Below are 119,555 nucleotides of genomic sequence, written 5' to 3'. Positions count from 1 at the left end.
AAACAATAGTCCTTCAAAAAACTAGATTGATAAACATCAAAAACAAGGTTAAAAGATGGAGCTCCGGATGTGCAGGCAGTTTCTGTTCCACTAATGATACCAACATTGTAACTCTTATCAATATATGTTGAAGACTTATATAAGAGAATTCAGACGTCCGTAATGCATATACCTAATGTATAAATTAAAAAACTTATTCACGACTGTATTAGATTTACCTGATGTGAGAAGAGAGACAACTTTCATTCCTTTACGTTTACGTTATATTCTAATAAACTGTTTGCGTATAATGTTGACTTTGCCATGAGTATAATGTTGACTTTGCGACACATAATAGCAGATCGGTGAACACTTTTTGACAAACATAGTCAAAGTCATAAACAAGCGGTACAATTATATAATTGTAAATTTGACTGACTATGAAGGTTTAAATTAAAACCCCTGTTTTGTGAGAAAATGACATACAAGACTCTCACCGTTAGAACAATATGTTATCAAACAACACTGAAATCAAAACAATTAAAAAATATATTTTTCACTTCTATGTAACACCGATCAATATCATTCTGTTTCATATGAATATTGACGAAATTGACTATTCCAAACACATTACTGATGTAGAAAAGTTTCTCCCTTAATCTAGGCTTTTCCCCATAATTCAAATGAACACAAGCACAGAAAAGAAAAACGTGGATATGGCAAATAAGTATTGCACTGGAGTAACTGACAACAAGCTTATATAGTAAATGAAACAACTAACAGCCTATTTCTTTGAAGATAATGAAAAAAAAAACACTTTATTAATTTCGAGCGTCCGAAGCGCTTTTCTTGGAGTAGGAAGAAGTAAAGAAATAAAATGAATGATCAAAAATCACCTTCTATGAGCTGTGTGACAACTGCGTTGAACGGTTGTTTCCTTCATTTGATTCAAGCAAATACATAAGAGTTAGTTGTGCAGTATGAATAATTGATACAAAACCCCAGCCTGCGTAACTTAAATGTACACCTTAAAAAGTTAAACATCACTTCTAACATGTTCGCAATTTAGTATAACAAACATATAGTGAAAGAAGCATTTTGTGTTTTTGCATTTAGCTTTTATATAGGATTCAAATACTCACTTGACTGCATGTGTACAAAATACAAAAAAAAAACTCTCTTTAGCAGCATGACATTCATTACCAATAATTTACATTTAAGTGTGGGTTTAGTGTTGGCATTTCAAACACTAAGGATTATCAAACACGAATATCAATGGTTAATGGATTTATATTGTGCAAATCAGTACAGATTATTATCAGTGCTCCCACTGTCTGTGTCACTCTGCTCAGCTCTTCATAAAATTGCATATCGCGGCTTTGTTAAGTCAAATACGTTGACCTGGCCTTAATAACTTTAACACGGACATGTCACCGACGTCATAATGAATAAACCGACGTTAATAATTTTGATCAGAACTTATCACGTCATCTTCCGGTTTACTGCTGCAAAAAAGAAAAACACTTGTTTCTATCATGCAAATACACAAATACAATCCGATAAATCGATTATCTGAATATTGATATTGGAAAATATCAGCTTCTCGACAGAATATGACACAATTTTGAAATTTTTTGCTGCGTTCACCGACAAAAAATTTCATATTGTGACTCGCAGCTGATATTTTACAATATCAATATGCAGACAACCTGATAATCGATACACACATTATGATGGACTGAATGGGGATTTTCATTTCTGTATTTTTTTCATTTTAAGGCCAATTTTCTCTTCTTTTAATTTGCCCATTATTTGCATTTGTTTGTTTCACTCTAAACCTCAAAATCATGGTTTGACTCTAACTTGATTATCAAAAAATCCATTATATCTTTTGACCAAAATGATCGATTGCAATCAATTACAGATTGAACCAAAGTTTAAGGTAAGCAATTGATTAATAATCGATTACGCAAAATAGCCCAAAGTAAACAGTTATCACAAAAATAAATATTCTGAGTAATCATGCAATATGGATTCATTTATCCTTTTTGTTTGCCTCTTTGCATGACACAAAGTAATGTAAAGTATAAAACCCATACCAGAAAAGTAAAGTAGGGTGAAAAGTTCATATACCTTTAAGCTTAATAAGCCAACAAAATATACATTTCTTCCTCCAAGGTCTCTTAATGAGTACCGGGAATATTGTGTATATTCTTAATATGTTTACATCTGAAAGAGTTAAACAAGACAAAATAATAAAAACTAAGAGTCATTAACATCTGGAATGTTATTTTTAACAAAACATAGATATCAGATGTGATATTTTTTTGCTAATTTACGTACGCATCATTTATTGTGACAACTCATTCTTTTCCATTAACAACAACAAAGGAGGCTCTCTACCATATATAGATATTAACGACTTCTATTCGTGTCGAAGTCATACAATTATATACACAATACAAGAGACACGTAAATTGGTGGTTCGATAATCATTTTGATAACATGACTTGAAAAGAGACCTGGAAGGTTTCTGCTAGGCTATGATAAAAACTGTTGATACCATCGATGAATTTTATCTTAATATGTAGTGACTAAAATGCCAGAAAACCATAAACATGATATTGTCATGGAACGTAATTTAAAGACAAAGTTTGAGTAAATTTAACAAGAAGTTGTAATTTCAAGTCTACATTATTAAATCAATTAACACTAGAATTGAGCAAAAACGGGGTATTCGGAATATTTTTGTGACAGAACTCAACGACAATAATATCCAAAAGACATCTTTAGTTTATCATACGACCGTTATCAATAGACAAATGTCTATATAAATGTCTAGCCCTGGCTCGTCCGAATCAAGAAAAGTTGTGAGTAAGTTCAACAGATACTATCAAAGATATCTTGTCTACCCCATATTCCATACATTACATCAACATCAAAATTTATTAAAGACAACAACTGACCTTGAAATGTACCAGGCACCTGCTAATGATAATTGGTTAGATTTATTCTAGATCTCAAACACCCTTTTTAATTCCTATTATTGAAATGACATTAAACTCATCATAGATACCAGGATTAAAATTTGGTATGCCAGACGGGTGTTTCTTCTACAAAATAACTCACCAGTAACGCTAGAAAAAAAAAAGAGTTAAAAAAGCCAAATATGGTATGAAGCTGAAATGCATTGAGGACCGACAATTCTGAACAGGGTTGCCAAATACATCTAAAAGAGAGGCGAACGATACCAAAGGGACATTCAAACTCATAAGTCGAAAATAAACGACAAACAGACAAACAATAGAACTCGAAACACAACATGGAAAACTAAAGACTGAGCATAACAAACCCTACCAAAAATTGGGAGTAATTTCAGGTGCTCCGGAAGGGTGAGCAGATCCTGCTCCGCATATGACAACCGTCGTGTTGCTCATGCTAGTACAAACCCGGTGATAAGTCTGATTCGGTAGGTCACATTCGGGCAAAAGGGGACGGCATTGTAGCTACGACAATTGGAACATATCGGTTGTCATCTGTTAGACGGACATTCCATAACGTTCAACCAACTCGTGATGGGTCCGTAAACTTTACGAAGGGACGATTTCAACTTCACCACTTTGAACTCTTGCTTTAATAAGATAATCTTTTCCATGAGTAGAAAATCCTTAGTATAAACATAAAAGAACTTAGAGGCACACAAAAGAAGGTACAATGAAAAAAATATAGACAAGTTAAGTTTATAACCATCCTTGCAAGCACATTTTGTAATTGAATTGTTAAGCCCATAGGGCATAAATGGATTCTAAGATGGATTCAGCCTCCTCACTCTATTCAACTCTTTATGTGTTTCTGTGACAGTCTTAAGATGTTCCCCTTTGAATCCAATTCTGAACATTAGTCGATTGATATTGTCTATTGCACATGTCGATATAGCATGCTTGAGCTACTGGGTTGGAAAACACCAATATCCAATCTAACACAAAAGAAATAGTCTGAATATCAACGTTAAAACACCAACACGTAATACACAAGCAATTAAAGATTAGACTTGATCATGAACAAAACGTATCTTTTCATGGTTTAATAAGTATATATTGTAATAATTCCGGTGGTTTTCTCTTTTATAAATGTTGTCATAAAGAAGGTCCATTAAAAATGAAAACTGAAAACAAAATGTACTTCAATTAGTTTTTATATTAATCATAACAACGCAAGGTGAAACAAAAAATCATCAAACGGGACTTGTAATATATACTGCCAAAAATTGAAATAAACACAGATTGCAACAAGTCTCAGGTGCTCCGGGAGGGTAAGTAGTTCCTGGTCGACTACATACACTTGTTATGTACTATTATAAAATACTTTAGAAGGTTATGTATCAATTATGCATTATATGAGGGGCGCACAATATATCCATTGGATGCCAACTGTCTGTTGAAATATCAATCCACCAAACTCAAGAAATATGATGTCAATCAAACTGTGCTTCATTTTGATGATATCATCTACTGTGGATTTGTTAAGGGAATCGTTTTTGTTCTTCACAAAATAAGATGTTTCGTGACTTAAAACAAGGAAGAATTCGTATATTTAGTCTCGTGATTGTAAAAACAAGTTCTGGTTAGTAAAACGATGTATTCGATCTGTCAATGGATCGTGGGGAATAGTAGCGTAAAGCGTAGAAAAATAAAACAAATTTAAAATGTTACTGCAATTGTTTATTTTAAAGAATACACATGTAATTGAAACCGTTGGATGAATATCCACATCACACTCTTTATGTCGGCCATCTTTCATTCTAAAAATAATGGTAGTAAGAACTTTGGACGATGTATTTTCGAACATCTTGACGGCCTGGTTATAAACCATTTTATAAACCAAGAAAAGTCGACATTCATGTTTCTGTACAAACAATTTTCTTTTGTATCTTTCTATTATAAATATACAACGTTATAGTTGGTCTTAATACCCTTACAGATAGACACCACGACAAAATCAAGTGAAATCAAGCATTCAAATTCTTGGAGTCATGTTAATTTTAATGACTGATGGAAAACCAGGAGGCATATCTTAATTGATTTAATGCAATATTGCACAACTAAAGTTGTATTTCGATTGAAGTCATGCAACGAGCGAAGAATGCATTTAGAAGTTTGATTAGATTATGCGTTAAATAAAACTAGAAGATTGAATTTCAGCCAAAATATCACAGCATTTGTTCACTGAAAGTGACATTAATTGTATGCTTTCCATCTTTCTCCTTCTAATGGCTTGTACAATCCTTGATTAAGTAGTACTAATATGGAACTCCACTTATTTCTTGCCCTAATTAAATCTCTTTTTATTAGGATTCTGTTGCGTATTCTGTGAAATTGAAAATTATATCGAATTGGCATATCACATAGAGTTTCTTAATTCAGCACGATATGATAATAACAGTCAAGACTTACACTGTATTATTTAGAAGTCATCGATTGTACCAAAAAACGGAAACCAACCATGAAATGAAATAAACATACAATAAATTCGGGCTTCCGAAAAGTATAGGCAGTATTTCAATCTAAAGATTGGATTCTTTTTTGTACCTCATTCAGATATTCTAATTAGTATGACCATACAATGTATTGTGTAATCTTTATTTGTTGACATCGAGTTTGTTTTTCCCTGGTAAAAATATTAACGGAAATCGACACTAGGAAAGCAAATGTGACCTCAGAGAATGTAATAAGGGATAATGTGAACAAACATATCTCTTACAATTGTGTATGCTTCCTTTCAAGGAACCATACGCCTTACAGTCACTGAACAAGTAGAAATTAACGAATGACTACCACATTTGTTTTCTGTTTATATGGATGAAATAAGATGTGTGTGGCTCCATCATGCCATTTTAAATCAACAGACAATGTAGAATGTTATCGGAGAAGAAAAAATAACAAACCTGTTATCTTTGATCAGTTTTTTTCAAAGCAATATATTCACGTGATTTGTTAATTTATATTAATGTTTTCAAGCATAAGGCAGTTCTCATCTATTTAAAGTCTACATATATAATATGATGTTGCAATCACATAAAAGTCTCTATAATGGAACTTTTGACCAAGCAAGGTCAATTTGACGTACTAAATTTCGTGAGTTTTTTGTTTTTATTTTCGTCTTGAAATATTTACATGTACTCGCATTTAGTATACAGTACGTTGTATGTTAGGTAACTGCAGATCGTGTATGAGTCAGTAATGCCTTAGCTACTTGTGACATAATTCATTATGGTAATAGAAAGCTATTTTTATGAGCACAATTTCAAAAGAGGAACGGATTTCTCCGCAGTCGTTACCTTCGATTAATGTAAAGTTGTAAAATAAGAAGCTACTGACATCATTTCAGTTCCTCTTAGGTTGATAGTTTATCTACATATTAAAGTGTCAATAATTTGACATCTCATTATGTCTTCCTGGCTGTTATTGAGCTGATGTTTGGTGTGTATATGTTCACACAATTACAGAACCTAAGTTGATCAAAGTTGCATTATTGGGTCTAAAGTTGCATATAATTTATGAATTTCTTCGACAGCTTCGTTTTTCTAAAAACATTACTAATAGAATGCAAACAGCATAATTTATGACGTTCGTACTAAACAGGCTCCTTAGGTGTTAACTTTTAGAAATATATATACATCGACAACTTTTCAGTGTGAGGTATTGTATTTCAAACTGTAAAATGTTTATGTCGCCACTAATACTACATTAAGAGTAGAAATCAAATTATACCTTTGAACATCTGCCTAGTAAATTGAAGATGGTGCATTTAGAAAATTTAGAATTAGTCTATGATTGATTGAAAATGGGATAAACTAACGATTTTTAATTTGCTTGCACTGGCATTCATTTTGACGTTAATTATAAGACGATACAATTCTCGAATGTACCATTGAGTTGAGAAGATAAACTGTTTTATTTTTTAAGAAGAGACATTGGTATTAATTGTAAGACACATGGCATCAATCTAACTTTAATTTGTTAAATTTTACCTGTCTTTTGAATGGGTTAATTTCCAAAATGCGGATTTGAGTGTGGAACACAATTTCTATTTGTAGACGAAAATTATGTGTGCAATGATATTGGACATTATGCTATTTCTAATAGTTGACTGAGATAAATAATTTGTACTTTGAAGAGCAGAGATCATAGAATAAAGAAGAACAATCTATGGAAGTTTTTAATGTTTGCAACACACTGAATTTCTAAAGAATTTCATTGCATTAAAAAGAGAATTTTTCCATTTGGAGAAGCTGTCTCAAAATTGGAGGTTTGCTTGATATCGAGGAATAACACATGGTACTATCTTAAAAAAATCATGGGGGCATTCTAAAACATAAGTAATAGAAAAACAAACAATACCATGGAAAAGACAAAAACGACGCAAAGTCTATAAAGCACTTCATTTAGCAACATGACTCCACCAAAAACTGTGGGTGATCTTGTTACGAACAATCATAAAACTGAATTTTAATGTGCGTATTGTTATGCGTTTACTTTTCTACATTGGCTAGAGGTATAGGGGGAGGGTTTAGATCTCATAAACATGTTTAACCCCGCCGCATTTTTGCGCCTGTCCCAAGTCAGGAGCCTCTAGCCTTTGTTAGTCTTGTATTATTTTTAATTTTAGTTTCTTGTGTACAATTTGGAGTTTAGTATGGCGTTCATTATCACTGAACTAGTATATATATTTGTTTAGGGGCCAGCTGAAGGACGCCTCCGGGTGCGGGAATTTCTCGCTGCATTGAAGACCTGTTGGTGGCCTTCTGCTGTTGTCTGTTCTGTGGTCGGGTTGTTGTCTCTTTGACACATTCCCCATTTCCATTCTCAATTTTAATCATGCATATCCAAGTGTACAATACAGAGAAATTAAAGAAAATTTTACTATTACCGCCTACCCGAAATGAATTGCGTATCTTTACCAAAATAGATAAGAACATGAAGATTAGCATCTGTATTGTTTGTACCATGTGCATGATTAAAGCAAAAGAACTTTCCTGACAGGCAAGGAGTGAAATGTTTTAATTGATTGACATGTCACCAAAATTGCATTTAATGAAGTGTGATCAATAAGTTGACGTTAAATTGATAATTATTACATGCGTTTTCCTGATTGGATTTCACACAATTATAGAATTGATTAAGACACTACAATTATGCTTCTGTCGTCTCATTTTTTTTAAAGAAAAAGAAAAAGCGACAATTTCATTTCAAAGTAATCGATTATCCAATATCAACAGTAATCATACATTAACATCTGCATTTGGAATATATGTATCTCAACCGGTTTAATATTCTGATATGAGCTGTGACTATATATAGTTGATTAATTCTTATTCTTTTTTGTTTGCAGCTTTGTTTTTTTTTTGTAATGTAATCACCGTGCAGAACGCCACATGTGAGTGTTCTAAATTGACAAAGTATGTTTGTATGACGCAGTAAGAAGCAACAAATACTCCATGATAGGGAATATTGTTTTTTCAACGCTTACGGCAACACTGAATATCTGGCGTGCACTTACAATCAGCTTTGAAACTGAACAGTTTAACGATAGGTGCCAATCTAGTCAATTTCAAATCATCAATAGTACTGTAGTAAGTGTTAGGTGTTTTACAATATATTTTTAAGAGAGTAAACAATAGATACAAACTCATAAATGCCTAAATTATCAAGATTTATAAGATAGCAAACAAACTATGTTTCATGGGAAACAAATTGAAAGCCGGAGAGCTAATCAAATTAAAGCACTGGGAGATATGTAGCACACGTATACAAACTAACTTTTTCGAGGGAATGGTAAACATATCTTATTTAAAACCCAACACACGTTATTGTTAAAACGTGGTCAAATCCGACATTAAGTTTGAACTCCGTCCAAATGTGACGCAGGTATATAGTTTCTCCGAAACGGAAAATTCACTATTTTGTTAATAATATTGTTTTTTATTAAGTTTTTCTTAGTATGTACTTTCTATGTATACATAAAGTCACTTGATTCCTATTTAAATAAATGTCTGATTATTGTTGATATTCGCATATCACATTTCGAAAATAATTTAGAAATAAATAAAAGAGTAAGTAATACGCCAACAATGTGGTGGTATGACGTAATTACTACACAGAAGTCCTTAAGAATGAAATTATACATTCAACTACATTCAAGGCCGTACGCTCTACAGAGAGTCATATAGTAAATAATCATGTCACTACCACATCTAAGCTTAAGGCCTCCTTTTGAACATTTGAAGGTCCCCACTTTGTATTGGTTACCTTAACTTCACAAAAAACCAGTAAAATATTGTTTCATCTCGGGCTCTAGAAAATGAACTATTGCTAATCTTAAGGTGCTTTTAACGAGTTCATTAACTACTATCAAAGAACTTGTCGTTAATTTTTGTAATAAAACATAGGAAAACAGTGAAATTAACCATTTTTGGAGTGGAAAAATTCTTTTGATGTTTTAGATAAATTTCATGCTTTTGATGGTCCTTTTGATTCGGTTGACAGTTCTGACTTTTCCACTCTTTATACTGCACTTCCACTCAATCTTATCAAACAATAGTTTTCCTATCTGATTAAATGGTCGTTTGATAAATCTGGTTGCAAATGTAGTTGCTGCAACTTATATAAAGCCTTTTCTATAATGAGAAAGGTAAATATGCTAGATATACTAACTAGAGGTGTGATGGAATGATTAAAGCACTAAATTTTCTCCTTGAGAACATTTATGTACGTTTCGGCAATACAGTTTATCGACAGGTTGTAGGTATTCCTATGGGCACCAATTGTGCCCCTTTAATAGCAGACTTGTTCCTTTACTATTATGAATCACAGTTTATGGCCAAACTCGGTAAAGAAACGTCTAAATTCCATTTAATTGATAAATTCTACAACACTAACCGTTATCTCGATGATATTTTTTCATTAAATAATCAAGAATTTACTAAATATACTGCAGAAATTTACCCAAAGGAACTTACTGTAAATAAATCAAATGTTAACAGCAATAACTGTCCTTTCCTAGATTTAGATATTTCAGTATTTCACCAGAAACTCTACACAAAAATTTACGACAAAAGGGATGATTTTTCTTTCCCTATTGTTAATTTTTCCTGTTTGGACGGTGATGTTCCTTTGGCACCGTCTTACGGTGTTTATATATCCCAACTCGTTCGCTATGCTCTTGTCTGTAGTGCCGTTTTGGATTTCAATGAGCGTAATCTATGTATTACTAGTAAATTATTGAGTCAGGGATTTCGTTACCACAAATTACTCAAAACCTTTACTAAATTCTTCCATAGATACATAGATTTGGTCTGCAAGTTTGGCTGTTTATTTCAAACGGAGAAGCACATCCTAAATTTTACGGTGATTTTGTACACCGAGCCAGGAAATTTAGATACGACCCGGGAAACTTATTAATCCTTTAAATACACTTATTCTGAAAGGTTACCTATTCAACACTGTAATTACATCTTTGGATATTGTTTTTATTGGTATTTATTTCGTTATCAGTAAATTAACCATACTAAATATAAAACACATATTTACTTTCACGGTACTACAATCTGTCAATACCTATAGTTTGGCATTGCACAAGGTCATGTTTTTTCCCATACTGTTAATGACGTCTTTACACTGAATCCATTGGATGTTGGATGTGTACTGATTGATATTTTAATCTTAGATACATGATTTTTTTATTAGTTTTTATTGGCTTTGAACTAGCTGTCAGTAACTGCGAGTACTCTCAGGTCTGTACTTGATGTCTTTTTGTTTTGGGGATGTATAAGTACCCGTCTACTTCCACTCTGTGTTTTTGTTAGATGTATTTCTATTTGTTTCCATCTGATGAGTTAAACCTTTTTCAACTGATTTTTATGGTTAAGCGCTCACAAACATGTTTAACCCCGCCACATTCTGTGTGTGTCTGTCCCGGGTCAGAAGCCTGTAGTTCATTGGTTGTCGTTGGTTCATGTCTGTCATATTTGTTTTTCGTAAATTGTTTTGTTTTAAATTAGGCCGTTAGTGTTCTCAATTGAATTGGTTCATATTTTTCATGTTGGTGCCTTTTAAATCCGACCTTACGGTATTGGTTTTTCTCATTGTTTAAGGCCGTACGGTTGCCTATAATTGCTTACATCCACTCATTTGAGCTTTGGTGGATAGTTGTCTCATTGGCAATCATACCATATCTCCTTATTTTTATATTATGTCATTTTATCTTTTGAAGAAATTTTGCATAAACAGTATAAGTTACATGTCCAAATTGTATCAACTGTAACGCATAGGCCTAAATAACACTAATTGTCAATGATTTGTCAATATTCTTCGGTTGCTGACTCATCAGTTTTATCTTGTTTATTATATTTTCATCCATGCAAAACATAGGGAAAGGCAAAGATTATTACACAAGAAACATAGGGAAAGAGTATTACATAAGAAATAGTTATAACCAGTGTTATTACATGAATAAAGGCGCCAGTAATTTGCCGATTTTCAAATCCCGTAAATCAACCAAGAAGACACAAACCAAGGTAACAAACAGAAACTAAGGAAATCACATGAACTCCAAAGGAGCGACAACGGTAAGCTTTACCTTCTCTATCAGCATCATTCACTATACAAATCCACAGTAAAAAGGAGCCATACTTGGTTCGTCGAAACGGTAAGCTTTACCTTCTCTGTCAGCATCATTCACCATACAAATCCACAGTCAAAAGGAGCCATACTGGGTTCGTCGAAACGGTAAGCTTTACCTTCTCAGTCAGCATCATTCACTATACAAATCCACAGTAAAAAGGAGCCATACTGGGTTCGTCGAAACGGTAAGCTTTACCTTCTCTGTCAGCACCATTCACCATACAAATACACAGTAAAAAGGAGCGATACTGGGCGCGTCGAAACGGTAAGCTTTACCTTCTCTGTCAGCACCATTCACCATACAAATACACAGTAAAAAGGAGCGATACTGGGTGCGTCGAAACGGTAAGCTTTACCTTCTCTGTCAGCACCATTCACCATACAAATACACAGTAAAAAGGAGCGATACTGCGCGCGTCGAAACGGTAAGCTTTACCTTCTCTGTCAGCATCATTCACCATACAAATCCACAGTAAAAGGGAGCGATACTGGGCGCGTCGAAACGGTAAGCTTTATCTTCTCTGTCAGCATCATTCACCATACAAATACACAGTAAAAAGGAGCGATACTGGGTGCGTCGAAACGGTAAGCTTTATCTTCTCTGTCAGCATCATTCACCATACAAATACACAGTAAAAAGGAGCGATACTGGGCGCGTCGAAACGGTAAGCTTTATCTTCTCTGTCAGCATCATTCACCATACAAATACAGAGTCAAAAGGAGCCATACTGGGTTCGTCGAAACGGTAAGCTTTATCTTCTCTGTCAGCATCATTCACCATACAAATACACAGTAAAAAGAAATATCTGTTAATTCCGTTTTTGAGAAAAATCAGTCTTATCAAATTTAGATTCATATAATGGCTCACTTTTTTTTGCCTAGTCGATGCATGGAAAAATAAAATCTTGTGCATGCTCAATGCCAGTTCATTTCAGTGAAGCAAAATATTATTGGTGTCTTTTTATTGAGTATAATCTATGCAAATAACTTTTTTATATTTTAAATGTTGCTAGTATTATGAAAATCCATATCGATCATTGTCCAGTGTATTTGCAAGACAAAAAGGACAAATTTACTTCGACTACAATAAGAATTAACAGTAACAAAAAGCAATCATCTGATTTAAATATGATGTTGAGATGTACAACATAACCATTATGTCTGATATACTAAAAAAATCAGAAACAGTACAAAAAAACTAAATTTTCTAACACCTTTTTGTGTAAAGGCGAGAAATAAATGCTACAAAATAAATCTTTTTTTATCTTTTTTAATAAGGATATTCAATAACTATTAAGTCAAAGTCATTGAAATATCATTGGTCTGGTAAAATTTATAAATTAACTGTCAACAAAACATCGAATTGATAGAGATACTAAGGATTTTTTACCAAAAGAATTGATTCCCTAAGCTGTTTCAACAAAACCTTTCGATTTTCTGCGTCCTCAATAATCTTTTACTTTGTACTTTATTTGGCCTTTATTTGTAGACGAAACGCGAGGCTTGCTTACAAAAAGCTTAAAGCCTGGTATCTTTGATGATTTAAAAATCATCCAGGAAAAGTACTATGTTCCTACATAATTGTATGTATTGTGAGGCGTATTTATCAATGTATTGTACTATACAAAAGTTGTTGCATTACTGCTTGGGTAAGGAATAACTGTGATAAATCAATAGGAAGACAGTCTATGGCATGGAATACATTTAAATTTTGAGAAGATTCACTTTGATCCCCTATTGCTTGAAATATATTGAAAAATTAATTATTGAATTAACTTTTAAATGAGGGAACATGTGTAGCTTATTATTCCGATGCACCTGATTTCGTTCCAGGTTTTTTATGCGGTTCGTGTTGGGCAATCTTTAGTTTTCTGTGTAGGTTTTTTTGTGGGTTTGATCGTCTTTTCGTCGTTTTCCGTTTTTGGCCATGACGATGTCAGTGTTTTTCTTAGTTCTGTTGCCTTATTTGACTGGCAAATTGCCCTATCAAGCTACATCATATATTTACATTTATTTTCAAATTGTAACTTGCAAAATTTATATCGCTCCAGCTACGTAAGCTGTTGGGATATTAACGGATACACTTTCTGCAAATGGTCCAGTGCCTAGACCGCTCGTTAATTAGGTTTAAACGTCACCAGTGTGTGAGCAGAAAGTTAATGAATAAAGGCAATAGTACTATACCGCTGTTCAATAGTCATAAATCGATTTAACTGAAACAAATCCGGGTCACAAACCAAAACCGAGGGAAACACATCAACTATAGGAGGAAAACAACGGAACAACACAAAAACTTAGGTGCTTAGGTGGTAATATCCTTTTGGAGTGGCTCGGTACGTATGCATTTCGCCAATGTGTTGTTGTGCTGTAGTCATTTTTTTGTATTCTTGTCTTTCAGTTTTGCTTATGTGCTATGTCTATATGCCATTTGTTTGTTTTTATAGTGATTAAGATTATAACACAATGTTGACTGCTGAACCCATATTTTTGACATTTTTACCTATTATGTCTGTTTGTTTTGTTCACACATTGTTGTCAATATAATGGAATTTTATGTGACTGTCATACAAATGAGAGGTTTAGCTAGCTATAAAACCTTAATCCACCATTTTCTACAGAAGGAAATGCCTGTACCAAGTCAGGAATATTACAGTTGTTCTCCATTCGTTTGATGTGTTTGAGCTTTTAATTTTGCCATTAAGGGACTTTCCGATTTGAATTTTCTTTGGAGTTCGGTATTTTTGTTATTTTTTTTTTTTTTTTTTGTATTGTTGAACACCAATTTAGACAATTATCATTTGAGGATAATAAAGAATTCGACGTCTGAGAAAGGTAAATTGTTCAAACTTAACTCTCCTTTAATTAGATAATATATCTGGACAAACAATTGGCTTGTAAAGGAAATATTTGTGTTGCAGCAATATGAACAAATATAAATATTTGTTTCCTGAATTCGAAAAAAGATGATGGCCGTAAGGAGCTTACGCCAATTATGAGTACTGGGTGTGTTCAGAGCAAAAACTACCAACCAGTTCAGTACTGGTCCATATTTATACTGAAAGTTCTTGGTTAATTCTGTTAAATTCTTTGTCATCAATTTATCAAGCACAATATAGATGATCCGCATTAACTGTTTTCAGTCAAGTTATTGTTTAACTCAAATTCCTTTTGTATTGAAGTTTTCTATATGATATTATACAAGTATTTAGAATTTTGGACGAAACACTGTTACATTAAGGCCAAGGAACGGTAAATGGGCTATGTAACAGATTTTGCTACAATTTTGCATACATCCTTGGCTCGTAGAACTAAAACCGAAAATCGAAAAAATAATGCATTTATCTCTTTTATTAACTGAAATTTTACTGATTGGATTCTTTCAAAATATGTGAACATTTGTTTAGAAAGCACATAAAATCGGCGAAAACCTTCTTAAATTTGTCTTAAAATCATTTTTCCTCTAATTTCTAATACAGAGATTTTTTCTGCCAAAAAATATATGTTTTTGATACATATATTTCCGTTTATAATGATATAAAATAGTCATATGGTCACCGACTTCGTTTTTTGTCTATTAATCAATCTGTTACCTAGTTGGTCAACAATTAACGTTTTACGTCCTGCAACGCAATGACGTTACGATTAGTTCGACGTATTGTGGTATTTTTTCACATAGAACACCACTTTAATTGATGAATACCGTGAAAACGAAGTCAGTGACTCTATTATTATTTTACATCATGAAAACGGAAAATTATGTGTCAACAACAAATACTTTTTAAAGAAATATAAATGTTTTAGAAACTAGAGATTTCATTATTTTAAGACAAATTTAAGAAGTGTTTTCGTCGATTGAATGTGCTTTCTATATAAATGTTCACCTATTTTGAAAGAATTCAATCAGTAATATTTCAGATGATAAAAGATATCAATGCATTTTTTTTTTCGATTTTCAGTTATAGTTCAACGAGCCAAAGTTGTATACAAAATTTTAACAAAATCTGTGACATAACCCATTTACTGTAACTTGACCTTAAACAAACTGATCTGAATTTACTCAACATTTTTGTAAGTAGATAACCAAATTGTTTCAGTAAATTTACACAAATATAATACAAGAAAGGCAATTAAAGCAGTCTGCACAATTTGTGTTTACGAACAAATAATTCTCCGAAAACTTGCGTAATCTAGCTTTACATTGACTGAACAAAAGGATACTAAATATTGATTAAGAACAAATCAGAGTACGGAGTGAAGGAAATAAAATACAATTGCCTTGTGTATTTCTGTTTTTTTTTTTAGACGTGTGAACTAGTATTGGTACTGATTTAAATGTCGATGGCAAAATGCTTAAAGCATCAGACGTTGTAGGAAGGTGTTAAACAAATGATATGTTATGTTCTGTCGGAAAATGTTTTTTTTATTATGCGTTAAATTTGTATTAGAACAAAATATTTGAGAGGAAATGTTTCGCAGGTACTGCAATAGTTAATTTACAGTGTATAGTGTTTGGGAAATATATAGAAAAGCCTATATTTGGAAGCGGTAACCAAACCAGAAAATATTAAGGGAAGCCTGTGATTTTTGGCCTTGTTTTCAATGAACCATATGTATAACATAATGTATATATACCTCATTCATAATGTGATACATATCATTTGGCTAAGAAACAGCAAATGTTTTATTCGAGCGCCACTGATAATTAATATGTAGACAAAACGCACGTCTGGTATACCAAATTAAGAGTCTGGTATGTTTAATGAATTTTATTGAATGGTTCCAATATCATTCTTTTTTTAAATATATTGACAACAAATTAACTAGAAAATAGATCATTGATTTTAAAAGGTATGATTAAATTTAGCAGGGATAATTATATGTCAATAGAATTTCAACAACAAAAACAATTTGACAATTATTCTACATATAAAAAAATACACATTTTTATATACATTTACGCTGACATAAAACCAGATTGTAAGCAATCAATTATCTAAACTTCTGTCTCAATAATCCTCACGTTCTAAATTTGAAAATGTTATGTCGTATCACACTTGATGCCGTGTATATATTTGGTTCGTCCGAAGCGCTTTTTGGGATTTGCTTTCATCTGGAACGCTCAAAAGGAAAAATAAAAACAGCGGAATTTTTTTGTTAAGATTCAAATCATAAATTGTCAGCTTTATCTTTCTTTATAATATCGTACCTTTACTTTCAATAATATCTTAATGTCACTTTGGTATCTTTCGCCTCTCTTTAAATCACATTGATTTAAGCAGTATCAAATTTACAGCACCAGAACATTAATGTTTGATACCAAAATATTTAGAAATCAATAAAAAAAAAAATCAGGCCAAAACCGAACAAGGAACCAGAGTTATAAGGGGGGATGTATTCTTTAAATCAAATGATTTCTAATATTTTATAGAAGTCAATTTCAGTAAAAACAATATCCATATATCATGTCAGAATGAAGTAATGGCTACTGAAGGGTAATACATTGAGACGGTAGTAGTTTATCGATGTTCAAATCTCGTTACTTGATTAAAAAGAGATAAACCAAGGTAACAAACAAAAACTGAGGGAATCACATGAACTCTAAAATGAGCAAGATCGGCTGCGTCGACAAGGTAACCGTCTCATCGGCGCTTAATAGTCCTCAAGCAGAGACCCAATTGGTAGTACATGTATAACATTACTGTATATATTTTATTGCAACAGATGCGCAATTCGGTAGTTGTTGTCTTTCAGTCATGCTTGTGGCAAAAAAAACCCCCATTAAATCCAAATTTGTAATAACAAATATAAAGAGCTGATAAAACAAAAAAGGACATTAAAAATGTACTTTCCTTGATACACCAAACAGGAATTTTCTTGATTTGAACAACTTAGGATGCGGGAAAGCCATGTGAACGCGTCAATTAACAAACCCCAATTTTAACCTACTGGCTTTCAAACATACATTAGATTCATACATATGCAAATATTTCCTGTGTTATAAAATATTATTTTAAACTATAATATTTCAAATACGATGTATATTTCGTCACATTTTCTTTTTTTATTTTTAAATTAATGTCCCAAATTGAATTTTGTTTCCTTCCTAAAAACATTAACAGCAAAAACGACATATTATGTGTTCAAAAACAAACAAAAAAAAACAAAGAATTTTCCTAAGAACCATGTGTAATCTCTAAGTTATCGAGAGAAAAAAGGATAATACACTATGAAATGTAAAACGGATAAGATGACTGAAAGAAAAAAATAATATTTTTTTTGTGTAGCTCTATCGTTCGAAATACTTTTGAGCTGATTATTTGTAGTAATAGACACAAGCTAAAAAGATGGCCATGCCGTCTTTTGTATTCAATTTCTACACATGAGTAACGTTCTTGTCAAGATTTTTCCCATTACACGTATCAAATGTATAGTAAATTTGAGTATTATCTCCGATAGTAGCAAAATACTAGCGTAACGGTAACCGTTTTTCATAAACACAGCTATGTGATCTGATGGGAAATCGTTTTTCACCATGCGACAAAGAAATAGACATTATGCATTATATATGAAGTTTGTATGAAAAATCTATACTAATCTGAAACTGACAATTTCAGAGTTTAGATTATCCCATAGGACAATTGTTTTGTTTTCAAATAATCTAAGAAAATACTGCGTGATTCTTGTTTATTAAGATGTAAATCAGAACTTGTCATCTACATACTCCAGGTTTTCATTTCAAAGGCTATTAACAATATCATTATAAAATCGTATTTCTATAGAACATAAATTGATTGAAGTTTTAAGTAAAAGGTAGGTCAATTACCTTGCAATGTCGCAGAATGAAAACGAAACAAAAGTATAAGGAAAAAATAGAAAATTTAAAACTTAAAAATTAACACAAAAAATTAACGGTACCTAAATGTATTTTCATCATATTTTGATGTTTTAATCCACCAACTGTACTATGTTCACTCTGGTCAGTTTTATAGAAACTCGATCAATATACTTAAATGGGTCATCAAATGTATGCATGGACTTCATCAAAAGGCTGTAATTGCATGATATCAATTCAAAAGGTATATTTATTGAGCACACTAACCTTTTGCGTTTTTAACTGATAAACCAAGTTTTACTTTTAATCTTATAACACAGTAACATCTGGAATGCAACTATATCAATGACTACAAAATGCGTGTTCACAAGGAAGCTATTAAACCAAGAGTTCCAAGTGGTGAAGTTGAAATCAATCCTTCGTAAGTTTTATGGACTCCATCACGAGTTAGTTGACCGTTATTGAATATCCGTTTCACAGATGATAGCGAATATGTTCCTGATGTCGTAACTACAATCCCGTCCCCTTTTCCCGAATGTCACCTACCAAATTAGACTTATTACCTGGTTTGTACTAACATGAGCAACACGACGGGTGCCACATGTGGAGCAGGATCTGCTTAACCATCCGGAGCACCTGAGATAAACCCCAGTTTTTAGTGGGGTTTGTGCTGCTCAATCTTTAGTTTTCTATGTTGTGTTCTGTGTACTTTTGTTTGTTTGTCTTTTTCTTTTTTAGCCATGGTGTTGTCAGTTTATTTTCGACTTATGAGTTTGAATGTCCCTCTGGTATCATTCGCCTCTCTTTTCCAAAACAAAAAATGGTTTACAGAAATCTTGTCATCTCCACGTCATTGAGTGAACAAAAGGACAATAAATATTGATTTACAACTGATAAGGGGATAGATGGAAGAAAATAAAACATCGTTTGTTGGGTTATTCGGTAGTTTAATTGACGTCTGATTGTTCGTTGTGATTTCACAATATACTGGCATAGAAAATATTAGTGAATGTTTAAAGATTGGAAAAGTACTTTGAAAAAGTTGGGGGTAGATGTTTTATGGTATACGTTCGTAAAAAAAATAATTGAGGCGAATTATTTCGTTCTTAATGCAATAGTTGGAATGAATTATGAACTAAAATGACAAGAAAGACAAAACAGTAACAAATAATGATACAATTTACCTCAATGATGGTGTTATGGCTAAATAACATGGTTTTGAGCAATATCCTGTCCTTGCAATTATTCAATCTTTTACGTTCATACAAATTTTATTTTTTATTTAGAGTGTTTTAACTTTTTGATACAGTGTCGCTCTTGAGTATTTTGTAGACGAAATGCGCGTCTGGGGTACAAAATTTGAATGCTTTATGTCAATACTGAAAAGTCGGTCTATTACTTTCCGTTCATGCTATGGATTACATAAATTTAATTAGGAAAGAGAATAAGAAATATAAAAATGTAATTAAAAAAAGTGTTTTATGACTTTTTAATCTTAAACGTTAATAATACATGAAAGGTAAAACAATATGCATCTGTATATCCGCTGAAATATATAAGTATAATACAATGTAACTTGGTAGAATTAAATTAATAATCTCTCATAGAGTAAACTATTTATACGAGGGCATAACGAAACACGAATTAATAGACATTTTAGATATACATGCGTGATATAGCAACTCTAACAAACCAAAACACCAAAAGACATCTAAACGTCTTCACCTGTTCTTCAACAATCGATAATGTGCCAACCTGCAAATCACCCCAAATGTAGAAAAGCTGTGACTAAATTTTACAGAGAATATCAAAGATCTATAATGAACAACAACTTCCACTAATGACAAAAAAAAACCAAATCAGATATAAAAATGACTCATCAGTGACGTTGGAATAAAACATTACAACTTAAGAAAACTTTTGGGATGTGTACTGGCACATGGAACATACATAATGTTTGAGTGATTTATTTTCTTTTCTGTTTCTTTTTGTTTGTGAATCTCATTCCCAAATTTTATGTTGATACGTGACTTAACAAGCAGCACAATAAAGAGCTGCTGTACAGTCTATCAAAGTAGAAAAAAAATGTTGAAAAATCTTTTATATCAGTTTATTAGACGCAATCATCTTCTTTTATTGATAGCAAAAGGGATATCTTGTATATTGATACCGTTTTAATCAGAGCTTCAGACAAAAATGTATGTAAACTAAATCAAAAGCGGGCATATTAAAAAACTGCAGCGATGGCTTTTTGATATATTTGCTATAAAAACTATTATTAACTGCACATTAATATAATGGAAAACTGTGAGCAAGTTCATACATTTAAAATTGATTGAGATTCTTACATCTAAAAAAATGTTTTTATTGTCTTTTTCTAGAAACAGATGGTTCAATCTCAGTGATTGTCATTTTACATTGGACAATTATAACTCGTTTTCCTTTCTGCAGACTACATGTATGACTAGGGGCGATTTACAGCTAAACATAGTATATTTGCATCTGCCCTTTATTAGAGACGCCACTTTGCATTTTTTAACAAATAACCCTAATTTGACTTTTAAACTTACAAAACGATAATTTCCGGAAAGCAATTACAATATAAGTTTGAGGCGGTAACGTTTATTTGTAAAGTTTGTAGAAACAAAATAATTGACTCGAATTGTTTTGTTCTTGCTGTGATGGATTATAAACAAAAAATGACATGAAATAAAAAGCAGTAACAAAAGATCAATGATGTTTTCATTTGATAAAATGATGTAAATATGATGATCTCTTTACAATTATCTAATACTTTTCGTTGATGCAAATTTGACTACAAAACCATACAACTAGCCACAGACTTTTTCTACTCCAAAAAATATTTGTTTTTGTATTTTCAGAATTTTCAAAATCAACTATTTCGGCGACATATCAATAGATGGTATGCCACAAGTGATCTTATTAAAGCTTCATTCTGCTAATCCTTAGAAAATTATGAGACATAACACACGCGTGCCTTATATACCTTTATGTTAAGGTCCAGTAATTAAGGAAACTACTAGAATGACAAGATAATGCTGCAAGATAATGACAAAACGCTACCAAATTATGTTTATCTGACCAAGAAATAGACATTTGCATTATATTAGACGACTTCGTGACTAAATCTATATAAAAAACTGTCAACTTCAGAGTTTCAATTATCCCATAGGACAATTCTATTGATTTGTGAATGATAATTCAAAAACAGTGTGTTTCTTGTTTGTTAAGATTCAAATCTGAAGTTGTCAGTAACTCCAGGTTGTGATTGTACCGGTTATTTATAATTTCTTCTATATTCCAATACTGAAATGTCAATGAATTATTTGCCATCCATGCTATAGATTAAAAAGGAACATAACTATAAGGATAAAGATATAAAAGGAGATTAAAAATATATATGAAATAAAATTAAATGAACAATATTGATTTCATCCAATTTTATAACTTTTTAATCTTAAAAGCTTATAAGGTACATGGGAGGTAAAACAATTTGTATATGTTTATCTGCTGAAAAATATAACTATTATATAATGAACATTGATACACTTAAACTAAAGATATCTGGTAGAGTAACCCTCAAAATGATTTCTATTTATTAAAAAATATTGTTTAATTCGTGTTTACATGCTTTCTGTGACAATCTTATGTAACAATAGCACTAAGACACATGTATTAAGGTAAGTTTTGGATATAAATCCGTGATACGGCAACTCCATCCAACATAAAAGCTGAAAGACATTTCGCCGTCTTCAAACGTACTTCAGCAATACACTCTCCGTATAATTTCATAGTGTGTCATCCTCCAAATAACCCCGAGTGTATATTGATTGATTGATTGTTGGTGTATAACGCCACTTTGTCGTGGCTCGATGGGGGCGTCAGTTTTTATTAGTGGAGGAATCCGGAGTGCCCGGATAGAACCACCAACCTTCGGAAGGAAAACTGACAAACCTTGTCAATTTAGATTAGAGTCGAACGCACGTGCGGGGTTCGAACTCACAGCATTAGTGTTGACAGGCAAGGGATACCCCTGAGTGTAGAAATATTGTGACTTAATTTTACAGGTACTATCAACGATCTGTCATCAATATCAATTTCCCCTAATGACAGGAAACAATACGAAACAACTTAAGACAACCTTACTTTGTAGAGGAACATGAACATACATAAGGTTTAAGCTATTTATTTTCTTTCCTATATCTTTTTGTTTGTAAATTTCATTCAATTTTTAATCTTGATACGTGAAGTAGCAAGCAGCATAAAGAATTGCTACTGTACAGTTAATCAATATAGAAAAACATCAAGACCAGTGTATTTATTGATAGTAAAAGAATTCTTATAAAAGCGATACCTTTTATATCGATACATTTGACATCAGAGCCCAGACAAAAATATGTGTAAACTACAAGAAAAACAAACAAATAAATAAAATCTATATAAATTATTCAGTAATGAGTTTTTGGTATATTTGTTAAACCTATTGACTACAAATTAATCTAAAAAGAAACTGTGGGCATGTATATACATTTAAAATTAAAGGACATTCTCACTTCTTAAGAAGACTTTTTATCAGTGCCTTTGTCTAGCAACAGATGGTTCCATTGCAGTGAATGTCATTTTGTATTGGACAATTATAACACTTCTATCTTTTGTACAGACTATGACTCAGGGCTATTTACAGCTGGACATACATAGTATATTTGTGCGTCGATCTCTTCGGCTAACATTTAATACGTTGTTCGGCTGTGTCTTTTTTATGTGCTGATTTAGGTTGTTTTACGTATTCGTTTTTATTCTGTAGTTAGTCACCACTTCGGTGTTAACATGTATATCTATTATATAGTCATTTTTATAAATTTACTCTTTGCAAAAGTATGAATTATTCTAAATACTAAGGATTTTCTTATCCCAAGCATATAACCTTAGCCGTATTTGGCACAACTTTTTGGAACTTTTGGTCTTCAACTTTGTACTTGTTTTGGCTTTCGAACTTTTTTGATCTGAGCGTCACTGATGGGTCTTATGTAGACGAAACGCGCGTCTGGCTTATTAAATTATAAACCTGGTACCTTTTGATAGCTATTATTTGTGTGTGTCTCTGTCCTGTATGTTTTCCCATTTATTTGTATTGTAGTCCTGTCATGTAGTCTTGTCATTTTAATGTTATATTTAACATTGCCATAAAAGCGGGAGGTTTGGCTAGCTACAAAACCAGGTTCATCCCACCATTTTTTCTTAAAATGTCCTGTACCAAGTCAGAAAAATTGCCATTGTTATATTATAGTTCGTTTCTGTGTGTGTTGCATTTAAGTGTTGTGTTTCTGTTGTGTCGTTGTCTCCTCTTATATTTGATGTGTTTCCCTCAGTTTTAGTTTGTAACCCGGATTTGTTTTTTTCTGAATCGATTTATGAATTTTGAATAGCGGTAAACTACTGTTGTCTTTATTGAACATGTCCACTGTTAAAGACTGCGTATTGATCAGGACTTTTTGATGTCTTATGGTTAAGCTATTTGTGTTGTTTCTCTGCGTTCTCATAACGTATATCCCAAACCCCCTTTTAAGTATCTATAGCTTCTCTAGAAACATGAAACTAATCAAAACAGTTTGTAAAAAGTAAAAATAAGTATTGATCATTAATGATTACAAAAATAGCTATATTGATATTAAGAAACTAATTTTAAATCAAGAGATTTAAAAAAGTAGCAATTTTAATGAAAGAAGTTGTGGTATACAGAGTACATTATAGATAATTGCCTATGTTTGACCTTTATAAACAGTGTGCCTAGACTGACGACTGCTGGCTTAATCAATCAGAAATTGACATCGTGCTAACACATCCATCAGCGTAAGTTATTTATGGTTTTCCAATCTCTAGCTTTTTCCAAACTATTCACTAGGCATTTGTTGTAGCCTTTATAAAAAGTGTTCAAAATTAGTTCATTGGATGTTCTCACGTGAATTAATTATAATATGAAGAATTATCAATGTTAAACAAAATTCCCCAAAAAGTTCTACCAAATTTGGCTTAGGCCATCAATGCCTGGGAAAATAAAACTTGTGTTTCGAATACTTCAACGTTTTTGTAAACAGTAAAATTACAGACAATAACCGTATCAATATTTCATGTCAACACTGGACTACTGATTACTGGGCTTGTGATACTATCGGTGACGAAAATGCATCAGCAGTGGCTTCGACCCAGTGATTGTAAAATCTCATTAAAAATACCAGGCTTATAATTCGGTACGCCAAATGCGCGTTTCCACTGCATAAGACTCATCAGATACGCTCGAAGAAAAACAAATCCAAAACAGATCAAAGAAGCTGATAGGTATTAAAAAATGAAAATGCTATCTATGCTTGGGGGTAGAAAACCTTAGATTTATTTAATAATTCAACATTTTGTTCATATAAATTACACAAAATGACTGTATAAATGTTTCATCGGGAATGCTGACTACTGTGCTTGTGAAAACCTCGGTTTGGAAAGTTCTAAACATGTTGTTCTGTGGTGTTTGCATTTGTTCGTTCGTCTTTTTTCGCAGAAGTGTCGTTCGTTGGTTGATGGTGTGGTTTGTTGTAATGTCTAATATTTGTGGAAATCTTGTTAATTACTAAAACACATCTTTGGCTTTTCTTCTTTTCCAGACAAATTTGTTTATCATCATTGGAAAACATATGATTAAAAGATGGGATTGCTAACTCAATTATAAAATAACATTAAACCCACAACACAAGTTCACATAAAAAAATTGACATCCATGAGGCTCTGGGTTTGGTTTACAGAATAGAGATTAAAGGGAAAAAATAGATAAAATAGACAAAGAAGATAAACAATAGAGAAAAATTGGGTGCTCAAAAGATGCTTTATGCAATCTGATTTTAATTCATGTATATCATATCTTGCTTACTCGTCTCATGAGCATAGCAAAATCAGAGATCTAAATATTAACTAGATTGAGATAAAAATATAGAGAATACTAGTAATGGACAAACAAAATGAATTAAGAAAAGAGAGAAATGGCCTCGAAAATTAAGGAATACAGAAATCCAGAACCTCAATGAATGTTTATGAACGGCATAAGTAGTCGCATTTCACAGTGACCAATCTGGGGAAAAAATACTAAAGAAGATTATTACTGTGAGTAATAGTATATCACAATATGTATTTTGCAAATACAGAAGCATTTATTTGATATAGTATTTCTGTTTTCACTTGCCAGATGAACAAAACGGTTTAGAATTAAGTTTTTTTAAAGTGCCAGAAGAAGCAGAAAACTTAGCAAGCTACAGTGGAAGTGAAAGTGAAGGTGAAAGTGAAATAGAAAATGATGATGTTGGTACATTAGCTGAGGTACATGTTATGGTTGAAAAACTGAAAAAGATTGCCTTAAAAAATAACAAAGCAAAACTTTTGACGCAGAGGATGAATTTAACAACATGTCCATGGCTAAATAGTATGTGCAAGGTGACATTCGACAATTTTTAAATCCGACTCTGTGAAATTGTTGTGCCAAATTATTTATAAGACTTTTATATTTCATTTTTAACATGTATAGTGCCATGACTTTAAAGTGCTTCTGAATTATTTTAATGTGTTTTAATATAAAGCTTGTATGCATATTTTAATAGAATATATATCTATATCTTAGTAAATTTATTTTATTTGAAACATGTGCCACTTAAATTAAGCTGTATTGAGAAAAAATGTGGAATTTACTGACCCCATCTATATCGTATGAGGTCACTAGCACACTCTGTCACTAATACAATCCTGTTATTTCCCTGTTCCCGCCATATCCACTAAGAACATTGCACTAAGCATTTTCCATAAGGTCATGAGAGAAACAGATGCTTCCACTTTACCCCGTTAACTTCACAACTTATCCACAATAGATAGTTGATATAGTAAAACTCTCATTTAAAAGTTTGAAAATATGAATATCGTACAGTGGGGTTTCGTGGTTGATTGTTTATATATTAGATCATTGGATAGCCCGTTATAGCTATCCTAATATAGATTTTTTAATATAGGACAAAGAAAAAAGCCTTATTTGGCATATTTCTTTACTGAAATTTTGACTTTTGATTTAAGATTCCTATGTATGTTTGTTTAAAAGTTACAAAATTAAATCAGGTAGTTTCGACTCATGACGACGCATTCTATGCAGCTGTGAAGTCCAGGAAAAGAAATAAATATACCACAATGTTTGGCTATAAAAACAACACCTTTTAGGTAAATATTGTGTGGTTCTTGCATGTGATGATTATTTCCCATTCACAAATACATGTGTGTGTGTGTGTGTGTGTGTGTGTGTGTGAGTGTGTGTGTGAAAATACAAAAAAAATATCATTTGAGTTAGATGAAATTGTCTTATGCTATCTTTTGAACGTAAAATATGCGTGAACATTCATTATTTTTCAAAGATCTTCTTAAAATTATCAACCATAATTTTAACAAACTCATGTAATTATACCTCAATTCTCCAGACCAAGTTAGACCCTTAGCGCACCTCCTTTTTGGTTTCAGGATACCGTGTTGGTGTGTAAAGAAATAGGTTGTTATAAATCACTTCTCAATTCTTTCACAATATAGTGCCTCGTTATATGTGTGCGTGTTCTGCTGACGTACTTTTTGTTAGCTAAGTGATGCATAAAGACACGCATAGTTGTCGTTACTCAACAAAAACATAATCCCCGACAGAACTTCCTTGTTGAATCTGGAACATAAACACGCAACTGACTGAACACAACAGGTCGCTTTTTGTTTTTGTTTTTAGATGTTTCTGTGTGCAATAATTTTTATCATCAGTTTTGTTAATTTGTATGTAAAAAGGAAAATAATTATGATACCATGTAATATGTATTTTCAATATTTCAAAATAATACCATATATGTTTAACAAAGTCCAGGAGCACGATATACATTGGTGTTGGGATATACAGCAAATAAACTCATCATAGATACCAGAATTAAAATTGTTTACTCGTCGTGACGCTCGATTACAAAAGTTAAAAGGTCAAATATAGTACGAAGTTGAAGAGCGTTGAGGACCAAAAATTCCGTAAGGTTACATGTATGTCTAATACAGCTAAGGTAATCTATTTCTGGGGGTAAATGCCCGAACCTGTTTCACATTCAAATACTTTTATCATTTTTTTTCTATTAGACATGTCTCAAATAAAGACAAAAACCCGCGCAATTAATTTCCATGAACCCACCTACAGTCACATAAGTAAAATTGATAAAAAAAAATTTCAGTACTTGATCTTCGTAAGATTATAGAAAAGGATCACGTGTGAATAAAACAAATTTGAAGTGTTTTATAAATTGATTTACAAAAAGATTTGAGTCTTGTGAGTATAGAACGCATATAAAACTGTCTTTCTCACTTATGCTTATGTCAGCTAGCTTACTAAAATACTGTTTTCGCCAAGAAATACAAAAAGTCTTTTATAATATAATTATGCTAATAAAACAATTTATACAGTTGTCGATGTTACCTACTCTAGTCTGTTCGTAATGCTTTATATGTCTACTTAGTTTGCAACATATCCTAGGCAACTTTTTATCATAGCCATCAAGCTAAATTTGTCATTCCACTTAACGTTGGTATAAGCACAACGGAATAAAAACAGATCAGTAACTAATTTCCACTAATTTGTACAAATTGTTTTACTGTGTGGCTGTTAAATCTAATTTGATAAGCCCGAGAATAGAATGAACCCAATAGATATAAAAAGAGGATCATAATTACATTAGGAGGCAATACTATCCAATATTGACCGTTTCTAACCAGTAAATAACGTGTCAGTAGGGTTTAATATTCGTCATTTCTTACTTAGATTTCCTAGTCTATATAGATAGCTATAAAATGATTCCACATTAATATTTTGTTCCTGTATCGATTGCGGTATAAGCACTTCGTCACATTATAGTTATAGATGTTCGGCAGACATCAGTGTTTATTATTGTTTGTACAGAGACTCTCTCCGGAGAATAAAAGAGCTCATCTTTTTGTACATTCTGTTCTTCGATCGGGACATTCTCGTGATGTTTTCATTGATCTTATTAACCAAATACAAGTTTGTTCAATTTTAAACAGCGGAGATGCTTGATAAGGCTTTAGCAGTTTTACTATGGGTTTTGGTGCAGGGTTTGGATGAATCAGTATCTAGTTTTCAAAAACAGACATGTTCCGTGTTCAATTCAACTATCCGTGACGGTAAGTCATCTTTGTTATTAAAACCCTTTATTTATTAAAAAGTTTACTTTTCTGATTAAAAGGATTTTTGAAAGTGGTAGCATTTCGTTTCCATATATATATTCATATTTTCCTATTTTAACTAAAAATATATTAATATCAATACAAGTGATAGTCTGTTTGTTCAATTTAGAAATCAAATAAAGCAAAATTAATAATTATTATAATTGTTGTTGACGATTACCGGATTAGTGTGATTCACATCAAAATTATCACATGTTACTGTATAGTTGAAAATATTGGACACTCAAATCCCGTCACACGCGCCAAATTTCAGTTTAATCTATTGTATACTTATCTTATTATTTTACCTATTATCAGTATATGTACTGTTTCTTTCTAACGTGGCCACTTCGCGTGTGCGTAATCATATAAATGTATAAATGCTATTTGAAAGCTATACTTATAAAAGCATTACAGTAATTTGGTAGCTATGTCTGTATTGAAACATTTATGTGTAAACTAATATCTTCTGGAATCATCTCAATATTATATTAGATTCCGTGAAATATTGAATTAACAGTCATCAATTTTAAAACTAGATTCATTTTCATTAACTTGGCATATTCAATCTATCTCACAACAACGAATGATGAGGAATTGTGCTTAAATGGTATAATTTATCTTTATTTTACTAAATTATCAAACTAATGGTACTTGGTACGGAATGTGTCATTTATTTCTGCAGGTTTTGATGCCAAAACGTAAGAAAATAACGTATTGCTGTTCGTAATTTCACATCATTTATAAATTGCATAAGTCATTAAAGTGTGTTACATGCCTCAAGCTTCACTTCAAGGATCTTGGCTTTTAATGGGTTACAGCCAACATTTATAGGAATTTGGTTTCTATTAAATCAATGTGATATTTTGTTTCATCAGCAGAATTGTCAACTTGACTTAGCCCCATTAAAATCAAATTTACGGTCATTGGGCCTATGTCATGTCTTTACAATTGTGTGTGTGTTTTTTTTTTACTTTTAACTTTTTCTTTTCGTTTGTTCTCTGTGTATCACAATTGATTCAAACTAATCAGAAAGTTACTCAAAAGACCATTTCGTTTAGAAATAATTAAAACAAAAACGACAAAACGCACCTTATCTAAACAATGTTGTTTTTGTTTTATAGCTAACGAAATGTTCTTAATGATATTATAGTCCACTGCGATGTACCTTGCATTATTTTATAAACCTACTAAAACGGTTTATGATTATAGGGGTTGGACTAGAAATCTAAGAACAAAATCACTTGGTTTTTTAAAATTTGAGTCTAGATTTGCACCACATGTAGGTCTATCTTACACTGTTTATTTTGTGTTTTTAAAGTTAGGTATTTGCTAAAATTTTCTAATATATATTAAAACCTTTAGGGATTCATTTTGTCAGTAAGTTACTGAAGACAGATGATTTATTTGGGGCATAATAATCCCAGAGATTCTGTCATATTGACTGTCATGCAATAAAACAAAATGTAAAAAAAAAGTGATAGTACAATATACCGCCATGCCAGGTTTTATAAAACGAAAATCATGGGTATGATTTCAATATATAGATATACTCATGAAAGAGAACAAAAGTTTTCATTAAAAAAATTGTAAAAAAGATATAAAAAAAAAATTAAGTGATATAAGTCATGTAAACTGTAAATGTTATCCCTCGTTTATTTGAAAGAAAAAGTATGTACCGAGATGTTATTTTAAGATTGGGTTACAGATTACCTATGGTACCATTTTTGGAAATACTATCTTTTTAACTCCCCTTTATTGACGAAATATGCATAGACTTATACGAAGAGGGTTCAAATTGAAATTTTGCCTCAGTTAGCAATACACAGTTAGGAAAAAAACTTAAAATTGACACTCAGAATTTTTAACCACTCCCTATCCGTTGCTTTCTAACAAATAAGGCTTAATGTTTGTGTTATGTAGGAGCATATGTATGGAAACAGCATATTCCATAAATTTGATCTCCAATAGTTAAAATGGTGAAATATAATCTCTATTTGATGTAACCATGGCAACAATCTGCATTTATTTGAAACACAATTTTAAAACACTGGGGGTGAGAGTCTTAAAGTCTCCAAAATTTGGTCCAAAGTAGAATTTCAATCCATTAGAGTGATACCTTTTCTGAAACCATTGACATTTATCTATCAAGAGGTATAAAACAAATTATATGCATTTCACCTCATTTTTTCCATAAAATTGAGTTGAAAAGTTCGAGCGTCAAATATTTGTTGAAAAGCACTACCGTAACAATAATTTCTGGATCTATGGGCGGTACGGATGTGCAAATACGGACTGTCAAACAGAAAATGGCCTCTAAAACATGCAAATTAAAAACAATCTTGATGTTCATATAAATCCACTTTGAGGGCTATATCATTTTTCAGCTATCTAAAAATCAACTGTATTGCACAATAACTTTCATATTTAAAAAATTCACCATGGCCAAAATGCGAAACCAAACTCCTAATAAACTATAATTGCTACCTCAGTTTGACTATACATGCATAGGATCGGTCCCGTAACGTTGATATGAATATGGTACTAATTCTGCTACTTATCCAATAGTTTACTACTTTAGTAACACGTTTTTCCCTCCCTCGTAGAAAACTGGGTAGTATCTTTAATTATTGTTTATGTTCATATTAGGATTGGTGAAAGAGACATGCTCTCAGAAAAGAAATGTATTCAAAAGAGTAAAGAGGGCAAATAAAGTAAATGGGAGAGCATTGGTTATTCCAATAGGTATGTATTAATATACTAGTAACTACATGAACAAATTATAATTAGCTAAACAGGAATTTATTTTGCATTGGGAACATAACAAAATAACAGGACAAAGTAAAAACTTTTTATGTACCCGAACTTTTGAGTAAGTTCAACTAAAGAATGATAGACTGTGTACAATGCTGTCGGCTAATGTGAATTTGAATCATTATGTGTGATGATGGAATCATTAAACTTCTGATGTAAAATCAGGATAAATAGTTTATTTTTTCTACGTTTTTTACATTTTTTATGAATAATTATCCGCAAATTCAAAAATTCATAATAAAAGGTAATAAACCCCCCTTTTTATGTAAAGTCCGATAGTAAGCTAATATTTGACGCACTCACTTGAATTATCATTTTTCTTTATATACTACATTTACATCTAGAAAATGGTGTGCAATTTTATGTATTGATGAATTATTCAATGACATGAAATACTGACTTGGTAAGTCTGTCACGCAGAGTAAATGTTACCGATCGGAAATCGCTACCTGGGCATACAAAGAAAATGTCACTGGGAAGCAGCACTAACAGTTGTCTTCCACTTCACTTTTCACCACAAAAAATGGTCAATGCCAAAAAAAAAAATATTCAGGATCAAATATACCAACTGTGTCACATTGACAGATGCGTCTTCTTCTTAGCCTACTATGCTGTACGGAAAGTACATTTCTGAAAGACTATGCTGTACGGAAAGTACATTTCTGAAGACTATGCTGTACGGAAGTACATTTCTGAAAGATTTTACCTATTTTATTTGCAATTTGTTACTTCTTGTGGTGATATATTTGGGGATGATTCTTTTTATAAAGTGTGATATCTTTAGTTCTAGACCATTACACTATGATGATGATGAACAGCAATAAAATCGCTGTTATTTTGATATTTTTTTTATAATAACGATTCTATTTTGTGCTACTACTAATACTACTGTCCGAGGCAAAACATCAGTCGGTATCAGCTACAAATGATTCAAATGGAAACTATATTTTGTTTCTTATTTTCTGTGTTTTAAGAAATTTCTGACTAGTAAAGCTTTTGACTTACAGTATATGTGAGGTATTTGTCAATGAGACAGCAAACTACCAGTACAAATATGCAAAAAAACATCTAGATGACAACATGCAATCTTCAACAAAGAAATGAATATGTCTACACAATATGTCTAGCTCTGAATCGTGATGGGTCTGAAAAATGATAATAAATCAGATAGAAAATAAAGATATCTGCCATCAATACCAAGTCCTCCAAATAACAAAAACATTTAGATATGACGAGGTACCTACCTTCGGACACGCAAACTGTATGTTATGGTTATCGGTTACATTGAACGTGCGCATGCTAGCGTCTAGAGATTCGTGTGTAAAATTATTACTTTTTGTCTGAATTTTACATCTTCAAAAGGTATAACTTATGAAAAAAGATTGTTGGTTGCTTAACGTCCAGTGGCAAATATTTCATGCATGATATGAAAATAGAATTTAACATGAAAATAGAATTTTACATGTTACATTTAAACTTAATTCAGAAAAAAACAAATATATTTAGTGTAAGTCAATGTTACGTCAGCCAAAGAACACAAACAATCAGAACAAACTTTTTGAGGTCAACATATTTCAGTCTTCAACAACATACTAGAGTATAACAGCTTTTTAGTGGTGAAACATCTTTCGTCGATACCAATTACAACGTCATTGATTATACATGTGTGTACTACAATAGTACTGTACAGGCGTGATGTAGACTTAGTCTTTTTTAGAACTCTGTCGTTTCTCTTCTTCTTCTTCGTCTCGATTACTTTGTATTGGATTTTTTCGAGGTCTGTCTTTTTGAAGACGAATTTCCTAGATCGCTGTTTCAACATATCTATATATCAACCTGTATCATAAAATATATTTTATTGTACGATAATTTCCGATCTTGGAAAACCCCTTATGAATTTTTATAATGAAACCTACATTTCATACATGGAGTTATGTGGACATATTTAAATCATTACTAGTTAAAACATTTGCTATGTATGAAACGAGCAGAACAAACATCATTATAAGGCACACGTCAAAAACACAAAACGATTGTAGAACGTAAGCTTTTTATGAATTCAACATACTTTTCATCGTTCCTTACTAAATGAAATTTCAATTTTCAAGTAACAATTTATTATATTACGGAGGTTTTTCCAAAAGCTAATGAGATGTTTATGATCCCGAGAAAAAAACGCAAATTATTTCTCGTTTTGCAAGTTCTAATTATCATGGTCACCAGTAGTAACCATGTTACATCTAAAAATCATACTAACAATTCCTGTAGAGATTTATTGTTCAGAAACGGCTTATTGAATGCGACAATTGAGATAACATGAATATAAATTAGGACACTAGAGAATTGCTACTGTCATTTAGTATAAACAGATCGCGAACAAGTTCGTTATTATTTAAACAAAGCTGTAAAATTATGTGCAACTTTATTTAAAGGTTATTTGATTTAAACAGCTCTTAGCAGTTGCGTAACAGATAACATTAAAATCTGTCAATATTCTTGAATAACTCATTTTTTTCAGATAAGTTTTAATTTAAACGTTTGTTCACTTATATTTCTAATTTCTTTTCTTCGATTGATTGAACTCTTTTTTTTTTTCTTTATCAAATTATAGATTAAAAAGGAATATATTTTTTTAAAGTTGACCCTTTCAACCCGATGGACTTTTCTGTAACACTAGTATTTGTTTCTTCAAGCAGACCCTGTCAAACTGATGTGCTTTTCGGTGACACTAAGATTTCTACAGGCGAACCATGACAAACTGATGCGCATTTATGTGCTGTAAAATCCGAGGAATATTTTACAATGTTATTTTTATTGCGAAAATTGCGACGGATTACTAATAGGTTTCGCAAACAATAAAAACTCACAATCTAACTTTTGACAACACTTTAAAAATACTGCTGGGCTATATATATAAAATATATATGTATGTATACTAGTATACTAAGTTACGAACTCCTATACAACAATTTAAGCTATGTTCTCCATTTTATACATAAAGAATGTACGAAAAATATTATTACAAGAATGCAAAAAAAAAAAGCTCAAACAAAACTATCAAACAAACAGAAAACATCATAATGGAATATGAAGAATTCCCGATTATTATTATAATTTATAGATATATATTTGAAAAAGAGAAGTACTAATCAACAACCCTTTGTGCGTTAATTTCATATCCACATGTTCACGCCTATAATATTAATTATATGTAAATTTACAGGAACGATATTTAATTCTGACGATATTCAGATGAGGTCAGCATTCCGTTTGGCTTTAAGTCAGTACTCTAAAGAAAGTGTGAGCTATAAACTTAACCAATCAATCAGTATCATAGATGTATCAGACAATTTCAAATTGGCCTCGTCATGTAAGTATTTCTTTCCGTTTTTTGTTGTTGTTTCATTTCAGTTGTATGAAATGTCCATTGTACTGCATGACATTTATGATTGTTGTTGCAATCAGAAAGTCGTATCCCACGGCTGATGAGAGCACTGTGAATGATATATATGATGTTCAAATGGTTCAAGTATATCCTTCCTAAGATGAATTAGGAAATAAATTATTTAGCTAATGAAAAATTAAAGCCAAACTACTCATAAATCTGTTAGTTTCAATCATGCGGGCGGACAAAACATATTCTGTCTGCATAAAATGTTATTAAATCCTGTAATCTATTTATGATTCAGGACTCTAGTAGAGTATTTGTGATTCAGGATTCTAGTAGAGTATTTGTAATTCTGTATTTAAGATCTGGAAATAGTATAACCAATAAAAATTACATCATTCATTACAATATAAAAAATATTTTTACAAAACTAAACTCGATTGGCAGTCTAAAAATGAAGATGCACATTAAGAAAATAGAAATTGATGTAAATCTGAACTCAGTTACATGGAGCATTACTGTCATTAGTGCTCAAAAGTGTTGTCGTCAGCTAACCATTTCCGGAGCACCTGAGATCGACCCAGGTTTTTGGTAAGGTTCGTGTTGCTCAGTCTTAAGTTTTCTATGTTGTGGTTTGTGTATACTGTTGTTTGTCTTTTGGACTTTTTGTCATGGTGTTGTCTTGTTTGTCTTCTCACTTTTTGTCATGGTGTTGTCAGTTTGTTTTCGACTGATGAGTTTGAATGTCCCTTTGATACATAGGAGTTGAAATAATACAATTATGAATTTTTGACCAGCCATATTTCATTACTTTGTTTTCATTGTTTTTTTTCACAAGCAGGATAACATATATGAGGAGGCCTATTTTTGTGTGTCTCCTCTTCGTTGTCAGGATCACATCGGGCAATGTGGCTTTCTGCCTTTAAAGTAGTATGCAAACTGTAGTTTGTTATCCTCCCTTATAAATACTAGTATTAATTTTTTGTTAGTTGGGAATTAACGAGTTCCGGCTGATAGGAGTATTGTGTTTCTCCGCATCTACAAAGTTTTACAAATATTATTGTTGGGTTGGAAAATTCAATTTCCATGGCATAACCTAACAAAAGCTTTGACAAACACTAACAATGGTTTTTTGAATTACGAGAATGTTTTTATCTAAACTGAAATTAAGAAAATATAACGATTCACAAATATACATGTTTGAAATGTCATCGAGGGATACTTCTAGTTTGTAATGAATCAGGTGTTTGTGAACTAAAGTCTTTATTTTGAGTTTTTTTATTACGAAATAAAACAATTGTTTGTAACGATTAATAGCAATACAAAGAAAAAGATGATGGGATGCATATCAGTGTCATCTACTAGGGTTTATGCATATACAAAAGATTCTGTTTGTAAAATTACATTAGCGTGTTTGAAAAAAAACTACCGGAATTATTTCGATATTTATTATTATATTCGAACATGTTACGCTATAATAATTCAAGTTACGGTGTCGAAAGTACAACTCATAGTTGAAACACTGCTCTAGTTCAATCATTTGTTACTTCGACAAACATGTGAATATGATTTAGGTGCATTATGACCAATACTTAACCAGGAAGAGACCGTCTTATTCATCATAATGTCAGTGCTACAGTCATGTTTCTGACCACTTGTACAGTATCTAAATTATCACTACTAGCCGTTAGACTTGATCCGACTTTTCACATTAATATTTCCGGAAATGTATCCTCTACGGACCATCAATCATTTATGTGTGACAGACTAGAAATTAGTTATGGTCAAAAATAGCTAAAAATGGTCACAGGGAATCTTTAACCTTTTTTATTGGATTATCTTTTTCTAATACATTTCTATATAACAGTATCAGCCTAAAATTGCCCTGGTACGAAACAACTATATACATGTAACAGATGAAGAGTTGATAGTGTAGGTTTTTTTTGACATTTTTTATAAGTTTATTCAAACGGCATTAGTTACTGTATCTTATTTCTAGTTAGTTTTTATTTTTTTTTTTTGTAATTCTGAATGATCATGTAGTTTATTGACTATGGTGTTATATGTAAAATAAAAAGAAAAGAAAAGAAAAGAAATGAAAAGAACAAAAGGATATACAGCTATATCGCTCACAATACGGTATTGGTTTTGCTTATTGTTGAAGGCCGTACAGAGCCTTACAGATGTTTACATCCTCGTCGTTTGGTTTTGGTAGTTAATTGTCTCATTCGCAATCATACCACATCTCTTTATTTTTATATACATTATGATAGAGAAGAGAAACGGACAAAAATGAAAAAAAGAGACTGTATCGATGGTGGTATTAAAAACAATATGATACCGATTTCATTACGCACATAACACGTGTATTTTTTACACGTTTTGTTTCTGTTGGCACTATATGCTGACACGGACAGTTCAAAATGTGACATGTTAAACTATCATAAATAGAATCTTAAAACATTTTCTATGCCTTACCCAGCTAATTAAACAAATTACCAGCAAGATATTACATATTGATTGCTTATAGAAAGCTAAATGTGTCACGATTTTACCACTTGTAAGAAAACTAAGAACGCTTTTAAAAGCGTTTATGGATATTTTCTCAAGTCAATCCGTAACCTTTCACAACTATAATGGAATTTGACCTTAAAGATAAATTGTTACTTTAACACTTTTGTTATTGCTGACGTATAGTAAATCCGTTAAGTATTAATATATTCTTATGAAAACTTTGCAAATCCCTACCTATCACTTTCAGGCAGATGATAATGTACTGTCTGACTACAAATACAAATTTGCCGTCTGACGTTTACTAATTGAATTATTGAGCAATAATGCATTAGTGTTGTCGAGTACGAAGTATTTGTTTGAGTTCAGTAAGTTTAAAAGAAATTTGAATGTGATCGTATATCCTTATATACTTGTACATAATTTGATAATTGCACATATCCAATGACGAAATGACTTTTCATTCACTCTACTTGACACATACATTACACAGCTGCCAACACAAACAATGATGATATTTTGCTGGGTTTGCCAAATAATCTTCGAAACATTTCTCCAAATTACAAACACGTAATCTAGCAGCAATCAAAATTGGTCTTTAGAGTAAACGAGAAGCTAGATTGAACTAGAGACAGTTTCGATCAGATGTGGATACTAAACAATTAAAAAGATCTTCCGCAGTGCATTTAACTTTAAATTCCATTCCTTGGTGCATTGTATAACACATTATTTTGATTTTCAACCAGTTACACAACTATTCTTCATTTTTGTAGTTTATTATGACATATTAGCGACTATCAAATGAAGAACAACAATCAAGGCTTGTTTACTTGAATAATAGGTATACGTCAATGAGACAGCAACCAACATCACAGGACCAACAAGTCAGACATGTCAGATATAAGAGATAAGAGAAAAAGGCGAAAGTGCAAACACAAAACACAAAAAAAAAATACCGAATAGTTTCTTACTAATGCACTTGATTACAGTTGTATTGGATTGGCACTTAATTTTAACAGAGTATAAAAAGTGAAAAAAAATAGTCGATGTTATTCAATTAGACAAAACGAAGAAAATAATGAGCGGTTAATACAGAATACATCTGGGGCCCGATTAACTTCAAAACACGCTAGACAACGCATGGTTGTAGTCAATAATGATCATTCTGGAATACATTTTGTGCAATTTCAAATAAGAAATCGCTTTGAGCATTGCACGAAAGTAATCTTGTGAAACAGAGACGGGCCTATAGTGGACAGTTCAACTTACTGTTGTGCACTCTTTAAGAGCTTTCATTTTGCAAACTGTAATAACAAGATAATAATTACTTATTGTCAGTTTAGATTGGAAGAATTGATCGTCCCTTTATCAATATAGCAAAACAATTGATTCTCAATTGTAAATATAGATCCTCAGATATTTCTGATGGATGTGAGTATGTCTTAAAGACAATAGCAAAAGCCGATAGGCATTCTTCAGACAAGATATACTGATATTGATATCCTACGAAAAGGACAAAGATGCGTATTCATTTATCATTTACATCAACCCAGGCGCTAGTGCGTCAGTAATTATTTTATTTGAATCAAACATTTTAATGATATAATTCCAGGGGTTTATTGTACTTTAAATAAGGTTGTAAGTTCCTGAGGCAAAGCTGAGTTCAAACGAATTTATTGTTACATTAGGATTTGATGCTCAAAGAAACTAAAGCGGATGCTATTGAATTATAAAGTTTAAATGTTTTAATTATCATACGTGATGACATTTATTTTAGTCTTTAGTTTTTGTCTTTGCGTTGTTTTTAGATTATTTCCTGGCGTTGTCAGTTTGGTATTGACTAATGAGTTTAAATATCCCTTTGGTATTATCCGCCTCTCATTTTCAGAAAACCTGTCGAACACTATGTATCACTACCATGCATTTGTATTGTGAAGATTTCTGCCTTCAACATTCATCTTCTACCAAACCGTTTCTATAAACTAGTATATACTTACCGTTACGTACATACGAGTGAATAATGATAATTGGTTATACCTCATTGCGACAGCAACTCAACGAAACTAATAACCAGAGGACATCCACAAAATACTGTTTGGTTTTAAGGATTAATCTCATAGATATTTTCAAACAAGGATAATTGATTAGCCCTTTCTTTGCATGGTAATTTAGTGTATAAAATGGTAAAAGCATACCAAGGATGAAAATGAGTGCTATTACATTTATCATTAAAGCCTGGGCAAGAAGAATATTTAGACAATTACATATATGATAATAAACGATATGGCATTACGATATTAAATATCAACGAACAGTAAAAAAGCAGATGATACCAACGGGGGGTCAGAAACCATAAATCGAGAAAAAATACAAATAACTTCATTAAATACAGGAAAAAGACGAAGAGACAAACAGCAGTACACACAACACTTTAAAGGAAACAACAGATCGGTGAACTCAGGCACAATCCATTCAATCCAGTCACGTCTCAGTCATTACAACTGAACGGACGTGCTGGGTCAGCTCTCCTTTACCCGCTATCTTCGATGAGGGTTTATTGTTACATGGATCAACGACTTACTACTTTCGATGACAGAAACCAATCCAACGCTGTACAGACTACGTTAGGCTATAATCCGCGTAGGGCTAATTGCCGCGTCAACATACACTCCAAAACCCATTATGGATGGGGGAGTGGTATGCCGAGTGACGTCCGAGGGCTGTATCCTAGGTGTTAGATGATGGACCACCATTTCACTGTCTCACGACTTTGGTCCTGATAATGCTTCCTGTCATCATTAATACTACGTCCGAGACTCATCTACCAGTACTCCATCATCGAGGTTAGCGGGCTGCCAAGCTGACCAATCTGGCCCTGAAAACAGCCGTTGTGAAGAAATAACATCAAAATAGTCAACAAAACAACTCGCAAAACCAAGATGGCGGCCTACCAAAATGGTGTCCTCAACCTGTTCCTGACCGATTGCACAAAATTATTTAAACGCTCACCAAACACCTTCGGGCACCGAGCCGACCGTGCAAGGGCTGTATAGCCAGTCAAGGTCGTTAAAAACTTCCATTTGTTGTGAACTCAGGCACCCGGGAAGGGTAAGCAGTCCCTTATCAACTGGTGTCACCTGTCATAATTAGACCATTATATTTATTTTTAAATTCCAACCTTAACTTTGCTGATTTAATATGAAAATTCAAAGTCTGTTGAATGATTATCACGTGAGCTATTCAGGGCAAAACTATTAATTTAAATATGTCTCTGTTAATGTTATATTTGCCTTTGGCCCTGATTTCAAAACATACGATAGGTGTTTCATATTCAACTTTTATCAGCTAAACTCGAGAAGTAAATAAATGAATAAATGGTTCAATAAATAAGAATTCATGGTAAAGTTTTCTCAAGCAAAAAAAAAAAAAAGCAAAAAAAACAAAATGTGGTAATACAAAGAGTAAAGAAAGGATTGTGTGTATCAAAACCATCATGACTATATCATGGAAAGTAAATTTAGGATTGCAACTCGTCGTTTTTCGTTTTTTTTTTTTGCCATTTTGTCTTCTAATTATTAGTTTGATCATTTTGGTAGCTTCTGCCTCTATTTTGTCCATAATTAAACATTTATACCACTGTCCAAGGTGAGAGTTGTGTTGAGCGGTAATAAGCATCTTAAAATCGCCGCATTTTGTATATGCCAGGAACCTTATAGTGGTTGTCACATTTTGTATATGCCAGGAACCTTCTAGTAGTTGTCACATTTTGTATATACCAGGAACCTTCTAGTGGTTGTCACATTTTGTATATGCCAGGAACCTTCTAGTGGTTGTCACATTTTGTATATGCCAGGAACAACCTTCTAGTGGTTGTCACATTTTGTATATACCAGGTACCTTCTAGTGGTTGTCACATTTTGTATATGCCAGGAACCTTCTACTGGTTGTCACATTTTGTATATGCCAGGAACCTTCTAGTGGTTGTCACATTTTGTATATGCCAGGAACCTTCTAGTGGTTGTCACATTTTGTATATGCCAGGAACCTTCTACTGGTTGTCACATTTTGTATATGCCAGGAACCTTCTAGTGGTTGTCACATTTTGTATATGCCAGGAAACTTCTAGTGGTTGTCACATTTTGTATATGCCAGGAACCTTCTAGTGGTTGTCACATTTTGTATATGCCAGGAACCTTCTAGTGGTTGTCACATTTTGTATATGCCAGGAACCTTCTAGTGGTTGTCACATTTTGTATATGCCTGGAACGTTCTAGTGGTTGTCATCGGTTGCTGTCTGAGATATTTGTTTATCATTTATTGTTGTAGAATAAATCAGACCGTTTGTTTTCTAACTTGAATCGTTTCAGATTTTCTCCTCCTGGAGCTTTGTATAAATAACTATATCACATGAGAATGGCTCATCGTTGAGAGCCGTATGGTGATCTGTAATTGTTCAGTTCTTAGTCCTTTGGTATATAAACGTTAGTGTCATTTACAGTCATATCACATCTCCTTGTTTTTATTATCCATCCTTCAAAAATGAGCAAAACCAATACCATAGACTCAGCTATAAAAGGCCCCGGGATGAAAAATGTGAAACTATTTTACAAGAAAACCAACGGCTTAATCTATAACAATACTTTTTACGGAAAAAAATATGACAGACATGAACCAACGACAACTACTAAATTACAGGCTCCTGCCTTGGGACATGCACATACAGAATGTGGCTGGGTTAAACATGTTTATGAACCCTAAACCTTCCTCTAATTTGGGGCAGTGGTGTAAGAGAACATTATAAAAACTAACTAAAATACAATTGTAAATGGTTTAACGCAATAGATCTGTACGTTTTGATTAAATGGTGAAGGTACGTATAAAAAAAGATAGCTTGGCGACACTTTAATATAAATGGAAATAATGCTTAAATCGGCGTCTTTAAAACATTGGACTGATTTAATACAGTTTACGTTTTATATTGCTAGAAAAGGTTTTTAAGATTATTGCTAAAATTTCAATCAGTTAATGTTTTATTATTCCCCCAAATGACTGGAAGCAATCACGTCTTTCCTTTCTCTGTAAAACGTTTTTAACGACTTTGTTTTAACGAAATAGAAACAAAACCTAGAGAATTATTTGTTAACTGTCAAACTTAACTCATTTTAGTAATTTAAGGGACTAAAACTTTCTTGATAACGATACATTTCAGAGAGTAAATGAGATTTTCTTTATTTATGTGTTTTTCTCGTTATGGAAAGATGTTTTTGGCCCTTCAACAAACACTGATTATGCAACGTTATGAGACTATTTAAATTTGGATGTGAAATTGGTATGGCATTTCATTTTCCATGTTTTGTAAAGTAAGGAAAATGCGCAACATTTGAAAGTTTATTTCACCAACTATGCAGTATATGTAACTAATATTCATACAATTTAGGTCAATGCACTAAATGTAATTTTAGATTAATTGTATATACATGTAACATTAAATGGTACATCGAAGAAAGGAATTCGAACCTTATGCGGTATACCCGGTATCCGCGACAGATTTTGATGATGAAAAGATTATTAACAAGTTTGAAATAAAAATGAAAATAACATTGTATAAAATTTGTTCTTCAGAGTAGCTTATCTGAATTTACCTCCATCAGGAACGCTCAAAGCCGAATATTGTAAGCCAGAAATGAATAAGTACCGAATAAAGTGAAGAGTATACGACCAAAAAGAAATAATATCCCACTCCTTCTAAGGTCAAATTTGCCTGAGGGAGTTGGAACCTTAGTTTCTTACTAATTTCTCAATTCATAAACGGAAAATCTAAGGCAGATGTGTTCAAAATGATCTTAATACCGACGCACTGACTAGTGAGCTGATGATATCCTCGGAGACTGATAGTCAACCATCAGCGGTATCAAACCAGTGCTGTAAAAAAATGAAACAACACTTTATAATGTGTGTTAACTAACCATCTCACAATGATCAAGAGCTTTAATGATACACGAGATTTCACGTGCGTAAAATCGCTTTGGTGGTCTTGTGGTTGCGTTTTCGTCTCGAATGCTGGAGGGAGGTCGTTGGTTCGATCCCCAGTCGGGTTAAACCAAAGACTTGAAAATTTTATTTGTTACTTCTTCATTAAGCACATGACATTTAGGAGAACGAGCAAAGACTTGTCGGCTTAGAGTATGAGTGGCATATCCGAATAAGATGGGGGAAGGGGGCGTGTGTTCCAATGGACTGTTGCCTTGTGAATGATGGTCTATTACAAAGCCGGTTTCGGATTTATATCATACAACATCTTCACTTTCTTTTATTTATGTAACATTTGACACAAATCTATTCATCAATCAAATACACAGAAGAATACCACCAAGATGAGAAAATGTAAATACATGTACATTCAAATAACTGTATATATTTCTGTGTAGCACAGCCTTTTGTTATGGTACTACCTGACTTTAATAGGGATATATATTGACCAGTATACGAAGGTGGACAGATGTTTGCTACCTACTAATTTATATCAATATGAGCGATCATAGTTACATACAACATGTACAAAGTTGAAACCACCAAAACGTCTTACTGGCACTAGAAAATCACCAGCATGCAATCTTAGATTTCTTTTATCGATGCTTATTGTTATCATAAGTTGGTAAGATAATTTTCCATGAAGCATCTAGAAAATTTGCGAAATTAGATATTCGAAAAAAAGAAAAGGCGAGAAAGACTATTGTGGGGTTGGTGAAAATTAAATGTTTCTAACTATATACTATTTATCAACCTATAGTTCCACTAGTTCACATCTTGAATGGGTTCATGTCGCCATTTATTTCCCTAGAAAGTCTTTTGTGGGTTGCTGTTTATATTTCCGTCTTTTCGGTTTTGAGTTATGGTGTTCTTCGATTTAAGTAAGCCCGTCTTAACACATTTCTTTTTTCTAGCTATATATGTGTGTCACGAATGACTTCCTTTTTTATTATTTAACTCAACACTACAAACTGTATTTGATTTATATCTATTTGTTCTGTTTTACAGTGGTTTAATGTAGAACAGAGGAATAAACAAAACAATCATTTGGCAAATCCATCGTAACATGACTGTTTATGTTATTCATTGTTTTGAGACTTACCAAAATTGAATACATAATTTGTTTTTGTACTTTTCTCTTCAACAATGATGTACTTGTATTATATTTTTTTCACATTTTCTTTAATATGTGTTTTCTTCGGTAATAAAAGAAATGAATTATTATGCTTTTTGAAGAAAAAGTGCTAAAAGGAAAAATAATATACTTTTTATTGTCGTGTATTGTATATTATTTCTGCCCATTCTGTGCAATTTTTAATTACATGACAATTTTTAATATCAGGTTTTGTTGTTAGAAGGACAGACTTCTGGTAATTATACTCCTATATACAACGAAAACAACAAATCTGATTGGCAGCATTCTATTGTATTATAGTTCATTTAATTTATATTCTTACACCTTAAAACCCGGTTCATATCAAAAGTAGGGGGAATGTGGTAATTTAAAGAGATATATTTTAGCAAAGTGTTATTATAGATTGCAAAAATCTTCGGGTTTTCACACCTTACAGGAAAGAAAATTGAAGAAACAGAAGATACAACAAAGATGACTTTGAGGTTTCCGAACATAAAAACAATTATGCTATCCACGAGAATTTATGCACTACTTTTTCTGAAAAGTCAACCGTGTACCTTCTTACAATTTGTTTTCTGAATTAAGTTTAAAAATAAATAAAACATACACTTTTGTATTCGTGTAGTCCATATATTATATGTTATAATGGTGTGTTTTAAGACAAGACTTACGCCCTATATTAAAAGAGCATAGGCGTTGGCGTAGTACATATATTTTTTTAATTGTATTATCTGTAACAAGTGTAATCATTATGGTGTAATTTTAGATTCAATCTCCACTGTTTTCGACTTATGAGTTTTAATATCCCTTTGGTATCCTTCGCTTCTCTTTTACTAAACACCTCATATGGAATGAATGTATTATGCATAAGTTGAATCGTAATATACATTAACTTTAATTTATATCCGACATTGTGATGCATACTCTGTTTATTTCTTTTTCAGTTCATAAATCATTCTCTTGACATATTGATACTATATTATATTGCATCATGCAATGCAGTCTTAATGTAATAATCTTTCTTGCAAAATGGCAGATCTTAACTAAGTTTAGCCATCGATATCAAAGTGTGATTACGAAACAGTGTTTATTTTATTAACATGTTATCAATAATAAGTTCAGTTCAAGCGTTGCTTGCGAGCGTGTTTTCGTACGTCTGATAGAGATTGCATTTTGTAATGTGGGAGAGTTCAGATTTAAAAAAAATATTTTATAAAACATCGCCATGTAGCATTTTTTGTCATTACCATAAAAGATTTAATACTGATATAATATAGCTATAATATTCGTTCCGAAGTAACATTGATACTGACTAAACGGAAGAAAAATCAACCGACAAACAAGTCAAGAGAAAAAAACAGCATACGAAAGTGAGCACATACAGAATAACTATCGCTTTTTGTAATGAGAAATCCCTTCTTTTGATTAATGATTTGAATCCTTCAAGTTTTATTAAATCACAAAAATGTAATCAACAAATAAAAACAGCAAGCAACTAATTATTCCCACGAGAATCAACATTTCAAATCATTAATGTTTCAGCGATACGTCGTCTATGTGTCACAATTAGGAATATTTTCTTAATAATTTCTATATTGTTAACCCACAATTTGTTATTTACTTCCATAAATTCAATTTCACATGTCACTCTACGTTTCTTTTTTCATCTTTCATTTTATTTGAGGCATAGTAAAGTAAATCAAATATTAGTCAATATAACAAACGAACAAAAAAAATTAAAAAAAATGCAACAACAAATTGAATAATTTTGCTTGAATACATTTGTAAATAGTTAAAACATATTAAGATAGCTTAGTAATTTTAACATGCACTGGTGTCATTGTCATTTAATTGTGGCAAAATTCATTGTTTTAATAATTCATTATGCATATGCATTGTGACCAACAACCAAAACCCTCGAATACACAATGTATGATAAACGGACTTAAAAGTACACAACCGGATTCATACAAGCCGTGTATGATTGACTAGTTGAATCGTTCCTAATAAAATGGATAAAATAATGACTGCGTATGCTGTAAAATACATGTGTTTGAGGCTAAACTATAAACTTCCATCTGTTTTAACGATTTGAAAACACTATAAGTATCTAAATTAATATTGATATGATTTCTCGCATCTAAAGCTCTGATTTCGTGTCCGGCTTTGATTACGTTTTTTGTCTTTTTTGGTTTATTTATAAACTCTTCATTTTTAATAAGTTTTGAATTTTCAAATATTGTTGCCTCCATCATAACTGAAGAGACATTTATTGTCGAAATGCGCATCTGGTGCAGAAAAATAGGTACCGTAAATGTTATTGAGCATTACAAGGGAAGTTGTCAATAGTTGGACGGGCACTGCTGCCTCTTCTGTAGTGGCTGAGTTCACCCCTGTATTAGTTGGATTCGTGGTGCAAAATTTAAAGTTTTATGCGTAGTGCTATGTGGGCTGTTTGTTGGTCCTAATGCTTTCCCTTTTTTTTTTAATGATGTTATAAATCGGCTTATGGTTTTGGAATGACCCGTTGATATATTCTACCGCTTTTCATTTTAATGCACTCGTTTTGGATATATATATTCGAGTAATTGAATCTGTCCAAGATTAAAAGATTAAATTTCACAATAGAAAACAGTTAGGATAATCGAATTTTACTTCCCATGCCTTTAGATAAGATGATATGGCAAGTATAACGAACGATCGAAAATTAAGATTTATTTCTTTGTCCTGTAAATGACAGAAGTAATTCTGTTTGTTAAGATATATTTTGTGTTCCTCGCTGAAAAATCTAGTCTGTTAGAGTGAATGCTTTCCTAAATCAAGTTACATTTTTTTTCTCTGGTGACAATTATAAAATTTACTGAACACAAGCTTCTTATTAACTGGTAACAAAAAAAGAAAATCACATGACCTACGTGTTATAAATTACATTTATAATAAATTAATCTGAATGTTTTATGGTATATGTGTATAGTTCACGAACACGACTTTAAATATCGACTTGTTTGAAATGTTTGACATTTGTTTTTTCGGGGCCTTTTATAGCTTACTATGCGGGATGGGTTTAGCTCTTTGTTGTAGGCCGTACGTACTGTGACCTATAGTGGTTTTAAATTCTACGTCATTTGGTCTCGGGTAGAAGGTTGTCTCATTGGCAATCATACTACATCTTCTTAATTTAATATTGACGACTTTGAGCATAATACTGTACAACTAAAATGAACGAATTTGACCGATAGCTGAAAAATACATGTTTTTGAGGCTAAATTATAAACGTCTCACGGTTAGCGATTAGATATACAATATAAAATTATGTACATTGCCTCCAGAGAGAAAAACGCTAACCCTCCTCTTCCCCCACAAAAGATAAACGTATATTCGTTTTGATTGCAAATATTTGGAATTCATATTGATGGTTTTTACCTATGTCTCTAGTGTAAAGATATTATTCGTTTTGAACTAGAAATACTTGTAGCAAAATCAAAGTTAGAAAATAAATAATGTTTTTAGCAAAACCCCATAAATGCATAACATAACTAAATTTGTATTTTTTTCAAGTGGGATGTATAAAGACACACCCACGTTCGTTTAGATCTATAAAGAGGTTAAACTCCTATTTATCCTACTGTCTGTCGATACATTTATTTTTGGCATTGCACTAGTCATGTCTTCTTTGACTGTCTATAACGTTAAAATTCTAAATCCCTGGGATGTGTTTTAGTTGATTTTAGTCTCTGATGCATGATTTTTTATTATTAATTGTTTTGGCTTTTAACTAGCTGTCAGTAACTGCGAGTACTCTCAAATCGTACTTTCTTGTTTATTTGACCTGTTGATACTAATTGTATTGCTTTTTTGTTATTTAATGTTATTCAGGGCTATATCTGGTCTATATACCAGCTTTGATAAGTGTTTGGTATAACTATAAATTTTCACTTCGTACTATGAACATCAAAATTATTTATTTTGTAAAAATATTTCCTTTCTCTATTGGTACTGTACACGTATACCTAACAACAAAATTATTTTCATTTACCTGTGTTTAAAGTTATTGCAAATGTCTGATATTTTTGTTCGAGCATATTGTTTTTCTTTAATTGTTTAACATTTCTTACCGATATAACATGTTACTTTTATTATTCTTCCCTTAGTTTATTTATTTTGTATTTACATTGTGTCATAGGTCAAATTTATTTGTTCAGTGTATGTTCTATGGTGTTAATATGTCCTTTGATTGAGTTAAGCTATTTCAGTTGATATTTTATAGTGTGTCTTTCTATGTTGTGATGTTACACTATTGTTTCAGAAAAAGGTTGAAGGTTTGGTACCATTAAAACGTTTAAACCCGCTGCATTTGTTTGCACCTGTCCTAAGTCAGGAATCTGATGTTCAGTAGTTGTCGTTTATTGATGTTGTTCATAAGTGTTTCTCGTTTCTCGTTTTTTATATAGATTAGACCGTTGGTTTTCCCGTTTGAATGGTTTTACACTAGTAATGTTTTGGGGCCCTTTATAGCTTACTGTTAGGTGTGAGCCAAAGCTTCGTGTTGAAGACCGTACTGTGACCTATAATGGTTTACTTTTATAAATTTTGACTTGGATGGAGAGTTGTCTCATTGGCACTCATACCACATCTTCTCATATCTATATACATGTAAAGATTTAAAAAAAAAACATACACATATTTGTATGCAATTCTTTCATGTTAATGTTATGCAAGTTAGAGTCTTTTGTTGTCTCAAGTTATTTCACTTCCTTCCTTTGAAATGTCAGATTTCGTTTGTGAAATGTTGAATTAACATGCATTCCACGAAATATTTGATCGTGCGTGGTTTCGTTACGACTATCTTAATTATTGCGTGTTTACTGTTCAATCTTGTATTTGCCTTCATTATATGCTTTGGTTCTTTTCAGTCTCATGCTCTTGCATAATATTTGAATAGCACATTAAACAGAAGAAGTATTACATCAGTTTGCTGTGTTCTAAAAACAGAAAGGCATTTTGGCATTTCCAAATAAATTATTTATTTTTTATGGTAGATATATTTTTATATATTTGTATATATAATGATAACAGGGATCGTTGGTACTTTGTTTATACAACATATATGACAGTGATATTCACAATAAAAGAATGATTACTGATCATAGTATGAAGGGCACTCAAACTGGTTAAAAATAGCAATCAAATAGACTATTTTCATATTACCGACTTTTGACTCCGGATTATATAATTTTTCCACAGGTTACCTTTTCTGTGGTTAGACATCCTGGTACTCGGTCAAGTAAGAGCAACCAAAAGAAGAAAAATCAAACACATAATCTGTGCAATTTGAGAGGAAAGTTTTCTGTTTTCTGATGATTTTATCGTGTTAACAAAATGTAAAGCAGTTAATTTTCCCCATTAATTGTATCGATTAAAAGCTTGATTTTACTTTTTTTACTTTGCTCTTACTTGACCGAGTGAGTACCAGGATGTCTTACCACAGAGTAGGTAACCTGTCGAAAAAATATAAACTCCGAAGTCAAAAGTCGGTAATATGAAAAAGGTCTATTGCCCGTGGAATAGGGCATATTCGTTTTTGCTTAAAGATGTTCACTGTATGAAACTAAAAGCAAAATACAACAACGGTTGGTCGATTAGGACCAACTATTTAAGGAATATTTGTACTTCTCATTTCACCAGGTTTATACATTTAATTAAGAAACTATTGTGACGAAGATACACATAGAACTTTTTAGTAATTATCTGAAGTAATCTAAAATCGAACAATTATTTCAATTTGATACATTTTGGACAATTTTTTTAAAAATATACAGTATACATGTTCTTTTCAATTCTGAAAGATCATCAAAGTAGAGAACGCATTACGCAATATCAGTTTGTAAAGTTATAAGTTCAATATAATAAAATAGTTGACTGCCTATAAATGCCAGCGACAAATGTCACTTGAATATTTGATATCAAACCGTTGATCATAATAGAAGATACACCAGTATAGAAACAAAATTGGGAATAATCTAGTAGTATGGCATTATTGGTATTTAAAAAAAAGTAATTATACGAAAGTATGATCTACAATATACTAGAAAAAAGACGCTAAAATATACACGTTTTTGAGACAGATGTAAAAACGAAAAATATGCAGAATAAATAAACCAGACTTTGTATTGTTGAATATGATTAATTCGCATGTTTTAGCAAAACACTTTTTATCTTTTTATTATGTCTCATGTTAAATGCTAAAAAGCATCCACACTCTAAATTTATCACAGAAATATACTTGTATGTCCTCATACAGAATTAGACGTACCGTTGAAAGTAAACGACGTTTTTCTCACATTGACGTAATACTTTCATAAGCCTGGAAACGTCATGGCAGGTCACATATATGCACTTGCTTAATGCTTTTTATATTCCCACTTTGTTCAGGAAATTGATAAAAGTAAGGATTACGGTAATGAAAATTTAAGATAAGTAACAAGTACCGTATACGTTTGTGTACCTCTAAAATACTACATAATGTTAGAAGAACGGTACTACATGTACATTACTTTGGTGCATTTTAATAAATCCATGTTAAAGCATCAAAATAGTGAACATGCAATTTTAAATAGCTTTGTAGTATTGCCGTATATTTTCCTGAGTGATAGCAAAAAGTTGAAATAAATACCAAAAATCTGCGACATGATATTTAACTGTTCGAAAAAGACGTGTCAAATGCACTGAAATACAAATGTAGGTAGCATGACTTTGCTTTATATGTAGATCAGTCTAACTTTCTAGTGGGTCTTAAACACACCAAATGACCTTGTGTATGAAAGTCAAGAGACAAGACTAACATAAACAAGGTGGAGTCAGTCACCTCACTCTTCTGAATAAAGAATAACGTTCCTTGACATTTCACAGGCTGTAATTTTGGTCTCCATTTTCATAACAAAAAATCTTTTGAAATTGTTTCATTTGATTATTTCTGATGTGTATCCTCAATATTATTTATTCACATACGATGTAACAAATAAAGATCTAACAGTACAATCAGAATGTATGTTCTGTAATATATCTTCAAGGGCGCAGGACATTTTAGCGAAACATGTTAAACATCTAGCAACATTCAGGAAAAGACACTATAACCATTGTATAAGCGCCGTATTGTTCCGTTCATCTGTATTTCCGACAGCCCATTATAGCGAAAACTTACTTGATTGAATAGAACTCCCCCATACTAAACCATGAACTGTAATCTAATATGCTGGCTTTATGTTTCAGTTGTATTCAGGTGGTACCAAACTCTTGACTAAAATTAATTTGGCTTGTTTAATTTTCATAAAATTTTGACAAAATACTTACTTTGAACCTTTGACAAATAAAAATTTCAAAAAACTTGAACCACACACTTTATCGGAAAAGTTCATTGGATATATAGCAGTTTGACAAACACTAATTTTGATTATTGAGAAGCTTAATATTTCCTTAACAATAGAACGTGATTGAAACGTTCAGCTGATTTTTACAGAGTTATCTCCCTGTAGTATTTATGTACCACCTTAATATACAATTTGGTTAATAATGGAAATAACCGTTGTGGAAACAAACAGAGGAATTGAAAGTGGTGTAGATGTGATGGCTTACGTCACCCGGCAGTTTACATTTACGGATACTATCATCAAATTACAAACAATATAATATATCAAAATGAGAAGTATCGATGAATTTGCACTTTAAGCTAGACAAGATAAAGAGAAAGAAAGTTCCTGTCACAATTTGAGGAAGATGATTGTACATCTAGAGCCTATTACATAAAATTACTAGGACATAAATTGACACTCAAACCTATGACGTATCATGTTAGACTGTATGAGAGCTGTATTTTGATGGAAATGATATTTTTTAAATTGTACTGTCTTGATCATGCTATACTTATCATTGTACTATGCTATAAATAAATTTCTGTCGCTAAAATGAGTAAAAAATCTGGCTCTAAAATGGGCTATACTTTGGCTCTAAAACGTCCGATTGTTTTCGCTAAAATGTCCTATCAAGGCGCTAAAATATCTTCCATCGATCTTCAAACGGATATCGGTTATGCTTCATATTCGTTGTCATCCCTCTTTTGCAATAAGAATTCAGTAAAATAAAATTCAGTCATAATTCCTGCTTCCATTTACTTTTAAGTTCACATTATAATTTGAAAAAATCTTCAATAGTTTGAAAATGTCGATATACAATTCCTTTACTAGCACATATTTTTAGTCAACTGTTTTAAGTTATATAATTTTATCAACATCAACTTTAATATTGAAAGCCTTTCTATTTGCAGCAACGAGTTTCCATTTTCTCTTTATTGCATTCATTAATGTATGTAAAAAAAGTTAAAGGATACCAGGTGACAGAGTTTGAAGGGGAAGGTCATAAAAAGAAGGATATTTACAAACTATGTTCTTGTACAAACTGCAGTTATATAAACGTAAAACTCATATTGTTATATTTTTTAGTATATGTACTACATGTAACTGTATGTACTACATGTAACTGTGTGTACTACATGTAACTGTATGTACTACATGTAACTGTGTGTTCTACATGTAACTGTGTGTACTACATGTAACTGTATGTACTACATGTAACTGTGTGTACTACATGTAACTGTGTGTACTACCTGTAACTGTATGTACTACATGTAACTGTGTGTACTACTTGTAACTATGTACTACATGTAACTGTGTGTACTACATGTAACGTGTGTACTACATGTAACTGTGTGTACTACATGTAACTGTGTGTACTACATGTAACTGTGTGTACTACATGTAACTGTTTCAAATATCATATTCTTCTTTCAGTATGTAGTCAGATGAATACTGGTGTTTTCCTATTTTTCGGAACTAAAAGTATTCATTCTTTGGAGATAATTGACCACTACACTAAACGATTCCACATGCCTTACATCTCACCAAGTTTATCCAGAGTGGCAGTAGCTACCTACGATAGTTTCCAAGTCAGTATGAAGCCACCGATTACACAAGCCATAATCGATTTGATAATAAACTTCGACTGGCAAGTTGTCCACTATCTATACGATTCAAATGAAGGTAATTAAAAAAAAATGTTATTTTCTTTCTTTTTTTCTCGATATTTATGTATGATACCTGTTGTCTTCTTTTGTTTGTTTGTTATGTTCATTTCTTTTTTGATGAAATCATACTTTCATAAAATATTTTGTACGATAAACATCATTTTGTTTTGTATATTGCTTTTTTCTTGCTAAGTGCTATATACATTCCGGGATTGGGTGGATTTCGAAAGCGCACGACTCATTTACCAATTTGTCCCGAAGTTTATTTCAAATAAATGTTGTAGTAAGTTATATAAAAACCTCAATTATATCATTAGCATAGGCCCTTTGAAACTGTACATGGAATTCTAACTGCAGTTTTATACATGTTTCAAATGATAATTACACAAACTAGCGTATTCAATATGGTCATGTTTATAAATTTTTTGTGCAAAGATTCTTATAAATTGTTTCATACATGTACATGAATGCTTTTTAAGTCAACATTTTGGACAAACATTACATTTGTGTTTACCTCTCAGCATGGAATATATCGAGTCACTAACGACCCTCATACCAATGTACATGTTGAGTGTTTACTGTCGTGGTTGGTGTATCATATTTCTGAAGGAATACCCTTATGTTCCTAAATGTCTTCACACCTCAATTTTGTTTCATCTATTTGTATGCTTCCAATATATAAAAAGAAAAAGATGTGGTATGATTGCCAATGAGAAAACTCGCCACCAGAGACCAAATGACGTAGAAAGTTAACACGTTATAACTAAGTTAGGTATTTCGTAGGTTTTAAACTTTGTCGCGTTGCGGTAGAAAATTCTGCTTATGTCTCATATAATTCACATTGAATTCTATTCTAAAGCTGACGCATTTTTAACTAGATATTTTATTAACATTGATGACACTCAAAATAAAGACACCATCTGGGAATTCCTTTGTAAATTGTTTGACGTTGAGTGAAGACAAAATAAGGTTGCTTGATTTTACAATGCACGAGGTCTAGTAATGTTTCAGATATAACAAATACATTAAGCACCAAAAAGAGAGATTCATGGATATCATAGTATTTTCTAAAACAATCTATATCAAATTATGCCATAGTGCACACAATAAATATTTTCTGTGTTTACATATTTTTAAGCATGTTAAGGTAGCACAATACAAAGATTTTTTTTACTTCCAATCTCCAACCTTTAAAATGATGTTACTTTCTTATGACTGCATACAAATTAATAAAAGAGGTATATATAGATAGATAAAAGAATAATCTTTTAAATGAATGCAATATTTTTGTTATGCAATCATTATGTAATCAATTATTATGCAATTAATGGCAAAATCTTGGTCAGTTCACTTGAATGAATTTAGCTCTGACATCTCTAGAACTACACAAGAAATTTTAACGTTATCTTAATCAACACAGCAGGAGCTACAAAAGGGTGTCTCAAATTATCGCTATCGTATTCCATTCTCTCATAAATCTGTAATTAGTGTAAACATCCTTACCACATAAAAGTAGAGATTATTTGATTAGGTGTAAAATTTGATCTATACATTCTATCCAAAATCTGAGACACCCTTTTATAGATAATGGCTCTAGGAACAACATATTGTAAAATCAACCCTCTCGGGGTATCCATGAAGAAGCTAATTTCAATTGAAAGTCGAAATTTCTTGTAAAATTTTGTAGACACAGTTAAAATTATAATTAATTACATAATTGTTGTATAATACTAACATTGCATTAATTTGAAAGAGTAATCTGTTAGCTATCCATAAATACCACTTTTATAAATTTTCAAGCATTATAAAGAAAGTTACAGCATTTTAAAACTGGGGAGTTGGAGATATAAAATCTTTGTATTGTGCTACCTTAAATCAAACTTTTGTGAATAGAAAAATTCAAATTCATAGAAGTAATATGTTTGTCATATGAATTAGATGATTTTAATGATTGTATAAAAATATGAATTGTATAATATTATATGAATTGTATAATAATATGAAGTTGTTACGGGTTATATATGATATATATGTTTGAAAAATATTTACCGTGACCAGAATAAAAATTTGCTCGAAAAGACTTAATCCAAAAAAAAAATGGTTATATGCGAGCTTTATTTCTTACAAGATCTAAGCCATTGTTGATGAATTGGATCAGAATTTGTAAAAAAATATTTGGCGAATGAGTCATTAAGCAATCAGGCAATTGCTTTTAAATGTTATTTTATATTTCCGTTACCCTGTGACGACATTTTAGTACGAATCGTTTATATAAAAAAAACTTATTCAGCTCTAAATGATTGGCTATTCTATGTAGCATTGCTAGACAATTGCACTCTAAAGGTTCATTTTCCGCCTGTTTACAGACATTCAGACGTGACATCTACAAAATACCTCCGATCATGCTTTTAGCATTGATCGATATTAAGAATAAGACTTTACGCGGAATGTTTTATGGACCGGAGTATTGTTGTAATTTTTTAATAAAAGAAAATGTTGGGTATTCGTCAATGGCAGCAACTGAACAATAAAATAATCAAAGATATCTTAAGGTCAGCTTATAGTCTTTAACAATATAAATATATCAAACTCTGGATTGCTTGAAATGTTGTGAGTAAATCAAATAAAACTGTCAATTTCTGCCAGCAATACCAAATTCCCAAAATAAAACAAAAAACTTTAAGATAGGACATAAGACAACCGATGGTGATGTTCAAGACTTTGTACATTGTCAGGTTCATGACTAATGGCGACAGGGTTAAACTAGTTTATTGGGATCAATAATAAATATCAACACTTACTTTGGCTTTTTGTCATCTTTTGATTAGTTGATCGTTATGTTGTCTACCCTTTTATGACATCGACCGCCTCTCCAGTATCGCGATAGCGTGCACGCCTCGAGTACGGGATGTTCTGTATCATACCGGTCAAATCAGATATTTGAAAATTAGTCTCTGCTGCTTCTCCGCTAAACACGCGATATTTATGAGTAAGATTAAAAACTAGTCAAGTCCTTTTATTTTTCTAGTCATTTTGCATTTGGTTGTTGTGGCTCTTCCATTAAAACCGTTGGTCTCGATGTAGAGTGCTTAAAGATGAATGTTTTTAGGTAGAGTGATATGTCTTCCTGTGGAATTTTACCTGGTGAAATACCACGTTAAAATCCGTCTAAGCGTTTCGGTCTAGTATAAAGCAAGGTTCATATTCATATCACATTAACATGTTCTCGTGAAGTTATGTATGTAATATTGTTCACTGAACGTTAAACACCAATTCACGACTGTCGTCATCATCGCCTTCGAATTACACGTTTTGATTGCGTCATCTTATTACTATTGCCTTTAACTTTATGCAAATGCAAGATTTATGATATAATCACTATAATTTCCGCATTCTTTAAACGTATAATTTTACAATTTAAATTAATCTTTTTTAACGCCGTGTTTACACATTTGGTTTTCGTAAAAGCAGTATTATTCTATTCCGCTTTTTTAAGGGGGTGGGTACACTGCTTTAAGATAGAAATACTTCCTTTGTTTATTTATTTCAACCCCAAAGGTTAAGAAGGGTATAGAAATATGGTTATCCCTATACTCTTGTCACGTCCAGCCTGGATAGGGACGTTAATTTCCTATGCCTCATGTAGGATGAGTGCCACGCTCTCTGCATGTTAAAAACTTGCAAAAACTCACTGATTGGTTCATTATAAGTGGCCTGTTGCAAGGAACAAATTCTGCCTTATACAAAATACCTTCACTTCCCAGTGCCGATCCAAATTGCACGCACTTTATCTTTGTCGACTTACCTTGCATAATTTAGCTTTTGAATCAATTATTCTCGTCCTGAATATGCATACAATGTTTGCCCCTTGACGTTAATCCAGGAACAATCAATACAAAAAAATCAATACCATATTCCCTTGTCTTATGCAATTATACCCTTACGACAAGGTTTGGAATATAATTACGCTGCAACATGTATGTGAATAAATCATATATAGATACTAAGATTAAAATTTTGTACGCCCGCGCGTTTCGTGTACAAAAGACTCATCAGTGACGCTCGAATAAAAAAGTAAAAAAAAAAGAAGAAAAAAAAAAAACAAATAAGGTACGAAGTTGAAGAGCATTGAAGACACATTGATCGACATTAATTAAAAAACGTTTTAAAATTTTCAAAAATAGCTTGTAGTCAGGATTCTGATGTTCACTATTGTTTCAGAAAAAGGGTGAAGGTTTGGTACCATTAAAACGTTTAAACCCGCTGCATTTGTTTGCACATGTCCTAAGTCAGGAATCTGATGTTCAGTAGTTGTCGTTTGTTGATGTGGTTCGTTTCTCATTTTTTATATAGATTAGACCGTTGGTTTTCCCGTTTGAATGGTTTTACACTAGTAATTTTTGGGGCCCTTTATAGCTTGCTGTTCGGTGTGAGCCAAGGCTCCGTGTTGAAGACCGTACTTTGACCTATATTGGTTTACTTTTATAAATTTTGACTTGGATGGAGAGTTGTCTCATTGGCACTCATACCACATCTTCTTATATCTATGAAGAAAAAAATATGTCGTTAAAGTGGTTTATTTTATAGAAAGGCAATAAATAACAATTGTATGTGTAAATGATATTCCTCGTGTGGCATTTCCAGTGAGATCCTTTCTTTATTATATTCGTCAGATTGTAAGAAAAATAAGACGGATCCAAAAGGTCATGTTCATTTTATGCAAGCTAATTAATGACGAAATTATAGCAATTATAGTACGATCCAAACAAGAAGAATTTCATAAACAATACCCACAAATGATTATTTAGTTAACAGCAGTAAACGGTAGATTTAGAAAAAAAAAACAATTTCATAATCTGGCAATTAAATAGTAACCTAGAAAAAGGAAAATTACTGTCATCTGTACTTTTCTGTGCTTTGAAATTGTATTACAAAATAAGATAATTTTCATGCAAAAATATATCTGATTTCTATTCTTTCAGAACCATTATATATCAGCATTTGAGATTTATTACTTGTATTATATTTGTTTTGCTATTTGTGGATCCCAATTGTTCTAATAGTGTGACTAGAGATATTATCTATTCTTGGATCAAAGCATTCATTTTAGATAACCCGTTATGGTATCAATTGTTTTCGGATTGTGTGTTTACTTAATCATACTAGGTAGTATACCATATTTTTATCCTTCCATTAAGATCATAGCAATGACAAACATTATTAATTATCAATCATAAAATGAAGTAATCTCTTTTTATCACCGTCTTATTTTGGTTAATTGGGCTTTGTGACATTCATATGGAAAAAAATAAAGAAAAAATACAGTATTTGCTGCTGACATAATGGTTTTCACAGATTAAAATCTGAAATTATTCACCGGAACAGACAATATCAAAAAGTTTAGCTGAAACTCACACAATTTAATCCCATAAGATTCCCGCGAGGCCTTGAATCTATAACGCAACGTGCTTCCAACTATACAAAACTTCAAGATTGACGTCTGAAAATGTCAAAAACGATCTATCTTCATCTAAAACACTGTTACGAAAGAATGGATAAGCTAACAAAACCCGTCGCTCAATATAAATTTTATTTACATACATAGTTGCATTCAGAGACTCCCCTGAGGTTGAAATATTTCTGCCTTAATTTGATTTGTACCAAATAATTTAACGTGCATTGTAATGTGACTGGATGTATTGACTTGGACGTTTATTCTGTAGACTATACGTTATGAAATTTTATAAAACATACAAATATAAATCATTGGTAAATGTAGGTTTGATGATTCAATGTAAGGAAGTGGAGGCGAGATGTTAGAGGGTTAAATAAACGACACACGCGAAGGTAACTTTCTAAGAAAAATATGTTTTTTAGTAACTAATCCAAATTTTACGAAACGGATTGCATAAGCTGAAAACTATTTTGCACTTAAAACTGTAAACTTTAAGATAACTACGCCAATCAATTGAAATGAGATTTAAGCAATTTCCGAAAGCAATAATTATTTTTATATATATAATTTTTTAACTAAATTATTAGAACAGGTTTTCTTGAAATCGCAATTTCAATAAACAAAGAGTGCATTTTGTTTATACATTTGTGGTTGTTTCTTACAAATTTACAATTTGATATATTATATCTTTTGAATTGTATATATTATATCGTTTACAGACATGCAGATGTAGTTCAATGAATGAGAAAAGCATCTTACATTTAACAAGAATCCCAAAAACTACCCATTTATAAACACTTCGCGTTGAGCACTTTTGATTATTTAAAATGTATTATAATAATTATGTTAATGTTTAAAGTCCAATGACATGTAAGTAATTTCTCCTTCAAACGTCCTCAGCAACTGACAAGGGACTCATCTATTCCAGATTTGTTACAATCATTTCAAGAGAAAATCTTGTTTATTAGATGCAACAGAACACGAAAAGGATAATTTACTGCATTTTAGAATGCACCAAAAACAATACTGCTAATCATTCTTTAAATTTTAGAATTTCTGTGCTGAACGACTTTTTTCACCATGAATAACCTTGGATATCATTTGACGTGAAGCCTTAAATACTTTTAAATCTAGTAGAATATAAAATTATTGCAATATAATTTCAAGATATTTTCATCAACAGTTTAACTAAACCTTATTGATTTTGTATCTTTTATCCAAGTAAACCATTTGCAGTCATTGGACACCATATGGTAGATATCACAAACGACCGAATAAACTGCGACAAATTCTTAAGATATCAGAGATTGAATCACGACCCGATACAATAACCTTTTTACAGGAGTATTAGCTTAAATAATGATAGATCGGCTTTTAATCCTGCAGAGCAATTGTACAAGCTTGAATAACTTTCTTATTTGTCTGCTTTCCGTGAAGTATTGTAATTCCAGAAAACATTTAAGTGGTGTTAACGCTTGACTACATTTATCTTCTGTAGTTAATTACATTTTGTCAGCATTTCAATTATAACTGTACAAGACAGGAAAAAACGGAAAAATAAAAGATTCGTGTATGTACATAATCCATATGAAAATCATGTAATGCTGTTAACAGTTAGTCACAAATCATTCTCCACATTAAGATCGTTTGGAAAGATGTTTTCAAAGACATGGCGCGTTTATCTATTCAGTATATATTGATTGATTGTTGTTGTTTTAACGCCACTTTTAAGCGCCACATTTGGGCTATTTCATGGCGGCCAGTTTTTATTGGTGGAGGAAGCCGGAGTGCCCGGAGAAAACCACCGACCTTCGATAGGAAACTGACAGTCGAGTGCACCCGCACGAGCGGGGTTCGAACTCACAACCTCAGTGTTGACTGGCTAGTGATTACAGTAGTAGAACTACTTAGACCACTTGGCCACCGAGGCCCCCAGTATATATAGAACTTAATGTTCATGATATATCCCTATGAAAGACTATGGAGAATTAACTGAAAAAGAAATAATTGCAATAGCCTTTACTGAATATACGATCGTTTGGAAAGATGTTTCTTTATGTGAAGGTATATGGCTCGTTTATCTTGTCCGTATGTATTGAAGTTTAGTGTATTGATATATATATCTATAAAAATATTATGTAGAAGGAGAAAAATGCAAAGAAATAGCCGCAGTATACCATACTGAATGTAAGATCGTTTGTCCATTTTCTTGATGTTTCGTTGTGTAGGGTAAAATCATTAAAGTATTTTCTGTGTAATTGTATCAGATGTTTTGGGAGCTTGCCATGCAATATCAAATTCCAAAAAAATAATAATAGTTCAGTTTCATTTAGAATCAATGGTTTGTTATGGAATCTAGTAAAAAAATATTTTTTTGTTTGTTTATAGGTCTGAAACGATTACAAGAAATATTTAGCACATTGCCAAGGCATACGGACGTCCGATTTACATACCGGAAGCTAGAGGATGTTTATCACGCACATGAAGATTTGCGCACATTAGATAGGATGAATACTGCAGATGATAAAAAGATAATACTTGATCTTTCGTCTTATGATGCATTTACATCAGTTTTAAAACAAGTAAGTATTACAGCCTCCTTTATTTGTTCACCATCTTGTATACAAAACTTGATCAAGATAAACTGAAAAAGAAAGTTGGACAACGCGCTTCAAATTCAAGGATTTACTTTGAGTGCATTTCTTTCTAACACAAACGATACACACGGCTAAGCGCGCACATGTTTTGATCATTTGTTTCTAACATACGTTTGCAAAGTTTATCTAAACTTTGACAAACTATGCAATCGCTAAAACTGCGTCTACAGTTTGTCGTTCATCGTTTGTTAGTACAAACGCTACATTTGTTTCGAACTTCAGCCTGATTAAACGATGTGTTTGTTTCAGCTTTTGTAATAAGTCTGTTTACCAACAACATCTGCATGCATTATTGAAAGTTCAAACAGGGTCAGTAAACACTGAGACGGCGTGCAAAAAGTTGACGGCAACTGTAAAATGCGCTTTTAAAAGTAGTTTTATACAACCGTGTTTAAAATATCTTTTAAATAGGAAGTTTTTTTATGATCAAATATTGAATGCTAGCCATTAAAATCCACATTACTAGTAAGGTTATCAAAATTAAATCTATAAAGTATGAAACGACCATAGAGAAAACGGCAAAAATAGGTGAAACTTGTAACATTGAATAAGCATAAAATAGAGTTTTTGACCTAAAATTTATACAAATTCAACATATTTTCCCGCATTTTCTTATAATAGAATTTTTCGGATTCGGACTATGACGTCAGACGAAATTCAATGCAACAAAATTCAGAAACGGCCATGGAAGATGAGTTTGGAATGTAGTTCGTTATGTGTAAGAAGTAGTAATTTGGAAGGATTAATATTCGAAAATGTAAGAATCGGTAAGAAAAAATATGTAATTGTTTTTTTTTAATTTCGAAATAACTTGATATTCCATATGTGCATAACAATAGGTTTAAAAAAATCTGCAAAATATGAATGGTTCGATAGTCCAGGCTGAACACCTGACAATTTTAAATGTCCAGCTATTATCTTACAATTTAAAGAAATTACGTTTTAACGCTATTTTCTTAATAGGGTCCACGACATAGTCGCTTATTATTTCCGTTAGACTGCTCTTAGCATATATTTATTTATATTTCCGGAATGTTTATTTGCTGCACTTTGTTGTTCGAAAAAAAAAAGAAATATGTTTAAAGTTTATGTTTAAAGTAATGTGATAAACTAAGTGTCCAGTGTTTTTGTTACGCGTTTGTTTTCTGAGGAAAAAATGTCGACGTCGTAAATGACTTTTAAAAGTATTTTGAAGACGTTACGTTTGTAGACTCAGCTATATGCACGCCGTCTGATTAAACAGAGTATTTGTTTCTACTTTTGTAGCGTTTAGCAAACGATAACAAACGGCACACAACGTTTACAAAATTTTGGTTAGAAAGAAATGCACCCTTTATATAACAGAGGCGAAATATATCAAAACGACACCAAACTCACTATCCGAACACACAAACTGACAATGCCATGGCAAAAAACGAATAATGACCAAAGGAGAACAATAATATACAAAAACACAAAATAGGCATGTAAACTTATGTTAAAGATATAGGAAAAATTAAAATTCAATTCAAAATATATTGTTCTTTACTACGTATATTACTTTTTACATCGCGATGACCTTGAGGTCATTCCGATGTATTGCTATCGCCTAGATTTCCATTATGTAAATTAGTTTTGGGTTTGTAACCGATCTATAAACATGATAAATATGCGCACATAAACGAGTGCAAAATAACATTCCTTGTTATTTGATATAAATACATCTCTTCAATGAATACTGATAAAAATATTTTTGTTTACAACATAAATTAATAATGTGAAAATGTTTTGTAGTTAGATATATATATATAAGTAAAAAATCATTGATAATATCAATGCACACGTACCGAAAAATTGTGTTAAAGCATGCGGAAGAATATCTCAAAGAACGTTTTGCGACAGGACCGGTAACTCTGTAATTGTTTTTGCGGGAAAATATGAATGCCTACTCGTATCCAATCTTAGAAAAAATCGAACTTTTACAGAAAAAGTGTCCACCATGCACTTGCATTGCACTATTATTAGAACAGTAGAATAGAATGATATACAAACGGATGCAAATCATATATATATGTAACTGTTATTTTAATATAATATATAACAACAAATCAGTGTATACTGATTTGTATCACTACAATATAAATAAATAGTTATTACGGTGAAGTTGAATTTCTTGTCATTTATTCATCATACTCGCACGCACTTGTCTAGAAAAAAATATATCTCTGTACATTAACCTCAGTTTCAGGTAAAGAGATATGTTGTTTTTTTTTTCTGAGACAAGTGCTTTTGACCATCCTCAAGAACTTGTGGTCATCCGATGTTCAGTACTTCAGTACTTTGATTGAATTTACAACCGATCGACCGTTTCGTCACACAATAGTGAACAACTGCAATATATTTACTATAAACATCTGTAAAACTTATGTTGTAAATCACTGTTTTCTTGTTTAACACTTCTGTCGTTTGCAAGCGTCTATTTCATAAGCCTAATATATAATGTTGCGTTGATGTCCACTTATTAGTGAGATGTACATCGAGATAAACAATCACTGTGTCGATACAACTGTTAGATAATTGTAAATCCACGGAGGTATCTGTCAAGAAGTGAACGTTCGACATTTACCATGATTTATGTCAAACCTTTAAATAAAAAGTCAGCTGAGAAATTTTGTACATTTTATACATAGAATCCCACTAGAATAGTTGACCTCGCACGGTTTTCGCTATTAGTTTATTTTCTGTCTGGACATATTGGTATTTATATGTTATATATTTGTTTGAGGATACGTTTGGTTTATAGATATGAGAGAGATAAGTGCAGGGTATCACATCAATGAGACAGTAATTTAGCGATACTACCAGTCAAAAGGTCACTATATATATAACATAAACTGTTCATGGGACATCTACATTGTGTCGATTTAGTGTTCTAATGAAATGGATTTAAGCAACAAAAACTCAAAATACGGCCTTCAACAATGAGCAAACCCCATACCGTATATTCAGTTCCAAAAGGCCACGACATGAGAAAATGAAAATAAAACAAATAAAACAAAAAACCAACAGCCTGATTTATGAACAAAACAATAACGAAACAAATATGACAGACAGCAAGCAACGACAAACATTGAGTTACAGGCTACTGACCTTGGACATTCACGTAAAGAATGTGGCGGGAATGAACGTCTTTGTGATAGCACATCCCTTCCCTAATCTAGGACCATGGTATAACAGCACAACTTAGGAGCAAACTGTAAAAATCAGTTTGAAATGACTTGACTCATCAGATTTTCACGAAACACAATACAACTAAGAAAAAGACAAAAATACAAAGTATCGATCTTATAAATGGCCCCGATGTGTTTGCTTTGAGACTTCCGTTGAATATATAGGTCCATATTATATATATTTGCTTTGACGCTCTGTTTGTTATATAGATCTCTAGTAAAATATTTCGAGTTATATATTTACCCTATACAGTATGTGATTCCAACTATTGTTTCCAACTATGTGTTTCCAACTATGTGTTTTCAACTATGTGTTTTCAACTATGTGTTTACAAGTACCTGTTGGTTAAATATGTGTAACATTATAACAGGTCCCTATAGATGTCACTTTGTTTGCATACTACTCATAATATAGGTCGGCGTTTGCTTTGAAATCCCTTTTGTTATATATAATTCTATATACATTTGTACTTGTATATATACATGTATATATTAGTTTGCAAGCACCTGTTGGTTATAAATGTCCTTACATACTTACGAATCTCTGACTCATCGAATTTTAAATGTGAACATAGGGGGAGGGTTTTGCGCAAACAAACATGTCTAATCCCTTCACATACTGTATGCGCCTGTCCCAAGTCATAAATCAGACTGTTAGTTTTCTCAATTGAATTGTTTTACATTTGTCATTTCGGGACCTATAGCTGTTACCTTCTAAGGCTTTTGGTCTCTGGTGGAGAGAATTCTCACTGACAACCATACCACATCCCTCTTATTTTTATAAACTTAGATTTAGAAACTGCACTTTGAGATGACTATGATTTTATGTCTTTCTCCTCGTAGATTGTATAAACTTAGATTTAGAAAATGTACTTTGAGATGACTGTGATTTTATTTCTTTCTCCTCGTAGATTGCAGAAGTTGGAATGAACAAACATGAATATTTTTATTTGCTGACAACTCTGGTATGTTTTTAACTATTATCATCATTAAGAATGTACTTAGGTGAAATTAAAAAAAATCTAGAGTTTAAAATTGATACTAGAAGTCAGAAAAATATTAGTTAAGGAACAAAATAAGCTAAAAATATTGATAGGTTGTGGAACACCTTTTTGAGATATTTGATTTTTTTTAATTGGCGGGAAAAGGCTGACTCGGACTTTTACCTTATATTTAGCATTGACATTAATAGGTCTCCAATCGTAAGAAAGAAAATCTAGAGTCTGCTTAAACTTTGGTGATGACCTTTTTATGAGCTATAGAAATCTTCTATGAAAAGAAAAGTGGGTGATATTGGGCAAAATATTTTACCCTATATCGTAGGAAAATATTCAAGAAGTCCGAACATTTGACAAAAATTCATAAACCTCACCTGAGTACATCCTTAAAATATCTTCACAAATAATAATACGTCTTTTTTACTTTCATCACAATTCTTTAAATACTTATAAAATAAAGTAGCCAAAGACATTTTTGTGGTGTTAATTATTTTCTTTTCCTGTATTGGTGCTTCTGATATAATATGAAAAATATACATTTATTTTTAGGATTTTTCTCGGTTAGATTTTAGACGTTTTATTCATGGAGGCGTTAACCTGACTGGATTTGATATAATTGACCCCAATAACAAGCAGTACAAGCGATTCGTTCGAAAATGGGAAAATGCAAGTTCGAATGAATACCGAGGTGCAGGAGGCGAATTAATGGTAACATTTATTTGTAAAAAAGTAAAAGAGTCTATAGAATGGTTTTTAGAATGCATTACCTCATTGTTTCATTGCTTTAAACATTATTTCACTTTTACATGCAGTTTCAAATATTCTAAATGAAGAGTAAAATTGAGAATGGAAATGGGGAATGTGTCAAAGAGACAACAACCCGACCATAGAACAGACAACAGCAGAAGGTCACCAACAGGTTTACTTTCTGCAAAAACGTATACATGTAGAACGAACAAAAAGATTATTCCAACATACCAGTTCTACACCTAAATAATAAAAAAAACATGTTATCAAACGTTAAAAAAGAGAGGCGAAAGATACCAAAGGGACATTCAAACTCGTCAGTCGATAATAAACTGACCACGCCATGGCTAAAAAAGTGAAAAAGCGAAAAACCAACAGACAAACAATAGTACAAAAAAAACAACATAGAAACTAAAGACTGAACCATACGAAACCCACCAAAAACTGGGGGTGATCTCAGGTGCTCAGGAAGGGTAAGTAGATCCTGCTCCACACGTGGCGTGTTGCTCATGTTAGTACAAACCCTGTAATAAGTCTAATTCGGTAGGTCACATTTGGGGAAAAGGGCTTTAGAAACTATTTCAACTAAGAACTTGATTTGATCTTAACGAGAATATTGTCTGCATATATAGAAAAAAACATTTGAAGAATAAAATTCGTAGAGAAACAATAGCACGCTAGATTGCAGTTTGATATAAATTATGTCATGTTACTATACGTTTCTTTATGACATGACAAAACAGTTAGGGTTAATATAAAGAAGACATATCGAAGACCCTAAAGTGACCTATAGTTGCTAACCTTCAACGTCATTTGGTCAGTGGTGGAGGGTTGTCTCATTGGCAATAATACCACATCGTCCTAATCTAATATTGATATTAAAATAAAAAGCTGTGGTAGATTGCCATTGAAACAACTATCCACCAGAATCCACATGACGTTGACGTACAAAAGGATATGTCACCCATCGTACGACCTTTAACAATGAGCGAACGCATACGCATACTGTTTAGTGAGCTACGAAAGGCCCCGACTCAACCAAATACAAAACAATAAAATAACAGAAAGCGACCAAAAACCAACAAATAATTTGTAAGCTTCTTTATTGCGACAACCACATAAAGAATGTTACACTTAAAATGTACAATTGTATTTGGCAGTTCTCGCACAAGAAAGAGCATGTAAGTTTATGTTTAACTATCGTGTAATAACTGTTTATTTTACAGTCAGATTCAGCACTTGCAGTTGACTCATTACAAGTGATAACAGAAACCTTTAGTGAAATGTTAGCTAAGGACAAACCTATCTTTCAAGGAAGTTTCCGAAGGGCACATGTTTATAATAATTATACAAGACCGGGAATACCTTGTACAAAAATTCACCATTCTGAACCGGAACCCCCACCATGGATGCATGGACAAGCTATTTTAGATGCAATCAAAATGGTAATATAGAATACAGTGTTCAAGGGGAGACAATTGGTGTTCCCTTTACTTGATCAGAAATAAGGTGATAATATTCAAGCAGAGTTGGTTATTTCATCATTTTATTTCATTGTTTTTTTACAAATAAGTTGCATGTGCACAAGACAAATTGATGTTATTTCTACTTTTGATAGATTCTGTAAAAAAAATAATCTCGATACTGTCTACAATACTTGAAGAATTGTGGGTCCCGCCTTCACTAAATATGGTTATTCTAAATTTTAAAGTATAAGGTAAGAATAGGGTTCGATTTTAATGTAGAATACTTGTGTGGACAGATAAATACATAATCCACAATGTTGTTTAGCCATGTTAGTGAAGGCGGAACCCTATCAAAGTAATTATGTTTACAGAACCTATCAAAAGTAGAAATACTTAAAAATACCCTATTTTCTTGTTGCACTTTCAACTACTTGAAAGAACAAAGATACCAACTCGGGAAGTTAAAATGTTTTGCTTGAATATCATCACCTTATTCTGACAAAAACAAGGGAATACCAACTGTGAAAATAATAGTGACCTCTTTCTTAAATGTATACAAAAGGTCAGTATCAAGATTTTTTCTTCAAATAAATGGTTTTTTTTTCAACAAGTACGGATTGAACGATTTCAACCGATTTAAAACTTTTGAATTCAAAAAAAGGTAACTTTACATTCAGTACGCGAAACAACGAATAAAAAGATTCTTGGATATAAGTCAAATACATGACGGGTGCCTAATGGGGAGCAGGAAATGTTGTACTCTTCCAGAGCACCCGTGGTTTTTGATGGGGTTCGTGTTGCTTCGTCTTTACTGGTCTCTGCAGTGTTTTTTGTTTAGACTTGTTCGTTTTAACGTGCGTCCGATTTGGGTTTCTAGATTAATCTTCACCTTGGGGAATTGGAATCTTAGTTTCTTGGTAAATTCTTAATTTATTAACGGAGAATTTAAGATACATATAGAAGACTGGACAATAAAAAATATCAGTAAAGGAAAACAATAAGTAAATTTAGATGACAAAACGAATATCATATATTCAGATGAACTTGACGGAATATCCCAAATATAATAATTATCAAACAGTCTTCAGTGACGAGTTTAAATCAAACCAAAGGAAAGTTTACTTTATCAAATCTTTACAATGTCAAGTTATAACCAAAACAACTGCAACAAATATGGTGATGGTTACCTATACATAATGTTAGTTTTACTTCAAGTGGTCCTTAAACTAACGAAATTCATCTTCATTGACCAGGTAGATTTCCAAGGATTGACAGGCCATGTGATGTTTACACCTGATGGATTCCGACATGATTATATACTACATGTATCTAGTGTTGGACTCCACCACCAAACTCCAACGAAGGTTTACATTTTATTTATTATAAAACATTAAACACAATACCAAATACCAAATAAAGTGTAACCGTAAACTTAAACCTATTTATTATAATGAATATTTTTGAAATGTGATGCCTAATCAAAAGAAGAAGTACCAGAACAGTTAAAACAATGTTATTGCAGTGTGACGGGATTGCTTCCCTTCATACATGTAGTAGATACTTAACCAGTCGTAAGCGGTTGAGCTATGGAAGTACTTCTTTAGCTTAGTCGGTTAGAGCGCTGCCTTGTAACACAGAGGTCCATGTTCGAGTCCCTGAGGACAAGGTGATTTTGTAATGAAAATCATGCTCCCCGGTTACAATAGGATTAAACACATTTTGTCTGGAGGCCATTGATGTGTAAATTGTGTCGGTCCACTCACAACTGAATAAAAGTCAGGCGTGCATGTACAGTTTGTGATTGTATCGACCCAGTTAGATAATCAATTACATCGAGAAATAATGTGATTAATCCTTTAATATAATTCTCAACTTCTTAATATTTCATTTTTCGTTTACCTCCAGCATTCAATTCATGTGTATCACGCATAAATATATATATGTTGTTCACATACGTTCCGAAAGAAGGTCTGGACCGTCTAGCAGCAGCCTATCGAAGTGTAAACCAAGAAAAGAAGTCCTTACGGACCAATCATATTCCAATATTTGTATGGAATATCAGTTTTATAGATGAAAACGGATATGGTACAATCGTCGTAAGTACAATCCCGTCCTCTTTTCATTGAAAGTAACATCACCGAATAAGACTTGACAATGTCACCGAGTTTGTACTTACCCGAACAACACGATGGTGACACATGAAGAGCAGTATATGCTACCCTTCCGGCTCACCTGAGATCACCCCTGGTATGGGGTTCGTGTAACCCAGTCTTTAGTTTTCTATGTTGTGTTTTGTATAATATTGTTTGTCTTATCGTTTTTTGCAATGGCGTTGTCAATTTGTCATCGACTTATGAGTGAGAATGTTCATCGGACATTTTCCGCCTCTGTTTTAATTGTTTTATGTGATTTGCATACCTACAATTGAGGCGAATGGTACCAAGAGGATATTAAAACTCATTTGGACATATATATAACCGAGTGATTATTCGCATAGGCGAGTGATGCATACATGGTAGCAGACTTTTAGAGTTCATATGATTCTCTCAGGCCAAATTGATTATATTTTCATTTTTGTGTGTGTATTCTAAATGGAATTACGAGATTGGGGCATCAATAAACTACCGGCTAAAAATCCAGCTAGGCTTCCTTACAAAGTATACTAATGGTATAAACTTATTCACTTAAATTTTAGGTTTCAACAATTTATATTGCTGTAGGCATTACATACTTATAAAGGATACCAGGCTTTTTATTTGTTACGCAAGACGCGAGTTTCGTCTAAATATAAAACTCATCAGTTGCGCACTATCAAAACTATGGGAAAGCTAAACAAATCAGTTGATGAACATTGAAAACAAATATTTTTTTTATCTCCATGTTAGATTTAACATATACTTCTTTAAATAAGAAAAATAACATTACTAAGTACTACATTTGTTTGTATCATTTTATATCATTCATATGAATTTCTCTTTGGAATTCTTCATATTTTGTCATTTGGGCCTTTAATAGCTAATTATAAGGTACATATTTGCTCCATGTTGAACGCCGTATGGTTACCTTTAAATTAGTTACTTACATCTACTTCAACTGATGATTGGTTGTCTCATTGGCAATCATACCATATATTCTTAATTTTATATTGGCTCTTTCTTTTTGTATGTCCTTGTTGGTGTAAATCTCCACACGTATGCAATAAGTTATACATCCTTGGCTTTCAATTTAAAGGGATTTAGGCATTGCTGATGAAAGTAAATCCAGAAAAGCGCTGCAAACGTACCAAATTTATAAATTACTATTTTCTTTACTTAAAAAGTGGCGTACATGTGTTTTAATTTCAGATTGGTTCTTGGCATCCAGACTATGGGTATTCAAGTTTGGATGCAGACACACGACGAGAACCTGTCGGGACTAACTACACCGACAGTAGTGTGAAAGTCATAACAACAATACTAGTTTGTATTTTTAATTCATTTGTATTACGGCAAGTTTTAAGTTCCTCATTTTTACGGAGTGTGTGTTTCGATAACTTGAAAAAGGATTACATGTATGTGTACTAGCATACTAAAATATTTAAAATCACCGATTAAGAAATTTAAAGAAAATAACAGAAGACATTTGGATATTGCTGAAAGTGCCTTGACTTTATTCATGATTTTTATGGTTTCGGTGTGTTTTTGTTGTGATATTTATTTTTGATTTCAATTTCTTGTTTTTCTTTAAAAGAAAAAAATATGTATTTAATAGTTTCCTGTAGAATGCAATCGGCAGTGTTTCTATCTAGAATACAACTTGAATTAGATTTTGCATTTACATGTAAGTGTATGTTTTTGGGATATCTACAACTTATAGTAAATTCGATTAATTTGCTTTAATCTGATACCGTTTCTTTTACGTCAAAGTGGCAGATACTATCCATATTTATATAGTGTTTTTTCTGTTTAAGTCAAAACCAATGCTGATGAGGAAAGATCCTACAAAAATATTAGAATCGAATCTAACAGGAAATGATGTTTATGAAGGTAGGGTAAAAAATGTCCACTATCTTATTTCAGTCTTTTTTGTTGTTGTATATACACCAATGTATGAACATGCATTCTTCTAAAGCAGTATTAATCTTGACAATAAAGTTCTGAAAGACAGCTAATCAAACTAAGAAAAATTGTTACATTTCATTTTCTTTTACCAATTGATGGATACATTTACTGGTTGACTGTAAATTCGTGAATGTTGCCTGCAGTGAGTAAATGATTCAGCATTGACCATGATTCATTACTAAAATTAATTTTAATTATCGCAGATACGTTTGAATTTTTTTAAATTCAACAAAGCTGGGGTCTCAACTCTTGGAAGAAACTAAAGGTATTTGAGTTCCGAATTAAAAAACCCCTGTATCAATAGAAATATACGCATATGACAACAATAGGGGCATAAATTTGTTGTATAAATTATAGAGCATTTTTCTTGTTGCTTGCGTTATATAGTATATACTGTATTATTTTATGCAGACCCTGTCTGCATAAAAAAAATGTCCCCCATTCGGGTACACATTTGCTGTACACGTCAATTACGCTTACACAAAACCATTGTCGATTTTCTTTTATTATTTGAGAAATTTACCCTTGTTTAAACACAAACAGCCAATACAAAGATAAATTGTAAACATATTTTTCCTTTCTCTTCATAGGATTTGTTCCAGATTTTGCTAAACTTTTATCTGATAGAATAGGATTTCAGTACAAAATAAAAGAAGTAACCGATGGAAACTATGGACGTGAAGATCCTAATACAAAGCAATGGGATGGTATGGTGAAAGAATTAATTGATGGTGTAAGGAAAACAATGTTTATATATCGTCTAATTTAAACGTTTTAAGACTGATTGATGTAATTGAATTTCCTCTTATATAGAGATAATCTACTAGCATGCTATCTAGTAAAGGAAAAAAATCTAAAGTAAGACTTTTTAACCAACTGTTTTGAATGTAATTAAGAGCTGAGCAATTGCTTTGCACGAAGAAAAAAATGTATACAGTATTTAAGATGTAAAAATCAAACGCGATGTATGAGGTAATGATACAAGACCTCAACCAACCGAAACAATAGGTCTCCAGCAGCTTACAAATTTCAAGTTCGCTATCATAAATTTAAGGTCGGATCAAACGGATTTTTAATAAATTTCTAACTAGAACACGCGGAATTGAATATAAATATCGAAAAACTGATATTTATTTTTTAACAATTTGCAAAACAAAGCAAGTTCAGACGTACAAAATGTCAATTTTGTAGTAAATGCCTGAATAGACTAAAGAAAATTCGAAACCTTACAAATGTGTTTACAGGAGTATTTATATAACATGTTTCAAACATAATAAAATACACATCAAGCGTATGATCTAAGTAAGTACCGACACAGCAGACCAAAGCCAATTAACTAATAAAACCTCAATGCGTTGACCTTAATAGACCAATTGATAAGAGAATTACTAGCGTGAACAATGATTAGAGATATACAGCTAAATATAAATAAACCTTGACCGCAGATAATTGATAGCTATTAACGACCACTCTTATAAGAACGATCACAGACACTATACCATAATTACAAAAGTAGTTATTGTTGATATAAAGCCTGTAAACGTCCAGCAGGAAGTATTTCAGATACCCAGTCTGATATTGTTGAAGTACTGAAAAAATATAAAACATGATAAAATAATTATTTTTATTATGCAAATATTTGGGCTTAAGGGCAACACGTTATGTTACAGAAAACTTCCTTGGCGTCATTGAATAAGAAGCGATGATGTAAACTAACTGACGCCAACATTATACTTAACTATCCGAGCAGTGTGCGCGGCACACTGTGTGAATGCTTGAGGATATTTTTTCTCTAGTATCATGTAATTCACTCAGTTCTGTCATATTGTAAATCAAGAACAAAACAAATTACATGCTACCTGCAGTTGACACAAAGCACACAGTATGTACATAAAATGATAGTGTGTTCTCAGATAATTAAGGATAATGTGCCGCTAAAATACTGTGCCTGAGCTAGCCACATATCTTTGACAGAAATGCGTCACCATAGGGGTATTTGCATACACGTGTGTGTACGTCTACCAGTCTACTTGTCTCAGAGTACTTTAGCAAGCCGTTCCCGAGCGGTATAGCCTTACTTGATTTTCCACGTGGTACCGCATAAGAGTAAATCTTTGTGGGCATAGACCGACGTGAAATAGAGCTGTTGAGCAATCAAGATGAGACTATTCCTCGTTAAGGTACGTAGGCACCCTAACTACTCAGAAAATTTTGGGGAACGATATTATATTTGGCCAAAATAAAATATCATAGCCCAAAACGAAATATGTAACGTTATGTTGCCTGCCCAAGTTGCATATTGAGTAACCCCAAAAATTGAAGATGTTGTGCCTGATGAAGCCTTGTGTCTTGTTAAAATTAAAGTTGATCTAGAGAAAATTAATGTCAATATAAAAATCCTTAACCACAATATTGAGATCAACGTGAAAAGAAAAGACACAAGGCTAGGATGTAGGACATGTTACAAAGTCATAACCGATCGCGGATTTAATATCCGATTTAAATGTTCTACTGTAGCGTTTAAAACAATCTGATTTCCAAAGTCCCAGTGATTGTATCATGCTGTCCTCAATACCTTTAGAACTAGCGCTAGTGGCCGCACCTGATCGAAAGGAATGTCCGCTATAATCCTTTTCACAATATCCTAATGCCAAGAGTATTGTTTTAAGCTTGCTTATAAAATAGTTCCGGGAAACTGGGTTTCCGATATTTCTTCAACGAAAAACGAATCATTATGCTTTGCGTTTATAGGTTTCGTCTTACACTCAGCAGCTGGAATAGCAATTTATATGAAAAAGCGATGTCATCAATCCTGAACAATGAAATTAATACCTTGTCGGAAAATATCTGTCTTTGTAGCTTTTAAATTTATAGTTACTTCGCTTTCTGAAACGAAACATCTGAAATAGCAATTAATACGGACAAGCGATGCCATCACTCTTGAACAATGAAATTATAATGCTGCTAGCCACGCCTGATTGAAAGGAATGTCCGCTAAAATCGTTGTCTAATTGTGTTACTGGACAAAATATATCTATGCAGTCTAAATGGACTTCGGTCGGACAATAAATACTATTCTTGTAGTTGATACAATGTATTTGAAAAAATTACGTCGGCGAAATAGTAAGCTAACAATATGTCAAATGTAAATATAAACAGTGATGAAGATAATTTGTCAGCAAAAGTTCTAAATTGCAGTTTTTCACGCGATCGTATGTATTTAGGCCTCTTCAATAACTTCAGTTGATCATGATGTCAGTTCTTCACATAAATACGCTATAAGTATCACTTATCCAATTGGTTGAATGAACAACAGACAAAGAGCTTCTCCTCCATATTCCAAATATGAAATAAAGAAAAAACGAATGTAACTGTGTGCACAATATCTGGTATCATTTAACATACTAAACCTTACTAAGTAATAATCAACACCAAATTACAAAAAAAAAACAAAAAAAAAAAACCAACTACTAGTAAGTAGTAAAATAATAGTTTCAATCAATCCAACTATTACTGTATCGTGACATCTGTTTGCCCTATGTTGAAGTGTCAGTGTGACTTGAGATAAAGGACGGCAATAAAAGCATATTGTGATATTGTGTTATGAATTGATATATACCATATCCTTTTCTACTTGCTCATAGTATGTAATCGTTGTCGGGGACAAATGTATATATATTAGGATAAAACGTTAAGTTGCATGACTTGTCTATCATTCATTGTGTCATGGAACCTTAATTTCGTTAATTTTCCTAATCTGTAATCAGATTTACGTAGGTAAATTGATAAGGTCGTCGTTGTTGAATACTTGAAAGTTAATTGTTTGATGAACTATAACAGACAGTCTTAATGACTGTTAGTTTAATGTACAAGTAGTTTTGTGGACTAGAGGTAAATGATATTTGATGGGTGTTACATGTAGAAAGTGTCGAAAACTTTCATGAAGTGAATATAATATATGACATGCAGGAGAGTCGAGTATGAATAGTTACAGCGAATGGACATGTATCTGCTTAACTATGTAAATTTGGTAAAGTGTATATATACATGTATGAACATACATTTGTAAAATTGTAAATGTGAAATTGCATTTTTAAACCAATGCATAGGAAGAACCCCGTGGCTTGCCCAATTGTACCGCGATTTCGCGGGCATCATCTAGTACCATATAATAAATGTGTTGTAGTCCGATGATTTTACTCTCATTCTCATGATTCTTGTGAATCCGTAGCATAGTGTCAAGTAAGAGCCTCAATGCAGAACGTAGTCTTGTTGAGTGTTAACAATAATAATGTATCATGATCTATAAGAGTATAGTGTAACGTTTACTAAATACAACCTGGTGTAACATCTCTGTAATCATAGTTCCATATGTACATGGTATACAAAATCTGAAGTCTATGTGCACGTGCTAAATCAGGTGATCACCATAAACATGTCAATGATAAAACAAATATTAAATAGAAAATTTCACATTCAAGATGAACCTATGCACTTGCGAACCTTGTGTAACACAACAATTCTTTAAAAATAAAAGATATATATATGTATATATAAATAAATAGAAAGTAATTGTTTCTGTCTCTTGCCTACACGCGTACGTTCTATGAATGTCGAAAATATATATACAACATCGTGAACTCAATTAGGCGCAATAAATTCTCTTCTGTAGATCTTATATCGAGTGAATGTGTAGATAATTCAAATGATCATGCTAAAATGCTGCTCGTCAGTTTCAAACTGCACGCATAATTTGTTGTATGACCAAAATATGAATTGAGATGACATGTCTATCGATTATTAATCATTTAAAAATATCTATTTTAACGATAGCTTTCAGAATCAATGAAAAATCTAGAAACTGAAATAGACAATAAACTGACCTGTCTAGAAGATAAATTTGTACCAGATTCTCAAGACACGTCTAAAAATGTTGGTATACCAGTGCAATCTTATCTGTAAGCCAATATCCACTCCGAGTCATTAGCAGAAAATATCGGCATTGACAGAAACGCAAGCGTAAATAACAAACTAGTGAAAAATTCTGACGTACGTTTAGTGTTGTATACTAGACATATTTATATACATAGTTGTTACCATTTGAAATTTAGCATCCATTTCTATATGAACAAATAATTCCGTAGCGTCTAATAGAACACATCACTAGTAATCAGCCTACTCGTTTCCAAGTAAATGTAATCTCACAAATTGCAAAATAAAGCATTTATTCCCATCCGGATCCGTTTCGACACATCTAAAGTGTCAAATATCGAGTATAATTCTAAATCTTCATACCTCTTGTTGAAAATGTTGCGGGTGTATAATATAAACACAATAAGTATACTGTCGTAATTCGTATAGTTATGTTGGCATTGTAAGAATAGTTATGAAATAACCGAAAAATTTGATTTGAATTTTTTGCACTGCTACTGCTACTAGCTAATTAATGCAACTGACTGAATAATCCTGACAAAGATTGAAAATTAACACGTGCACCAAGTTCATGAGACGGTTAAGAAAACATTGCCGTCTCGACCACAGACATCATAAATCTAGTAATAAAATGTGTATCGTCCACCTAAATAAATAATGGATTTTTGAACAGAAGCCGAGTCGGAAAGAACATGAAACACTAATATAAACATCAATTAAAAATTTCTAAATATGAAACACTCTTGATACTTCATTGCATGAAAATTATATGTTTCTAGGCTGTTTACATTACTGCTGTTTATTTTTACAGACTGCTGATATGGCTTTAGCAGATTTTACAATAACATATGATAGAGAAAGGGTTGTAGACTTTACGAAACCATTTATGGAAGTAGGCATATCAATAATGATTAAAAAACCAGAAATAGAAAAACCAGGAGTCTTTTCATTCATGAAGCCGTTCAATTTTAAGATATGGATCTTTATTATGCTAGCATATGGATCTGTCAGTATTGGACTATTTCTTGTCAGCAGATTTAGTCCATATGAATGGACAAAGGTGAAAGGGGAAAAAGACCCACAATTAAACGAAGAATTTTCAATGTTAAATTCCTTTTGGTTTTCTACAGGAGCCTTAATGTTACAAGGAAGTGACTCTTGTCCAAGGTACGGTTCATCTGTTTATTAGATTTTACGAAGCTTATATAGAAATAAGAAGATGTGGTATGAGTGCCAATGAGACAACTCTTCATCCAAGTCACAAGTGTCAAAAGTAAACAATTATAGGTTTAAGTACGGCCTTCAACACGGAGCCTTGGCTCACACCGAACATCAAGCTGTAACGGGCCCAAAAAAAAACAGGAAAACCAACGGTCTAATCTATATGAAAAACGAGAAACGAGAAACACTTATGAACCACATCAACAAACAACAACCACCGAACAACAGGTTCCTGACTTAGGACATATCCCTTTATTTTAGATATAAGAAGATGTGGTATGAGTGCCAATAAGACAACTCGCCATCCAAGTCACAATTTGTAAAAGTAAACCATCAAAGGTCAAAGTACGGTCTTCAACCCGGATCCTTGGCTCACACCGAACAGCAAGCTGTAAAGGGCCCCAAAAATGACTAATGTAAAACCATTTACACGGGAAAACCAACGGTCTAATCTATATAAAAAACGAGCATCGAGAAACACTTATGAACCACATCAACAAACGACAACCACCGAACAACAGGTTCCTTAGGACATATCCCTGACACAACATGATTAGGCAAATTCAAACATTTATATGAAACCTAAAGTATCCAATCTATACAAATTTTGTACTTGGCGAGATTGATTGGGTGCGTCAAATGATAGTGAGACTGTTTAATATCTTGACTTTATTCTGTTATCGAAATTTGATCATCTTTAGATTACTTAGTCATAGGCCGTGCGATTAAATCTAAACAAAACGTATTTATTGTCTCTCAGCTTACCTATACCTGTGTAGCCCGCAACCCACCCCGTGAAATCATCGAGTTATTTGAAATAGTAAAATTGATTAATTGGTTTGATTGCATTTGGCTTAGATGGACATGTCTAGCCTTTGCTGTGAACTCCATGTGAATAGCACTATGCTGTTGAAAAGTGAATGTGTTCAGGTCGTGTGACTAGTAAACAAAAACAAAAACATGACCAACCGGCATAAAATTGCTAGCCTTGATTGATATTTATACAAACATAATTATACTCTTTCTTTAATTTATCGATGTGCTTCATTCGAAAATATAATCACAGTGCAGTCGCTATTTACATCGATCACAAACTCAAATGTTTACTAACTGCCGCAACTGCTCAGTTTATTCCAGTGAAAACAGGAATAGTAGTTTGAATAAAAATTATATCAAAATAATATTTTTTTAAATCTTTTTGTTCCGAATAACACCTCTACAACACATTACCTACCTGCTCACAAAAAGGAAACAGTATTTTTTTTTATCATAAACAATGCATTTGCTCCAATATAACTTAAATATAGGTTAAATCCTTGAAATAAAAAAATGAAAATTAAAATGTTCACTAGTTTGTTAACTTTGTAATTTATTTTCAATTTGATCATCACCATTATAGAACTTATAGTTGAATGTAATATTTTTTTTAAAATAATATGTTAAAGGAAAGAGTTTATAATGCAAATTACAGTCATCGCAATTATTTGCAGGTCAATGTCAGGACGAGTTATTGGAACTGTATGGTGGTTCTTTGTATTGATAATTATCTCATCATACACAGCCAACTTAGCTGCTTTTCTAACCATAGAACGAATGGTTGCACCAATAGAAACAGTGGACGACCTAGCAAAACAAACTCAAATTAAGTATGGATGCGTTAATTCAGGAACAACACGAGAGTTTTTTGCGGTAAATTAATAATAAGTTCAGAAATGTAGCAATTTATCAACCCATCATGTAAAAGAGAGGCGAAAGATTCCAAAGGGACATGCAAACTCATACAGTCAAAAATAAACTGACAACGCCATGGCTAAAAAAAAAGACCAGCAGACAAACAACAGTACACAAAACACAACATAGAAAACTAAAGACTGGGAAACACAAACCCCACAAAAAATCATAAATATACCTTTAATTCATCTTCGATTTAAATCATTTCTTAACAATGCATATGCTTATAATTAACGCTTATGACGCGTGTACTTGCATAGAAGGAATTATAACCGATACTTTTGCAATGAGGAACCCAATGTAAACATAAAAAACATATAACATACATTTTAATTGAACACAATTAATTTTAAAATAAGAACTACCGTTCATATTCATATGAATCGTTTTTGATGTCAATGGTTTGTTTTGTACAAAATCTATGTATAACGATGCGGAATTTTCTAGATTTGTTTAAGTAATTTCTCTTTGGCCGATCATTATATATTCACGCTAACATCCTTTTATTATACGTTATTTGTCTTCGTGCTATTATATTTCTTTTGGTCGTATGACTTTTGGCGTGACTCGGTATTCATACATCCCGCCATCGGGTTTTTGACCGTTTGACTTTAGGCATTCCTGATGCAGGTGGGTCCGATTCGGACACAAGTGGTTTTAACAGTGGTATTTCTATTTTGTTTACCTTTGTATTTATATTTACTTGATTTTTACTTTAATGAGAAAGGGTATATACTATATGCGGTATGAGCTAACAACGACAAAAACTTTTTTTTACGTCATTGTCAAATTTAAAATTTACTATCTACTACACCTTTTGTGTTGACGTCTTTTTTAGATTAATTTGTATATTTTGTTTGATTTTTTAAGTTAGTTGTGTTGTATGTCTGTGGTGTATGTTTATACAGTTTTGGCTGCTTGATCACAATTATTGTCCCATAAACCTATTACATGTATGTCTGTTTGGGTTGCTCATCCAATTTTGTCAATATAACGGAACTACAAACAACTGCCATACAAGTGGAAGGTTTGGCTAGCTATAAAACCAGGTTTAACCCATCATTTTCGCCGGGAAATGCCTGTTCCAAGTCAGGAATATGGCAGTTGTTTTTATTTGATCCGTTGATTGATTGCGTTTGATTTTGTCAGTTTTTATTGACTTCCCCTTTTTTAAATTTGCCTTGGAGTTCGGTATTTTTTTATACTTTTTACATGAATTTTTATTTGTGTTCACTCTACTTTTTAAATTTTATACTGGTGAACGATAAGCAATAAAATTTTAAATACATGTTTATTTATCCGTCTCTGCATGCCAGTGTTTTAACAAATGTCTAAATAAATGTGAATTTGGTCAGCATTGGTTGGTAGTTGATTGTAAAACAAAACTGCCAAAATAGCCGCACTTTGAGATTTTGTCGTTACGATGTAATATATATATTTATATATATAAAATTTATGTAATTTATAACATATTTGCAGGGTTCACTTGTTCCTATTTATCAAACAATGTGGAATTTTATGATGTCAAATCCTCAAAATATGTGCAACACGACAAGTGAGGGCATAGAAAGAGTGCGCATTTCTAAAGGAAAATATGCTTTCCTTGTAGAAAGCAATATAATAGAATACGAAAACAGTGTGGAACCATGTGACACTTTTAAAGTCGATAGGAATCTCAATACAAAAGGTTTTGGTGTAGCCACGCCGAAATATTCACCCTTACGGTAGGTTTAGCATGTCAATGTATGCAAAATAAAATCGTCTTGATCCTAATATACATTTCACATTCAATAAAGTCATTAAAGTATTAAATTTTGTAATTAATTTTCCTTCCACTCTTTCATCGACCAACTACAAATCTTTTCTGCAGTATCGTTCAAACCATGGTTGATATATAGAAATGTTATCACTTGAACCTCTCCCGTATGACATGTCAACATGTGCTGAGGGAACACCGTTTAGAAGTGCAGTAATGTTGAATATATATTTAGTCCAGCCCAATTTCAGTGAAGACATTAAAGCTTGTTTTCCGTCTTTTGGAATGACATGTCCACAGCATGCAACAACTCGTTCAAGTGATCACCTTTAATATTGAATGTTAACAATATTAACAATTTAATGTTTGATGTGCAATTGTAGATTTGAAAAGAAATATCAATCAGTTTTTCAATGTAAATTCTTCATAAATACAATAGATATGCAATATGTTTTCAAAACGTATATCTATTAGGTTTCCTTTAAATGTGTTATATCAAAGTTATATCTCATTTAGCATTAGATCTAATAAGGGCAAAGGTATATGATAAAAAACCGGTAATAAATATGATAATAAATGGATGAGAAATATTACAAATGTTTAGTATTTTTTTTTCACGAAAGTAACGTACGTCAAAATGGCTGGATTATCTATGCGACTCATGTTTGTCTAAAAGGTAGCAAGAACGTACGTTTCTAAGGACTTGCTTTTCGACCTATTTTCTTATATTACTACCAATAATTTCGTGCTTACTTTCCTGTCACGTTCTGGTCATAAGGTACAGTAGCAGAGGCAGAAAAAGACACATTCTTTGTTTTTGCACCGTTGCTAATAATAAGCCTTAAACAATGCGGAATAATTCATAATCGTCATCAAACTAGTAACGTGATTTCATAAGTGATAAAATATCATGTAACGAATACGCTTGTTCGTGATGCCTATGAACTTGATATAACTTATCGACGTATTGTATACGAGTAACAAGACCGCTGTCACATGCGGAGTAGTATTATAGTTAATCTTCCGGAGCACCTGGGATCACCAGTATTTGGTGGGCTTGTGTTGCTAAGTCTTTAGATTTCCGTGTAGTGTATAATCATCTGAAGAGCCTGAACAATATTTTTTGTATTTTTTAGTCAATTTTCAGATTTATCCACTGTGGTAAATTCAGTACTGTTCAGACCATTCACAGGCAATCAATTTAGTACTGTTCAGTAGCGTTTAGACAATTTACTATTCATTATGATGTTGATGTTCGCAGGTACAAAATAATTACTGAAACGTCTGAACATAGAATGAACAGATCTTGACTGACTGCAAGCGAATAGTCTGACCAGTAAAATATTTACTGCAGTGGATAAACCTGAAAATTGACCGAAAGACCAAAAATGGCTTAATAATATCTCGTTCAGTATTTTGATAGCTTTTAAGATAAAAATGACCAGATCAAAGTTCGTTTTCTTGCGGTATTGTGCTCTTAATTGTCTTTTCGTTGTCTTTCGTTTTTTGCCAACGCGTTATTAGTTTCTCCTCAAATTATTTGGTTTAAATGTCTCCTAGGTATCTTCCGCTTCTTAATTAGTTTCAAAAGAAACCTTAAATGCTGTATATGTAAGCACCCCAAATCTAGAAATGGGGTTGGGAGGGGGGAGGGTGCAAATAAATTTATAACAAGTAAAGACTGTTTACTTTGCTATCATAAATAATGTCCAATTTATAAAAATAACTAATTCGTATGATGTTTTGATGTACGGAGAGAACAGCATTGTTATTTACTGCGATTTATTTATTTAGTCTAGCTTAAAACTATGTGTTTCTCACTTTAGCTAGAAAATAGGCAAACGGAATCCCATGTTTTCCTTTCCAATCGAATATGCTGCTTCAAGAATTGTACATCAAAACTATAAGAAAAAAATCAACGACACATGTTTTTTTTCGAATTGCATTTACAGAAAATAGGATACTGCTTTAAATTACTAATCTAATCAATTATCTCGACTAGTATATGTCAAGTCAGTCATGCAAAATATGTTTTATATTGAATATTCTCGTTAGTGCATATCAACACTGACTATGTTTCAAAATTTCAAGAACTATCAATGTCAGATCTGTTCTGTATCGTATGTCCTTAAATTGCATTTAGGACACATATGTGCTTCATAGAGTTTATGTATAAATCCGCAGATATTGATATGACACGATATGCATCTACCTCTCATACTAATCTTAATACTTAAAACAATTGATAAGTCTTATTACGTTCCTTTCAGTGATGTTCTAAATCTTCACGTATTGGAACTTACTGAAGATAGTACCTTGATAAAACTGAGAAATAAATGGTGGAGTGATCGAAGTCAATGCGCGCCGAATGGTGGCAAGGTAAGTTCCAAAATCCATGCTTATTACAATTAATTATAATATCTTCAGTACATAATATCAGTAACTATTATACATTTTAGAAACCATAAAAGATATTGAAAAACATACAATACTTCATTATATATACAAAGATTTTGTCTTTTGAGAATAAAGTAAAGAAACATGCTATTTTTAGCCTTGGATTCTACCAGTTTACCACTGTAACTAAGAGATGCTATCATGGCAACCAGATGGACAATATGCCAAAAAAAAAACAGAAACATCATAAATGACTTATCTAATAACATGCAAAAAAATAGAATGAGCCAAATCTAACACCCCTCATGTGCTACCTGCTTGATTCTTACAGATACTGGAACTAAAAAATTGACACAAACGAAAAAAACCTGCACGAGGCAATGTCATGCTTGCAAATATGTACAATAAAAGTGTGAGGCGAGAGTGTCCAGTCCCTGCAATTCTCCTCATAAATTCTACATTTCTAACGTCGTAAACAGATCTTTCGTTTTATGACAATGTTATGCCGCGACAGATTCTTTGATGCCAGAAAGCTTTTGAGGATGACATTTGTTTAGAAGAAAAAATAATGTTACAATTGATAATGTTAAAAGAAATAAGTCCAAACGATGTGGTATGTCAACATTCAAAAACTTGCAAGTCTTTCATCCAGATTATAAATGTTTAAAATTTCGAATTGAATTGAACTCTTTATTTTGATTTTCGTGCATTTGTGTGTCAAACTGTTAACGAAAGTCAATGAACGCTCTATTCTGATTGACTTAATGGTCTAGTATTGTAAAATGGGATTGTGTATCAATTGTTAAAATTTATCAGGTCAATACGACTTTTGAGTATCCATTTTTAGTAATACCCATGAAGGCTGATATTAACAGTGTATCATAGAGTTTGAAAAATTAATTCTGTTTGAAATGTGCAATGGAAAATTAAGTAAACCATTGGAAATGTAAATTGTGTGAAATTGTGCCTTGTAATCGATCGCAAATTTTCAAAAGTCCCAGTTTATTAAAAAAAAAAACATTTATTTCAGAAACCTCTTATTTCTGCATTTTTGAAAAACACTTTCTACTCGTTAAGTACTACTGGCGGCCGGATACAAGCACTTGGTGTCCTGTTAAACTTATCTCTTTTTTCTGGATACATTTGTTTCTTATAATACTATTTTCTTATTTCATATCCCAAGTTTTTTATTTTGATATATTTCAAATGCAGTATACTACACTTGTTAAGAACATTGTAACACTTAAGGTATCAAGGCTAGTTATATACTGTTGTTCTTCCGGATTGAATCTAAAAGTAACCGATTAGCTCTTATTATTGCATGCATATTTTTAATTTTACAATGTACATGTTTCTATTAAAGAAAGCATAGTTTTATTAATTAATTCTATCTAAATGTGTATCGATTTAAATCGCCCAGACGTTTATTGTAAAAATATTGTATCTTGTACATTTTAAGGACACTTCAAGAAAGAATTCGTTATCATTAAGCAATGTAGCTGGAGTATTTTATATTCTTATCTGTGGATTAGTAGTAGCAGTAATATATGGTGCTTTGTCATTCATTATCCTAAAAGTACGACTGATACCCATAGTAAGTATGTCATTGAGACAGCGTTCGAATGTTCATCCTTAATGTTCATCGTGCATCCATCTTTTGTAATGTACCTAGCGTAACTAGCTGCTTATTTATACTTAGATATAAGAAGATGTGGTATGAGTGCCAATGAGACAACTCTCCATCCAAGGCAAACTTTATAAAAGTTACATGCTTGTTTTTCACCATGAAAGTGAATTTAAACAAACATTTATAGCACGTTGCTCATTAGTGTCATTTTCAGTCTTAATACTATAAATCATGAAACCAACTGATCATATACTTTTAAATTTTTATGTGAGTTTATCAATAATTAAAAAAAGTTGTATCTCACATTTATGAAAGTTTCGTCTTTCAAATGTGTATCATACTTAACTGATATGTTTTGTGAACTTTGCCAATCCTCACTACTCGAGTGCGGGAGGCCGTGGGTTCGAACCACGGCCTTGTAAAACTCAAACCTTTAAAATGGAATTTGATCCTTCTCCGCTGAACACGCAGCATTTAGAAAAATAACAGAGACAAAGTAATAACATAGGCTTGGCGTCAAAATAATGTGTCCGTGTAGGGTGACATGTCTTCTTGTGGACTTTAAGCTTGTGAACTAGCACGTAAAAGGTCGGCTTAACGTGCATGTCTAGTGCAAAGAGGGTAAATACTTATATCGCATTTACATGTTCTCGTCCTGAATATACATTTGATTTACTGCTGCACGTTAAAGAACCATCTTCATCTATCAACAATAAAAGGTGTAGAATAATTTGGTTATTAATTTAATTTCACACAAACATATCTGCTGTAAATGATCCCAACTATGAAGCACATTGGCATCAATGAGTGTAAACTTGCAATGTTCGTAAATCTATTAAATTTTTTTTTTAATTCATGGAATTCGTTTTTTAAACTGAAATCTGCCGTAATTCAAAACATATATCAACAATATTTTAGACAAGCTATGCAAAAGCTATGACATCATCATCAGCTGCCTTAGAAACTGATAAAGGAAACGGTAGCCTTAGTGAATATGCAATAAACAATGGTCATTCACATTCCGACAGAGACGTCAAAACGGTAAGAAAAAAAATATCTTCATCTATCCTTTTTTTCTTATATCTCAGCACTATTTATAGTGACAATTTACTTTATTATAAATTTGCTGATGTCAACTCCTATTCCAAATTATAAACGTATTTCTATCTTGTTTTGTTTTGACCTTGAACTTGCTTGCATTGTTTGCAGGAATTCGAGAGTAATATCCTCATTATTGCAAACCAGATTTCAAAGATTTTAATTGTAACTACTACATGGCGTTGTCAGTTTATTTCCGACTTAGAAGTTTGAATGTCCTTTTTTTAGGAATAAATTGCTCAGAATAATGAATTATTGTTGCTGACATACGCCCTTAACTGATTGCTGAATTGCACAATAGCACGTAAAAATCTGGCATCGGGCGTGGGTCTTTAACATAATAAGTGCTAATCGTTTCCCTTAAGCTTTAATATGTTCCTGTACCAACTACAGTTTTACTAGTTGAACCATCTTTGACCAAGTCATCAACTAATAAGCATAGTGTGATAAAAACCAATCAAAATGACATGAAAAACGAAGTTTCAATCTAACAGCAACACATGCGCATTTCGGCAATCAATGTCTATTCAGGCCACACTATTTGAAAATCTTAAACCAATACAAACATTTTTTTTAAATAAAACCAAACCCGGACCAAAAGTAAAGCCAAACCCGGAAAAGGGAGCAGAGGTTTGCACGAGGGAGATACATTCCTAAATTGATTTATCTACACAGGGAAATTTCACTCACATCATTTACGTGAATTTCACATCAAACGAGCTTATACGTGAAACTCTGATGAAATCAGTTCATGTGAGTTTCACTTGAATCTCATATGAAACTCACGTGAATTGCACGTGAAAATCACATGCATTTTTTCACGTGAAATTCACGTGAATTTTTTTTTAAATAAAATAATTCAAAAACATCTAAATGTTCATATTTATTAAAAATCATGAAAAATAATTTTTTTTTGGAAAGTTCACGCGAAATTCATGTGAAACATTTCACGTGAGTTTCATGTATAAGCAACGTTTTCATGTGAGATTCATGTGAAATTCACGTGAGCAAATTTTGCCTAAAAATACCAAAAATTGAACATAACAATAAAGTTAAAAAAACTAACAATATCCGTGTTTTAATATCTGGCTAATCATAAGACATTTCTAGAAATGATTCAGTGAAATATCGACGTTTTCTAGTTTATAAACTATGTTCTATATACATAATTAATGGAGTGTTCATTTATATATTTCAGTATACATATAATCCGCCTCCAATGATTGGATTTGAAGCCTTTCAGCAACCCCAGGAACATTCTGATGTTTGATATTTTCGGATAAGAAAACATTTACGTTTTTATGCTCAGATGCTATTTATATTGAAACGTGAAACATTGGAAACAAAGATAACTATTAAGAGTCATCCAGGGATTAAGACAGTAAATGTCCTGTAGACTTAGAATGCAAAACAGGAGACTTTCATGGATGATCGAAAGTAATTGGTTGTCGTCTATCACAAATGAGCTGCTCATTGATTCGATCGTCCAGATTTCTAGAAATATGATATGTTCCTGTTGTTGCGTTATCAATCTCACAAACCAACCTCACAACCATACTGTTTGTTAAACAAATTCGATCTCAATTAGATTTTGAATTTCTTGGAATCTTAAGAGATTGGTGAGACGAAGTTGAATGGTGAAAAGAGTTAACAGAATTACGATAGGATTTTAAGTACAAACCCCACAAGTTAAAAACGGTTCATAGAATACATATGTATTGTACTTTTTCTTTAACCATGTAGTGATTTAATTTTTAGAGTTAACTCCCTTTTCACTGCTAATGTTACAAGAAATATCAAGAAAACGATGAAAAGTCTATTTTTGATTTATCTTGTCTTCATATATTTGCTTTTGATATATGTTTACCTACTCATAGATTTTTGTCTTAATATCCATTGCTTGTTTGTTCATGTGACAAACTTGTTTAATATCATATTATAATCGTTGGAATTCATTAATATCTTTCGTCATTGGTTACAAAACGTCCACACAAAAAAGTGCGAGTACAAAAAAAACAAAAACAAAATCGACCGATCGAGACCCTGATAGGTAGTCGGAGTAGTTTAACCATCTCATAAAAGCAAACAAATAAAAAAAACGAAAGAAACTGAAAGTAGTATTGTAACGCTTTAACGTTAAACAGTATAAAAGATAAATTGACTTTGATATCTGAAATAATTTGAAATAAGTATCGATTCCAGAAAGTGATGCAAGCCAGATGACATATTTAATAGCGATAAACTTTTATAAATCATTACTCACATCAATTTATTTGGTATGCCATTTTCGGCTTCTATGCCCTATCACGTCTCGTTATCAATCAAGTATAGTTTAGCGTTAAAAATCTTTACAAAGTAACTTTTAAAGCAAAGTTGCTTCCTTGGATGTATAAGTCCACTGTAGAGTTATACAATTTTCAGATTTGTCCTCTTCAAAATATCCTAAAAATAAAAGAAAAATTCCAATAGAATTTTTTTGTAAATGACGCTTTATTAATTTTGAGCGTTGCTTTTTTGGATTTACCTTCATCGGGAAAGCACAAACCTAAACATAACTTTCAAAAACAATTAACGTAATAAAAGAAAGTTCAACACAATGACATATATAGCCATGATAACAGTTACTGTATCGACATTTTAAGAAGATGCTTCTTCAATAATACTAAGTATATATAACAAACCTTTGTATAATATTGCCAGTTTATTTTTTTCGAATAATTTAAGAAAAAAACACTGAGTGCTAGCCTTCATGTATTGTGAAAGATTTCTCAGTCAATACATGTAGGCTAGCACTTAAATTATGACTGTATTAAAACATGAATATCAAAGCATTCTTTAGGTTTGTGTGTATCTACTTTAATATTTAAGGGCTTTTTGTGAGCAAAACAAAATATGACATTTTTAGATAAAATATTTTATCTGATATGTATATAATTCTTTCAGCCAACGCTATTTACACTAGTAATTATCCAAAGACTACTTTAATGTTAATCGGGTTTTTTATGATGACTGTTAAGAACCAATTTTATATGTATGTAGAATTGATAACTAGTTGATTAGATTGTAATCTTGCGAGACATTCTAAATCATTTGCACTTTTTTCGTCCTATTCCACAAGAAAAGCAGTCAAGCTATCCCCAGTTTGTGAACGACATCCTATCTTAAACATAGCCATGACAGGTGTCATATTAATACAGCAGTGTTCATTTTGATATATTGTCTCTCCCTAATCTATTTACGAGATTTGAATAACGGTAAACTACTGTCGCCTTATTATACATGTAGCCATTCAATTATGAAAATATACAGTATGCCTTCATTTGTCGTGAGTTTTAACTTTTTTGTACAATACATTTGAATCGCATTATCAACTTAAATTATAATAATAAATTGTTTTACCATTGTCTGAACTTGTTGTTTTTTTTATTTCGATTGATTTACGAATAAACAACATTCGCCGACAATTAAATTTTTTATAATGTGTTTTAATTTGTCGAAGCACATAAGATAAAACCCAGGGTTTTATTTTTGCAAGGTTCATGTTTTTCTGCCTTACGATATTTATGTTTGCATTGTTTTGTCTTTGCTTCGTTTCTTTTTTTACTTTTGCCATGATTTAGTCCTTCTCTCGAAAGCTTTGATATCTTCCGTCTTTATTGTGTAGCTTCTCCTTCTTTTGTTCCATATTGTTCCATGGTAAAATATTAAGCTAATAATAATAACACTTACTTAACCATACTATCTTGGTTAAACTATTCGATGAGTGTTTGGCTTTGTTATCAATTTGTATCATTTGCATGCACGGTTGACGGAAGTAAATTCTGAAAAAAATGCAGCTATTATGTCATAACAATCTGTTAATATTGTAAATGACTGTGTACATGATAAATTTCATTCAATGCATTTATTTTCTCTAATAAACTTCGTATTTTATGTGAAATGACTTCATTTTAATGAATTTATAGACACGACTTTACAATTAAGGAATCTTTATATAATCTAAATATAATGCATGTTTTAACAAGACAAATTGTTCCATCATTCTATTCAGGAAATAAAATTATTTTCACACTTTTCGTTTTCTAACGTGATTCAAGTCAATACGAACACAAGAAATTTATAAAGAAACAAAATCATTCATTCAGTGAATGTAAAATATTATAGAAATGTACGGCTTAGATTGGTTGCAGACTGAATATAAACATAAGAATTCCGTTTTAAAACTTTGTAATCATTATCCCATATACATGATTGTATTCTTCAGTCCTTCATACATAATTTAGATCATTAATTTCTTTAATTCAAGATTGTGAGAAAGACAGACACAATGCAGATTTTGGAAGAGCATAGCCAGAAAAGCTAAATACTAAAAGCATTGCTTCCCTCGAATTTGGAAAGTAGTCATAGACTACACTGAATAGATCCTCATCAGAGCTGGCTTCTAATTTTATCAAAGACAATTTCCTTAAGATTTTCATAAATCTCCAATATTTGTATATAGAAACTATTAAACTGTGTGGTCATGATGATATATGGACAAATTGTTCTGATATTTTTAGCTACACTGTGTTCTAGTGACCTAATACGATATATATGGGGTCACGAGCACACTGTCAATTTACCTTGCCGACTAACATGTGGCCTTTAGATTAGTGGCATATCAAAGTAATTAAGTCTTCTATATAAAGAACCTACTTCCATTGGTCTATATAAAAACAAATGCCAACAGTAACAACTTATTAGCTTTTAATGTGTTGTCTGCATTTATTTCAATCGTTCATCATCAATTTCTTCATCTGTTGTCCGGGCGATACGTTTCAGGTTTTTCCTCAGTGCCGTGTTATTTGTATAAAGGGACGCAATACCACTACTTACTGTGTTATAAAATAAACCACACCTACCAACCCCATATCAAATATTCAAGGTTTCCACGCAGTCACTTTTAACCAATGATATTTCAGAAATGTATAGGAGGTAGGATAAATTGATATAAATGAGACTCAACAAAGTAGTGTTTGTACAATCATGGAAGCCTTTACATATTTCATAATAAGTATAAGCAGGCAATAAATCATGTCTGCTGGTTTCTTGAAATTCGTTTTAAAGTTTAGTTGTCCTTGTGTTTGAAGTGGTACTCAGAGTAGTTTTCAGTTTTTGTAAATAACTGTAAACCAAACTTTTTCCTTATACCTTTGTATCTTTGTTTTCGGGTAAAGAAAGCAATAGGCTTCAACAAACCCTCATCTTCGAAATGTCATAAGGAAAATTTGTCCTCGCGTAATAATATTAGTATATAACACTTAAAAATAAAAACTTATATAGATGTACGTAATAAACACGAACTTATAAACTAATTATACGGGTTAAATTCTCATCATTTCAAGCCGACTTAATAAAAAATTAAAATTTTTTGCCGTCCTTGTTATCTGACAGGTTATTCCACAGATCCACTGCTCTAATTAAAAAAAAAAGTATTAGATATATGTGTCGTCCTACATCGTTTCTTAAAATGTTTTAAAGTGACCTCTAGTTGTGCTATAGTGTGCTAAAGTAGAAAGAATCATCCATTTATTAACAATACTACTTATATGTTTTTAAAACGTTAAATTTAACTCGAAACTAACTCACAAAAATGGTTCAGTTCCCAATTTCACACTCGGTCAAGTTTCATTGTAAGAAAATTTACATGACCGATGGTTTACGAATTTGGTGATGTCTTAAGGTTTGATTAAATTTGATAACCGATCCGCTATGGTGTAATACCTTATAACTTGATATAGCATATCAACATTTCGTATAGGAATCATATGACAGGTGTCACATGTGAAGCAGGATCTGCTAACCCTTCCAGAACACCTAAGATCAACTCCGGTTTTAGTTGGGGTCATTGTTGCTCAGTCTTTAGTTTTTGAATATCTCGTTGGTATATGTGGCCTCTCTTCTACAAAAATGTACCTACATTCATAAATTTGTATGAATGTATCATGTACAAAGTTCAGCTGAGTATGCACACTAGGTAGCTCGAGAAATGAATAGTAACAAAAATATAAATGGCGGAGCCATATTACAAAGATCTGATTTTATTATAGTGTTATAGAAGTCTCAGCAAAGACACACAATTAGATTGATTTTGATTTTTGGTGTTTAACGCCACTTTTAAGCACCGCTTTTGGGCTATTTCGTGGCGGCCAGTGTTTATTGGTGGAGGAAGCCGGAGTGCCCGGAGAAAACCACCGACCTTCGATATGAAAACTGACAATCCTAGTCAATTAAGAGTCGAGTGCACCCGGACGAGCAGGGTTCGAATTCACAACCTCAGTGTTGACTGCTAGTGATTACAGTAGTAACTACTTAGACCACTAAGCCACCGAAGCCCCTCACACAATTAGAAAGAAAGCGGTTTTGATTTGCATAAATTACGCATCTATATAGGTGTCTCTCCTATATTGTTTGTCCTTTGGTGTTATTTTCACACAGCAAACTAATCAGTAGTGGTGATCTTTTAAAGACAGCCAACGTGTCTCGGTTTCTACTTGCAGAGGTCATAGGATTATACACTCAATTTGATATTGCATTATGTTATGTCGTAAATTATTACTAAAGTCTGCATGAACTCGAAGATAAATTTGGGACAGCAAATGTTTATTACACCTGATTGTACTTCAATTTGTTTCTGTATCTATATGTATCAACTGTATGCTATAAAGTAATACGTACACAAAGTCCTTGTATCGTCCTGTTTGAATATTGGCCTTCTTGACAAATTTACAACAATTTACCTGTAAATAATAAAGATGTTATAATATGAGAATCTGGATGGAGTTTATAGAATATGATAAATTAATGGAAAAAAGTGCAGAATAAATGGCGAATAAAATTAAAGAATATAGAAAAACAGGCAAACTAAATAAAGAATAGAAAAAAAATAAAAGAATAAGAATAGGGGTGTTGAAATATAATGAACAGATGATAACGGGCAAAATTAATAGAGAATGGACAAAAATGGTAAAAAAAATAAAGAAATGAAGGACCCTCATCCAGACCTCATAATATGGTGTATGTACGGACTGTAGAAGGGTTCAGGATTTTGGAAGAAAAAACAACGTTTAATGCACAGTTTGACATACACTGAAATCTTCTACAGGTACATATGCACATATTCAATTGCAAATACAGAAGTAAAGGAGAGGAAGAAATTACTTGATACAATTTATTCTTTGATTATTATGATAGCTATATAAAAAGTATATCAAAACCCAAAACAACATATCTCACGATTTTCTTTCTTTTTTTCAACTTGCTTCCCTTTGACGACATCGTATTGTTCTTATTCGTAAATGTTTTCAATTTAACACTGCATGCAATAAGATAATTGAATATAGATTTTATAAGTATCAACTTTGATTTTGTTTTTGAAAAATAAGAACATAAGTAAATTTGAATTGCTATACAGTGTTGTATACTTATGGTCCTGCATCGTATACTTACATTTTGGCATTGTACAAGTTCATGCTTTTTTCATTCTGATCATGACGTCTTAACAGTAAACTCGTTGGGTGTGTGTACTGATTTATACTTTAGTCTTGGAGAACATTATTAGCTGTAACTGAATATGAACTATCTTTCAGTGACTGCGAGTACCCTTAGATCAGCATTTTGTGTCTTTTGGTTTCAACAGTGACATGTATATTATATATGTCTCTGGTTTAATGTTAGTTGTTTTTTTTTCTTTTGGTACCAATCTGTTGAGTTAAGCAATTTCCAACTAATTTTAAAGATTTTTTTAAGTTGTTTTGTTACACCACTGTCCCAGATAAGGAGAAGGTTTAGCGCTCACAAACATGTAACTGTGTTTTTAAATTACCCCGTCACATTCTCAAATATTTCAAGGGGACATAATTCCTCTTAAAATAATTTAGCGAGAGTAGTTTTCCAATTCGTCCATTTGCTGATATAACCCTTTGATATAAATATCGTAAAAATATTACAAGAAGCGCTAACAATGGAGTTTTCCATAGAATCTATACTTCCAAGGAGCATTAATTTTTTTCACGATAATTGATCGACATTGATTTTTAAACTCGTCCGAGACATTACATATTTTAACCTTTGATATAAATTTTAAAATAAACAGATTGAAGAAAGGAAGGACGACACAATTAATGTATGTCAAGCTCTAACAAACTTAGTCTCCTCTCAAATCTGGAAACATATACGAGATATAAAAAGGAATAATAGGGAATGAGGCGAAAGATTAGAGTAAAGTTATACAATAGAGAAAAATGGAAGGCTAAAATATATGCAATATAGGAAAATAGACAAAACCAATAAATACAAAAGAAAAGTGGCATAAGAAATTAAGTGATAAAGAAATGAAGACAGCCCAAACCAGACACCATATGACAGATAAGTATTAAAGAGACGAACAAAGATCAACTATCAATATTTTAAAAAGCGAAATACACTCAGAAACGCACTGATCGTGGCAGGGTTCTACGTCATCTGTCCCCTTATGAAGATTGCAGAATACTATTAATTTCCCCATATTGACAATACTAGCATTTTTCGAGATACAGACTTTAAAGAGTTGGTTTTTAGAAGGAATTTCAAAGCTTGAAATAATTGAAGGAAATCATTACAACCATATTTTTTTATTCCCAATAATATAGGTTATCGTTGCTTTTCTGAACACAATTTTTAGTTATCTCCCTTGTCTATCATTTGAGTGTCACATCACAGCGTAGAAAAGACTTCGCAGTTCTCCGGTGATACATGTTTCACCTAGTAGTCAGCACTTTCGTCTATTCTTATTTTCTTCAAACAAATTCTCCCATAGGTTGCCTCTAAAATGATAAATCGCAAACAACTGCTGGTTTATACTGACATAAAATTATTATACTTCGCCAGGAAGCTCAACCATATTATAAAAAGGGAATGGTTTCCGGTGCATACCCCGTTAATATAAAAATACTAAAATGTACTTTGACCAGTAGCGTACGTAGCTACCTAAGACTCGACTAGGCACGTGCCTTTTAAGATAAATTTGCCAATTAGAGGTTCCCGATCTAACACTTTAACATTCTACACAGAAGACAGGCGCTACGTTTTCAATATGATGGGCATTTGTTCTCTAAACAATGTAAGTATTGATCATATTTTATTAAACTTGTCACAGAATCTGACCTGAATCTGAATCTGAATCTGCTTAACTCTTTTTTTTAGAAATCCGTTTAGTTGCACATCTTTCTCAAACAACCATTATCATGATAAAATAAAATTTGAAGAATGTCTAGGGCCTTTTACGTTTTCAATCATTTGTCCATTGTTGTTATATATGTGATCATCGCAACTGTCCAACAGACAACTTTGCGTGTAGTCTATTAAACGAATACAAAACTTGTTTAACCCCACCACATTCTACACATATACCTGTCAAGAATAATTAATAATAAATAATCAAAGATTTATTTATAATGTAATGCATGTCGGGTATACATATAACCAAGGAATTGTATATTTAAAAGGAATTGAAACGCGGCCGACTTTAAAGAGAATTGTATGATGCATCTCTGTTTCGGGCGATGTGCTAATTACACCCCGTATCTCTAAGTGGCTAATTACTTGTCTTGCATTAGGCCATTTAGTCTGACGCCATTTACCGAACTTTATTAGCGGTCACTGTTATAATATATAAACACAAAAATAGTGATCTACAAATGTATCCCTTTTGAATGAGTTTCAATTTGGGTATAAATGTTTTTTTCCAAGAAAATGATAATTGCTCAGGGTAATTGCGTTATTTTCAAAAGGTTATATTGGGAACCCGTACGCAAAAACACAGTAGCGTACGCATCGATTTTTATTTTGGATCATAAAATGATCCAAAATTTTTTTTCACCTCGCTCCGCTCGACGACTGGTGCCTACACTTAGATACTAGTATAGTTACGCCCCTGAATTGACTATCCTTCAGAGACCAAATAACGAAGAACTCTACCACGTGATAAGATGTCTGTCCAGATCAGCGCGGAGAAAACTATCCATATGTTAATTAAGTATTTTGGTCGCATTATTTAATGAACATGGTATTCAGAATAAAGAGTATGGCTAATCTGGTTGTCGTTGTGTGAAGCCGATATTTTTTTTTATTACTAGACACTTCGCTCACTCTGCATTATACCATAGGCAAAATAATATAAGTTTTCGTTAACCCTAAAGGAAATAAACCAATTATAGATACTAGGATTAAAGTTTTGTACGCTAGACGCGCATTTTGTCTACATCAGGCTAATCTGTGACGCTCGAATCAAAAAAGTTTAAAAAGGTAAAATAAAGTACGAAGTTGAAAAGCATTGAGGTCCAAAAATTCCGAGAGATTTTTCCAAATACAATTAAGGTAATCTTTTCCTGTGGTAGAAAATCCTTAAGTTAGTATTTCGAAAAATTCAAAATTTTGTACTCATTCAAGTTTTAATATGTTTGTCAATTTTGCATGACGTTCAGATTAAAAGTATGCCGAAATATTATTTATCACCTATTTGTACTTTGATATCAAAAAAGTAAAATATGATTCAAACATGAGAATTGTTTTGAATGACAGTGCCAAATATAAACCAGTTTGGATATGTCATGCATCAATATACATTATAAGTACTTTTGTGTGTACCAAAATAAAACACTTGATTAGTAATTATGCAAAACAGTTTTCATCGAAAATGCTGAAATTACATTAAAGGTTTGATTTAAAAAAACAGTCAAATTGTGTTTACAATATCTAATTGATATCAATTTGAACACTTTTGTAAGTAAATGCAGCCATAAACGCCATTGTATTTTCTAGTACAGAAAGAAGAACAAAACGGCCATGGAAACAGCCATTGTGAAGGCAGTAACTTCAAACCAAAATAGTAAACAAACCAAATCGATCCAACAAAACCAAATTAAAATGGCTGCCCTTTTCAAGCTTGGCGACAACAATAAAAATATTTAAAGGTTCACCAAACCGCCATAGGGCAGCGATCCGATCATGAGAGGGCTTAACAGCCAGTCAAGGTAGTTATAAACCACCCAGTTAGTTTATACTTTAAAAGCGAACAATTCGCAAAATCTTTTTTTTTTGTAAACAACTCTTTCCCAATACCTATTTGTATCTTTGTATCTTTGTAATAGGGACAAAAATAAGCCACAGTCACCTTCAGACCCCTCATCTTGGAAATGTCATAATGTAAATTAATTTTCTCCTCGCGTAAAAGTAGAAGTATTTATAAAAAAAAAACTTACATAAGTGTGCGCAATTAACACATACTTATAATCTTATACATGTTATACGGGTTCCAGTTTTTCATCATTTAAAACCGACTTAAAAACTTCAAAGAGTTTTGCCGTCACTGTTAAATCTGACAGGTTATTCCACTGATCCACTACTCTAATTGAAAAAAAGTATTTGATCTATGTGTCGTCCTACACTAAACTAAAAAGTTTGAAAGAGTGACCTACAGTTGTATTAGATGGTGCTAAAGTAAAACGATTCACTTCTGATATCATCAATACATGTACCATGTAAATATTTTTAACTTGAATCTTGTCATCTCTGTCTCGACGACATTCCAACGTTGGTTATCCCAATAAATGTACTAATCTATCCTCATAACTATACCATATCACTAGATATTATACCTTATGAACGTTTTGTATAGAAATAATATGACATGTGTTACATGTGAAGCATGCGCAGGATCAGCTAACCCTTCCGAGCACTTAAGATCAACTCCGGTTTTTTGTTGGGGAAATTGTTGCTCAGTCTTTAGTTTTTTGGAATATCTCATTGGTATTGTTCGCCTCTCTTCTACCTACATTCATAAATCTGTATAGTATAAATGTATCATGCACAAAGTTAAGCTGAGTACGCACACTAGGTATCTCGAGCAGTGAATGGTAAGGGAGCTACCATTTGATTTTTATGGGGGGTGGGGGGAGGGCTAGGATGAAATTTGAACAAAAATAGGCAGGACAGGAGTTTTGAGAAAAAAAGGCAGGATGAGACACTTTGCAAAAAAAAAAGGCAGGATGACAATTTATGTAAAAAAAAAGTCAGGATAAACTAAAAAAAAAAAGCAGGACCGAATAGAGTGAAAAATAAAAAGGCAGGACAGAGATTACAACTAAAAAAAAAATGCAGAAATTTTTTTTTCATCCTAGCCCCTTCATAAAAATCAAATGGCAGCTCCCTAACAGAAATATAAATGACAAAGCCATATCACAAAGATCTGAGCTTACTATAGTGTTATAGAAGTCTCAGCAAAGATACACAATTAGAAAGAAAGCGGTTTTGATTTACATAAATTATGCATCTATATAGGTGTATTTCCTATATTGTTTGTCCTTTGGTGTCATTTTACACAGCAGACTAATCAGTCGTGATGATCTTTTAAAGACAGCCAACGTGTCTCGGTTTCTACTAGCATGTCATTAACTTTGGGGTCATAGGATTATACACTCAATTTGATATTGTAGTATGATTTGTCGTAAATTACTACTAAATTCTGCATGAACTCGGAGATAAATTTGGGACAGCTAATGTTTATTACACCTGATTGTACTTTAATTTATTCCTGTACTTACATGTATCAACTGTATGCTATAGAGTATATATGTGTATATATGTCTCTGGTTTTACGTACACAATGTCCTTGTATCGTCCTTTTTGTATATTGGCCTACTTGACAAATTTACAACCATTTACTTGTTAATAATAAAGATGTAATAATATGAGAATCTGTATGGGGTTTACAGAATATAAAATAATGACAAAAGTGCAGAATAAATGGCGAACAAAATTAAAATATAGAAATACTGGCAAACTAAATAAAGCATAGAAAAGAATAAAAGAATAAGAATAGAGTGTTGAAATATAATGAACAGATGATAACGGGCAAAATAAATAAAGAATAGAGAACAATTGTCTAAAAAAATAAAGAAATGAAGGACCCTCATCTAGACCTTATAATATGGAGTATGCATAGACTGTAAAAGGATTCAGGATTTTGGAAGAAAAGACAACTTTTAATGCACAGTTTGACATACACTGAAATCTTATACAGGTACATATGCACATATTCAATTGAAAATACAGAAGGAAAGGAGGGGGAATAAACTACTTGATACAATTCATTCATTTGATTATTATGATAACTATATATAAAGTATATTAAACTCAAACAACATCTCACGATTGTCTTTCTTTTTTCGATTTGTTTCCTATTGACGAGATTGTATTGTTCTTATTCGTAAATGTTTTCAATTTAACACTCTATGCACATGATGCAGTAAGATAATTGAATATAGATTTTATAAGTATTAACTTTGATTTTGTTTTTGAAAAATAAGAACATAACTAAATTTGAATTGCTATACAGTGTTGTAGACTTTTGGTCCTGTGTCGTATACTTATATTTTGGCATTGTACAAGGTCATGCTTTTTCATACTGATCATGGCGTCTTAACACTAAACTCGTTGGGTGTGTGTACTGATATATACTTTAGTCATGGAGAACATTATTAGCTTTAATTGGATATGAACTATCTTTCAGTGACTGCGAGTACTCTTAGATCAGCATTGTGTGTCCTTTTGGTTTCATCAGAGACATGTCTATTATAGATGTCTCTGGTTTCATGTTAATTGGTTTTTTTTTTTATTCTTTCTGTACCAAAATGTTGAGTTAAGCAATTTCCAACTAATTTTAAAGTGTGTTCTAAGTTGTGTTGTTACACCAATGGCCCAGATAAGGAGATGGGTTGGCGCTCACAAACATGTAACTATGTTTAACCCCGCCACATTCTTAAATATTTCAAGGGGACATAATTCCTCTTAAAATAATTTAGCGAGTCTAGTTTTCCAATTGGTCCATTTGCTGATTTAAACCTTTGATATACATTTCGTTAAAATATTACAAGAAGCGCTAACAATGGAGTTTTCCATAGAATCTATATTTCCAAAGAGCATTACTTTTTTAAAGATAATTGATCGACATTGATTTTTAAACTCGTCCGAGACATTACATATTTTAACCTTTGATATAAATGTCAAAATGAACAGACAGAAGAACAGAAGGACAACACATCTCCTCTCAAATCTGAAACATATACGAGGATATAAAAAGAAATAACAGGCCAAACTTTTAAAGATCAGAGTAAAATTAAAACATAAAGATAAATGGAAGACTAAAATATATGCAATATAGGATAATGGACAAAACCAATAAATACAAAAGAAAAGTAACATAAGAAATTAAGTAATAAAGAAACGATTACAGCCCAAATCAGACATCACATGACAGATGATTATTAAAAAGACGAGCAAAAATCATCAAAAAAAGGCGAATCACACTCATAAACGCACTGATCGTGACATAATTGATGTCATGTGGCAGGGTTCTACGTCATTTGTTCCCTTATGAAGATTGCAGAATACAATTAATTTCCCCATATTGACAATACTAGTCTTTTATGAGATACAGACTTTAAAAAGTTGGTTTTTAAAAGGAATTTCAAACCTTGAAAGAATTGAAGGAAATCATTACAACCGTATTTTTTTATTCCCAAAAATATAGGTTCTCGTTGCTTTTCTGAACGCAATTTTTAGTTATCTCCCTTGTCTATCACTTGTTTGTCTCATCACAGCGTAGAAGACTTCGCAGTTCTCCGATGGTACATGTTTCACCAGCCTAGTAGTCAGCACTTCTGTCGTTGTTACTGAAATCCTTCTATTCCTATTTTCTTCAAACAAATTCTCCCATAGGTTGCCTCTAAAATGATAAATCGCAAGCGACTGCTGGCTTGTACTGACATAAAATATTTCGCCAGAAAGCTCAACCACACCATAAAAAGGGAACGGTTTCCGGTGCATACCCCGTTTCTATAAAAATACGAAAATGTACTATGACTATCCTCCAGAGACAAAATAACGTGGAACTTTACCACGTGACAAGATGTCTGTCCATATTAGCACGGAGACAGCTTTCCATATGTTAAGTTTTTTGGTCGCATTCATTTTATGAACATGGTATTCAGAATAAAGAGTATGGGCAATCCGATTGTCGTTGTGTGAAGCCGATATTTTTTATTACTAGACACTGCGTGCACTCTGTAGTATACCATAGGCAAAATAATATATGTTTTCGTTAGCCCTAAAGGAAATAAACTAATCCTTGATACTATTATTAAAGTTCGTACGACAGACGCGCATTTCGTCTACAGCAGACTAATCTGTGACGCTCGACTAAAAAAAGTTTAAAAATGTAAAATAAAGAACGCAATTGAAAAGCATTGAGGTCCAAAAATTCCGAAAGATTTTGACAAGTAATCTCTTCCTGGGGTAGAAAATCCTTTAGTCACTATTTCGAAAAATTCAAAGTTTTGTAGGCATTCAAGTTTTAATATGTTTGTCATGACGTTCAGATTAAAAGTATGCCGAAATATTATTTATCACCTTTTTGTACTTTTACATTAAAAAAGTAAAATATGATTCAAACATGGGAATTGTTTTGAATGCCAGTGCCAAATATAGACCAGTTTAGATACGGCATGCATAAATATACATTATAAGTACTTTTGTGCGTACCAAAAATAAAACACTTGATTAGTAATTATGCAAAACAATTTTTACCAAAAATGCTAAGTTTACATTAAAGGTTTGATTAAAAAAAACAGTCAAATTGGGTTTACAATATCTAATTGATATCAATTTGAACACTTTTGTAAGTAAATACAGCCATAATCGCCATTACATTTTCTGGTACAGAAAGAAGAACAAAATAGTTAATAATTTTTAAGCTTAACAGCCTGTTGTTACAACGAAGAAACGAAAAGTAAAGCTTCCAAAGCTGAAAGGTGAGAGAAAATCTAAATTGGTTGAACCGAATGTCTTAGTAAACTCGTTTTAGTATGCAAGGTTTTAAATTATTTAATATTAAAGTTCAGTGTATTTGAAAATTACGCACATCAAAATGATGAAACTTTCTAAAACTCCCTCGGCTATCCCTGTACGCATTAATGCGTCAAGTGTATGTCATTAGTTTACCCTCCGCGCTGTGTAATATTTGTCGTTTGACATTAAACTTTCATCAATTTTGGGCAACTTTATTTTAATTGTCACGTGCAGGTTGGCTGAAAGTGCAAGTCGCTGTCAGCTCAATCTCCGTGAGGAACAAACAACGAATTTCATTTGGCATTTGCTGCTATTTAGCTTAGCCCACGGTATTTGTGAGTAGGCCAAAGGATAAATTTTAATATTATATATATTTTTAAAAGAATATACCTTCTTATAATAATAATAATGATAATAATAATAATAATAATCATAATATATTTATTTGTAAGAGTGCGTCAAAGGTTTTTGTATGCAATTAAAATTAAACGTGAACAAGATACTTCAGCCTGGTAATGTTTTTATATTATCTATTTGATAAAATTCCGCTTTATTGCATTTTAAAGTTTTCCTGCTATAGGAGATTGTCGGATAATTACGAAAATTTAAAGTGTGCTACATATTTCCAGGATCTTGGCGTACATCGTGATCGTAGACTTACTGACACAAACATGAGGTTGGGCCAGGATGACAGGTTAATTCCTAAACGATTGGCAACAGCTTTTGACTAATCGTATCAAAACACGTGTAAAATATTTTGACAAATATAACTGTCACAGAATGGCTGATTTTGTCAACCCAGCTTGAAACGTCTATGAATAACGGAATAATTGAATAGTTCATCTGGAAATGGCCATGCGTACTGTCTGTTATGTCGACCATGCGTAGCACTTGTGAACATATATTACATGTTCAGAAGGGGTTTTTGCAAATAATACCAGTCGAGAGAAGGTAAAATTTTCCGAGCCGAAAGCATGTATTTATAACCATCTAGTAGTTACAGTATTAACTATTCTAAGTGTTAGTAAAATATACAGAATGAGTATTGAATTATTGTTGAATATTTAACTGCCATGCATAGAAAGAAACATTAGGAGTTCACAATATCTCAGATAGTCTTATAAATGAGTCGAAAAGGAGACGCGAGGACAAAATAGATGCGGTAAATTGTTCTCTCAAACATCTAAACAAGACAGGAGTAAGAATACCAGATCTTAATTTAAGGTTCAAAGTACAAAATATGAATAACACTGTCAACTCCCAAATAACCGATAGATCCTGATTTAACATTTGCTTTTTTACAAATGAAACAGTCTATGGTACTGTTAGACTCACTGTATCATAAGTCATTCATTGTACCGAAGATTCAATTCTCCCAAAACAAGAGACGTTGAAGAACCACTGTCCCAGGATAGAAAAGGGTTGGGCGCTTGCAAACATGTTTAATCCCGCCACATTCTATATTTCCCTGTCCCAAGCCAAGAGCTTGTAATTCATGGGTTATAGTTGGTCGCTGTCTATCATATTTTGTTTTCGTTTCTTGTTGTATTTTTCTAGATTTTGATATTTAAGTTTCAAAAAACTACGACAAAAGAGACGACGTTTCGTTCTCTGTTGTTTATTTTCCTTTGTTGGACAGCAATAATATTCATTTGACCTCTTCTTACGTGTATATATTTCAAGACTCTATTGCTATGGCCGTGTCTGTAAGGACATTTCAAATTTTAATGAACGTAATCTATGTATCTACAGAATCTTAAGCTTGAGCTAATCGCATGTACTATAATTATCTGAACATAGCCCTTTACTTTTTTCAATCATGTATCGCATTTCCTCTTCCAGAAAACCATAACTACAAAATTCAATGTTAAAATCATTCTTACCTTTAACTTTACATAAAAATCTATTCATTATTAATTGTGTTTGTGAAAAAATATATATTATCTGTCAAAATGTAAAATATCTTTTCTATGTACAGCGTATCTAAATATAGTTGATATTTTAAAATCATCATTAAAGATAGAACTGTTTTATACGAAGTATATTTATTTTCCTGTCAAAATCTTCATTTGATTGAATCATTTAATTTAGTTGAAAAACTGACATCGATTTGAGAAATCTGTGTATGACAAGGCGTACTTTTGGCGTCACAACATTGTAAATCTTGTCTTATTTACTTATATTTCTTGATCTTATGCATTTTCATACTTTATGAGCGAACAATTCTCAAAATTTCCATTTCAACGAGCCTTAAGGTTCCTTCACCTCCCCTGACACTTTTCCGCTCAATAGTTTGTTTGAAACTCATGATCATATTTGCCAAAGATTGGTTATAATATTTTCAGGAACAAATGTTATAAATTTTTGAATGACATTAATTAACAGCTTCTATAATTTTGATATTTTCTTTAGAAAAACTGGGTTTCACTTTAATATCTGGTTTTGTCGCTTTAGACACCTACTAGTATTCAAAATCTATTCTTGTTGCTTTTTGGCGTTATTTGTCAGTGTGATTTTTCTTTGTGTTTAATTAATGCATGTGCTGTTTCTATCGACAACGGGTATATACTCTCCCGACACATTAGTTCACCCCCACATTTGATGGGGTTCGTTTTGAGCAATCCTTAGTTTTCTTCGTGTTATGAGGAAAGTTCTGTGACTTTTGTTTTTTTACCCTCGGTATCTTTTAAATAAATGTTTCCATTATTATATCATATGAAGTAAACAAATTAGGCGTACAAAGTTATGAGTAAAACTATATTATACATGTTACATGGATGGTATTTATCATAATGTATAGAATTAACTTGATGGTGACGACATGGTAGTTACATTATTGTCCTTTACGACGGACAAAGCATGATAGCTAAACTGAAATGTTCACACTGCCAACATACATCATGTACTGTGTTACATTCTTAGATAAAGCCGAGGAGGAAAACCATTACTCGGTTAAAGAAAACAATATTTTTAGATAGCATATTTAGTCGAGTGGTCTAGGGCGCTTGATACAGTGCAAGCGGTGTTGCCACGATATCAGAGAAGCAGAACATCGAATCCCACTGAAGGAAGAACAAAAAAGTGCGTTGTGCAAATCTTACATTGTTGGGCTAAATTTGAGACGACGTATTTATACATTATGGTGTTAGCTTGTCCGATGGAGAACGTCTGTCCTAAAGTTGTCACATGTTTAGACGTATATATTATTTAGATATCTTTTATTTCACTGTGTTGTTTTGTTGGCATCTTTCTCAATTTAAATTAATAAGAAAGGTCTCATTTGGGATATAATTATGTTGGCATTAAATACCATTTTTTTTCTCGCTTTCATTCTTTCATCTTTTAGTTTTTTCTTTTCGTTTTCAGTCTTTATCTGTTTTTTTCTTATACTAATTTCAGGTATGATGAATATCTTTTAGCAGCTATTGGTTGGCCTTGATGTTGTAATATGAATTTCAGATGTCCTTGCAAATGATTAGGATATTGCGTGTTTTATCTTCATTGATATTCATTGGAAATTCTTTGAATATGACAGATCGCATTTTTTTGTAACATGACGCCATACACTAAGGTTATGTCCCCAATTATGAATGAAATAAAAAAAAATGATTTAGTGGCCTTTAAGCGAAAAAATAAGACAAGTATATGCAAATATATTAAGTTGTCAATTGTAACTGTAGTAATGTCGGATGAGTGAATATAAAACGATACTAGCCATATATTGATATTATCATTATTAAGTTGTTTGGTCGCTTTAAGATCGGCCATGGATATTTGAGCGAAATGACAGGACATCTGAGCGATTAAAAAGGAACGTTTGAGATCCAAAGAATAGGACATTTGAGCGTCGAAATTTTAGGACATTTGAGCGAAAAAAAAAATAATCATTTAACATTTGAGCGAAAAAATTAAGAAGGATGAAGAAGTACCTCTTCCGTTCGCCTGCGGGGTTTATAACGCACAAAATTTAAAACATCTTTTACTTGTAAAAAAACAAAGACTGTCATAAAACTAAAAACTCGGCAATTGCACTATTTACAAGTCAGTTCGGGCTTGAAATTTATATCCTAGGCTTCTGACATAAAAATCAGTCGTTATGCTGTTCCTTCTCCTTGTCTGTTCGGCTCTGTTCGCAAACAAGGCTTTTTTTCCTCGGTCAAAAGCTTATCCATTTTAACATGTTCATGTATTAGTATCAAAATCTCAAGTGCCTTGAGGGACATTTCACTTTATAAATATAAGAAATTTAGAACAAAGAAAATATGCATAGCTAAAGAATTATAGTAGAATTTATTAATAATTAGAGATACTACAGTAACTTTTAACTAGCCAGAATCGGTCAAATTACTCGGATGTAAAATCTAATAAAATATATTTATTTTGAAAACTTACTCTTTGTTCTTACTTTTTAAAAATATTTTATTAATTCATATAAAAGTATCGCAGTAAATTACGCTCAAACTTCCTATTTGAAAATCCAGGTAAGGTTACTATTACGGCGCTAAAATGTCCTATGATGTCGACTCTCAAATGACCCTATGTGCATTTTTTTATTTTCGCTCTAATGTTCTATGCCCCTTTAAGATATGGATTATCTAACATCTTAATGTATGTACAGGAGGATTTGTTTTGGATCGATTATTTATTTTTGTGGACTAAAAGGACAGATTATTTATTTTCTGCAATGTTGAAGCATGATTTTTCTTTTTCATTAAAACAAGGGACTGATTATTTATCTTCACAATTATATTCATAATATTTGAAAACATCCAATATTTAAATTCATTTTTTTTATTCTTAAAGGGGCACTAGCTACGAGATATATAAAAAAAATCTAAAATATGATTGTTTTTTGTTCAGTCATTAATGAATGTGAAATAGTGAAATAATATTTCGCTTTTAGCAGCCAGTATGGTTCAATTTTGTCAAAATAAGCTCAGAAACATTGATGATGAATTATTCACTTGCAAGTGCATAATTCGACCTCATTGAATCCGTATTCATGTGAACTTCAATATAACCCCTTAGCTAGAGATGGATAACGCATCAATTGTGCGTGTCAAGTTATTTAAAGGAAAAGAATGTCAACATTGAAAGTGAAACAAAGGTAAATCATTTGACTGACTGATTCGATCATTCTTATACAGGTAAAAACGACGATTAACATAGAGTTTTGATCTATAATACGAAATTAAACAGACCTAGAAAAATCCAATTGCACACTTTAGCTATCTTATTTATATCTTTACTTATGTTTATATTCCTTATATGGCCATCGGAGGTCTCCGGAGGTCAAATCCATAGTTAATTAGATGGCGTCTAGACTAAAATAGACACGAAACTTTCAACTTTTTAACTTTTATTTGATCACTCAGACACAATACATACGTGTAACAAGAGGAATACAATATTTACATATATACAAACAATACAAAAAAATGGTGGGTATAACAAAGGAAAAACATAAAAAATACATTTTTAAACAATCATTTTACAAAATGTTCTTAAGTTTACTAATAAAAAGTGTTAGATTTTTTAACACTTTTACATTACTTAGTGACAATAAGCCTATCATTTTTTGATAACATGGATATCTAGTAAAGTAAATAGGAATATGTTTGTTTCGTATTTTTACGACTGTCGGAAACTGACACTCAAAAAGGTAATGAAATTCAGTGCCAATTACTATATGACATAAGTGGCATATTCTTTCTTCTTTTGGAATGTTTGTCCACCTTCCGGTTTCTATGGGTATTTTTAAATTACAACACCTCAATTTTGTTAATAATTGTCCTTCTCTTGGAAATAATTTTAGAAGGTAGTTTTCCAGATTAAATTCTAATCTAAATTGACCATAAAATTTTCCTCTTGATGAATTTTCTATTTGGCTATACCATTTTTGGATGAACTGATCTACGAGCCTTTGCTTTACAGTAACTTTTAATTGGACTGAATTAACTGGAAATTGCTGAGTCCATACATAGCTGAGTCCCGTATTATCAAATATAGACTTTAAATGATTTATCCACTTAAAACTAGTATTACCTGATTGACTAAGCTTATACATTACTCTATATAGCACATTGCTTAATTTGTTTTGATTGACAATAAGTTTATTCCAAAAACATACCATTTTAAAATTAATAGCTACCTCAATTGGAGTTCTGCCAAGTTCTCCATAAGACATGAAATTAGGAGTAGTGGTTCTTAACTTAAGTATATTTTTGCAAAACTGAATGTGAATTTTTTCTATCATCTGAATGTTTTCAAACCCCCACACTTCGCATCCCATAAGTCAGGATGGGAAGTATGAGGGTATCGAATAAGCTAATCTGTAAATCAACAGGTAATGATATATTGCGTATTTTTCTGTATAAACTGAATAATGCTTTTTGCGCTTGCTCGACTAATTTTTTCTTGACTTTAATAAAATAACCATTGTAACTTAAAAATTACTCCTAAATAAGAGTAGGAATCTTCTATATCTAGATTGTTGCCAAAAAGTTTAAAAATTGGGTTATGTTTGGGTTTTCTCTTGCAAAAAGTTACAACTTTCGTTTTATTCAAGTTCACTTTCAACTTCCATTTAGTACAATAGGCTTAAAGATATCCAAAGCGTTTTGTAAAGACTCCGGTGTTTCTGCAAGAATTATGGTGTCATCAGCATAAAGCAATGTAAATATTTTGACATAAATATCAAGATTATCAAAACATAAACTTTCAACTTTTTCTAAGCTGCAATTATTATTTTGGATAAAGAAATCTAGGTCATTTAAATAAATTGCAAAAAGGAAAGGAGACAGATTCTCTCCTTGTCTTACTCCTATGTCGCACATAAAGAATGCAGAACATTCTTGACTGCTTTTTACACAAGATTTAACATTATCATATAAACTATGCAGTACTTTGAACATTTTTCCAGTTATATCTGCATTTTGTAACTTAATCCATAATGAGGCTCTAGATATTGTATCGAATGCCCGTGAAAAATCAACAAAGGTACAGTATAATTTTTTGCCAAGTGACTGGTAGATAGAAATTAAAGCATACAAAGTGAAAATATTATCAGTTGTGCTATATCCTTTTCTAAAACCAGTTTGAGCTTCTGTTATTAATCCTATCTCATCTGACAATTTGCTAAGTCTTTCATTCATGATAGCAGTGAAAGTCTTACCCAAACAAGACACTAATGTGATAGGTCTATATGAACTTGGATCATAAATATTACCTTTATTTTTAAAGATTGGTAGGATAATACCTTCTGACCAAGAGTTTGGTATTTTTCCGGAATCTAATATTATATTAAATAGTTTGCAATATATAGGCAACATAAAGTGATTAGTATTTTTTATATGTTCGTTTACAATATTATCATATCCAGAGGCTTTATTGTTTTTAAGTTTTTTCACAACAGCCAGAATTTCGTCTTCTGTAATTGAAGAATTTAGAATATTATCAATATTCTCTGGAGGAATTTTATCAAAACGAAGTTACATATTACCGAGCCCATGCCCTGTAAATTGTTTATTTTAGACTTTATATAATTTGGATAAATGTTTTACATTGTTCTAAATTGATATGAGAATTTGAGTCAAATCGGTGAACATGAATTTGACAGCTAGTGCCCCTTTAAATAAATAATACATGTATAGTCAAGTCATTATGTACCTTTTAATCAGAACTAATCATCATCCTCTGTAAGTGAATCTCTTGAATTCCCAACTGCATATATTGCAAACATACAAGGTATTAAAGTTGGGCTGTAACTAGCCTCTTTTAAAAGTAATGCCAAACATATTTTCGGTGAAGGGTTTGGGGGTCACTGAAGGCCCCAAGAAGCTATAGAAAAAATGATGCAAAATCGTGCATTCTGCGCGGTTCCCAGACCCTATAATTTCTTAATCTGAAACGCAAGTTCTGTTTTAATTATTTTTTCGACAATATTTTGGTCTCAAAGCAAAATATATAGATTCAGTGTAAGACTTTTAGTTTTTAGGGACCAATATGTAGGATAAAGCAAAAAAGTAAGTCACATAGTTAAGTATGTGGCTGCTGTTTTTTTTTTTTTTTTTATTTTTTTTGTGTTTCGGCTTGCAGAAAATCTTTTATACCTGTTAATTATGTGTTTTTTTTTCTTCAAATTAACTTAAGAGGGGTCTGATTATCATTGATATATCTATGTCAAGTAAGATTTTATAACACATTTCAATTACAACTTGATGTAGTTTCTAACTGGGATACAATTTAAAGTAGTTTGTAAAATTAGATAAACAGTCCTTAAATAAAATAAAACTCAAGATTAAAACAAAATTACTAAATTACAAATGGAATGCAACACTAAGAGAATAAAGAAGGACAATCAATGAATAAAAGGCAAACAATAGACAAATAACACTGAAAATGTTTCTCGAAAAACGGGGGCTACGTCAGAGGGTAAACAGAACTTGCTTCTTGCAAGGCACTCGCCGTAAAATACAATTTGACATGAAGACAAGCTTTTGTTTTTGAAATTTCCTACGTGAGGCATTTGCCTCAATGCAGTTACGGCCCTGTAATAAAAGTGAGGTAAATGTTCCTGAGACAATATACTTCAAGTTAAATGAAACCCATTTTCAAGTACATTGATATTTATACATTGTAATATTAAAAGATTTGGGAAGTTTTTCCCGAAAAACATATGAAAAAAGATGAATTTTGGAAGAATCTGGTGCCATCTTATACTTTAGAATAGCATTTATAAAATGGCTTAAAAGACCTGACGAGTTATTTATTTTCAATACATTGTAAGTCAGGTTATTTATTTTCAAACTACCAAAGAGCAAACCATTCGTTTTTTTTATTATCAAGGCTAAGTTATTTATTTCCAAAATCCTCCTTCCCCCCAGACTATACGTTTTGAAACTGATTTTTATTTCACAACATGCCTTTGACAAAGCTGAAAACTAAATAAAACATTAAACTTTTCAGGTAATCAACAACTTATTTTAAGGGGAAAAAAACAGTTTGTGGTTAGTTTTAAATTAATTCAAGCGGAACCCATGCAACAGCTGAACAAGTCAGCGTTACATTATTTTTACCCTCAATTACTTTATTTATTTATCGGTTGATCGTCTATTATTGGAGTATGAGGTCATGTCATACTTGTTTAATGGACGGTTTTAGTTAAATAATTATACTCAAAAAGTATATTAGGCATTAGGCCATCAAAGTTTAATTGAATACGGCATTCAAGAAATCACGTTTCATTACCTACAAAAAGAAACGATTCATATCAAGTTCAAGTATTTGACCTCTAGTATTTTAAAATAATTTCATTTCCATATTTAGATATAATGTTAGAAGTGAAGGTTAAAAAACAGTGCATTTTAAAATATTTCATCGAAAAATAGTTTTTTAATACTACAAAAGGTTTATGAAAGAGCATTAAAATTTCACGTGTTTATGATACAAGAAGATGTATGGTATACGTCCAGTTAGGATCTACCCAGCACGAACTCAAAAGACACAACAAGTCAACATCAAGCTGTCGAGTAAGATTCCCAAAAATCGATTAGCAAAAAGTTGATCCACAGAATATTTAAACTAATTTACTGTACAATTCAACATTATCAACTTTTGTATAAAGCCTGATATTGAGCTGGTAGGACATGCTTTATTTAATATTGGCTTTGTTCTAGCTTTCAGTAACTGTGAGTACTCTCAGATCAGTACTTTGTTTGTATTGTTGTTGGTTTTTTTTTTGGAAAGGGAGGGGGTAGTTGTTTTTTTCTAACTAGTCAAGACATTTGTAACTTATTATCACAGAGTGTTATTATGTTGTACTGTTACACCACTGTCCCAGTTTGTGGGGAGAACTGAGCACAAACATGTTTAACCTGCAACATTATGTTTGTGTCTGTCCCTCGTCAGGAGGCTGTAGTTGATTGTTTGTCGTTAATTGCTGCCTGTCATATTTGATTTTCGTTTATTGTTTTATCATAAATTAAGCCGTTGGTTGTCTCGTTTGAATTCTTTCACATTTTTATTGTCTTGGATGATTCTTCATTGGTCAAGGCCGACATCCACGTCATTTGGACTTTGGTCAATGGTTTTCTAAATGTTATCATACCACATCTCATTACTTTCATATTTAATATACATAGTCAGTGGAGGATTTAGGGGGAGGGGGACGCCCCCCTTTATGGAGCTACATTTATGGTTAATCCAGACTTTTTACATGTTACACTCTAAACTTTGTCCAGTTTGGGGGTCCGCAGGCCCCCTTGTCTGATAGTTACTAGTTCATTGGGTAATATGTTACATTTTTTTTTTTAAATCCGAATGTTTCTAAATAATGTAATAATTAAAAAAAAAACTTATAAATATAAAATAATTATTTTTTTCCATTGGTACAATATGCATATGCAAATTGTCACATGCAATAAACATGAATGAATATTTAAAAAAAAACCAAGAATATACCAAGGGGATAATCACATGGTGATGTGGCTGAAAGTTCATTAATCCTGACGTCAAGTAAGTGGTAGTTTTATTGGGAACAGTGCCATTGCTGTCCTAAATGGTTAATGCTTTTTCAGATTGAAAAACCGAGTAAAATATGAGCAAAGTTATAGTTTTAACATGGTCGAAAATTAGAAATACGCTATTGCAGCTAGAGGATTATTAGAGATTGTACCTTTAAATGGTTTAATTCTGACGACGCTTTTTCAAAATGATATATAATAACGTTTATTGTACATGAACATTTCATTTGTTATATTCGTTCTATATCAAGTATTTTACCACGTATCTTTTTGTGTGACGTGTTCAACATTTCATAGTTAGAATAAAACAAAAATAGCTATCTTGCGTGAAAATATCGTAATTTAATTGCGCCAGAAGAAGTATCTCTATTTGCATTGCATTTGAAGAAATAGTGATGTAATATAATAGAAAATTTTACATATTTCCCTTTGGTATCTTCCGTCTCCTTTTTACAGACGTTTCCGTGCAACCTTGTATATAGAAGCACATACAGAACATTACGTCAAACTTGTATTTGAAGGATAATGGTTTTACCTTTACTTCTGATAACATGTTTGGTTATAAGCTCGCCTTTCTTAATATACATTTCATTTGATAGATACCCAAACTATCAAAATTGCAGTTTTGAGCCATATTAAATGATTTCTGATTTGATTATGTTATTACAACGTTAAAGTTATCACATGAAACTGTGATATTATAATCTAGAGAATTTTGAAATACCTTCTTGGGTAATTGAACTTACCTAAATAAATAGGTCTGTCATACCTTTGAAATAACTTAATAAAGGTAAAATATTTGAGTGTTGATAAATAATACCATTTATAATATCGCTGTCGAATCAATGAAGTTATTTAAATTTAAAGCATCAATTATTTTTACACAGGTATGTTATAATTTTGAGCAGGAAGTTCTTAAACATGTCGCAAAATACGTGTCTTAAAGTCTGTTTTTAAGGTAAGTAAAACTACCAGCCAGTATATTTCAATAATAAGCTTAAGTCGCATGCATGCTTCATTAAAGTACAACTCTAAGATCACAAAATAACTAAATTGGCCTTAAGTACATGTAGGTCACCGTTCATCAGTGTTCTTCAAGTCGAGTAAACATATGAATACAATGCTGTTATTGTGTCAAAATGGTTGGTTGCAAAAATGAATAAAAAGTCAATAGTTCAACCGCTAATTTTGACGGGTAAAACTGCCACAACAAAACTGCGCATCATTTAAAGATAAAAGAGAGAAATTGGCGGCTCATCCTATTGATAAAAAAGGTCTTGTCCAATAAAGATAAAGTGTCCAGACCAAAAGAGGACGGAACAGACATTTTTATTCTATTGTTCTTAAGGTGTGGTCCATTCTCTTTACTGCTAACGTAAGGTACTTTAAATTATTTCCTGGTTCTTTAATTTTGTAAATGCGAGTTAAGTTTGGAAGTGTATCATGGAGCGTTTGTATTACAAAGAAAGAACAATACTAGTATGCCCAAAATCCATAGGAACATTAAAAGCTACAAGAATACTACATCAGCAGATATTGAACGGGCCTTGCAGAGCACAAACAATGCGAGATGAGAAATGCAGTGTTGAATATACATACATAGGACAATGCAATACAGAAAAAAAAATTAATTGAAAACTCGGTGAAAGATATACATATGTGCATACAAGACAGACAAGCAAGACAAGAATACTCGGTGCCAGATATACATAGGACCATCCAAGGTAGATACAATGCAAGATAAGAAAAATTCAGAGTCGAATATACATACATGTAGCGCAAGACTGACAAAACTCAAGACAAAGGAAACTGATTGTCGAAAATGCATTGCCCTTACAAAACAGATGCATATGAACGAGTAAAGACAGTAGTACTACTGAAAACAAATGCTAGTAAATATAAAAATAAGAAGATGTGGTATAATTGCCAACAAGACAACTCTCCACAAGGGACCAAATAACACAGAAACTAACAACTATAGGTCACCGTACGGCCTTCAACAATTACCGCATAGTCAGCTATAAAAGGCCCCGAAATGACAAATGTGAAACAATTCAAACGAGAAAACTAATGGCCTAATTCATGTACAAAATAATGAACGAAAAAACAAATATGATACACAGAAACAAATGACAACCACTGACTCCTGACTTGGAACAGGCACATACAGAATGTGGCGGGTTTAAACATGTTAGCGGTCGCCCAACCCTCCCCCTAACCTGGGACAGTGGTGTAACAGTACAACATAAGAACAAACTATAAAAAGGCTACTATATTCATTTAAAACGACACGACAAGGGTGCAAACAAATATAGGTCACCTGACGGCATTCAACAAAGAGCAACTCGTACCGTATAGAAAGGTATACAAGACTTCGGGATGACAACATATGAAACAATTCAAACGAGATAGCCGACGACGGCATAATTTACACAGAACAACAGTAAAAGAAAACAAACCTACCACAATCACCGTATTACAGGCTCAGATTACAGGGTTCTTGCTTTGGGAAGTCACAGAGAGAATTTGGCAGGGTTAAACGTGTTTGTTGGCTATCACCCCTCCCTTTACCTTGGACAGTGATCTATATTAAATAACACGACATAAGAGCAAGTGTAATTTTCACCTGGAAAGGACTTTAATCATCAGATGGTTACTAAGCAAAAAATAACAAAAAGACACAAAGTACCGATCCTAGAGCAATTTGCTGGAATTAGGTTAATATGCATCTAACATCCGTAATCACTTGACCTTTTAATTTTATACCGAAACACTCAACACATTGCAATATAATTTTAATTAAAATGTTGATGATATCAATACCGATATTCGTTTTTTGTCTTGTGTTTAACGAAATAGCTACAGCATACACAAATTGCATAATGAGTTAAATATTCAGGCACAGAAACATGTTCCTTCTTAATTTCTATAAAACGTATGTGCAACTGATATCAATCAAAAACAAATTATGTGTATCAGCTATAATTAAAATCTTGAGCTAAAAAGAATAATTGTAACATTTGTCAATAATCCTAACCCGGAAGTAAGTTTAAGCGAAAGCATAAAATACACTTTCATTAGAAAACACCAAAACATTACAGGAAGATAAAAGTACAATGTTCATGGTACATGTAAACCTATGCTTATTTATCATAAGGAAGGTTTACTTTATAACAACAATACAAAGTTTTGAAAATCAATGACTTAGCAAACAGATAATATTTGTTTAGTTTGTCATTATTATATGTTTAAATGGATTTAGATTTTTACTTTGATGTCAAATTTAACAGTCTATGAGGGTCTGGGTGGGTGGTCCCATATTTATTTATTCTTTAATTTTTATACCATTTTTCTCATTCATTAATTTTGCCTGTACTCTATTCTTAATATATTGTACCGATGCCTTGCGTTCGAAATGATTTTCTATAATTTTATTTATGATGAGTAAACTAAATTTAATTTGGATACACAAATACGTCTTATTAAGGCAACTATACTCTATGACTTTAGTACTTATGTCGATTTTAGAAGATCGACGAAATTAATTTGTGTTCGAAAAAAATGAACTAAAATAAACATAAAGGTTTTGTTATTTGAATAAAAATTAACCTTGTTTGATCTTTTGTTCTGTAATATAGATACAATGGATAAGCGTGGATTCTTGAAAAAGAAACCATGAGCCCGGAGGGCGAATGGTTTGTTTTTCATGAATCTACGCTTATCCATTGTATCTATAACTTAAACTATTGTGTTAATTTCTTTTCAAAATTAAAGCCTTTTCTTAATTAGAAGGTATTGTAAGTGAGTTTAAATAACCATGTTATCGTGTCCAACGATGCATTGATAAATCTCAGATCACAATTAATTGGTTAACAACATACAAATATAACACTTCTACCTTTAAAGATCTTTATATTATCAGGCTTCTGAATTTTATCTGTTTTTACAAAATACGACATTTTCGAACTTATTTCTAATAAAATTGAGAATGGAAATGGGGAATGTGTCAAAGAGACAACAACCCGACTAAAGAGCATATATAAAGTATATATAATAAGTATGTTACCGAAATTTCTAGCACTCTAGGCACATCACGGCTTTCTCACATAGGAATTTGCGAACAAACATTTGTAAAATTATGTAGTAAAACAGATGAAATCATACTATATTTATACAACAGAAATTGACAAATAGAATGTAATCATTTTTGTTTCAAACATGTGAAATAGCCAATAACAATCCAAAAGATAAACGGTAAAACTCGCTATTATTACAAAAATATCCACTATAACATGCAAAATTAGAAAAAAAAACAGAATTGGGACAACAGAGATAATACAGGGATTCGAAACTTAACCGACAAATCCCTATCGTTTAACTCGTTGACTTTAAGCATGCTAACCTCGCGGCTACCAACTTATACTATACGACTGCCCATTGTGTATATATAAAGGTACAACCCCTGTGTGTCCGATGTTCATTTATATATATAAAATAGACATCTAAGTTGTAACCCATTGGTAGCCGAGAGGTTTCGTCGATGTGTTGATGTCAGTCATTCATAACAGATTTCAAGGAAGGGTTCGATTCCCAGTGAAGGCATATACAAATTACAAAAATTAAAGGTAAGTTTTTAAATTAATTCCATTAGTGAACAGAAATCAGTAAATTAGCCAATTCAAACTTAATGAAATTAGACACACAAAGGAAACAATTGAATATAATTTGGTGAGTCCATTTCAGCGGTAGATTTAGGAAGCGTTGATTCTAGAAAAAGAATCCACGGTAAATGAATAGGCTAACGTCACCACAATGGTTTAATATTGGCTAGTCAAGGTCATTAGACAAATGTTCTCTGTGTTGTATCATCCTATACATACATGTTTGGTACTTTTATAGTTCTTTTGTCATCGTAAGTAAATTATACACAATTCAATTGAAATAATTTATTTATTTCTAACTTTAACATTCGGAAATTTCATTGCAATTTGTCTAAAAAATGCTTAGTAGAAGATAATACTTCTCATACAAACAGTATTGATTTTTATATAAAATAATAATGAAAAACAGGACAAGTGATTTACAGTATACAGAATTGGTTGTAAAAGAAAACAATGAATAAAAAATAAAACTGTCTTCGAAATTTAAAACATTATACATAGATTTGGTATTAAGTGACAAATTTGTTTTTCAATTCATTATTGTATAATACTTCAATTTATAATTATCTTACTTGATTCATTTTTATCAGATTAAGTGCATGTATTTTTCAACATCCAAACAATACTCTTAGTTTTTGGATTATATAAGGATTATCCATATATTTATAATTTTAAGTACAGATTAACTTATAGCAAATGGAAAAGAATATCAAACAATTTTCAAGAAGATACTATAGAAAGTAAATATGCACATGGTATTAAATTTGGTACCAAATTTTATAAGTATGCAACAACAATTCTTTTATACATGCAAGCATACGTGCATTTTACAGTACATACAATTTTTTGACAAACTTGAAAACTAAAAACACCTTACGGATCTGAAAATGTATCACATTGTATAATGTACACCATATACCTAATCAACTTGAAGCCTCGACTTAAAGCTACTGAGAGAAATCTTTTAAAACCTTTTGACATACGTACTGACATATCAGCATCGATGTGAAGACTATAGATATGTGGTTAACATGAAGCAGATACGTTACCGATTCCAATATAAAGGTTGGTATCAATTATCAAGACGCTTTGGTTTGTAGTTGCCGAGAAAAATGAAAAGACAATGGTATATACGCACAGAAATGTAAACAGACGTACAACGGAGGGTTGAAGTCTCACAAAACATGTTTAACCCCGCCGTATTTTTGCGCCTGTTCTTAGTCCGGAACCTGTAGCCTTTGTTAGTATTGTGTGCGGTTTAGTTTTTTGGTTTCATTTGTATATTTCAGAATTTAGTATGGCGTCTATTCTGCT

General features: G+C 32.1%; 2 protein-coding genes across 2 annotated transcripts in view; both read left to right on the top strand.

The window, feature by feature from the left end:
- The first annotated feature begins 30,309 nt into the window (after nt 1-30,309).
- On the top strand, nt 30,310-89,942 carry LOC127715785 (glutamate receptor 2-like). Its single transcript, XM_052221930.1, has 19 exons — nt 30,310-30,313; nt 31,435-31,530; nt 34,823-34,969; nt 53,507-53,755; nt 61,583-61,776; nt 65,972-66,025; nt 66,608-66,766; nt 68,032-68,250; nt 69,525-69,635; nt 71,616-71,729; nt 72,221-72,296; nt 72,962-73,104; nt 78,115-78,470; nt 80,015-80,213; nt 81,735-81,979; nt 84,282-84,390; nt 85,868-86,002; nt 86,954-87,076; nt 88,332-89,942. Exons 1-19 carry the CDS (start codon nt 30,310-30,312, stop codon nt 88,401-88,403), a joined length of 2,805 nt encoding a protein of 934 aa, XP_052077890.1. The 3' UTR covers nt 88,404-89,942.
- A 24,494-nt stretch (nt 89,943-114,436) lies between these two features.
- LOC127714355 (G-protein coupled receptor 157-like) overlaps nt 114,437-119,555 on the top strand; it is an 11,432-nt gene continuing 6,313 nt past the window's right edge. Inside the window, exon 1 of the mRNA XM_052220418.1 lies at nt 114,437-114,538. The gene's annotated coding sequence lies outside the window, so the exon portion shown is untranslated. The remainder of the gene's footprint in view (nt 114,539-119,555) is intronic.

The sequence above is a fragment of the Mytilus californianus genome, unplaced genomic scaffold (assembly GCF_021869535.1).
Source record: "Mytilus californianus isolate M0D057914Y unplaced genomic scaffold, xbMytCali1.0.p SCAF_9, whole genome shotgun sequence".
Taxonomy (NCBI): Eukaryota; Metazoa; Mollusca; class Bivalvia; order Mytilida; family Mytilidae; genus Mytilus; species Mytilus californianus.
This window is presented reverse-complemented; position numbering and strand designations above follow the sequence as displayed.

What these genes read in the sequence shown, in the direction of transcription:
- LOC127715785 (XM_052221930.1), top strand. An exon ending in GTGCAGGAGGCGAATTAATG is followed by an intron (nt 66,767 to 68,031) that starts GTAACATTTATT and finishes TTTATTTTACAG; the next exon opens with TCAGATTCAGCACTTGCAGT. An exon ending in AAGTCATAACAACAATACTA is followed by an intron (nt 71,730 to 72,220) that starts GTTTGTATTTTT and finishes TTTCTGTTTAAG; the next exon opens with TCAAAACCAATGCTGATGAG.